This window comes from Ixodes scapularis, unplaced genomic scaffold, assembly GCF_016920785.2.
Source record: "Ixodes scapularis isolate PalLabHiFi unplaced genomic scaffold, ASM1692078v2 PGA_scaffold3__209_contigs__length_174095766, whole genome shotgun sequence".
NCBI classification, from domain to species: domain Eukaryota; kingdom Metazoa; phylum Arthropoda; class Arachnida; order Ixodida; family Ixodidae; genus Ixodes; species Ixodes scapularis.
In genome coordinates this window covers 160,060,884-160,205,062 of record NW_024609868.1, presented here as the reverse complement: position 1 = coordinate 160,205,062, position 144,179 = coordinate 160,060,884, and the positions used below count along the sequence as shown (strand labels likewise).

Below are 144,179 nucleotides of genomic sequence, written 5' to 3'. Positions count from 1 at the left end.
ACTCCCCCGGACGACACTTTCGACGTTCTCACGACAAGGCCAAAAAGACGCGAGATTATCGCTTTGCGGAATTCCTAAGCGTCCTTGATGCAGTCTTTGTATCGAAGCTACGAAGACCACCGTCACCGTGCCCTGAAGGAGCAGCTTTCTCGCTGTAAAGAGACATCCGCTCAGAAGGCAGCAGTGTGCTGTCTCTCGAAGGATTCTGCCTAATCGTCGCTGGATAGTCTAGCTGGTCAAATCCTTCTTGTCAAAATAACTAATTTTTCTTTCTGTCAGCAACAGAAAGGATAAACTCTAAATGTGGAAGCATTGATGTTCCCACGCTTTGAACCCAAACAAGTGGCAAGGTTATCACAGGATTGAAAGGCGTCCTTCACCAGAAATACGTCACCATTTTTAGAATCCCTGCCGCCTTGGTACAAAGGTGCGATCTCTTGCTGGATAACAACTCCCGTTCAGAAGTTCGTCTCCCGCTAAATCGACTAGGCATCCTTTTTTCCCATAGGGCCTCCAAAAATAGACGAAAGACTGCTTAACCACCACGGGTGGCACCTTCTTTCTATCGCAGTTAGCTCCCAACTCCCTGGCATTCAAAGACCGAAATACATATTGCTGGACGCTGCGCCCACCTTATCCTTCTCGCAGTTCCTGGTTGTATGTCAAGGGCAGTGTACCATTTTTCTAAAGAGACACATTCGTAGCAGTAATAGTATTGGCTTTCGTGTGCCTCGCCCTTACTTTGCTGCTGCCGGCGTAAAAAGAAGTTTTTCAGACGTGAAAGAGAGACTTAGGGTAAAGAGCTTATAAATGTTATAAACGCTCGCCACCTTTTTTACTCATATATACCCGTAAAATACTACGAGTATTAATGTTAATATAACCAAAGTATGGCCGGCGCTATACTTCGTTTATAATCACAAATAATCTTCTTGTTATAATAATTGGTTATAATAAGCGATCGGTGGTCACTTTTTGTTGCTTCTGTAGCCTAACCGGACAGTGACTCAAACCGGCCTGGTTATGAGGCGTGTTGTTTGTGAGCAGTCCATGTACTGTACAGTTGCCTCTGTCACGCAAAGCCTGCCTCTCACCAACAAGCCTGTTTGGGAACGCTTGTTATAAAATGCCCTTTTACTGCTTGCTCGCACTCACGTTTTGTGCAAGATGGCAACGGCCACGGAAACTGCGTTATTATGACCATGGCTAAGTGCTATGTTTGAACTGAGAAACGGAGTCAGACAACTTGCTGTTTAAATGTTTGCTCTGTATGCCAAAACACAAGCTGCTCAGAACGTCCAGGACGTCGAGCTCTATTTTGAAAAAGCACATTAAGGTGAGTTATTCTTCAATGTCCCTTAATTTTTTTCCTGTTAAAATGTCGTCGTTATGCTTTCTTATTTCTTATCCAAAAGAACGCACCTTTCTTTCAAAAATATTTTGTTAGTCGCAGTTTTGCAGCTACATCTTACGATGCTCATTTATTTAAACTAGCGAAAAGTCTTCGAAAATGGCTTAGTTTAGTTTAATTGTATATTTAAAAAGAAGGGTAAATAAATCATGGCACTTATATATAAACATGCCGATTTGATCTTTGCTTAAGTTTTATACTTATTTAGAGTTTTTTTCTGTACCTGTTCGTGATGCAGTTCATTTTGTTAATATTTTGTTGTTTCGCACTACTGATAACTATAAATTCACAGCGGTGCTTCGCATCAGTCCTAGCTCTACTTTGTTTTCTTTTCCGCCTGTCCCTCCATTAGCAGAAGCTTTCAGATTTCTCGGTAATTAAAAATGAAGCACCGAGACTACAACCCACTTTTCTTACACGCAATAGCTGAAGCAGACGAAGATCGACCTCATGCATCAACCTCCCTTTTGTCAAGAAGTGTTCGACAATCTTGTGGAAGGGTTTGTAGTTGAGACGCTACAGTCATATACTAACAGCTGTTATATACTAACAGTGAAACCCAAAGTAACGACAAACAAACGTAAAAGTAACGTCCGTTACTCGTGGCAAGCAATGACACCCGTATTTTGTTACATTTCCAAAACGGTGACGGAGCTCAGTTACGCGTAAGCCTTTTTCCAAGCTAACGAGTAAAGCTATTTAGTTACTTATTCCGATAACGGGCACAACAGTGTCAGCCCCTGATTTCGTCCTCTTCGCCTCCTCCCGCGATGCGACCTTTGACTTCTTATCAATACGATAAAAGCTATTTTGGAAAATCGTCCAAATAGCGTTATGGATCGATAAACTCAAAGTCACCCACCGCTTCTGTCTTAGAAAACACAGCACAGTCGGCGCCGACATCACATGTGACATCACACCCACATCACATGTGACGTGGTTACTGAGACGCTACACGAGGGCAGATATAGTGATGCCATTGCCGCTCTTTTCTACAATAGTTCAGGGTTAAGGAAGCATAAAGAACTAAACAATTTGGCCGTTATACCGGCCAAATTGTTTTGTTATGATAGAATTGTATGGATGGTGGCGCTATAGCGCCCATAGGCATACAAGTCCATTACAGCCTGCGTTTGGAGCGTACAGCCTGGAGTTGGGGACCATCAATTTTTGCAATTGCAATATGTCGTTTAAACTCACAAATTAAAAAACATGTAAAATATATTTGTTAATTGGTGTCGAATTGCGCAAACAACCTCGCTACTAGTGGTCGCCAAGTTGGGTAAGCTCAAACAAAAAGCCAAGATGTACAAATGCAACTCTAATTATTTTTCAATTTGGTGCAGTTAAAAAAACAACACTTGTATGGTTTTGTCAATTTTAACACTTGCTTACGTAGTAAATGTCTATGAATACGTTTATACGATAATAAATGCTGCAGCTTTCGATAGCAACATCTCACGATTTATATAAAAATAGTTAAATTTTTATTTCACGTGCAGGATTTACAGATTAAGTGGATGGACTAGTTTCCAGATTCAAAGGAAACGTTTATTATTTGAACCCACCATATATATATATATATATATATGGTACTGAATTTGTATCTAAAAATGTGAGACGCGTCAAATTGTTAAAAGGTTTTAACGATGATTGTTTTTTGTTACTAGAGCAAGATTTTATTGGCGTGGATTCGGTCGTTCTTTTGAACCAAAATAAATTGGATTTCGGCAAAGGCTGAACCGCTGTCAGTTGGCGATCTTATAAAACCGGAAGTAAAAAAAAAGGAGAACAAAATTAATTTTATTGTAACTACTATCACCATAAGCTTTACCGAGTTTTCTTAATTTAAATCCAAAATATCGCTTGATCAAAATTCACAATGACTTATACAAAATTAGAGACAAGCAGGTAAGTACAACTTTTTTTTAAATGAGGAGAAAGAAAGCGGAAATAACGACTGCCAAAAGCCACATCCTCACCGTCTTGGAGGAGCGGAGTTAAGGACAATCAATTTCGCGGAAAACATCTTGTTTTGATATGATATTTGCTCGGAGTGCCAGACGCTGACATTTGAGCTTAAAAATGTCACGTTTGACTGACAGTCAGGATCACTGTGCGTACGGTTGGAGAATCGTACGTCACTTTAAGGTACCGCCATCATTCATAAAACCGCATCCCGAGACTTTTCGCGTCTGGTCGGCGATTTCGCAAGTTGTTTGGCGCCTTCCTTTAACATTTCGTCGCGTCAGACTAAGATCAATTTTCGTCATCGTCGTGTCGCGTTATAATAAAGATTAATTTTAGTGACAAGCAGGCAGCTGTGCGCCGACAGGTTTCTGGTATTATGATTAATATTGGAAAGGAAGAAGGAAAGTGTTGTCCTCTGCATATCACTCTTAACAAATATGATGTAGGTCAGTGACTCCCAGTGCAGAAATAACAAAACGAAAAATATTGCATAGGTCAAGTTTTAAATAATTCTGCCGAGGTGGAGCTTTCACTAAATGTAATGAAGGAAAGCCCTTTCAAGTAATGAAGTCATTTCAGTACCGTATAAATACCCGCAAACCTCGCACAATATTTTACCAGCAGTAGCTTTTCGCTTCACAATGTCTGGAAGCGTGTGTTTCGTACTCACACTAATGCTAACAGCATGCTTTTTAGGTGAGTCTGATTTTGACGTGAGTGTGTACGTACACATATAGTTTGAATTTGGTAGGTTATGTCGACGATTTAATGACAGCGTTCGTGGGACCTAATTTGCTTTCTTGAATGCACTCTATATTTTAGACGACCATCTGCTCCTAATAACATTTGAGGAGTCAAAGAGAATATTTATTTTTATGCTGGTAAATCGTGAAAGTTATTTTGTTTCTGCATTAATGTAAAGAACAAAAGCTGAATTGTTGATTTTAATGTTATGAATACTTACGACGTATTTTCCACTTAGTGCAAGTAAATTCCTTTGATACTTCATTCACTCCTTCGCTTGATTTTTTATTTAGCTCTAGTATTGAATTTGGGATAGTATTAGGTAACAAATTGGGAAAACCAGAAATAAAAGAGGCACTTTTTATTGATATAAGGGGAAACAAAATTGCCCCATAGTGATTTCCGCCCACTACAACAAGCAGGAGTAAGTCGAAACATCAGTTGCTAATATTTGGACGTTGTTTGTGTTGCGTGGAATGTCTTCGAGATTTAAGTGTATGTATGTGTAATATGTGATCACAATCAAAGTTAGTGACGAATTGCGAAAATCTTATTTTCACTTTCGTTCATTCGGCTTTTTTCAGTAAGTAATGATGATTAAATCAGTCTAAAAGTTTTCTCCAAAAACTGTATTTTATTTTTTCCAAGTAATTATGACTAATAATTTCTTATTCATGCCGACGTTGGAGTTCAGAAAGATTAAGGTATTGCAAACATCTGAAGTGAAGTTTGACAGTTAGGCGCGTAGCTAAAACTGAGCTGATTCCTCCTAGCAGAATAAGATGTACACTTTCTTGTAGAGATTGGATTTCGATTAACAAACTCGATCATAAACGCTTCAAGGGGTAGTGTTTTATGGAGCCAACAGTGATATATATATATATATATATATATATATATATATATATATATATACATAAGCTGCACAACAAATTAAAGTACTATTTCATTTTCTTGGAAATGTGTCAGGTTTCTTGTATAAGTTGGGCAACGCACATCCTCGAGTCGGACATTTTTTGAAGTTTGCCACATTATAGAACAATTCGAGAAATCATTCGAGCCTCGAGATTCAACTTTGAACATCTCTAATAATGACGAATTCTCTCCTCACAGAAGTGACCGTGGAGGAGTTTGTTTACCCAAGAATTCTCGAAGCGAGGAGTAAATATGGCGATAAGATGCTCCACATTCGTGACGGACTTATTCTGAGCTTAAAAAGGAGCAAAGTTTTTCCGAAAACTTCATTTTCACCGATGGTGATCATATGAACCACTCCGACAGTTCTGTAAGTACATGTATTTGCAGCTGGACTTGGGTTAGTGCGTTTCGATGCAGTCGGTGAAACTGTCAATGGCACACTTACTCTGGAACAACTCCCCTCTTCCCTCTATGCTATCTATTTTTGTCAATCGTACGTTATGAATGACATTCGCCACATATGTTTGTTTCTTTGTGAGAATTTGTGGCTGCCGCCCACCTATTCTACAGGGAGTTCGAAATGATGTTTTACACATTAAAAAAAGGAACTTCGGTGTTTACGAAAAATATGTTTCCTACCCAGGTTAAGCTCTCGCGGGATACGGTTATGTACAATTTTCCAGCACATAACTCATAGGTAATAAATATTGGTCACTGGGGTTTAAACGCATATGCGATATTCAATAGTTCGCACAAGAGACGTACTACAATTGCTAAGAAGGCGTGCAACCGTCGATTAGGCAAAAAACCCTACTGGAAGAAGATGATCATCAGAGTGGTCTATATAACCTTTGACTGGCTTCTGCGGGTTTAAGTGAATCCCATAAAACAAACACTCCCCCTTCTTCCTGGAAACGTCCAAGTTTCATGGTATAAACTAAAGATCTGAGCGGCGATAATCACAACCGCATATACAGATAGCATTCGCCCTTTCCTACAAATATAATCACCGTGTTGCTGAACAGACGGTGGCAAATGGTAGGTATTGGTTTTGTTCATTGTCTGAGATTATAAACACAAATGAAGTTACGTCTCCTCAAGGATTCTGGCTCTGCACTTTGATTAAGGTTCTTCAAGCTTGTCTTGCGAGTGTTCATAAAGTTGAAACTCAAAATTAACTTTTTAATATATATATATATATATATATATATAAACCAACCAAATATTTACAGGCTAGTATTTCGTAAAAAAACGACGTCTTCATACTGCCTTTTGCACACTTATAAAAAATTGTTAACATTCATCCGAATTCGCCGCTGTCTTGGTGTTTGCAATTCATATGCCTCCTAATTTTATATGATCTTGGGGTACCATATATAATCGATGCGTACATTCATGACTTTCAGGGTATAATTTTATATAGAAACAGCTAATGCTGCTGCTGAGTTCATAGGATGTGTTTTGATGACCTCTGCAGCACTGCAATTAATACTCTCGTGTTGTTGCCAGCAGATTGTCAAGGAAATTGAAGGGAGTTTGTATCAGGACCGGAAACACGGGTCCTCTGTTGTGGTCCAAGAATCTAATGGACATGTCCAAGTGGTATGATTTACACGTGTCATTACGGATGTAATTAGCGAATAAAAATGCATTTTCAAACGCATTTGAAAAAACATTTTAATGAGCATTTTAATATATTATTAACATTTTACAGAAAATAAGCATTTTAATATCTTATTTTGAATTAACTTTTGCAGAGAGGTATCCTCACTAACACCTTATCAATCGAGCCAGTATTATCTAATCCCCGATCAAAAGACGGAATCGTTCCTCATGTGATATCAATGTTGAATGATACGTCCATTCCGATGTATGCAGATTATGGTAAGACCCACTTCACAATCTATTTATGAATGATAGGTACAAAAGTTAGGTACAATATTTTCTACCTGGTGGATAAGACCTTAATCAGTTCTTCGATTGATAATATTAATATTAAGTTAAATATATGATTTTTATTGTGTGTAATCTTCGGTACTGCGCACTTTGTTCCTCTGTGTTGTCGAATCCTATCTTTGGAATGCTTACAATTCTGGTGCATTATTGCTATTTTTGTTTCTTTCACTTTTGCACTACGTTAACCTGATTTTTTTTATTATGATTAAATGTAACATACGTAATGGCATTGATAAGTATTATAAACCAAATAAATGAACGCAAGGTGTAATATATTTTTCTAATGAATTGCTTCCACCAAACGGAAGCGCGCTTCTTGTTTTTTACTCCCCCATCCCTTCCCCTGAACAAATGTTTGGTCAAAAAATGATTCGTGATGTAAATGCAGTTTTTCTTTATTTTACAGTTGATTTTACCAGCTTCACAGAACTAAAAGCAGGGGGCAATATCCACACAGGTCAGTAAACTCGAATAGTTTTTATTTAAACGTTGACGCGATAAAATGCATGAACTTAATTCAAAACCGCGAAGAAAATGTAAAGACTTTAGTAATTATAGCTACCAAGAAAGTGTTACGAACATTTAATGATTAATTGCCTTAAGTGCTACTTTATAGAGTATGATCATATTCTTCATTCAGCGGTCTATCAATATCAAAGGTCAATAACACACCTCAAGTTCTTATGCTCCATTGCATGCAGAACAAGTTGTTGTTATCACAAAGCTATTCACGCCTTCACGAGGAGCGTTTTCAAACCCTTTGCTTTCTGTTCAATTGCAATATTTAACACCATCTTGCGGTTGTGTATTGCAGTGTTGGAGTCATCGTTCTGAACATTTATAAGCCTTCATTTATGCTTTAAAAACAAAATTACGGCGCTTTTCTTTGTTTCTTCCAAGCCGGCGGTTTCTAGGCGCGGTAGAATAAAGTGTGCAAGTGTTTTTTTAAGGTAATTTTTTAATTACTAGTTTTTTAACGGGCCCTTTGTTTTTTTCACCAAATCCGGAAGACCAAAGCTATGAAGAGGTCTGGAAAAATATCGGGCTGTTGTCTGGTTGTTTAAGACCTTGAGAAGCCGAACAAGCCAAAGTCAAGCCAAGCGTTACCTTCTTTGGAAGCATTCTGGGCGCCTTGGCCCTAATTTTCCAAACAATTGCCATAGTTAGGACTCACTCCGTGGTAGTTTCGATGTGATCTGGAACCTTTGGCCCTAAATCGGCAAGCAAGTTCTAGAGTGAGGCTTACTCTCATGCAGTAAGTCTGTCATCTGGCAATATTCGGCACAAATCTTGAAAAAATACCAAAGTGAGGTTTCCGTTCGTAATGATTACGCGGTCATCTCGCCGCTCTCGGCCAAAGTAGCCACCCAAGGGCCAGAGTTAGGCTGAATGCCTTGTAGTATGGATAATATTTGGGACCTTTGAGACCAGAGAGCGAAACAAGCGTCATCTTCAGAGTTTGTCTGGGCATCTTTGGGCCCAAATCGCTGCACAAGCACCATAGTTAAGTTTACGGCGCCAAATATAGTTTTGTTGCAATCTGGCCTATCTCAATCTAAATCCGCCCAAAAAGAGACAGAGTTAGGCATCCTTCCTGCGGGTTTAGTGCAAATCTATCGTGCTGGTCCCAAATCGCCAAGCATGCGTAAGAGTTGGGGTTTATTTTCTCGTAGTACGTTAAACGTCTGGCATCTTTCCACCTTACGAAAATATGAGCTGTCACTTACACAGACGACTGGGTCAATATCACTGCGGTCGATACAAATTGGCTAGAAAAAAACGCGCGCGCAACGCCTCTCTCTATTTGTCGAGCCGCTGTGATCTAGATACGGCTCATACAAACTTCGCATTTGTACACAATGTGGGTTATCTTTGGTCCCGAAGTTGATACAAAGAAACCATCCTCCCACTCTGATCGACCTGGAGCAAGAAATGGAGATGCCAGATCCAGTTACTCTCGAACCGATATTTGTGCAGTGTTCGAGTTATGCAATCAGGGCGGGCCCCGCTGGCGCTGGATCATTTACGTATGGGGATGAAGAATCAGTTGGTTTTTGAAGGCTGCGGGTGGCCTGTCATCAAGGAAAAATATCTACTAATTTTGCCCAAAACATTTTTTTAAATTTAATTTGGGTGTCTGGTGATTTTTCTACACTAAGGCGGGCGAAATGTTTTTCCGCAGCTGCACAAGACAGTGCTAATTTTGAAGCCGCACAATGCGCTGGATATTTGTGCGCGCGCGTAGATACGCGCGCCATTGTCCAGAAGACTTGCAAATTACACAAAGGACGCTGCTGAACTTGGATAGACGTTACAGTAACTGCTCTCATCTAGCGAGCGCTGCGGGATAATGACGTAAAGTGGTCTTCTCAACACATACCATTAACATGAGATGTGTTGCAAAGGCGAACATTGCACTGTGCGTATCTTGCCTTGACTGATCACAGTCAAAGCCTGGTTATAAAAGGAAAGAAATAAAGCGATTGCGGCTGCAGGGTAGACGCCGTATCACATTCTGAGGACCCAAAATCAAATCTGAACAGGAGCAGTTGTTTTTTTCATTTGGCGATACTAAGGGGGGTGACATGGGACAATCATGCGGCGAACGCATTTTAGTCTTCTTCTAGTGTACGTTAGGTAGCAATATTGTGCCTAACCAAAAAAAGCCAAACCTCAACGTGTCTTTGGGGTTTCCCTGGCATTTTGGCGCTGATTTTGCACTCCAGTGGCTGGCAAGAGGAAAGTTAATTTTTGGAATTATCCTGAATCCTTAAATTAAGATTTACTTTGGCAGTTATGGCTCAAGTATGGCTCTTACATTGACACTCTTGTGGCTGTCCAGAAAGAAGACACACGTTGGCATGCATCAGGATCGCCGAACTAGGGCTCTAGTTACGCAAAGTACTTGGTCACAGACAAGTGGAATGCAGCAAAACCATAAAATGCACAAGTTAGGTGCCTATGCTTGCCACACTTCTGCCAACTTAGGCGTTTTTTTTTGGCATCGTACCTCAAACGAAGGCTCATTTTATTATAATGCCTTGCGCACCCCGCAATAATGCTTAAGAAGCGACGGGATACGACGGTACCAACCTTTTTATTATAACGTTTCACCTTCAAATTGCCATATAGTGGGAAGACAATACCTGGGAAACTTGCCACGTACAGTTGTGGTTGAAACCAGAATAGTCTACGACAATGCTCTTCAGCAACTGAAAGGAAGTTATCTCCCACAATATTTTACAATGTTAATGGATAAGGTAAGCATTTATGTTATGGAACTTTGGGCGTAAAGAACGTTAAAGAATTAAGTTATAGGTGTAATCGTTTGAGTCACTTCGTCACTTGCGTCGTCGGCGCACTTACCAATGTCAAGTCGCCAAGATATTGATGACATGACTGAAACGACTACCTCACTCTTTGAAGTGCAATTATGGTGAGGGCTTACGACTCACTCTTGTGCAAACCGCAACTGTCAGAGACATGAACGCCATAGATCATGCTCTATATCGGAATTTTGACTGAACTTTCACAAACATCGCAATGTTCCCCTGGAATGCTTTATATGACACCCATTAAATATAGGTAAGCGTTAATAAAACTTTATGACGCGTATAAAGTTCTTTCCAGGGCTCCAGAATTTTTTTTTGCATTATATCTTATGGATTACACTCATAAAAATGGTAATTTTGCTTTTCTCCAGAAACATTGGCAATCTTCCCCATAACTTAAAAATGTAGTTACCTTCAAATTATATTTAGCGAAATTCAATATAATTTTGATATTTTCCTTATACACTTTTCTCCACTGAATGTTTCAAGAGGTTGGCCATCGTTATTTCAAAATCCTACTGCGGAAAGCGGTAATTAATTAAAAAATAACTAACAAACTAGCACATTTTTAAACTATTTTTCATTTGACCCTAATTCGAATTTTTGTCAATACTAAAATTTCAAACGTCTCCTAAAAATAATAAATAAAAAAATTAATTGACGAATTTAAATAACTTAGCATACTTAACATGATGATTATCGCCTTATTTTTATTCAGCTGAGCGTCATACATGGTGAACCTACCTTTTTTAGGCTGCAGTTGCGTTGTGGTTGGGACGACAACGATTTGTCACTCCGGCATTGTTCCTGAAGCGTTTATTGTGTGGCAGCCAGGCCGAAACGGCCGCTTGCTTCTCAGTGCAGTCGATTAAATTTGGTCCAGGCGAGCGCTTACGCACCCTGACGGGCAAGAGTGAGCCTCCGCATATTGTATATCTCGACAGACGCCATCAAAAGAGCAACAAAACACTAGCCATTTCTTGTGCGCAGATATCACCGTCTATAATGTATATTCGAGTAGAATGATATTAGACAAGCACTCTGCATTTATGGTTCTTATGGTATGTGCAACTAATATCGGGTGAAAATGACGTCACTTTTAAATTTTGATTTGCATATATCAGATGGATTGTCACTCTAAAAATTTCTTCATAGTTTAGAGTTAAACTACATAGTGTTTTATGATGGACTCAGATTTCACCATTAAATTCTTGTGTTACTGGATTAAGAATAATATATCAAAGGAGAGCCGTTTGTCAGGCCAGAATTGATCATACAAGATTATGAAAGTATGGTTTATCTACCTACATTAAGCAGAAGAGTGTTATTCATAATTATATGTGCTGCGTTTATTTAAAAAAGTATATCGCAGTACAATGAAAAAAATGTATCTACTATACATAATTTAAGGCATCCCCCAAAACATCCGCAAGTAGCTAACTTTTGAACAGACATAATGTATATGCATCAGCTCCATAAAAAAGCTCCATAGATTGTATATTAGCATTACACAATACTTAACATTTAATATAACCCGCAGTACTCTTATGAATCATAGGATAAATAAAACGCGTACCAAGGAAACAATTTTACAGGGAAACTTTCAATTGAAGCAAAGGAACAGATGAGCGTGAGGCAGCTGCCGAAACATTTATTTTTACTTAATACTCAATGGCTAACTTTGCCTCTCAAAAATTTTGATGTTTTCATAGCATGACACATCTTAACTTTGACGAAAATATTCCCAGGAGAAGGGGAACAAGAGAGGGAAAGGACAAACACAAATCTCCAAACACAGCTAGGTGACTGGTGCGCGACCGAAAAAAATCCGCCTGGTCCGGGTATCGAACCCGGGACCTCTCCATTACAGGTGGAGCGCTCTACCAATGTAATGGAGAGGTTCCGGGTTCAATACCCGGACCAGGCGGATTTTTTCGGTCGCGCACCAGTCACCTAGCTGTGTTTGGAGATTTGTTTTTGTCCTTTGTCCCTCTTGTTCCCCTTCTCCAGGGATTATTTTCGTCATTCTTGTCGAGCTCGCTTGCACCTTTGCATTTAACTGCATTTTAATCATAACCTTCAATTGCAAGCTTCACCCTTGTTGGTGTTAGACTGGTGGCGGCTGATAAAACCCGTTTGCTCTACTGATGTCTAAACCCTGGTTAGCTCAATTGGTAGAGCGCTCCACCTGTAATGGAGAGCTCCCGGGTTCGATACCCGGACCAGGCGGATTTTTTCGGTCGCGCAACAGTCACCTAGTTGTGTTTGGAGATTTGTGTTTGTCCTTTGTCCCTCTTGTTCCCCTTCTCCAGGGATTATTTTCGTCATTCTTGTCGAGCTCGCTTGCACCTTTGCATTTAATTGCATTTTAATCATAACCTTAAATTGCAAGCTTCACCCTTGTTGGTGTTAGACTGGTGGCGGCTGATAAAACCCGTTTGCTCTACTGATGTCTAACTCCTGGTTAGCTCAATTGGTAGAGCGCTCCAGCTGTAATGGAGAGGTCCCGGGTTCGATACCCGGACCAGGCGGACTTTTTCGGTCGCGCACCAGTCACCTAGCTGTGTTTGGAGATTTGTGTTTGTCCTTTGTCCCTCTTGTTCCCCTTCTCCAGGGATTATTTTCGTCATTCTTGTCGAGCTCGCTTGCACCTTTGCATTTAACTGCATTTTAATCATAACCTTCAATTGCAAGCTTCACCCTTGTTGATGTTAGACTGGTGGCGGCTGATAAAACCCGTTTGCTCTACTGATGTCTAAACCCTGGTTAGCTCAATTGGTAGAGCGCTCCACCTGTAATGGAGAGCTCCCGAATTCGATACCCGGACCAGGCGGATTTTTTCGGTCGCGCACCAGTCACCTAGGTGTGTTTGGAGATTTGTGTTTGTCCTTTCTCCCTCTTGTTCCCCTTCTCCAGAGATCATTTTCGTCATTCTTGTCGAGCTCGCTTGCACCTTTGCATTTAATTGCATTTTAATCATAACCTTAAATTGCAAGCTTCACCCTTGTTGGTGTTAGACTGGTGGCGGCTGATAAAACCCGTTTGCTCTACTGATGTCTAACTCCTGGTTAGCTCAATTGGTAGAGCGCTTCACCTGTAATGGAGAGGTCCCGGGTTCGATACCCGGGCCAGGCGGATTTTTTCGGTCGCGTACCAGTCACCTAGCTCTGTTTGGAGATTTGTGTTTGTCCTTTGTCCCTCTTGTTCCCCTTCTCCAGGGATTATTTTCATCATTCTTGTCCAGCTCGCTTGCACCTTTGCATTTAAATGCATTTTAATCCTAACTTTTTCGGCTTGTTTAACAACTTAAAAAAATATCTTATCGTAAATTTAACGAGATAAACTAACAAAACAATGCAAGGAGATAATTCAGCTTGATAGATGCAGCAAAGATAATATTCCTTTGACAGCGTGGATATAGATAAGTCAAGACCCAATCATTTCTTTAACATTTCGTGTTCTATTAAAAATATGCCAATACTGCTAAAAGCAACATCGTCTTCGTTTTTTTTCTATTTGCTAAGTCATAAGTGAGTTTAGTGCAGAAACTCAGAAACTGCCTGACGTTTTGTAGTGATTATAAAAACAAATGAAGGAAAAAAGGAACAGGCTGCCTAAAGCAATGATGTTAAAACTGTTCCTGCAAAAAATGTGGTTCTCACAGAATAATTTGTAAAATGGATTTTTGCCCAGGACACAATTTATTAAAATATTTATAGAGGTCTCTATAATTAAGTTGATCATTATATTGCTAAAAATAATTTTTTCGGAAGTAAACCTACATGCACATTTAAAAGTGCATAGTAGCTAAAGTATTTCTGGTGCACCATAAAAAAGGCCTAAATCGTTGCACTTCGCAAAAAAAAAACTTAAAGAAAAGAAAAAAAACTAACATTGCAGCATTTTGCGATGTTCCGAGGAAAAAAAAATTTTTATACGATTTTACCAGTCACGTTTAAATATTAATGCGCATACGCCAAAAGGCCTGCTCCCCGTTACAATATAGCTCAACTAATAAGCCGCCACGAATTCTTTGCCTTAATGATGTGAACACAAGAACCAAGCTTATTCTTGCATGTCACGTGTACTGTTTTTTTTCCCCTCTTCTACGAGAGATTCGGTGCGGTAGTGTCGCGCTTTGGATAAGGAAAGCATACTACTTGCACAAAGATCTTCTCTGATAAAAATCATTATTTAAGAGCGCTTCTGAATTACTTAGCTTGCGGAGTGACATAAAAAGCCGTGTGTGCATTATTTTTTGTAAGGTACGTCAAGGTGGCCGTCTTGATGACGCGCATAATTTTTTGGAAAGTATTTTTAAACTGAATATATAAAATGTAATAACTGAAAAAAAAAACTTCAACACACCGAGTTACACCAAACGTTTGTATGCATATTAAATAGGTAACCTGACACAGAGTTACGAATATGTAACAACCTTTTTTTATAACGATGGATGTTTTGAAAAGGAATGATTTCGCCGGCGTTCATTGAAGCAGTTGGATAGAATTTGCGAACCGTTTCAACTAAACTGTCCGGAACAAGTGTAAGCATTCTTTGTGAAGTTGAAATTATAGGCATAACATTTAGTTTTTTTTTCTCCATCTGATGTTCTTTTACGGATCCAGCATGTGAATACATGAAAAGTAAACGGACTAAGAGCTGTGTTCTCTCCTTTTGTCTGAAGCGGAACGTGGCGTTCCAACACTTTCATGGGCTCTTAAGTCTTCCTGGATTCATCGCCTCAGGATAGTCTTGCAATTTTGACCGATTCGCCAAAATGAAGTTTTCCAGCTCAGTATGGTTTTGTTGTGATCAGCTTAATTCTCTCTTTTGCAGGTAAACCAGCTGTACACTGCGTTGCAAAACCCAACGCCTCATTTTGTCATTGTTGGTATTGATAAATACATGGTACGTAATATACTCTTATGATATTTATCCGTCACTTAAACATTAATGTGAAATGCCTTTCTATGTGTTTCAGAGTGAAGCTTACTTAAAATTAACTCCCGAAAGACAGTTGATGGTTTGCGACACTGTAAAGCCACTTAATTATTTTTTCTCCCGAACTTTGAGGCCTGATGCTCAGGATGTTGTGGCGTTTGTCTCAGGGTAAGGAAATAAAGCCTAAAGCGATCAACATTAATCAAATTACCTTCATGACAAGTATTCTGCTTACTTCCCAACTTACATGCTTCAAGTACAACTCTACAATTTTTGTTTCTGGCCTGTTTATTTAAAGTACATATCGCAGGAAAATGGATATTGAAGAGAATGAGAGACTAGCGGTGGGCTTAACAAAAAATACGGTTCCAGTTTTGTGTGACAAACGTTTTTCACTAAAATATTAGCGACATGCATTTACAATGACATTTCTGATTTCGGGTTTAAGCTGAGAAATTTCAGTGGTTTTAAATAAAACTACCTTCCTTTATATACGTTAAGTGTGTTCTATTTGCCAGCCATTCCTAGATTTTTGACGTAAGGCCTAGGTGGATATATTATCATAAGATTTTATTTTTGATTGTCTGCTTAATTTTACGATTCAAGCAACACCATGTTCTGAAACGTTCGTAGAATCGTATTCAAACCGTTTTCAAGTGTTTTGAGAGGCGTATTTTTTTCGGGCAGTAGGGTGGGATTTAACTTTTTTCTCCAATCTGAAAAGGCATTTTTAAAATAAGGGCTGCAGTACCTTCTTTCATTTTTCCCTAATGAAATGGCGTATCAATGAGTACGACCATACCACTCCTCTTGCATCATGAAAAGAAAGAAGAATGCCACAGGAAATTTTTTTTAGTCTACCAAATATAAAATGACACATTTTAATGTTCTAATTTTAGGAGTATTATGTACATCAAGATTTAGCAGGATCGTTTTACAGTAGAATAGAAGAAAAATAAATTCATGAAAATGTATACACAATTTTGGTTTGCAACGCGAAATTGTAATACATGTACGTCCTCTTAATATAGGGGTGGTTATCTTGTCATCCGATTTCAGAACACACAAAAACAAAACTCCAAGCGGCAGCTGAATGTGCACCGCATGTTTTGTTTTTCTCGACTTTATTGAACGTATGATACAATTAAATGCTTTCCAGGCCTTAGCCCCTCCAGCAGCTTTTATTTGAAAAAAGAAAAATAATAGTGGTCTTCATAAAGAAAAAAAAGGGAATGACAGAAATATAACTTTCGATTGAAGAAAAGTTCAGTTTAAAAGTATTTATCAGGCTTAAAAAATACCTTGACATTATAAGAATGAACAGGAATCCACGAGGAAAAGGGGCCTTACAATATCGCGCGTTGTGAAAAGTCACACAAGAGAACCCTTAGAAATAATGTTATCATGTAAAATAATAATGTTAAGTGATGATGATGATATGGGTACTGTTGAAGCGTGTTTCAGTTCGACATTCTCAGACAGTATATCCACTTGTCTTTTTTTGTTTACTGGACGTTTTAGAAGTGAAAACTTTAGAGAAAGCAGAACTCCAGTATCAGTCAGTTATCACCTTGGGGGTGGGGTGGAGCAAATCAACACAATTTTTAAAGAAAGTCATATTATCTGTAGCTCTGTCGGTGCAGCAGCCAGTATTACGCTTGGATAAAAATTCGGCATTCCTTCAGTTTATCTACAATTATTAGGCGAGACTTCCGCCACTTTGTTGGAATACTCTGCTACAGATAAACATAATCACTCTGCCTTTCAATCATCCTCTCACATTATCGCCAATTGTTTTCCTGTGCGCTCATACGCCTGCAAACGGTCTCCATACGTCAATGCGCAAGGTTTAACTTCTTTTTCTTCTACGTCAAGTTTTGAATCTTAACTCGTACTGACACCAATGCTAGGCAAATGTTCAGTGTTTCGGGTTGTGGAACACGTTCCTAACTGATTACAAAATGTTTTACGTCGTGAAAGAAATAGGCTGTCAAAACTCAGTTGGTCACAAGCTAATTAGCACAGATGTTCGCGACATGCTTTGCTTTGTAAAGTGACTGCTCGAAGTGCATTGCTGCCTTCCTGTGACATCACGAAATTGTAACACGGGTGGAACGTTGAATGTTAGTTATGGCATCACATTTGTTTACCGTTTTCCTAAAAGCTTTTCTAGATTAAGCAAGATAACCTAATCTGCTGGGACGTCTAACGCCGGACTATTTGATAATTGGTATCTTTTGAGTACTTCAAATGAGTGTTGCTCTGCCCCTTAATGCTGGCTGTAGCAGACGCTAGCGGATGTACGAGTGGGTTCAGGCAGCACTGCTTGGCAGCAAATTCAGATAATAAACTGCCACGGAAGCTCTGGTGTTGCGTAAATAACTCATTTCTTTCGGTTTTGATACAGATATGGCAGGTTCTTGACAGGTATTGCGTTTTTTTACTGAAAATATATCCAACACCTTGACTAACTTTCTGTTTTATACTAGTGTGCCTCTACGTGTTTGTATCAAATGGCAATTTTTCAAACTTTACCGTTAACCGTATAAAAATATAATTCAATTTTTCACGATTTCAACAAAGGAATTGCGTCAACGAAATTTGCAAATTCATAGATCGTAATCTCCTCTGCTACAAAAAACTGGACGCGCTTTTTATTGTAAATTTGTGAATCGCAAGTATGCTTTCGTTAAAAAAAAACCACAAAGAACGTGCGTTTTATAAATGAAGGCATTGGGTGAAAACGCCCAGATTTAAAATCTCTGCCTCTGGTGCAAACGTCGATGGTTGGATTTTTGGCATCTGATATATTTTGGGCAGAAACTAAGCGTTCAAGAGTGCGTAGGTTATTTTGAGCATGACGTAAGCAAAACTTTCTGTTCTTCAAAAAACCCGATGCAAAATACTGGTGTTGATGGGTACAAATATTGATGAATGCTAGATATTACATTAGCAACCTAATCAAATTAGCAAAGGGCCCTAATATTGAGCAGACACGTGTGGTTATTATTTTAGAGCGAGCTGTGTTTCTGGTTTCTAAAAACACGCATAACTAACCCACTCTCTCACATTTTCAATTTTTTCTTCAGTTTACCACATAGTGTGCAACACCAAAAACAAGGTACGTGGAATCCTGCCATATTTGTATTTAAAGAACGATGGCTGTGTTTTTAGTTTAGCACACCTGCCCGGACAGTGGAAGGTCCGGGCATGTGAATATATATATATATTCATCAATACATTCCAATTTACGTACTCATGACAGTACCATGTTCAACTCTAAATATAATTTAATGAGCATAACTCTTAGCCACCATTTCTTAGGTCCGTATACCACACCAACCTTGAGCTCACTTGAGCTCACCCAGCCTTTGCACGAAGTTGATTTCTCCAATTCTGAAAACATCGAAATATCCATCCTGATAGTAAAGTATTTGACATGAAAAAAAAAATATTTTCAGGATGCACCTATCCCTGTGGTATCTGCTCGCGCAATAATGTAACCGTTCAAGCGGTTCAAGGATTCCACGATGTATCATCTGCATTACTTATTGCCCATGAATTGGGTCACCAGTAAGTATTTCCTTTAAAATACTCATCTCCATCCGTCTTAAATGACATTTCGCCCCTGCAGTCATTTAAAATAGAAGTTCATTTTTGGAATATTAATATCATGTACGCACTGTAGCCTATTAACACAAAGGAAGAATGAGAGCAGCAATAACTTTACATTAAAAACTAGGTATCGAGCCGGTTTTTATTCCGGATTTGTGGGGTCTTCCGGTTCAGTAGATTTGCATTTTGTTCCTTTTTCGTTTTCGTTGAGTCAGGCGAGCGAATCAAGGGCTGGGTTACCGTTTCCACCATACGCGAACTGGTTCATACCCGGCCATATCTATACCTTAGACTGGGGCCGCCCATGCATTTTCGGTGACTATTGGCGATGATTATGGTGCTTTTAGCACACTAAAGTAAAACTTTATTATTCGAAATATTATAACATCACAGAACCAGAAACACACGTATAATTGTTTACATAACACTCTCTAACTGCCTTTAGTTACTGCGCCTATCACACACACAGGTACTGCACTTACAAGTCGTGGTTAGATTTTTAGGACACCAGGCAAAAAAAAAGAATATATATATATATATATATTTTTTTTTGTGAATATCAGTACCTAAAGTAACGTTGCTATAAGATGTTTTGCTCAAGAACAGTCTAGGATAAAATTGCATTGCAAACAAATTCAAAGTATAATAATATTTACGCCCAGAGTTTTATTTATTTAAATATTTCATCACAAGGAAAAAATGAATATACTTATTTCAAGTGAAAAGTAAAATATCACTTTAATCGTAATAATTTTTTACTATCTTCATTCCGTGAGATTAAACACCTTGCTTTCTTGACAAACCAGGGAGAAAAACAAGTATCGCTAAAGGTCTAACCCCACTCGACAGATGCTTTTTCTAGTCATTTATTCGTGCGGTTCAGATCCTTGTGAACGTGTCTCAGTATTTGAAAAGAAGCGGACAAGAAAACACCAGCAAGACTTAAATGCATTGTTCAAAGATTGCAACTAATAAGAACGCACATTTATTGTGAATGTAGAGTTACCGGTTTCAAGTGAAAAAACCGTTACCCGGCTTGATCTGAATGTGGTACTGGGATTTTTCTCTTCGGCAACTGTCGCAAGGAAAATGTAAAAATATCCGACTTTTTTTAGAGGGACAGCCATTCACGCATTTATTCACAAACTTTAGCGGTATCTAATATTTGAAGTAATGAAAATGGTCGAGCTGCAGATAGTTACACGACTTTATTAAAAACGCCACAAAAGGACGCTACAAAATTATGAGGAGCAAAACAGGACAGACGCTGAACATACCTCGTGTGTTCCTAGTTTTGTCCTGTCCTATTGCGATGTTTTAATAATGTTGTTCAACAACTAACTAGCGTAGAAATCCACCGTTTTACAGTATATACGCAGTACGCTCAAGGCAGCGTAAGGCGCCTACGCGTGGACGGAGTTGGATAACAGCGACTCGATATTTTATATAGTTTATGCTATCGGTTAGTACATACTTATTGTGAAAACAAGCAGAAAAGTTTGCATTATCGCAATGCATAACAATTGGAAACTTAATTCTGCGTACATGCTGATGGCGATCGTGACAGCATTCGTTAATCTTCGACTTATTGGCTAAACACTTACCATTACAAAATCGTGCCGCACCACAAAAAAAAAAGTCAGGCGAAAAAAAGTGAACGCGACAAAAGTGCCTTCTATTTGGCGTCATGTGCTTTAAACTAAAGAAAAATATATATTAATCAAATCCCGGTTTGGAAAACGAGACAGGAAAAAAATGTGCGTTTTTTCTTTGTTCGGTGACTCGAATGTCTTATCAGAAACACAAGCCTATGCAACATGCAGGTCAACGAGGCGCTTACAAAAAACCCAGAACGTAAGTACAGTACTCGCAGGCGAGGCTTCAGCGCATTGTACTCATAAAGTAACCGTTTAAAAAAACAGAGTAACCTGGTTGAACGCAAAGAAGCAAAAAGCTGTCAAAGCATCACTTGAAATAAACATTAAAAGAATGCTTGGAGGTTGTATGTTTTTAGTATATATATATATGAATGTAAATATTGTTACGGAGATGCAGGGGCCGGCAGAAGAAGACAAGGATTTTCACATAATGAAGCCGGATCATTTAATGGCGGCAGGGCCTAGCGCGTGGCCCTAGCGCGCGATTGCAGTGCACACCACTGTCGCAGCGTCGTCGTCTTCATCGTCACATTTTCCCCCTCCTTGAAAGAGGACGACCCGGCCGATGAATGAAGAACACGCAAGAGAAACATGCACGCAAACACAACATAAACAGATGAAGACAGATGGACAAAGCACTGCTGCCTGCCGCGAAATATTAGAACCTGTCGGAATTCCATGGCCGACGACGCTCTACAGCATTACCGACCGAAGCACCGGTCACAGCACCGCGACGACACTGTCCGGGCTGGGGAACGTCCGTCATGCCGTCACAAGATTGGGCTGGGGACGGGGCAGGGGATTGTCAATTCTCGTAGCTCTCAGTCGTCACAATCATCGTCTCGCAATCGCGTCCTCAAGTCATCACGTAACAGTCTTAATGATTCATCGCTTACGTCTGTCAGTTCATGTCGTCCTGTCTTCATGGCATCATTGAGGCGGGGGCTGTGTTGCAGGGCTGTGGGTTGGAGGTCAGTCAAATACGGCGGAGCGCTTCCTCAGACGGCGTCAAGGTTGATGGGGGTGAAAGGGATGATCGGTACCCCCCACTTCCACCAAATGTTATGGAGATGCAGGGGCCGGCAGTAGAAGACAAGGATTCTCACATAATGAAGCCGAATCGTATAATGGCAGCAGGGCCTAGCACGCGGCCCTCGCGCGCGATAGTAGTTCACACCGCTGCCGCAGCGTCGTCGTCTTCCATCGTCACATTATATATATTAATACAACTTTTCGTAGATCGTTTCTAAAACATACTGTGCTTCGCCGTACAATGAATTCCGTGGACCGCTATGTCCCATCCCCGTAGTACAGCGCTGCGAACGTCTGGACTTCGCACATGCTCCTCGCAGTGCTACAATCGAAGGTCATGTGTCAGTCACATGACAATTAATTGAACACAACGCCTTATAGCACCCTTCAAATCCATCGAAAACTAAGAAAGAGGAAAACGGGCGATAGGTCTCCGGGAGCGCGATGTTCGAATACGGTATCGATCTCCTTCTAGATCGACAGAATAACGCTTTTTGATATGGTACTCGAATCGGGTGTCGGTTAAAAAGTACGGTACAGAAGCGTATCGTTTTAAGAGATGTGCTCCTTATGCTTTTGCTTCTGTCGTTTGTTTTTCTTACAACATGCAGATTGGGAATGGCACACGAAGGAGAAGGTGCTGGAAATGACGGTCTTTCCTGCGGCCCGAATGGAGGATATCTGATGGCACCTAATATAGCGTATATGCCAGGACGCCCTGTCTTTTCTCACTGCGCCTATGATCAGATGAAGAGTTGCCTAATGTAAGATATTTCGATATATTGCTCGCAACTACAGTTCCCCGAGATAGTGGATGCTCGTTGAGCATCCGGTTATAACATTACTTTTTTTTAATATCAATCTTGCTGTGTTTTATACAGGGGATCAGAATAAAAAAAACAATATAGCGATTAAATGGCAAGAGACGAGCGAAACTCAACTGTTGTGATTTACCTTATCTAATTGGCAGGTTAGGTGCAGTGTGTGTGCAGTATTACATGCGATTGACTGATTTGTGAGAATGTGTACGACATGTACGCAGAAATCAAACAGGAAAAAAGCACCAAATGCAAATTTATCCGCAAGGCGGCATAAGGTTTGTCGATGTGGCTTTCCAGTGGCTCCCTAGCATCGACATTCCAACAAAACCCGCACCCGTGTTTGCAGGCTTTTTCACGAAGTTTTTCTTTTTTTTTTATTCAAGAAGCGATATAGTTTTTAGTTGATGATTGAAAACCTCAAAACCTCAGACTATGGTTTAAAGAACGGAAACCCGTGAAGTAGAAAGAAAAACGGACAGACAACGTCTCAAAAGGTCAGGTTTTCAATCATCATGTATAGCTTACACCAGCTCGCCTGCACTTTAACCATTTTTTTTTATAGTTTTAATGTTGTCTTAAGTCATCTAGTAAGTTGGTGTTTATGGTGGCCACAAGGAAAAAGATAAAATGGGTTACAAGCTGGCGACTTAACTATGGACTCTGAACATTGTGTGAAATTTACGCACTTGGTTTTGTGTAAGCGTAAGATGTATATATTATTTACCCTTTTATAATTTAGCCGTGAAATCCTATAGACCCCTCGTGAAAGACTCCCCTTTGTTGGGAGCTGCGCAATCCCTGTTTAATAGCGGTCTAAAACCTGAACGTCACGGCACAGTTTTTTCTTGGGTTGGAATGGAAGGCAGGAAGACAAAAACAGACTCACAAAAGATGCTGATGAGCGCAGTGGCGTTGCACTTTCGACGCTGTTGGAATAGCTCGTGGGCTGCTGCGTCGATCGCGCTCCGATGTTCGCTATTTTATGAAATACTTGCGCGTCCCAGGATGTCAGTTGTTCAACAATTGAGCAGTGATTCCCATCCTTTATTAAACGACATGTGAATTTAGAAAGGAGTTCATTGCTTTGTAGATTTGTATGTTGTTTGGGTGGTAGGCCTCGGGCTCAGGACGTTTGCATGCTTTGTAGCATTTTATGTTAAAGACTGAGGGAGTGAATGAAAAGAAAATCTAAAAGCTTTCTTTCTAGTGTGAGCGTTTGAGCTTTTGGACATAAAATGCGGCATCGTTTTTGCTACGGGCGAACTTTTAGAATGATTTTCGGTCGTGGGAACAAAAGCTTCATTGTTCGGTGTTTCAAGCTATTTACTCACTTATTAGGATGAAGAAAGCCTAAAGGCAACCGCAAATAAAATTTTGTTTGTAAAAACGTTTAGAAGTAAGCACCTCAAAGAGCATTAAATATCATATAATATTTTCTGCAAAGAGCGAAGCACCTATAAACTTTTACCATGTTGGTGAACTGGGAGCATCAACGTGCCTTCAAGACTACATGTTGTTTAAATCCTTGTCCATCACCAGACAAAGAGTGACGGGGCAGTGCTTAAGTGTAGGACACTTTTATTGAATTAAAGTGCCCTGGCGAATGTCTCGTTACAGTCTGGTACAGCTTGGTGGACAATCGTAATGACATTTTTTTTCGCAACCTGCTGCAGACGCTAAATATAGACCGACACGAGTGACTCAGGAACAATAGCGAACGAAACAAAAATTGCAATACAGAGTTTTAAAAAAAAGATAACTATACTGAAGTCGTTTATTGCAAAAGCAAACTTCTGCGAATATAGCGTAGTTCGGTAGCAAATGAATGACACCGCGTTTCTCCGTACATTATGTTCATGGTTCTTTATTATGTGTCTTTTTTTTTGCTGTTAAGCACGAGAATTATTTTGTGTATTTTTTAAACGTTATGCTCTCTTATTATTATAAAGCAATTAAATGCAAATGTGTAAGTGAGCTAGACACGAATGACGAAAATAATCCCTGGAGAAGCGGAACAAGGGAGACAAAAGACAAACAGAATGTGTCCTTTGTCCCCCTTGTCCCATTCTCCAGGGATTATTTTCGTCGTTATGCTGTTGTTGAGCTTTTGCATTCATATTCATCTCATGCTTTGAATATTCGGTGCGACACATGTTAACAGCAATGGAAATATAGCTTATTTTCTTTTTAAATCTAGAGGGAACAAGATGTACTTCAGCAGCAGATAGTTGTCAAAATAAAGATATCCTGAGAAAAGGGCAGCATTCCAGTTGGTATTAAAAGTTTTGTAGTATAAGATCGGTTATTATCATATAAATGTTAGAAAGATTTAAAGCTTTAGGGGATAGCGAAGGCACGGAGAATTTCCTACTTGTGCAGCTGGGAAAAAGCAGGCGGTGCCAAAACGAGGACGATATTCTTATCATCAGCATTATGGGACTGTTTGGTTCCTGCTTAAAGAGAGGTAACGTTAGTGCACCCCCTCACTTCCCACGTCGTGGTATATGCTGATTTCGAAGCTTTCGATGGCGCTCATGAAGCTTTTTTTTTGTAGCAAGTTGTTAACTTCCACTAACAAGATATTATTTTAGCCTGTGAGATGATTACTTTAATAACAATTATATTTCTTTTTACATTCCTTGGCGTCCGTTTTGCCTTCCTCTATCTTCCCTATATTTTTTTGCTTCTGAACGACCTATGTTTAGGAATTGTTTAGTCTTCCTGGCAACACTGGATATTTTTAGACGAATGGATTTGTTTTACAGGCAAAAAAAGCCGTCATAGTTGGAAAGATGCGGTTTGTGCTGGTGAGCTCCACGTAACCGGGACATAAATTAGAAGATAATCTTGGCGAGAAGTTCGCTAGATAACTAGAATTTGCTAAACAACGTTTTAAGTTTAAAAATAAATACATTATTCTATTGACAAACTTGCTGAGCCTCATTGAACACTACTAAATAAGTCAATACCACAAACAATTAAAGCGCGTGGGAAGCGCGGTGGTGCTCTAAAGTTACCACCTGTGCAGGACACTCAAGGCTAACGACTCAAAAACGCGCCAGCGAGGCTTTTAAAATTTTTATCATCGGTAATTTCGCACTGTTAAATTAGCGCTGGTTGCAGGAGAGGTAATTTTAGCGCACTACCGTATTTTCCACGCGCTCCGAGATTTTTTTTTAAGCATTACATGGCTTTTTAAATATATCCCCCAATCCCAAAATTTTTGTACGGCCGTCCTTCCGTCCGAGTATTTTACTCTAAATTAGCGGACAATATGACGTCATGGGACGTCACGTGATTTATACACCTTGGAGAAATAATGGCACTTGACATACACGTCAACCCATTTCCCCTATGTTTTGCGGGAAAATGTACGGCATGTGACCAAAATATGAATTCAGTTTCCGGCTATATTTAGCAGAAAATTGACGTTATCCATTCCATATCTACTTTCAGTGTCCTGTTAAATTTAGCGAAAAAATTTGCGTCTTCTGACCCAGACACTATTCCTGTTTATCCGCTAAATATAATGGAGGAAATCGCGTGGCCTTTACAACCATTCATCTCACCATAAATTTAGCGGGAAAAATCCTTCACGTGACACACAAATTTCCTTACCAATTCTCTATAATGCTTTTCGTGCATAACACAACTTTGAAAGCGAAGGTCGCAGCGTATTTTTTTTTTCATTTTCCAAAGTTAATGATCTACGATTGTTCTCAGAAATCTTCTACATTGAATGATAGGATTAATTTCACAAATTAAACACCTACTTAAAAAATTTTACTTCATTATCGCACTTTTCGATACGATTATCGCTCCACATTATGTACCCCTGTCTTTAAACTTTTGAGCTTACACGCACAAACGGTATTAATGTAGCTTTAATGTTTCTTTAAGCATATATTTAATGACTAAAACAGCCAGTATATACTTTTATAGAAAATGTTTTATTGTTGTTTCTCACAATGTTGCCTATTTCATCAAGTTACCGAGTTCAAGGTTTATCGACTCTGGTATTGAATTATCGCGACATGAAATTGTGCACTTTTCGTTTATTATCAATTTTCTTGTTACAGGCATAAAGACCAAAGGTGCTTTGCACGGACGGCAGGAAGAAGGCCCTACTAAGATGAACCTTACAGAAAGGCCCTGCCGAACATCACTCGGCTATGTATGATTTGCATTTAAAAAAGTAAAGTAAATCCCTTTTTAGGCACAAGACAAACGAATCAATAAATAAAAAGTATCACAGCATAACTGCGTGTCTTTCTGGAGTCAATCGGGAACGTCCCAGTTATGCATAGCCCGGATTCCGGGACAAGGCGGTCTAGTTTCATGTTTTGACGCCGTCCTTTGACTCTTTAGTCCGGATGTCGTCGTTTCTGACAAAATGTTGCATCATGCGTCAGTTGGAAACGGGGCAGGGGGGATGTCTTAGCCCATAGCGGAGGGCTATCGGCTGCCTGCGAGGCTTGCAGTTTACATGGGCAACGGGCTCTCCCGAGGTTGTTCTAGAGCAAGGAAAAAAGCTGTGAATGATATCATCGTCCACGCCCGCAGGGTCATTAAAGGAATACTTCAACGAAATTCGAAATATTCCCGTCGTGTTCAAAAATAGGTTGAATATGATCCACAATATCCGTGAATGACAATCGCACGTTTGTATTTTGAGCCCGGTGGCTGTATTTTTCGTTATAAACGGCCCACTCTGGCAAGCTCTCGGAGAAGGCCCAGCGGAGACCACGTTACATTGAACGCAATCATGACGTAGCTCGTCTCGGGACGAGCAAAGCTACGGCGAGGTTGACGTCGAAAGGATGGCCTAGTCGTTCCAGACACCGAAGCGGCTGCTTTTGTACGATTGTGAGTGACGGGTTAATCTTTCATAATTTTGTAGGGGGACAATAGCGACTTCTGCGACACACAAAAGGCATTCTCGGGAGGAGGGGAGCTCCTCCTTCTCTCGTCTCTCGTCGTGGCCGGAGAGGAGACACTCACCGTCACTGGCTGTCAAGGTTCCTAACGGGCATTACAAACGAGAGGTTAGCGACATCCACCAGGCGCTCTTTGCTAATCGTTCAATTGGCTTTAAAATTCTTTTTTGAGACTTTTTTAAGAAGATATTGGTATGTGCGATGTGATACTGCTCCTTTGAACATGTATAGACCAAAAAATGAGCGCCGAAATTTCGTCGAAGTATCCCTACAAGCCACTTCGCGGGGTGCCTTTCTTGCGGCCCAGCATAGATTGAAAAATACCGGAACGTTCCCTTAACCCAGGCCTCCCGTTGAGCTTCTGACATAATGTTTGCCAGTGTTCCGACTGCAGCTGTTGCTGGTGTTGTTGAAGAGTCTGAAAGAGGTGTTTGAGGCGGACGCCATCTTTGTGCCGCCTTCCCCCATTGCGATATAGCATCGTGAGTACTTTCGACTCTTTCCAGAGTTGGGCAAGCCGGCTGTCTATCGGTCCGGCGTAATCGTCACAGCTGATTTACTACCTTTATTTCTGCCTTCTTTCTTCGATTGCATCCGCAGCGACCGGAAAATAGGAGATATCGTGACCCAGCATTGCACGCAATTTGTCCCAGTTAGTTACAGTTCTGGTGGTCTTGATTGCAAGCTTTTTTCAATTCAGTGTGGTGATTATAGGGGAGTGATCACTGCCCCATGTAGTCCCGTGTGTCTTCCAGTGACGAATTATTCATGTCGTGGTAATCCTCCAGTAAGGTGAGGTGACAGTTTGTTTGCAATGGAAACCTTGCCGTGTGGTCGTGGAGGGCGTGGTATCGATATCAAATTCGTTGAAGTCAATCACCTCTGCAAGCGCCTTACCCCAGGTATCGTCGGTAGGGTATCCTCAGGCGCGATGTCGGGAATTAAAGTCTCACCTGTAACAATAAGAAGACCAGATGCATATTTCTTAATCTCTTCTAGCCATAAAAAATCGCCTTTTGTGCTGCCTCCCGTGAAAGCTATATGGTTTAACCGATGCCACGACTAGCGGCTGTTGGCCAGGAGCTCGGACTTTCGCCGCCGACTATTTCCTTGACATTATTACACAGTTGCTGGATGTCAGCCTCTACAGCAAAGCGATCACTTCTGATGAGCACGTTTGCACCAGGTGCAGCGCCGCGTTCCACAGGAGTCCCAAGCGTCTCCAAGCAGTACTTGGAGCTGGGGTAGGCATAGCACGCCGGCGTGAAGGTACGAGAAACAAATTCTGACAAAAGCTGCCGAATGTTCCGAAACGACTATAAAAACTCTCACCGGATGAACTCGAAACCGGGTCGAATAGAGAGGGGTACGTTGAGGTCAAACAACCAGGTGAAAAGTGAAAAATAAAATGGACGGAGACACCGCGACATGCGTCAGCGTGTTTCGGCTGCTGGCAGCACCCCCCAAAAATGTATTTATTTTACAATCTTGGGGACTGTACAAAAATGTATAGTTTTCAACCTTGTAAAATATTTATAAGGTTGGGGACTGTACTTTAGTGAAGGATATACAATAAAAGTAACAATATATGTAAAAATTCGCAGAGCGGTTTTGTTTGATACATTTCAATCTGAATTGGCCTACACCAATTATTCATACCACTTGCCACATTGTGGTGAACTATAGACAAAAATACATGCCGCGATTTCCTACCACAAGCCAGTTTGATACCAAGCAGTATATAGTTCTGGTCTGTATGAATGCGCGGCTTTTATGCGCATTTGAGACGAATAACAAAAGTTTTTCAAACTGACTTCTGAATGGACTGAGTGTGGCCCATACTTGAGATTTTAGTCAAACACAGGTAGACAGAATAATATCAACGCTATAAAACAAAAACAAAAACAAACAGTATAACTTTTTGCTCTCTGGATTTTGGCACTTGAAATCTATCTAGATTTGATATGGATACCAGGTTTGCAGAAGTTATTTTTTGTTTGCGCTCTGGATTTTAAGATTCCAAAAACAATTGCAGTTCGTGTTTCATTTCCCTAATCCAGCTACTGAAATGTTACTGGGTTTTTCGGTATGGAAAAATCTTAGTAATTAAAAAATGGGCAATCAGAGCAGTGACCTAAAAGACATCCAGCCCTAATTAAAAAAAAAAATATATATATATATATATGTATAAATATATATACAAATATATAAATATATATATATATATATATATATATATATATATATATATATATATATATATATATATATATATATGTGTGATGATCGCTAGTATCGCCACGGCGAAGAAGATGCGCGCTCTGGGAGCGCGCGCCAGGGGAACGCGGACAGGTATAAAAATGGTAGTCTAAGACCAAACGCTGTCGCTTCTTGACCATCACGATACAATTGGTGGCACCGGTGGGATGGCCACCGAACCTGTACACCTCGTTCTCCCGGACGTTTTCACCGGTGAGGGAAGCTTTGAGTCATGAGCAAAGCTCTTCTCCACTTGCGCGGCAGCCAACGGTTGGGACGACGCCGAAAAGCTGCTGTACCTGCCGACACACCTCCGAGGATGGGCCTTCCGCGTCTTCGAGCATCTTCCCGACCAAGGCAAGGCCGCTTTTCCCGCACTAGTGAAGGCGTTGACACTTCGTTTGGCGTCGGTGGGCCAACGTGCTGTGTCTGCGGTACAGTTTCGGTCCCGCGGCCATCAACCCACGGAAGCCCTAGACGTCTATGCCTACGACCTCGTGGACCTCTTTGGACAGGCTTATCCAGAGGTGTCACTACAGGTGGGCGACCCGATGATACGGGACCAGTTCATTGTGGGTCTCCAATCTAAGCTGCGTGACAAAGTCCTCGCCGCTGACCCTGCAACATTTGGGAAAGCTCTAGAGATAGCCTCAGGACTAACATCCATTGGGCATCTGTCTGCGACTACGGGGACACCAATACTGTGCGCCGCCGAGGGTAACACTTCAGAAGCCACTACGCGACCCACGGGCGATGCCATTGCGGCGTTGACCAGCAGCGTGGTCGACCTTCGCGCCACAGTGAACAGCTTCATCGAGTCGCTGAGTCACTTCCAGGAGCACAGCCAAAGCTTTCCCCGCGGAAACACTCCTAGGAGGCGACCACGATGTTTTCAGTGCGGCAGTACTGGCCACCTCGCAAGATCGTGTGCAAACTCTGACCAGCGTGCGCCACTGCGAAGTGACAACCCTACATTTGTAGAACGTGGAAATCAGGGAATTCTTCCGCACCCCCAAATAACAGTGAAGGGGAAAGTGGGCGGAATTTTCATGAACATGCTTGTCGACTCCGGGTCGTCAGCGACCATTTTACGAGGCGACAAGTGGCTTGAGCTTTCGCGCGACAACCCTGACCTTGAGTTCACTCACCGAGAGGGAGCCATTGGCCTTAACGGCGCCGCCTTCGAAGTATGGGGAACATGCAGCTTAAACATTGAAGTTGCAGATCTCTCGGTGAGCCATCCTGTCATTGTTATTCCCGGCATCCTACATGAGTTCGTCCTGGGACTGTACTTTGTAATAAAACACGAATCTTGGGTTGACTTCAACGAGAGAAAACTTGAACGACAAGTAGAGAGCCCGTGTACCCAGACCCAAAGAGTTCAGCTTTCTGTCAGGTCGGTTCTGCCACCGAGGACCGCAACCATTGTTCTCAGGACCATTTCACCGAATACGGCACAGTTCGGTACTGGGCTTAACGAACCTCGCCCGGATCTCCTCGTGAAAAGGAATACTGAAGTCACCTGGAGCGTGTTGACAGTGTCCGATAAGCCACCAGTATGTGTCATCAACCATTTCGAAGAGCCGGTCACCTTATTCAAGGGTACAAGGCTCGGAACCCTGCACGCTTTTGACCACCCTGAAGGCGAGCACTCCGCTGCTCCACTTGACAAGAGGCACGCGCAGGCGGCACGAGACAGCGTCTGCTCTGCGACAAAAAGAGAGAAATGGACACTCACCTCGCTGCAAGATGAGCTTGCCGCATCACAACACCTCCAGGGTAATCAACAAAAACTGGTCGAAGGTATACGCTTCTTGACTTCGAGGATGTAATTTCTCGAAGGGTGAATGTGACTTGGGGAGAACGTCAGTTCTGACCCATTCGATCGACACTGGTGCGGCCGGCCCAATCAAAGAATCTCCGTACCGCTTACCTCCGAACCGCCGCAAAGTTGTGACCACGACAACGCATGAAATGCTGGATACGGGAGTAATTCGTCCTTCTAACAGCCCATGGGCTGCGCCCGTCGTTCTGGTGAAAAAGAAGGACGGAAACTTGCGCTTCTGCGTAGATTACCGTCGGCTGAACGGGGTCACACACAAGGACGCATATCCACTCGCTAGGATCGACGACACTGTGGAAGCCCTGAACGGTGCTAAATATTTCAGCACCATCGATCTGGCGTCAGGATATTGGCAGGTGGAGATGTCGACGGGGTCTCGAGACAAAACAGCGTTTGCCACACATCAAGGACTTTTCGAATTTAATGTCCTACCATTTCGGTTGTGCAACGCTCCTGCGACGTTTCAACGGTTGATGCAAATAATCGTGGGAAAATTTGACTTCTGTCTTTTCTATCTCGACGATCTTATCATCTTCAGCAAAACGGAAGCCGAGCATGTCATGCATCTTCGACAAGTTCTCAAGGCGTTGAGAGATGCAGGTCTCAAGTTGAAACTTTCAAAGTGCCGCTTCTTCAGCAACAGAGTTTTGTACTTGGGCCACAAAATTTCGGCTACTGGAATCGGAACCGACGAGACGAAAACAGAAAAGGTCTCGAAGTGACCACAGCCTTTAAGCGTCCAAGATCTTCGTTCGTTCTTAGGATTTGCCTCGTACAACCGGAAATTTGTTGCAAACTTTGCCGGCATCGTGGCCCCGCTTCACAAATTGCTGGAGAAGCAAGTTCAATTCGTCTGGACACAACACTGCCAAAACTCCTTCGAAGAGCTCAAACAGCGCCTCACAAACTCTCCAGTTCTGGCGTTTCCGAATTTCGACCTACCCTTTATCCTCGACACGGACGCAAGTGAAAACGGTATCGGCGCGGTACTATCCCAAGTACAGGATGGGAAGGAGAGGGTAATCGCCTACGGCAGTCGTACTCTCACGAAGCCTGAACGCCGCTACGTGTGACCAGGAAAGAAATGCTGACCCTGGTTTATTTCGTCCGTCACTTTAGGCACTACCTGCTTGGACGGCGATTCACATGCAGGACGGATCACAGCGCGCTTCAATGGCTACACAGCTTCAAAGAACCGGAAGGCCAAGTCGCCCGCTCGATTGACCAACTCAGCGAGTATGACTTTATCGTTTCGCATCGAACGGGAAAACCACATGGAAATGCAGATTCGCTGTCCCGACGGCCTTCCCCGGCGAATGAAGCCCAATATGTCGCACTTATGACAGTTGTACAGTCTTCATTCACCACGACAGAGCTTCGAGAAGAACAACGACGTGACCCTCAGCTTTCGCACATCATCGACGCCCTGCTCGCAGGCACGCCGGCAGGAGAGATTCGTCGATGCAGCGCGGGAGTGCTCTTTCGATACCGGGAGAAGCTAAGGCTCCTCGAAGGCTGCCTCATGTGGGCAAAACACCAGAGTCAACCCCTGTTCCCGTGATCCCCGAGAAATGGATACCGCTGGCCCTAGACTCCGTTCATGATGCATCGGGGGGCGGACATCCTGGGCGCGCTAAGACACTAAAGAAGGCCGCAGAAAGCTTTTTCTGGATTCGAATGGCACCCAGTGTAGCCGATGGGTGCTCGAGATGTGTTAAGCGCTCCGCTCGTAAGGCACCAAGCCCCAGACGACGAGCACCACTGATTCAGGAAGCGGCCACCTGAATAAAACACATGAATATACCAGCTGACATGCTGCTCGACGTGCACGTCCATACTAACATGGCGTCGACGTCCAGTTATGAACAACGCGCATCGCGCCTACTGACAACATTACAAAAGGCTCGCGACCACGCAATTGTAAACGACATGAAAGCAAAATCTGGTACCGGCGAAGGTAGCTGATCAGGATATCACGCTGAAGATTGATACTGGAGCCCAAGCAAACTTGTTGCCACTGTCGTGGTGGAAACGAGCAGGCAGGAGTGCGGATTTGCGAAGGAGCACGGCAATTTTGCGCAGTTACAGTGGCGGCATAATTGCACACGCAAGAAAAGCATCCTTGACTGTGGAGTGCAACAATACAAAAGAACTCATCGAGTTCTTCATTGTGAAAAAGTCGCGGGCTCCCATTCTCGGTCTCCAGGCCAGTGAACTCCTTGGACTCGTGAATCGTGTTTCGGCAGTTTCCTGCGATAAATTGAGCGCAGTTACCTCCAAATTCCCCGAGGTGTTCCAGGGGTTAGGTTGTGTGAAACGGACATATGGTGTTAAAGGAAGGAGCCAGGCCAACGGTGCAAGCAGCTCGGCGAGTCCCTCAAGCTTTGCGGCAGCCACTGGAGAGGGAGCTGCAGCGCTGAACCGCCGCCAACGTTATCCGGAAAGTGGATGAGCCAACTGACTGGGTGAGTCCTTTGGTTATTGCGCTAAAAAAAGACGGAAAGCTCAGGGTGTGTCTAGATCCCCGGAGCATAAACGAGTGGGTGAAGCGAGAGCATTACCAACTTCCCAAAAGGGAAGATATTGAGGCAGAGCTCTCTGATGCACGATGGTTTTCAACCCTTGATAAAAATTCCGGGTTTAACCAATTACCGTTAGATGATGAGACCACGAGAATCTGCACATTTGCTACTCCATTTGGAAGATACCAGTACCTCCGGCTACCTTTTGGAATAGCTTCTGCACCGGAAGTATTTCAGAAGACCATGTCTCAAATGCTTGAGGCTTCACCCGGAGTTCGAGTATACATCCATGACATTCTGATGTGGGGTAGAACACAGGCCGAGCTCAATGACAGATTACGCGCTGTACTGCAGAGAGCCAGTCGAGAGGGTCTCACGTTCAACATGAGCAAGTGCAAACTGGCCCGCAAGGAAATTGAGTTCTTGGGGGACGTTATTAATGAAAATGGTATCTCCCCAAGCCCAGCTCTCGTTCAGAGCATTCACAATTTTCCACAACCAGTAAGCAAGAATGAACTGCAAAGATTATTGGGGTTTACAAACTACTTTGGTAAATTTTTGCCTAACTTGTCCTTGAGGACAACGTTAATGCGCGGAGTTATTAAAGGAGCAATGCAACAATTTTTGTACTTTGCGCAAATACCGCTTAAAACGGATCCCTGACGTTAATGACCTATAAAACACGCGTTCGTTTTTCACCCCACGCAATAGAAGACTCAGAAAAAAATTAAAGAAAAATGAGCAGCGTTCACCCCCTCAACTCGCAGCCAGAACAAGCGGCCACGTGATCTGGAGCCGATTATATGCCGCCAGTGTTGATCATAGCCACGCGCTGGGGTTGGCAAAGCGCAGGACACGCGCTGAGTTCCAGACATTGTTATGGCTCGGCTGTTGTCGCCGTTGCAGCGATTGGACACGGGTCACAACCCGAATGCTTCTCGAGCTAGCAATTGTCACGAGCACAAGTCGAGTGCCCACGCAATGGTCGGGTCCAATCTATGAACCGCATTCAAATATCGTCACTTGGGTGTACTGCAATCCCCGAGTTACGTCATCAAATTTTGCAAAGGAGAGATTGAATGAAAATGATCGCTTTTGTCCTTGAAATTACACCGCAGCAAAGGAGTTTCTTGGCCAATGGCGTTGCGTGTGAGTATCCTTGAGTCCCTGGTGTGCCAGTAAGCTCGTGTACAGAAAAAAACATTCCAAATGAATATCGTTGCACAGCTCCTTTAAGGACAGCTCAGTGTTCGAGTGGTCTGACGCACACCAAAGGGAATGGGAACGTTTAAAAATCGCATGTCTACAACCCCAGTGCTCTCACTCTTTGATCCGGCAAAACCTACGAAAGTATCTTTGGATGCTTCAAAATATGGAATAGGCGCGGCGCTCTTACAACGACATGTTGAGGGATGGAAACCAGTGGCCTACGCTTCAAGAGTCTTGTCTAGTGCGGAAACACGCTATTCGCAAATTGAAAAAGAGGCTCTTTGAGTCACTTATGGTCGTGAAAAATTCCACCACTTTGTGTACGGGCGGCAGGTTATAGCGGAAACTGACCATAAACCTCTGATTGCGATTGCACAAAAAAGTGTAGGAGATATGCCACCGCGCTTGCAGCGTTTCTTCTTGAGGCTCATGAAGTATGAGTTCCAGCTGACGTACGTCCCTGGCAGAGATTTGGTGGTTCCAGACGTCCTTTCGAGAGCACTTCCTTCTGGGCAGCCAAGCGGCACAGAACTAACCGATGTTGAGGTGCATGCATTGGAGCTTGAGCCCAGCCTAGTAAGCGAAGCAACTAAGATTCAGCTCGTGCGTGAAACTGCTCGGGACACTGTCCTCACGGACGTAATTAACTGTCTCCGAGCAAACCTCCCTATTCATGAACAGAACAAACCCTTCGCCGGGGAATTAACATAAGTATCTGGAGTTTCGTAAAGGTGGTCATCCCAGAGACCATGCGCCAGCGAATACTCGAGAGGATACACGATGGCCATCTTGGTATCAATAAGTCTAAAGCACGAGCAAGGCAGCTAGTTTTGGCCCGGCATTAATGAAGATATCACGAGAATGATTCACCGTTGCTCAATCTGTCAACAGTTTGCGTACAAGCAACCGAACGAGCCACTAATGATGCGTGATGTTCCAGGCTTACCATGGACGCGCGTTGATGTAGACCTTTTTGAGCAGGCGGGGAACACGTACCTAGTTGCCTATGATGCATTTTCCAACTTCCCAGAGGTAGAGAGGCTCAGAGAGGCAACATCAGAAACTGTTATTTGGTCATTAAGCATCATGTTTGCTAGACACGGAATACCTCTAGAGGTGTGCAGTGACAACGGTCCACAGTTCTCGTCACGTCAGTTCCAGAGTTTCGCTTTGAAGTATGAATTTAAACACAACGTCCAGTCCGCATTTTCACGTTCCAATGGACTTGAAGAAAAGAATGTGCAGGTGGTTAAACGAATACTGCGGAAAACTGCTGAAGCTAATGAAGACTTCTGGCTGGGATTGCTTGGTTACAGGTCAACACCCCTGGGGGATTGCCGGTACCCCAGCGAGCTTCTAATAGGACGCCGCATTAGGTCCCGTCTTCCTGACTTCGCGCCAGCAGTTCCAAAACCAGCCAGAAAACACACACAGGATAACACCAAAGGATGTCTTTTGAGGCCACTACAAGAAGGTGACGAGGTACGTCTAAGGTCACAAAGGGCCAAGTGTTAAGGAACGTGGCGCCTCGTTCTTCACTGGTTGTCACGCAGGATGGCCGGGAATATCGAAGCAACAGAGAACACCTGCGACCGACGAATGAAGACCTGATGAGTTCCAATTATTTTGAGGAGCACCTGGAGGATTCCCCAGCCTGTTCCCTGACCAGCAATCAAGCTGCAACGGCTGCATTGACCCCAACAGTGCAGCATGAAACCACAGTCACTACTTCAACGAGAACTCCGACCAGCTCCCCAGCTGCAGTCAACTCCGCAGCGAAAACAGAGGATGATCGGGCTAGTAAACTTGGAGCACGTGTTGCTCGGACATCAACCCGAACTGTGCGGCGACCCCAAAAGCTAAGCTACGATCAGAACTTCCAGCAGCTAACTTAACGGGCTTTTGAGTTATTCCTTTTTATACTTCGTGTTTTGCGTAGTTTGTTTATTTTCGCGTGTATTTCTTGTTGGTTTTCCATAGTCCATAGAAAGGGAGATGTAACAGTCATGATACTAGCGCCACCGCCACACTGAGTGGTAGACGACAATAAAGACGAAGTGACTCGGTTCCTACCCCCTGAAGCGGATGCCTCGCTGACTGATACACCTTACTCAAGTAGGGGTCGTGGGAAAGAATTTGACAAGGTGTAAGTCTCCTTTATTGTTTTTCAAAGTTCCGTACGAACTGTGATTTTATGATCTAGATCAACGTGAACCCTGATGTTATGTTTAGCGTTCTAACATTATAGTAGCTGTCACATCTATTTAAACATATATCGTTGAACCCTAGTCATTATCGTCCAGTGTTGCGTTTTTACAATGATTTTAAGAAATTTTGGAAAAATAATCTCGTTTTATAGTCTGTTCTCGCCTTTAGTACCGTTCTACTTACTGTTCGAAAACTATTAAAAAAACATTTGATTCGTATTCCTGTTTTATTTGGTGCCAAAATTATTCGATTCGTATTTTATTTGGTTCCAAATAACGATATGCCCGCCCCACTACTAGATGCACAAAATGGACCATTTTTCGGGAATCCGCACTGTCACAACAGCGATCTTTCATAAGGATGGAAAGTGGCCCTCAAGCCAAACTCTATTAAGAAGGTACAAAATTGGCTGACTATTGGACGGATGAAAATGTTCTAGCATTTTATAATGAATACTCTCTGGTCGGGGAGGGTCAGTTTGTTTTGAAACAATAAAGGGACATTTCAAGTTCGTGGAATATAAATAAAGCATAATTAAAATAAGAGCACCGACCTGACACAACAGAAAAAAAATATTTTTATTAGACGTGTTGCCTCCCATGTGGGAGGCATCTTCAGTACTTACAAAGCAAATGCAAGCTTCAACCTCAAGTCAACTCTATTTATCAAGAATGTCCGTATAAGCTTCGCGGAGAGGGCCGTGGTTTTTGTTACGCACGGATGTGTCCCTGCGAACAAACCACGATTCTAGAAGCTCTCGGGTCCTCATCTGTCCTCCCTCGCCAAGGTCGTCGCGGCCGGAAAGTCAAAAGAATGTCCCATTGTTTACGCATGGTCCACTAGTTTTGACTTCAGTCGCGTCGTGTGGGATGCGTACGTGACGTCACGCTTGTGTTCTTTTAGTCTGGTTTCTTTCCTCCGTCCTGTTTCACCAATGTAGGATGCTGGGCAGTCACTTCAAGGGAATCTTGTAGATAACGCCTCTCTGGGCGTTCGCCGGGGTTGGGTCCTTTGGTTTGTAACGGAACTTCCAATAGTCCTGTGTGGTTTGAAAACAGTTCGAATCCCAAGCGGCCTCAAAGCGCGACTGAGAGGTTCGGAGACTTGTTTGGCCTAGGGGATGCACACTACATTCTTGTCTCTTTCCCTTTCGCACGGTTGCACATTTTGTTTTATTTGGTTTTTGACCTCGTCAACAAAACGCTTTTGGTAGTTACGTTTCATTAAAGCTTCCTGTAAATGAGTCATCTCATTTGCGCCATGGAGCTCGGTAGATGGCACGGTATTTGATCTGTGTACAAACGATCGCACTACTGATTTTCCGTGTTGAACTGGGTGATGGGACAAAAAAAAAGTGAAAGCCGTTTACAACTCCCTGTAACACCGAATTAGAGCGCAGCTCTTGGGGAGGAGGAGGGAAGGGTACTGGGGGGTGAAGTGACCTGGGGGGGTCACGTGACCTTGGGGGTCACGTGACCTTGGGAGGTCACGTGATGATGCCGATGATGTCATCAGTGACGTCACTGATGTGAATATGCAAAGCCGTCAATATATCGCCAGACATAATGATGTTACAGTACGGCGTGATTTGACATCCCTGGGTGACGTGACGTAACGTTAAAAAGTCAGTCACGGATTCACCTGATGCCACGCAGTAGTGTGACGTGACGTCGGACCGCGTCACGAGACATTGTGCTCGCAGAGTGTCGCGTGGTGTCACCCTGTCACGTTATGTCAGTTTGGCGTGGCGTGACGTCACAAATGCCAGGCCATGTCCCTCGACGTTGTAACGTGACGTCATGGTGTCGCGTGACCTCTAGATGTCACTTTGCGTCAAGTGTCACAGGACGCCATTGTGTCAAGTAAGGTCACAAGCAACATATAAATTATAGGCATTTCAAGCGCCTTTGAGACGAAATCAAAAGGCCAGGTGAGGCTGTGACGTCGTCGGGGCAACGTGCCATAGAAATGGAATCTCAGGTGCTTCATAAATAAAATGCACTTAATATGTGTTAAGAGAAAACAAACAACATCATCCATCCTGTGACTTAGAGTATTCCGTTTTTGTATTTACTTGTTGACATTAAATGCACTTCATTTTAGTTGTGCAACTGGAAAAAATGATATATATGATTAACGCATTCGTCCATCATTCTTTTTTAGCCATAACTCTTTTGACTTTCACTCTCAAATTAAATTGATATACTATTTAGACGGCGATAATGTTTGGTCCCGATGCGTAACATATTATTAATCGAAAGTTTCTAACTCTACCGCCTTTAAGATTAGGGTGATTCTGCATAAAATATATATATTTTTTCAGGTGATTCCTCTAAAATCAGCTGCCCCCAATTACGAAGAGGAACAAAATAAAAATAATATTTAAGTACCTGACAGGTGTCCCGAATTTTCAGGTTTTTCGAATGATGAGAATATAGGATGATACACGAATCTGCTGTGACTGGGTAAGATGATCAGGGAATGATACTTATCAAGGGTTGTGATACCTTAATTTTTTTTCAGAAGAGAATGAGCTGAAGAGACGATCGGGTAGCGCAGCTTTAGAATAAATTACCTGGCTTCGCATTCCATATTTTTTGATAATTTTACGTTTTTTGACCACTTCTTAAGCATGATATAAATGCTACAAAAGAATGTTACTCTTCTGTAAGCGACACATGGCGAATTCCAGCTTAGAATATACCAATCGTTATTATTCAGACAATCTGAAATTATTTCAATCATTAAGCTATTAATAAGAGTGTCATTAAATGTAATTTCAACCCTACTGTGCTCATGTGAAAAATACTAATGTGTAGTGTGAGTTCTCAACGTTGTCTTTTCCTCGCCCAAGTTTGATTTGTTATGCTTTATGATACTTTATGCTGGGCACGCTTGTTATCTGACTTTTGTCGCAGTTTCGAGTTTGGAGCATGGAGGCTTTTTGCATGCATTCCTTCTTACGCACTACTTACACGAGTAAGAAATTTAACACTCCCCTCCTCTCCCTCCCCGCCTTCTCGAGAGTGTGCGTCACGTGATGCTGATTTCACGGCTTTCTGATGCGGCGCAGTGACGTCGAACTTCGCTGGCTCATGGTCGGAGGTGCGGAGACAATGCCAAGGCGGCAAAAACACTCTTTGCGGATCTGTGATGAAAGAGGCCTCGCCGGTTGACTTCACGCAGCTCCGTCCGGAAGAGTGTCCTTCATGTGAACACCGCATTATGAAAGCAAAAGTTTAATGTGTGTTAAAGTTATGTGCAGTATAGTCAAAGTTATTACAAAGTTCCTCGTTGCAGCTCTTAGAAGAACCCCCCCCCCCCCCCCCCCAAGTAAAGTCCATTGTTGTCGTTCTTGAAAACTCCTCGTGACGTCATCAAACGCCTGAGTGCTCCAGCCGCTGCTGCTGCGGCTGCATAGAAAATGAAACAAGAACTTCCGCCCGTCGAGCCGTTTTTATACCCGTGACCTAAAAATTATAGCAATGCTTTTCCCTGCAATCTACCACTGTACAAACTGAATCAATGACGGGACAAATTTCAGTGAATAACAAGCAGTACACACCATTTCAATATCAACATTTTCTCAACCCAGCTTTCAATATCCTCAGCCGAGCATGCGCATGTTCGTCGCTGCAGAAAGCGAGCAAGTCACGCGCCATACTCGCAATCAGTGCAAATGCAACTGGCCAGGATTCTTTTTTATAAAGCTATATACGGTTAATTTACTTACAATAATGCATCGGTGGCTCGTGAACATCTAGCGTGTCACGAAGCAAGAGGACAGCAAGAGGCAAGGACCGCGTGAAAGAGGCCTAACGTCTGAGCGTGCCAAAGATATATTCTGACATTCTAGCCGTTTCTGGATGTTAAAGTAAAAGGTTGGGGTAAACGACATGAGCAACTCCGGCCCATGTCTTGCGCGTGCTCTAATTGTCATTGTCTCTTTATTTAATGTTTCTTAATCTTTCACTTCTTGTCGTGTTCGTCTTCTAAAGTGTAAAATGTGCCAGTGCTCGAAACGCATCCCTCGAGTGGCTTTAGAAAGCTACTGGGAAAGGCAATTGAAATAAACGACACCAGGAAGCGAAAAATGGCGGAGCATCCGTTTTTGGCAGATGTACTGGGAGTTTAGAAAATAAGGGTTGGCGGCACTTGCGAGAAACGCGAGGCGGAAATTTCATTAACCTTGCTTCAGAGCTGTCATTGACTCTATTAGTTGCTTGGCGCAGTCGACACTCCGTTCAGCCGATGTCGTCTATAAGAGATAAAGCTAAGTGTATGTCTCGGAAAATATCTGACATCAGTTGTTGGAAGTTTGCTGGAGCGGATGCTATGTCGGAAGTTGCTCGGCGACTTTGGCCAGAGGTACTAGATAAGAACCGAGTTATGAGGAAGTGGAGGCTACCTTTGACACTTGCATGGTTATTTGGGACCAAAGATACCAGACAACAGCCGAAATAAACATCATTAGGGATAAATCTGGCACTTGTTTGGGGATGTTTTCTCTATGAGGCCAAATGATAGCCGAACTAGGAAGTGGAACCTAAGTCCTGCACTTCGGCTAACTAGGGACAAAATAACCATAACCTTGCCAAAGAAGGTCTTATGTGACTGTACCTTGGCTCATTAGGGCTTGTCAAGGCCCAATAATACCAGGCAAACACCAAACTTTGTCAGAGAACTTCGTCTACCTGGGCATTCATCAAAACTGATTGAGCCCGGTATGCTGTAAATTAAGACCTTTTGGGCACATGCATCTAAACAGCTCTTCGCAGTTGAAATGAACCAATTTATTTAAATTTACTAAATCAGAAACGGAATGCCGATAAGACGGTAGAAAAATATTGTGTGTCATAACTCTCGTACATTGTATACAATAATTGATTTTCTAGAGAACTATTGAGGCCACTTTTTAGCACGAATGCATACTATTCGGTTCCCGCTCTTTATATCATATGTGGCATTTGTTATAACACCAAAAATTAAATTACGTGTTTCGAAGAAAGGCACAAGACTCAATAATAACCCAGTATGGAAGAAAATTGTTCCTCTAGTGGGGACTATTGTTAAAATATATATAAACGAAAAATTATAATATTTTTTATTAGGTTATACAGTTCGTCGTCAAATTAGGTCCATACTTAACATCTAGCAATAGATGCATCTAGTTTGACAATAGAGAAATTACAGAGAAAGCAAAAATGATTTTTCAAAACGCCTATTGCTTTTTCTCAAATCCAGCTCATGACAGGCAACCCAGAAGTGGATCCTCAGATGCTTCACCTGCCGAGGCAATACAACGGCTGCTGAGAAGAAAGAGGGTGCGGCAGAAAGAAAATCTAAAATTCAAGGCCATGATCATCCAGATCACAAAGCAGGCGGAGGAAAATGGCAAAAACTGAGAAGCAAAAGTGGAACCAAGTGTGCAGTCAGCTACAGGAAACCTTGAGCAACAAGATAACCTGGGAATTCCTCAGAGCCTTGCTGAACAGGACGGAGCCCAAGGCAACCCTGCGAAAGCAGATCTAGAGATTCATCCACAACTTCCCGGGCAATAGTGAAGGACTACTGGAGTCGGTGAAAACAAAGAACGTTGGGGAGCACACTCTACAAGGCACGACGATCTATCCAATTTACGAGGGAGAAGGCAACCCAGAGCTGAAAAACTTTTCACTAGAGCTGAGATGGAGGCTGCTTTGGGAAGGCTAATGGCAAACACGGCACCAGGGAGGGATGAATCAAAAGCAAGACTTTTAGAAACCTTGATGCAAGATGGTCGACGTGCTGCTAAAACATTTAAACTAAAGCTAAGATACTGGGAGGAATATGTCCGTCCGGCAACATGCAGTTGTGAGGATGATGGCTAAGGGAGGGAGACGATAGACATTCAGAAAATGAGACCGATATCTCTGACATCCGGGTAGGGAAATTGGTCGCGCACCTAAGGCTTAACAGACTGGCGCCCCATCTGCTGGAGAGATAACAATTGACATGTACAATGTACCGCTACAGACCACATCTGTCAACGCAAGATGTCCACCTGCATTACGAGGAGGAAGCCATCGACAACCTGAGCTTTAGAAGCAACAGTGCTCTCCTACCTCTGCATCTCAAGTGCGACGTCTACAATGTTTTCGATGTGGTGATGCTGAGGAGCAAACATGGACTGGTTTCTCAAGGAACGCCTACAATTATCGAGGAGACTTCCTAGCAGACCCGACGGCGATGTTTTGAGTGGGGACTGGAAGGACAAAGAAGATGAATGTCCAACAAAGAGGGACTACTCAGGTGTAAGTGATTTCACGTTTCCTCTTCAACATGGCGTTGACGCCCTACTGAAGAGGCCGAAGAGTGACGAAGGAATAGATCACGCCATCTATGCCGATGATTTGAATGCGTCGACGATAGCCGACTGAGCAGGAAACAGGCGGGACAGCTCGCAGGAGGCGTTGTACAAGACTGATGCATTCCTGATGGACTACAGTCCGGAGTTTGCTTGGGAGAAGTCGAAGCTGTTAATCCTAAAGAAACGAGCTAGTGAAAAGCGCCCACCGAAGAAGCCGTATCGGGAGAGTATTCTCATCGGACTCACCATCGCGAAGGTCAATACAATCCGGACACTAGAGTTGAATGTGCAAGGAGGTGGAGTAAGAGCAACCACAGTGCTGCGGCTGCAGGGGAGGGTCTCCTAAGCCACACATACTGAGAAGGGGCGAAATTGCGAGCATGAACTCAAGGAGCAGGATTCACTGAAACTCGTGCAAGCCTTGGCGGTCAGCAGGATCACATATGTTACTCCGTTCCTGGAGCTTCCAAAACGAACGAATAAAAAGAGATCAACGGGATTGACAGGAATACACAAGCTGGCATAGTGGCTAACTGCAACAACCTCGACGGAGAAGGTTATGGAACTTGTGCTCCGGGACTTGTGGGAAGATATGGTAGAGGGCCACAAAACAAGACAACTGGAAACACATAACCTCATGGCCGTGGGAAAAGCCACGTTGAAAATGCTCGGCTAAGTACCGATGGGGAGAGAAGAGACAAACAAATGATCCCGTTGGATGTGAGACAAAGGAAAAGAGTGCAGCCCATCCTGAGAAATATGGAAACGGAACACTATAGGGAGTGGGAGAGAGCCAAGGTAGAAACTCTCAGGAAACGATACAAGGGAAAGGTACAGAAATGCTGCCATTATGCAGAGAAAGGAGGAGATTCTTTCTGCTTGGTAAACGGCAGCGTAAAAGAGCTGGCAGCTGCGACAGTTAGGACCCACGTTACAAGCGGCGGAAGAAACGAACATCGCGTTGTCGGTTACGGCGAGCAGGGACGACATCACAACAATCACAGACTGAAAGGCAGCATGCATAAATTTTCAAGATGAAAGAGTTGCAGCAGCGGCTCTTCAGGTCCTCACAAGGAACAGAGAGCTTCCGAAAAACCTGATAGTCTGGGCCCCGTGGCACAAGCACTTGGCAGAAAACAAGGCGGCCCACGCTTTGGCTCGAGATTGTACTCGTCGGGCATCATTTCCGATCAATCGAGACCTGTTGCTCCCTGAGGAAAACAACCCGAAAAAAAGTGCGGAAAGCACTGCAAACTAGGAAAAAGGGCATACATAGAACCTCAGATGAAGCTATCCAGGGAGGATGTAGTCTCTTAGATGCATCTTTGAATCAACACATCTGCACATCGTACACATTACCCCTTGAGACATCCAGCCTCCTACGAATATAACTGCGAGTCATGCAATGTGCCCAAGAAACTTTACCCCATAGCACGGAGGTGCCAGGGCAGCGCGGCGATGCAACCTTCAGTAGGATACACCAAAGAGCATTGGGAGAGCGAGAGAGCAGAGAGCGCGGGGATGAGAGGGGAGCGCGACGATACAAGCTACAGTAGGATTCACCAGAAAGCACTGGGAGAGGAATCGTAACAAAATGACTAGTGAAATTTCGGAGGAGTTTCACTAATTTCGGAGGGCGCTAATTCACGTGTCGGCGGCGACATGTGAATTAGCTCCCCATTGATAGCATTGTATGATTCGGAGGTGGCGTATTTACAGTCCTTTGTTAGCTGTTTGCTTGAAAGAGTATACGTAGATTATTGAACAATCTGTTTATATGACGTGGATGTTTGTGGACAAGGCATATATCTTCCTTCTTTGGTGTAAGTCAGATTAAACCTCAGGTGCAAGAGCACTCGACTTTGTATGTTCTTTTACTGGTCCTAATAAATTACAAATAATTTGCTCATTTTAATGTTTATAAAAAATATAAGGCATTTTGCTGATTCTGGAAATGATTTCCTCTGATACTGCATTCAAATCAACGCTTTATTCTTTATTTAGCTTTTGTACTTATCTAGCTACTAGAGCAAGATTTAAGTTGCGCAGATTTGGTCTTTCTTTTGAGCCAAAATTAGATATTTTTTATGAAAGCTGAACGGATGTCAGGCGGCCAATGTAATAAAAATGCAATTAAAACGTTTAAAGCAAGATTAACTTTGTTGTGACTAATAACAATAACGTTGCATAAATTACGTTTCTTTTATTGAGATCTTGCTTGAGCAAATTGAACAAAATATTTATATAAAATTGCAGCCTTGCAGAATAAGTCTTAATTTTAATAAATCAATGATAAACGAAGCTGAAATAAAAACCGCCAAGAGCCACTTCCTCGCAGTCTTGGAGGAGCGGTAATAAGGCAATTCAATTTATCGCAAACCATCTTGTGTTGAAGTGATATTAGGTCAGACTGCCTGAGACTGACAGCTGAACCTAAAAATGTGACCTTTTGTTGACAGTTTAGGTTTACTGTGCTTGCATTTGAGAAGTCTCATGTCACTTTAACATACCGCACTCATCCATAAAACCGCATACCGCAACCTTTCGCGTGTGCTTGGCGGATTTGCACGTTGTTTGTCGCCTTCCTTTAACATTTCGTTACGTCAGTGTAAGGTTAATTTTCTTCACATTCGTGTCACAGATTGGAGTGAGCATTCATTTAATGACGAGCAGGCAGGTGCGTTGCGCCGACATGTTTCTGGCAATATGAATAATGATAATAATAATAATAACAATAATCTTTATTTTGAGGTGCCCAAAAACAACCACATTGGTCTTCTGATTGGTGCACCAACACAAAAGAGCAAAATGAGCAAGCAAGTACATGGGCTCTAAACATTTACTAAAAAAATAAAACATCCAAGACAAACATAATGCTAAGGGGCTAGGATGATATCATTTAAATCGCGACGGTACATAGAAATTGGTGCAGATATATCAAGGTGGGGTGGAGCGAAGGTATTATATAATGACTGAATCCGTAAGAGAGGTGAGGTGTTACACGGCGAGTGAACATCAATAATATTGAAAAAGAAGAAGGAACGTGCTGTCATCACCATCGGGATGTGACAAGTACGACGTAAAAAACCGAATCCCATTGCAAAAGAAAGTATAGGTCAAGTTCCTAATTATTATGCGGTGGCGCAGCCTTTTCTTAATTTAATGTAGGAAAGCCTCTACGGAATATGACGACATTTTAGCACTGTATAAAAACCCGCAAAGCTCGCCGAAGTTTTTACCAGCGGTAGCTGTTCGCTTCACCATGTCTGAAAGTGTGTGTTTTTACTCACAGTAATGCTAACTGCATGCTTTGGAGGTGAGTGCCAATTTCACCTGAGGGCGTACATACATATTTAGAGGGAATTTGGTAGGATACGTCGACGATCTATTGAGAGCTTACGTACAACCTAATTCTGATCCTTGCAAGCACTCTGGTTTTAAGACAACTACCTGCTAGCTTACTAACATTGATGAAATCCATCAGAGCACTTATTTAGATAGTGGTAAACTGCGAAAGTAATCGTATATCTGCGTTAAAGTAAATAAAAATATTGATTATTTTAATGCTTATTGATAAATATCATGGATTTCGCTCATTCTGGGAGTAATTTTCTCCGATACATCATGAGCTTATACGCTTGATTTTTCATTTAGCTCTTGTGCGGAATTTGTGGAAGTATTAGGTAACAAATCGAGTAAACCATAATTAGAAAAAGCAAACTTTACTGATAAAAGGGGAAACGAAATTGTTCCGCAGTGCTTTCCGCCCGCCTCTACCAAGCATGACTTAGTCGAAAACGTTTTAATACTTGAATGTTTTTTTTTAATGCTGCATGAAATGTATTCGCGATTCATGTATATATAGGTACATATTGTGATCACCATCAAGGTGAGGGTAAAACTGTCGAAAAGTCAAGTTTACTTTCGTTCATGCCACCTTTTTTGAGTAAGTAAGGATGAATAAATGACTCTAAAATTTGCATCCAGCAGTTTTATTATGTTTTTTAAAGTAATTTTTGCTAGTGACTTCGTAAACCTGTCGAGTTTGTAGTTTAAATAGATTAAAAGTTTACAAACTTCTAAAGCGAAGATTGTCCCTAAGGCGCATTGCTAAAGCTTTGCTGTTGTCACTTTGCAGCTGCAGAATTTCTTGCGAATGTTTTTTTTTTTCGATTAATACACTAAATCATAAACGTTAAAAGGTTTCCTGTTTTATTCAACTAACAGTGATATATATTAGCTGAACACTGAATCAAAACGTTATATCAAACAACTTTGAGAAATATATGAAGGCTCGTTCACACTCTTGCGACCTCTTAAAACTGGGCTCCTTAAAACCTCTTACAACGAGTGGATACAGTGGCGCCATCTATTGGGTAGCAGTGTAAACTTGGCCGTCCGGCATACTTTCTATTTCTCTCGAGCATTATCTTCTCTTTCTTGTCTCGAAAAACTTTTGTCAACGTTATAAACGAGCCTTTTTATAAGTATTACGCACATTTGACCTCGAAACTTTTACAAAACCTTCGCTCTTGTGAAATGCAGTTCTAGGGTCACCGCATAGATGGTGCCAGCGTGCCAGTGTGTTCTCTCGTCCTAAGAAAGTTTAAGAAGTTTTATCAGATCTCGTCTCTCTCGGTCGTACTCGGTTGCAAGAGTGTGAACAGTAATTGAGGGTTTTATTTCTCTTTTTTTGTAGAATTTGAGCAACGCACATTCAGAAGTCAAACATTTTTGGAAGTTAGCCGCATGATAAAAGATTTGAGAATTCATTCGAGCCTCCAGGTTCAACGTTGAACACCTCTATCTATGACGAATTTCCTCTTCACAGAACCGCCTGTGGAGGAGTTTGTGTACTGTGTACTTGAGAATTCTCGAAGCGAGAGGTGAAAATGGCGAGAAGATGCTGTAAATTCGAGACGGGCTTACTCTGAGCTTAGAAAAGAGGCAAGTGTTTTCCGAAAACTTCATTTTTACTAAAAACGATGATGTAAACGACTCCAACAGTTCTGTAAGTACAGATACTGGAAGCACGCTTTTACGTTAAAATAGACTCGGGTTAGTGCGTTTGTATGCAGTCGTTGAAGCTGCCATTAGCACACTTACCCGGGTTCAACTCCCTTCCACCCTCTACGCTTCTCTGTATTTGCGAATTGTACGTTATGTATTACCTATTGTACTTTGTGTTCCAAATGAAGTTTTACACATAATAAAGATAGTTTGTTTTACTCAAAGTATATTGCCCACCCTGGTTAAGCTCTCGGGGGTATACGGTTATTTACTATTTCCCAGCACTTATATCATATGCAATCAATTATACGTCGCTGGGCTTTAAACCAGTTTGTGATATTCGATATTTCAAGAAAAAATAGTACTGAAAATGCTCAAACTTCATGCAACCGTCGAGTAGGCAAAAAACCCTACGGGGAGAAGGTGATTATCGAAATGGTACACACAATCTTCGGCTGGCTTCTGCGCGCAAAACATCCGTTCACTTCTGCCTGCAAAAACATCCGAATCATATAGTATAAACTTAAGCTCTGAGCAGTGATCATCACAACTGCATGCACCATGCGCCATGTCCCAGAAATGCAATCACCGTGTTGCTGAACGGATGATTACGCTTGATAAGTAGTGGTTTTGTTCATTGCCTGAGATTTTAAGGCAAGTTAGAGTGAAGTCTCCTAAAAGATGAAAGCTCTGCGCTCTCATTAAAGTCAATCAAGCTTTCTTTCTGAGTGTCTATATTATGTTTTAAAATTAAAATGAACTTTTTAAAGATATATTTACTGTACATTAATGACGGAAACGTTAACACGGATCCAAATTTGGTACTGCCATGATATTGAATCAAAATTAACTGTTAGGGCGAGTTTGCTATACAATTTAAGAAGATCAAAAGCGCAAACAGCAGGGGAAAGAAGTGGGGACAGGACTTAGCGCATTGTCCTATCACTTAATATAATCCTTGCTGTTTGAGCTTTTGATTTTTAACAATGTACTGACATGATGTTTGCAATTTATATGCCGTCTACATTTATGTGATTTCGGGATACTGCGCATAATCAAAGTGTAGGTTTATATCTTTTTGGGAGATAATTTTATGTCGAAATAGCTCGCGATGCCGTTAAGGGTTGAAGAAAACGTGTTTATAAAGACGTCTGCAGCTCTGCAATTAATGCTCCCGCGTTTTTGCCAGCTGAGTGTCAAGGAAATTGAAGAGAGTTTGTACCAGGACAGGAAACACGGCTCCTCTGTTGTGGTCCAAGAATCAAAAGGATATGTCCAAGTGGTATGATATACACGTGTTATTACTGATGAAATTCGAGAATAAAATATTATTCCACTCTAAGCCATAACCATTTTAATATCTTATTTTGAATTAATATTTGCAGACTGGTATCCTCAATGATAATTTATCAATCGAGCCGGTATTATCTAATCAACGATCGAAAGACGGAATCGTTGCTCACTTGATATCAAGTTTTAATGGTACGTCCATCCCAATGTATGCTGATCATGGTAAGGCCAACTTAAGAATCTGTTTATAAATGATTATTACAAAATTAGGCAGAATATTTTACAACAGGTGAATAAAACCCTGATCGGTTTTTTTGATTGATTAGTGTATTATAAAGTTAAATATATAATTTCTATAGTGTGTACTTTTCGGCGCGGCGCAGTTAGTTTTTCTTTGTTGTCCAATCCTATTTTCTGAATACTTACAACTCACGTGCATTTTTGCTCTAATTTTATTTCGTTAAATTTTTGTATTACGTGAACCTGACTTTGGTATGTTAACGACAGATAAAATACGTAATGCTATTGATACCCTATTGGAAAAACGTACAAGAAACAAACCTGCTGCTTGTACAGTTCGGGTATGACACCACCATAATTTCTTGTTATTACGTATGCAGCTAGTTTGGTTTGGAGTTCTGCATAACTGGATATACCGGCACCGATATGGCTCCGGGTCTGTCTATACTGGCAGCCAGTTTGCTTGCCGATATGATTCGGTGTGCTGGTATGATTTTGCGTCCGATGACGTAGGCGACCGCCATCTTTCCATCGAAAAACGCTTATACCAAACGACCACCGTTATAACCAAATCATACATGCAGAAAGACGACCGCCATCTTCCAACTTAACGTCCATCGTTTACCACCGGTATCGTTACATACACCATACATGTCGAAAAAGAACATAAGCCGCGTTCACATGAATGCGACTTAGTCGTATTGAATCCAGTTGCCGCATTCCATATGTGGTCATGTAAACGGCATAATGCGCAAAGCGCATCGCATTAAAGTCGCTAGACAGAGGTGGATCGAGATCTCGAGTGCGGATTGATTCAGCCCATGTAAACGGAGATCGCATCGCATTTTGGAACGGGGAGGATTATCGGAAGGCGCTCGCTGCGGGAGCGAGTGAACAGCTGAGATCATGGCGGCGGCCAATCTCGTCGGCGGCGCGGAGAGCGGTCCCGCAATTTTTTTCCCGAGAACAAACGCAAGCTTTTATTGCGATCATAACTAAGCGGAATATAGCTGAGCTGCTCGGTGTGGGCGGCCCCGTCCAAACCTTTGCGAAGTACGACTTGCGCGTCCGAAGGGGTTACAAAGACATCGGTGCAAGCACGAACGACACCGAGAGCCCCGAGCACTGTTGATTACTGTATGGTAGCGCAGAACCAGCTGCTCCTACCCCGGTGCCGTTCCTGGCTGCGCAAGAGCCTCTCGGACTCGGGGTCCGGTCGCGATCGGCGAGTTCTGGCGCGGCGAAACGCGGAGGCTTCCTCAAAGCGTGCGCACACACGTCACCTCTCGTTCAGAGTGAACCTGCGGCCCGGGCTGGAGTCCTAAACGCCGTGGTTTCGATGCTTCTTCCGTCTCGCAACTTCTTCCACAACACCGAAGACAGCGGGCACCATCTTTACGGTCACTGAATGCGTCGAAAGGTCTCCACGTGCGATCCACCGGAAAACATGGTGCGGCTGGTGCCGGAACGGAACTGCGTAACTTCGAGCTTTGAGTCAGCGTGCACGGCAACAAACCGATCGTGACACCAAGCCGCGGATACCGCATCGCCGGTCGACAGAGGCAAACGGCCCGTTGCTCGTATCGTGGGCCGTGACTCGTGCTCGGCCAACTCGGCGTCTTTTCGTGGACCCTCGCGTCGTCGCAACCAGCCGCAAACCCGGCGTCGGAGAAAAGCGAAACCGAAACGTAAAGCTTCCGCCCAGTGGCTTCCGCTGTCGCGCCTTTTCTAACTTCCCGGCTTCCACGCTTCCGGTCGTCGAGGAGATGGCGACGTAGTGGTTTTGGCGGTTTTGGCGTCGCTGGCTCGTTCTGCGTTTTGGGGGACAGATGTTTTACGGTCCGTTTCTACTGCGTCTCTGGCTCTCAACTCGCCGGCGCCTCTCCTAGTTCAACCAGGCGTGGTCAACCTGGGTCAGGCCGGCTCGACTCGTCCGATCGCAGGCGACTTCCCAGTTCGGCCGTGAGGCCTAGGATCCGAAGACCTCTGTCTCCGTGAAGCGGTAAGCGAATCTCGTCCCGTTTTTGTTCTACTTTTAAATTACGTTAGGTGCGCTACAGTGTAAGCATGCGTGCCAAGTGTTCTTAACAATTTTGAACTAGAATAATTGTGCTTTATTGCGGTTTGTCATTTACGGAAAATATAAATGGAGCAATGAACGATAAGCCGTGCTTGAAAACGATGCATGTACGATGTTAACTTCTACCTCGGCGGCTTTAAAAAAAAAGTTAAGACTGGTTACGGTTGGATGCGAGGCTGGTCCCAATGCAATGGTAAGCACTTAGAGCGCCTTTCTGAACGGCATGTAAGCAATATAGCGATCAACGAGACGAGCGACGGCGAGAAGCTACGAGTGCGGGCGCCGAGCGACGAAGATTTCTCACTCTCGCTGCTTGCGCCGCTCGGTTCTTGGGCTTATAGAAAACGTCGCTCATCGCCTTGGTCGCTCGCACCAATCGCTTTCATGTGTGTCTCGTCGCGCGGCTGACTACTGTGTTCATTCAAGTATAAGTCGACCTTTTTTTTTGAATTTTCGATTAAAGACTTTTGACCTACATTCGCGACCAAATTTTGCGACCCTACCGGAGGCATGGAGCTATCGAGTTACCGAGCCGGAGTTGCTGTAGAGCCGCGCCGCGTCTTGTTTCAAAACGCGTTTGGTGCACGAAAACAACGGCGGTGGCCAGTGCCGCTATCGCGCGCCTCTCGGGCGTCTGGTTTCGCCATCGCGCCTCTAACCACTAGCGTTCCCCTTGCTGGGCAACGGGGAAGGAAAGAAACCCGTTGCGCCATGCACTTTGCCCTCCATTCTCGCAAACGCGCACAAAAAAAAAAAAAAAAAAGTTACTTTTGTTTGTTGCTTGAGGCGACTCGGCCAACGCTCGGCTCGCGTGTTGCTCATGGCGACACGGCGGCTTTGCTTGCGTCTTTGTAGTTCATCTCTCGTCACTTCGCACCTTCTTTCGTTTTGCTTGTCGTCATTTTACAACGGTGTCAGTGAAGTATTGTTGCGAATTTGCGAGGATGTCTACCAAGCTGACGAAGCTTCGGACGACGATGACATGTCCTAAAGTTCTGACGGTGATTAAGTTTTTGGCATCGCCCCGTGATTTAGCTGAGATTGATGTAAATAAAGGTTTGTTTCTTTTTCCCAAAATTTCCCCTGTTCTTAAAAATAAAAAAAAAGGTCGACATATATTTGAATTATTTATTTTTTTTATTTTCGGTGGGTCCAACAAATAGGCTTCGACATATATTTGAGTAAATATGTTAACTTTAATTTTTATTTTGGGTTACGTCGGACGTAACTCGAATGCTTGACAGTTACGTTGGGCGTAACTTTAATTTTTATTTCGGGTTCCGTCGGACGTAACGTTAGACACTGCGTTACACTTAAGCAAATTCATCCTATAAACCAACCATTTGTGTTTGATTAAAGCGCATCACTGGCCTAAAAGAAATACTGCCATCCTATAGCCCTATTGGAAAAACGTACAAGAAACAAACCTGCTGCTTGTACAGTCCTGGTATGACACCATCTTAATTTATTGTTATTATACATGCAGCTAGTTTGGTTTTGCGTTCTCCATAACTGGAGATACCGGCACCGCTATGGCTCCGGGTCTGTCTATACTGGCAGCCGGTTTGCTCGCCGATATGACTCGGTATGGCTGGTATGATTTTGCGTCCGATGACGTAGGCGACCGCCATCTTTCCAACGAAACGCCTATACCACAAGACCACCGGTATAACTAAACCATACATGCAGAAAGACGACCGCCATCTTCCAACAAAAACGTCCATCGTTTACCACCGGTATCGTTACATACATCATACATGTCTAAAAATAACATAAGCCGCGTTTACATGAATGCGACTTAGTCGCATTGAATCCAGTTGCCGCATTCAATATGCGGTCATATAAACGGCATAATGCGCAAAGCGCATCGCATTAAAGTCGCTAGACAGAGGTGGATCGAGATGGCGAGTGCGCATTCATTCAGCCCATGTAAACGAAGATCGCATCGCATTTTGGAACGGGGAGGATTATCGGAAGGCGCTCGCTGCGGGAGCGAGTGAACAGCTGAGAACATGGTGGCGGCCAACCTCGTCGGCGGCGCGGAGAGCGGTCCCGCAATTTTTTTCCCGAGAACAAACGCAAGCTTTTATTGCGATCATAAGTAAGCGGAATTTAGCGGAGCTGCTCGGTGAGGGCGGCCCCGTCCAAACCTTTGCGAAGTACGACTTGCGCGTCCGAAGGGGTCACAAAGGCTTCGGTGCAAGCACGCATGACACCGAGAGCTCCGATCACTGTAGAGCACTGCATGGTTGCGCAGAACGAGCAGCTCCTACCTCGCTGCCGTTCCTGGCTGCGCAAGAGCCTCTCGGACTCGTGGTCTGGTCGCGATCGGCGAGGTCTGGCGCGGCGAAACGTGGAGGCTTCCTCAAAGCGTGCACACACACGTCGCCTCTCGTTCAGAGTGGACCGGCGGCCCGGACTGGAGTCCTAAACGCCTTGGTTTTGATGCTTCTTCCGTCTCCCAACTTCTTCCACAGCACCGAAGACAGCGGGCGCGATCTTTACGTTCACTGAATGCGTCGAAAGGCCTCCACGTGCGATGCACCGGAAAACGTGGTGCGGCTGGTGCCGGAACGGAACTGACGGAACTGCATAACTTCGAGCTTTGAGTCAACGTGCACGGCAACAAACCGATCGTGACACTAAGCCGCGGATACCGCATCGCCGGTCGACAGGGGCAAATGGCCCGTTGCTCGTATCGTGGGCCGTGACTCGTACTCGGCCAACTCGGCGTCTTTTCGTGGCCCCTCGCGTCGTCGCAACCAGCCGCAAACATACCAGCCCGCGACCGTGGCCGATGTCGGAGAAAAGCGAAACCGAAACGTAAAGCTTCCGCCCAGTGGCTTCCGCTGCCGCGCCTTTTCTAACTTCCCGGCCAGTCCCGGTTTACACGCTTCCGGTCGTCGTGGAGATGGCGACGCAGCCAGACGTAGCGGTTTTGGCGCTGGCTCCTTCTGCGTTTTACGGGACAGATGTTTTACGGTCCGTTTCTACTGCGTCTCTGGCTCTCAACTCGACGACGCCTCTCATGGTTTAACCAGGCGTGGTCAGCCGGGGTCAGCACAGCTACCGGCTCAACTCGTCCGATCGCCGGACCGCAGGCGACTTCCGATTTCGGCCGTTAGGCCTAGGATCCGAAGGACTCTGTTTCCGTGCAGCGGTAAGCGAATCTCGTCCCGTTTTCGTTCTACTTTTAAATTACGTTAGGTGCGCTACAGTGTAAGCATGCGTGCCAAGTGTTCGTGACAATTTTGAACTAGAATAATTGTGCTTCATTGCGGTTTGTCATTTACGAAAAAGTAAATCGAGCAATGAACGAGGAGCCATGCTTGAAAACGATGTATGTACGATGTTAACTTCTACCTGGGCGGCTTAAAAAAAAGTCAAGACTGGTTACGGTTGGATGCGAGGCTGGTCCCAATGCAATGGTAACCACTTAGAGCACCTTTCTGAACAGCATGTAAGCAATATAGCGATCAACGAGACGAGCGACGACGAGAAGCTACGAGTGCCGGCGCCGAGCGACGAAGATTTCTCACTCTCGCTGCTTGCGCCGCTCGGTTCCTGGGCTTCTAGAAAACGTCGCTCATCACCTTGATCGCTCGCACCAATCGCTTTCATAATGTGTGTCTCGTCGCGCAGCTGACTACCGTGTTTATTCAAATATATGTCGACCTTTTTTTTTCTTTTCTTTTTTTTTTTTTTTTCGGAAATCGTGACTAAAGAATTTCGACCTACATTCGCGACCAAATTTTGCGACCGTACCGGAGGCATGAAGCTATCGAGTCACCGAGCCGGCGTTGCCGTAGAGCTGCGCCGCTTCTTGTTTCCAAAAGCTTTTGTTAAACAACCGAAAACAACAGCGGTGGCCGATGCCGCTATCGCGCGCACCTCTTGGGGCATTGGATTTCGCCATCGCACCTCTAGCGTTCCCCTTGCTGGGCAATGGGGAAGGAGAGGAACGCGATGCGCCATGCACTTTGTCCTCCATCCTCGCAAACGCGCACAAAAAAAGAAAAAAAAAAAAGATGTTACTTTTGTTAGTTGCTTGAGGCGTCTCGGCTCGCGTGTTGCTCATGGCGACACGGCGGCTTTGTTTGCGTCTTTGTAGTTTGTCTTTCGTGGCTTCGCACCTTCTTTCGTTTCTTGTCGTCATTTTACAACGGTGTCAGTGAAGTATTGTGGCGGATTTGCGAGGATGTCTACCAAGCTGTGAAGTGATGTTAATAAAGGTTTCTTTCTTTTGCCCAAAATTTCCCCTGTTCTTAAAAATAAAAAAAAAAGTCGACCTATATTTGAATTTCTTTTTTTTTTTTTTATTCTCGGTGGGTCCAACAAATAGAGTTCGACCTATTTTCGAGTAAATACGGTAACTTTAATTTTTATTTTGGGTTACGTCGGACGTAACTCGAATGCTTGACAGTTACGTTGGGCGTAACTTTAATTTTTATTTCGGGTTCCGTCGGACGTAACGTTAGACACTGCGTTACACTTAAGAAAAATAGGGGCTGATGGTTCATCATATAAACCAACCATTTGTGTTTAAATAAAGCGAGTCACTGGCCTAAAAAAAATACTGCTGTCCTATAGGAATGTAGCGCTTCAGATAAATTTGTTAGTTTTTGCTTTTAGTCTCTGCCCCACCAGATACAACATCTGGCCTAAAGCAGTGTTCCGGATCTCCTTCCAAGACCTCAGGCGGGTCGTCATTCAATCCAGGAGGCGGCGGCGTCTCATGGGCGTGTTGCTGGTGCTTCTTACTGGATGGTGCTACCGAGGGAAAAGTGGTCGTGCTTGGGAAAGGCAAGTATGGCCGCCGTAAGTATAGATATTGTTTTTACCTTTGCTCGGACCCACCTTTAAGAAATGCACAGTTCGCATGTGTGCATCTCTCAATGCTTCTACAGTCGGCTGTTAATATTTGGAGTGCTCCAACTCTGTCAGCGCTAGTTTCTCTAGATTATGCAAATGGGATGCAACACTAAACCACATATGCTGTCGCAACAAACAGTGCTCTGCTGAAGCACGCACTGTGGAATCTACTCTGGCTTTATAATACAGCACAAAATAGTTGACGCCAAGTATAGCTACTTTTGTGACTCCGTTTTACCAAAAGCTCTGCCGAAATAAACTTGCCACCTTATAGGTAGTGCAAAAGAACCTCGCGTGCCTAACCTGGAGAAGGGCATTTTTTTCATAGGTCGATTTTTTCTTAAACCAATACCTTCAGCCTCCTTGAAATGTTAACATCATGTGACACTCAGAAGAACAGTAAACCCCTTAATGTTGGCGAACCTTTACTTTTCGCGGCCTTTAATTTTGCGGAATTCAGTGACTGCGATTATGTCCTCTGTGACCGATTCGAGAAGAAATAGGGGCTACCAAGATAAGGGGGTTTTACTGTCCATCGGAGGAGAGAGGAAGTCACCTTTGTTTGTATGCAAGAGTAAAACCAACAACAACAATCATGGTGCCGACACTTTGTGAGCCTATCTGTGTCTATTGAATGATATCAATTTTGTTTTTGTTCGTTAAAAATTGTTGCCTGTCCACTGTGGGATGTCGTCTTCAACACGAGCAGTGGTTTTCCTCTGAAGCAGGCAGCATGGACGCGTGCCGCAGCACAACATAGTTTATTTGCAGGTGGTACCGCAGTTTGAAGGATGGTTCGCACAATATGGGGGAATCGCAATTCAATGTTCTACCTCGGGCGTAGACAAGATTTGCTCATTCTAAATCATTTTGTCTACAAATCGGGAACTTGCAACGAATGTACCCGCATGGTTGGAAGGGCCAGACAAGCTTTGCGAGCGCTTCGTTTTCTAGCCTCTCAGTCCTGAACCTACTCACGCACCACATGTGTAGATGTTCCGGTACGTGGGAGCACTTATTTGGAAAATGGTGAATGGCAACTGTTGTTATCTTTAAGGTGGACTGCATATTTGCCGTACTTTTCCTCACTTAAAAATATGTCTTACTAAAAATATGTAGTATAGCCGATGACAAAAAGAGAATGGCTGGGCGTCCTCCAGCACATGCTTGCGCTTTTCACCCCGCTTTAGACAGATGTGCTCGCTCCAGGCTCATCAGGCGCTGAAACGTCATCGAAGGTAGCAGACGGGCTGGAGGTCGAACAACGGAGACTTCTCCCTGCCTTTCTGATGGTGTCAGTGAGCATGTACTTCTATACTCTAACTTAGCTTAACCTGCACAGAGCTGAGTAGAATAGGCTTGGCAAGTGCCCTTATTGCATATGCATTTGTACAGCTGAGGCACTTTCTAAATCAAGAACATTGTGTACCTTACCTTCAAAAACACATCATTTTGGGGGTGCAAAATTAATTCTAAGGCATATTTTTGTTTGTATTGTCCTATTACGCATCGACTCCTTCAACTTAATGCGGAGTCGACCCAGCCTCTTGAAAAATTTAATGCTTGCCAGGTAATTGTTTTGCATTTAGTTGATATATCAGTATTCAGTTAGGTATCCCAAGTCATTAGTCGTTGAGGTGGAGTCTCTCTGTAAGTCACTCATGTTTAACAGTCATAGAAATGCTTGTCAAATAATGGCACTGTCGAGGACATGTATTCAGCTCGAACAATCGCTGGGCACAAGCTGGTTGTGTGGTTACAGGCAGCAAACATCCCGGTTGGAACGTCCTATTTCGCAATGTAGCTGCAGACTAAATGAGGGCCCCACTCATAAACGTCTATACTTTTAGTCTCTTTAAGCTGGACCACTTTTGAAACTACAAGCCTTTGCAGCAAAAACAGCATGACGCATGATTATAAGCTCGACGTACCATGGCGTCCAACTAGAAGCTCACATGGCTTGCTTTGTGCACTGAATTTGCAAGGATGGCTTGAAGCTTCTGTCGTGGTTAACTTTAAGCTGATATAGTTTAAAATAATGCTCTCAGTTTTTAGTGTTGCCCGGCATGGTTAACAAGTTGGTGATATAGCGCTGCATTGAAAAGTCTGTGCATTCATGACTGTATCACCTTATGAATGCAAGCTACCTATTAAACTCTTCGTTTTTCAGAGAAATGAAATGCACTTTGCTTCCAATTGCACCCGCTTCTGTAACTTCATGGTATGAAGCACCTTATGGCTGCAAGCTCTGACCGATCTTGTTCTGTGGTCTGCGCAGGCCCATATGAGGGAGTCACTCCGAGAGCCTCACCAGAGTTTCCTGCCCGTGGTCGTTCTAAATGTTTTTGTTGTAGGTATGCATCCTTTCTGTCTTTCCCTTAATTGTACTCAAACGTCTTCTTTTCATTGTCGCCGATTTGCCTCAAAATTGGTTAAGCACACAAATGCACGCTGTACAACTGTATTGTGCATATTTTTTCCAAGGTAACTTTTCTTTGCCAAAGTTAGATTTTTTTATGAAGGTTAGTCTTTTTTGTTTTTATTTTCAAATTTATGTGAGTTTCCATGGGCAACACTAAAACGTTATGCCAGAAGCAAGGACAAGTTCACTGCTCTAATTTGTTCTCAACTGATTGCAAGAAATTTCGTTAATGTCGTGAAACCTCCTTCCAGCGCTTGCTTTGCAGCATAAAAAAAAATTATACATAGGACATACTCTGTTTCTTAAACTGCTTGCTCATTCTGCAGGTCTGCCTGCCATAGATGTCCTGCTACTGGAGAGCAGGCGAATTCAATTGCTGGTTTTGCCATTGCTTTTTTTTTTTTTTTTAGACGTTGTCTTAGTAGTTCTTGTAAATTTGGAGATTTTCCTAAAAAGCAAGCCGGGAAGAATATTTAGTTTAGTTAGGAAGCTGAAAATAATGATTTAGTACCCCTTTGTCACTAAAATAGATACTGTGTGCCGCTGTTAGTGTCAAGCCGAGATCCACGCTTTTTTGGCATTTTGCTCAGAGTGGTACCCATTCTTATTCGTTAGCCTCTTGGTGTGCCAACTAAACTCTTTGTATACAGACACCTGCCCTCTGCTGGTACACTCTACCCTCATGTTCAGCGAGTGTATGAACCAGAGTTGTATCCACAGTCGACACTCGCTGAGCACGAGGGTAGGAAAATCTTTCCATTGCAGCAGAGCCATATATGGGGAGAGTCTGGCAGTCTATGATTTCGCTGCCGTAACGTCTCCCTTCCGAGTGAGCTGATCAGCCCGCGGCACAGAGCAAGAGGCGTGAGCGCATGCGCGTGAACTCTAGGCTGCTCCCAGCTGAGCGGGGAGGGCCGCCATTTTCATTCATTCGCCCGGCATGGGATCGATATTCAAATTTCGGTTCTTTCCTTTTATTTGGCAGGCTCTGGCAATAAAATGATATAGTGTTATTCCTCGGTGGCTTAAAAACCTAAAGAAAGAAGTTCCTCCATGTTTGAACGCACTTTTATTTAGGCAAAAAAAATAAATAAGCCCGTAGCAGACGACACGTAGCCTCAACAGTGCTCCGTGCAGACAGCTTTGCGTCAAAATGGTGGTCGTCTCCTCTTTGTTTCTCTGCTGCCTTCTCTCTCCCTCCTTCGGCGTTCTCCTCCCTTTCCTCCTCTCCGGCGCCTTCGTTGCCACACCCGCTGGCTAAACTCTCCCACTATACGGCTTTGCATTGCAGTAGTAGTTTTATTTGTAGTCTTTACAGTTGAATGTGAATATTTGACAGAAGTCTCAGGTTGGGGCGAAAGGGGGTTAAATGAATGCATTTGATCATTCACCTAAATTCGGTACCCATCATTTTAACGCCTACGTAGCTTTGTCCTGGGGGGTGACTATGACTAAAATAAGAGGATCTATGTGCTGATCACGAAAGAATATGCTAGCCATTCTAATGTAGCTCTGCCAAGTACTTGATTGTGATTTGTTTTTATTTTCAGCTACTTGGGTGCCTCAAGATCTGGAGATCCTAGTGGCCACAAGCTTGGACTCAATCTTTTTCTGTGGTCTGGGCAGGACCATGGGGGAGGTAATCCCAGCAACAAGAGCATCGCAGTATCTCCCTGGCTGTGACTTTCGGTCTGCGTCACGACAGGGGAGTCCTCGTGCCACCAGGTGTTAGGTATGCCACTTGAAATAAGCATTTTTCTTACCTATTAATAGAACAGCAAAAGCACTACTAAGCCTAAAATGAAAAAAAACATATTCAAATCTTGGGTTGGATGAAATTCCAATTACAAAAAGGAGTCTGCAGACATGATTAACATGTGAACTTAAAGCCCGCGGATGTAGGTTCGACGGTGTCACAGAAATAACTTCCCGCAGATCTCCTTGCTCGTGCTATATTCAAACAAATTCTTAAAATAATCATTGTGTTTCGTTGGTGTCATCAATCTTATGTCCCTACCACACTCACCAGTCGGGACATGTGAAATATAAAAAAACAGGAACTTGCACATTGTCAGCTCTGCAAAGATTTATATAGTAAACAGAGCATAGCACGTTCAGCTTAAGAAAAAAATTCAGTGCAGGCCTATATTCATGGTTCACATATGTGTAATTGCTCTTTATAATGAAGTGAAAACTGCTTAAGTTGTGGCCCACTACAGGCTTTCTATTAGTGTTAAAAAGTGCGGTAGAAAATATGATTGCGCTTGGAAGACGGGGACATAGGAAGGACAGACACAACAGAGCGCTAACTTTCAACTGATTTAATTCAAGAACCTCAGCGTAGAAACGGACTGTGTCGCCGCACCACATCTCAACCAATCCGTGGCAGGGCCACGGATTGGTTGAGATGTGGTGCGGTGACGCAGTGTGTTTCTACGCCGAGGTTCTTGAATTAAATCAGTTGAAAGTTAGCACTCTGTGGTGGCTGTCCTTCCTATGTCCCCGTCTTCAAAGCACAATCATGTTTTCTAACGTACCGTACCAACTTGCCCAACAATCAGCACTTGCTAAAAAGTGCTATTGTGTTTTAAGCAGCTCGCACCAAATATTTTCTTGAAATACATAGGTTCATGGAAATTATTATGTAGATGTTGGCAGACAGTCATGGTGAGGCCAATCCTTAATGCCAAGTGGTCCACTTATTCAGAGTTAATTGAGTTTGTAAATATTGTAGGTCGCAAATTAAATTTTTATGGTACGCAATGGGCACAATCATCCGTAATGACTAGCTCTACCTAGGGGAACTTCATACGTTTACTACGGCAAGATGGTTTCGAAAAACAAAGTATTTAGTTTATTCAACTCCTGCACTAACCTTGTCTTTAGAAACTTTTTATATTCTTTGCGATGCTGAGATAAGATTCTGGAAATAGTTTTTCTAGAACTACTCTAGATATTTCCAGTTCATCATTTTTCTCGCAAAGCATTCGAGAGAGCCAAACCCTGTAATGTACGGAGGGAACTCACAGAATGATGCGACTGACAGTTTGGAACATTCGGCACTGTAACAGTAATAATGACATGTCATTTATGTAATGTTCATTATCGCAGATCAAACTGCTTTTTCCCTCTACACTCATTTTCAGTAGACTCATTCAGCGAACTCCCACCTGAGACTGCAGCGCTGGGTTCTGCAAAGTAATTTGAATGAATATAGATGCAACAGGTTTCTTTGAGCATGCGTCTAACACATATTCTTCATATTGAATCTGCTAACTGTATTCATGTCCATGTCCATAATTCCACATTCCAGCTTATTTTTATTTTGACATTTGAGTTTTCTTCAGTACTTTTCTCAACATCTGTGCTTGCTGAGCCGTACTCAAGTCCATACATCTTGTCTTTCGCTATTACATTAATATATAAAACTGTTGATGCCGACTGAGAATTCAAGGTACCGAATCTGTCGTGCGAGCTAAATAAGAACCAATAAAAAGCTCTACAAAGGAAATTTTGTTAAAGGATGCTTTATGGGCATTAGAATAGCACATGCCATGCTAAAAAAACAATACAAATTCTTGTTAGGTATGCGAGGATGACAGTGCTGTGCTGTTTCTGATGTGTCACAAAAAAAAAAATCAGTGCCATACAGTGTTCCTTACGGAAGTACAAACTGTTGAATTCGAAGCCCAGAAGTTTTATTCAAGAATGTTCCTCAATACAAATGTATTTAGAGATCTGAGCCACTGACTCATACATGACTATGTGGCAAACATTAATTTTCATGTGGATTATAGTTTACAAGGTCTAGTCTGCATTGATTTATTGCATTCATGCTGAAACTGGGAGGTGTTCTCTGGGTATGAATAAAGAGATAAACATTTCTTGAAATCAAAACATTTGAGAACGGACAAAAGGAAGGATCTGAGAAGGGTATCTTAGATTCTCTTCTTTTTCTTACAGTATCTCTAATGTTCACTTTATTTCACCTGATGCATTTAGTTTTTAGCGCAGCTCTTAGCACCCGTTTCCGCGTTTTGCGGCGTCGCTGTCGGCGTAACCACCCAACTAAACTTGGCAGGAAATTGAATTAATGTTGTGGTCATGTGACGTTAATATTTCCGCTAAGTCTAGCTGAGAAACTGAATTTTTTTATGGCTGACGTGACACGGTCATGCGACGTCATTTTCCCTGCTACTTTTAGCGGAAAAACTGCATTTGTGTTGAGGTCATGTGACATCAATTTCTGCGCTAAATTTAGTGGGAAACTTAACCAGCTAAATTTAGTGGGGAAATTTTCCCGCTAAATTCAGGGAAGTTTCCTGCTAAATGGGAGGGAGCAGAAGAGGAGGAGGGGAGGGGGAGGAGGGGCATACCTTCCCATCCTCCTCTTCAAGATCTGTGCTCTAATTTCACGTTACAGAGAATTGTAAACGTCTCATATTTCATCTCATGTTTATTCAACTTTTATATTGCAGGTGCGCTCGCAGCACAAATCTGGGTTGTGCTGATCCTCTACGCACAAGTTAGGAACTCCTGAGTGGCAAGAGTGGGAGTTTGGTCTGACAGCTCAAGGGACACCATTGTTCAGTATTGAATTTTTAATAATCTTCTTTTAAGCAAAGTTAAGCTTTGCTGCATGCAGTTCTTGTAAAAATAAATACCTGCAACCAAATTTACCAGGTCACGACATTTCGCCTCTGCTCTTAGTGGTCCTGTTGAGCCTCGGATAAGAGCTTACTGGTGTGCAAACACCATGCTTGTTTGAAACCACTCACTGATGTAGAGACTCGCTGACATCCAGCATTCCAATGAAACGCTGGATGTCCACAAGTCTTTCTTGAACAATGCAAGCGGGGAAGGAACCATACAATCGTATCGTATTGGGGGACATTCTACAGTTTTTTTTCTATGTTTTACAGATTTTTTTTAAAAAAGCCGTAAAAGCTACATTTACGCGGTCTGTGCACGTGAGTTATATGGCCAGGGCGGCATAGTATAAAAGGCTAATTTGTAATGATCCGTCGGCTTATTACAGAGATGTGCCAGACTTCTTTCAGAAAACTAGATGGAGGTTCATTCTAGCGTAGTTTTATCCCGCGAATCTGAATATCCCGTTCGTTTTCCTCAAAGATATAACTAAACGTGAGAAAACACAAAAAACATCCCACCAACAGTGACATCCTAAGAAGACCTTTCGGCCGCCAAGCGTGTGTCGCTTAAGGGCCGCGCGTCCAATCGCAAGTTTTCTAGGTATATTCTCCGGCACTGGCACCAGTCGTGACACATTTTTCTGCCCTTTTAAAAAATAGCATGTGCGTGCATAGCTTTGATAGGCGCTGAAGATGCGTGAACAAAGATTTTGAAAGCTGCTGTTGTGACGTCGCTCTCTAGGGAGGCGCTTTCACAGCGCTTTAAAAATGACTATGCAGCCTTGATTAATTAAATTAGCAAATAATTTTGATATTTGAGATTCTGGAGGTCGAATGAAGGAGATTTAAAAGTGTTTTCTCAAATACAAAACTGCTTCAGCCTCTCTCTAAGTATAGTATGTTCGTGAAATTTTTAATCAGTGAAAATAGACCCATGGTTCCAATTAGAAACCTGCTAAGCATCATCAAAACACACTAAATCAATTTTCTTTGTAAAGATATAAGACGAGTAGCATTTTATGGCGTTATAAAAAAATGGTCAATTTGGACGCATTTCCAGACTTCGGTTTCTTACCAGAGCGCATCTTTGCACCTGCGGTCCAGCTGCCCGGTGACCGCAGTGCGAAGCCGCACCCTCGCCTTCCTCGTAGGATGAAGGGAAGCAAGGCGCATGTGTGTTGCGTGTCTATGCCCCTGGGGAACAGGACCGTGGGTGCAGAGATGAGCTCTGATAAGAAACTGAAACCTAGAAACTCGTCCAAATAAAGCTTTTTACAGAATGCATAAAACGCTACCCCTGAATTATATCCTTTTAAAAAGACATTATTTGGTGGTTTTCAATGACTCAGCAAGTTTCTAATTGAAACCATATTTTCATTTTCACTAATTAAAAAGTTGATTAACAAATTGTATTTAATTATCTGACTGATCGTTACGACTAGGTCCCTATACTACGTACGCCTGGCCGTATAACTCGCCTGCACAAACCGCATTAATATAGCTTTCACGACCTTTCTAAATATATATGTAAAGCTTAAAACTAAATCGCCCTGTACAACAGTGAAAAGGCGAAACCAACACGCTGGAGCCATATGGCTCCACCTTGCTGGTATCGCCTTTTTGCTGGTATAGGATGTCCCATATTACGTTATGCATGTATGGTTCCGTCCGCCTACATGGTTCCGCCTATATCCACTACGCTGGTATAGGATGTCCCATAATACGACACGCTTGTATGGTTCCGCCCACCTGTATCGTTCCGCCTTATTCCACTATACTGGAGCCGCCTTTTTCGCTTGTATAGGATGTCCCATATTACGGTTACGCTTGTATGAGCCTTTTCCGTCATCTTTCCATCATCGAGATTTTCCAATAGGGAGGAATGTAGCGCTTCAGATAAATTTGTTAATTTTTACTTTTAGTCCCTGCCCCACCAGATACAACATCTGACCTAAAGCAGTGTTCCGGATCTCCTTCCAAGACCTCAGGCGGGTCGCCATTCAATCCAGAAGTCGGCGGCGTCTCATGGGCGTGTTGCTGGTGCTTCTTACTGGATGGTGCTACCGAGGGAAAAGTGGTCGTGCTTGGGAAAGGCAAGTATGGCCGCCGTAAGTATAGATATTGTTTTTACCTTTGCTCGAATCCGCCTTTAAGTAATGCACAGTTTGCATGTGTGCATCTCTCAATGCTTCTACAGTCGGCTGTTAATATTTGGAGTGCTCCAACTCTGTCAGCACTAGTTTCTCTAGATAATGCAAATGGTATACAACAATAAACCACATATGCTCTCGCAACAAACAGTGCTGTGCCGAAACACTGTGGAATGTACTCTAGCTTAATAATGCAGCACAAAATAGTTGACGCCAAGTATAGCTGCTTTTGTGACTCCGTTTTACCAAAAGGTCTGCCGAAACAAACTTGCCGCCTTATAGGTAGTGCTAAAGAACCTCGCCTGCCTAACCTGAAGAAGGGCATTTTTTTCATAGGTCAATTTTTTCTTAAAGCAATACCTTCAGCCTCCTTGAAATGTTAACATCACGTGAAACTCAGAAGAACAGTAAACCCCTTAATGTTGGCGAACCTTTAATTTTCGCGGCCTTTAATTTTGCGGAATCCAGTGGCTGCGATTATGTCCTCTGTGACCGATTCGAGAAGAAATAGGGGCCACCAAGATAAGGGGGTTTTACTGTACGTCGGAGGAGAGAGGAAGTCACTTTTGTTTGTATACAAGAGTAAAACCAACAACAACAATCATGGTGTCGACACTTTGTGAGCCTATCTGTGTCTATTGAATGATATCAATTTTGTTTTAGTTCGTTAAACATTGTTGCCTGTACATTGTGGAATGTCGTCTTCAACACGAGCAGTGGTTTTCCTCTGAAGCAGGCAGCATGGACGCGTGCCGCAGCACAACATAGTTCATTTGCAGGTGGTACCGCAGTTTGAAGGATGGTTCGCACAATATGGGGGAATCGCAATTCAATGTTCTACCTCGGGCGTAGACAAGATTTGCTCATTCTAAATCATTTTGTCTACAAATCGGGAACTTGCAACGAATGTACCCGCATGGTTGGAAGGGCCAGACAAGCCTTGTGAGTGCTTCGTTTTCTAGCCTCTCAGTCCTGAACCTACTCACGTACCACATGTGTAGATGTTCCGATAGGTGGGAGCACTTATTTGGAAAATGGTGAATGGCAACTGTTGTTATCTTTAAGGTGCACTGCATATTTTCAGTACTTTTCCTCACTTAAAAATGTCTTACTAAAAATATGTAGTATAGCCGATGACAAAAGGAGAATGGCTGGGCGTCCTCCAGCACGTGCTTGTGCTTTTCACCCCGCTTTGGACAGATGTGCTCGCTCCAGGCTCATCAGGCGCTGAATTGTCATCGAAGGTAGCAGACGGGCTGGAGGTGGAACAACGGAGACTTCTCCCTAGTGATGGGACGAATCTTTATCCGAATCGAGATTCGGAGCCGAATCTGAAGATTCGGAAAGGTTCGGAAGAATAGCCGAATCTCAAGCGATTCGGAAAAGTTTGGAAAGATTCGGAGCGTTGCCATGGTTGCCAGATCATGTTGATGAGTGTTTCAACGTGTCGGGATATTAAATTCACGAAATTCTACAAACTGCACAAAATAATATGGTAGTATAATATTATAGTAACCAATAAATTGTTCCGCTTTATTTATATTATTTTGGATGTTTGTCAAGAACGATAGGCAGACATCGCAGTACACTTGTTTTCGGTTCCGGATTACGACCAAAATAGGCATGCTTGGTGCACGTGAAAATACAAGTTCATGTTTTCATCGCCGTAGGAGATCGATGCCGTACGTGCTGTTCGGCACAGGCACATTTTGTGCTTATAATTACGGTAATAGAGGCACACACCACACAAGTGAGTACGTCCGATTCAGTTATATTCTACGCCTGTCCACTGAGGTATTGCTATCGAAACACGGGAAACCAGTGCGGGAAACAATCTGAAACCTTTTGCGCAGTACTATTACACAGTCTCCTGCAGTACATTTGTACCTTTCCGGTTAATGATATTCGATTAAGTGATTGTTTTCAAACAATAAAGTTGCGTTGGACACCCCTGTATTGGGTTTCTTTTTCATCAAATAAAGTTCACGTACACAAAACTCGCTGCCGAAACGGAAAACGACTGTGCGAATTAGCGACGTTTTTCTTCGCCACCGGTGCCGGTATGCGGTCGAAGTTGCGACGAGCAACATTCATCCCGCTCTCGCGCCTTACAGGTACAGACATACGCAGCTCTAGAGAAGGAGACGAAGCATTTCCTTGCCTGAATATATTTATTGTGCGTTGCGCCACATTATGTATAATACATAGCATTTCGCTACATTTTACCGATCACCGCAAAACCGCACAGCAACCCAGACCGTGCATTGGTTAGGCCTACGTCAACCACATTGATCAGCTCAGCTCAACGTTGGCTCAGCTGGACCTGGGCGCGTGCCAGGGTTTAGAATGACAGTACAGTAGATACCATACCTTGATATAAGCAAGACGAAATCTGGTTATATCCAGTAACAGTACCTAAAAAAAAAGGAACTAACCACATTTGCTAGGTTTACGAAAAAGGTTCACGCTGCGTTTGCAACCAGCGACGAATTTCCGAATCTGCCGAATATTCGTCGCGGGAAGTTCAGAAATTTCCAAATCTGAGCGAATCCTAATCACCGGTGATTCGTCCCATCACTACTTCTCCCTGCCTTTCTGATGGTGTTAGTGAGCGTGTACTTCTATACTCTAACTTAGCTTAACCTGCACAGAGCTGAGTAGAATAGGTTTGGCTAGTGCCCTTATTGCATATGCATTTGTACAGCTGAGCCACTTTCTAAATCAAGAACATTGTGTACCTTACCTTCAAAAACATCATTTTGGGGGTGCAAAAGGAATTCTAAGGCATATTTTTGTTTGTATTGTACTATTACGCATCGACTCCTTCAACTTAATGCGGAGTCGACCCAGCGTCTTGAAAAATGTAATGCTTGCCAAGTAATTGTTTTGCATTTAGTTGATATATCAGTATTCAGTTAGGTATCCCAAGTCATTAGTCATTGAGGTGGAGTCTCCCTGTAAGTCAGTCACGTTTAACATTCATAGAAATGCTTGTAAAATAATGAAACTGTCGAGGACATGTATTCAGCTCGGAACAATCGCTGGGCACAAGCTGGTCGTGTGGTAACAGGCAGCAAACATCCCGGTTGGAACGTCCTATTTCGCAATGTAGCTGCAGACTAGGTGAGTGCCCCACTCATAAACGTCTATACATTTAGTCTCTTTAAGCTGGACAACTTTTGACACTACAAGCCATTGCAGCTAAAACAGCATGACACATGATTATAAGCTGGACGTACCATGGCGTCCAACTAGAAGGTCACATGGCTTGCTTTGTGCACTGAATTTGCAAGGATGGCTTGAAGCTTCTGTCGTGGTTAACTTTAAGCTGAGATAGTTTAAAATAATGCTCTCAGTTTTTAGTGTTGCCCGGCATGTTTAACAAGTTGGTGATATAGCGCTGCATTGAAAAATCTGTGCATTCATGACTGTATCACCTTATGAATGCATACTAGCTATTAAACTCTTCGTTTTTCAGAGAAATGAATTGCACTTTGCTTCCAATTGCACCCGCTTCTGTAACTTCATGGTATGAAGCACCTTATGGCTGCAAGCTCTGACCGATCTTGTTCTGTGGTCTGCGCAGGCCCATATCAGGGAGTCGCTCCGAGAGCCTCACCAGAGTTTCCTGCCCGTGGTCGTTCTAAATTTTTGTTGTTGTAGGTATGCATCCTTTTTGTCTGTCCCTTAATTGTACTCAAACGTCTTCTTTTCATTGTCCCCGATTTGCCTCAAAATTGGTTAAGCACATAAATGGACGCTGTACAACTGTATTGTACATATTTTGTTCAAGGTAACTTTTCTTTGCCAAAGTTACAGTTTTTTATGAAGGTTAGTCTTTTTTGTTTTTAGTTACAAATTTATGTGAGTTTCCATGGGCAACACTAAAACGTTATGCCAGAAGCAAGGACAAGTTCACTGCTGTAATTTGTTCTCAACTGATTGCAAGAAATTTCGTTAATGTCGTGAAACCTCCTTCCAGCGCTTGCTTTGCAGCATAAAAAAAATTATACATAAGACATACTCTGTTTTTAAACTGCTTGCTCATTCTGCAGGTCTGCCTGCCATAGATGTCGTGCTACTGGAGAGCAGGCGAATTCGATTGCTGGTTTTGCCATTGCTTTTTTTTTTTTTTTTAGCCGTTGTCTTAGTAGTTCTTCTAAATTTAGAGATTTTCCTAAAAAGCAAGCCGGGAAGAATATTTAGTTTAGTTAGGTAGCTGAAAATAATGATTTAGTACCCCTTTGTCAGTAAAATAGATACTGTGTGCCGCTGTTAGTGTCAAGCCGAGATCCATGCTTTTTTGGCATTTTGCTCAGAGTAGTACCCATTCTTATTCGTTAGCCTCTTGGTGTGCCAGCTAAACTCTTTGTATCCAGACACCTGCCCTCTGCTGGTACACTCTACCCTCATGTTCAGCGAGTGTATGAACTGGAGTTGTATCCACAGTCGACACTCGCTGAGCACGAGGGTAGGAAAATCTTTCCATTGCAGCAGAGCCATATATGGGGAGAGTCTGGCAGTCTATGATTTCACTGCAGTAACGTCTCCCTTCCGAGTGAGCTGATCAGCCCGCGGCACAGAGCAAGAGGCGTGAGCGCATGCGCGTGAACTCTAGGCTGCTCCCAGCTGAGCGGGGAGGGCCGCCATTTTCATTCATTTGCCCGGCATGGGATCGATATTCAAATTTCGGTTCTTTCCTTTTATTTGGCAGGCTCTGGCAATAAAATGATATAGTGTTATTCCTCGGTGGCTTAAAAACTTAAAGAAAGAAGTTCCTCCATGTTTGAACGCACTTTTATTCAGGCGAAAAAAATAAATAAGCCCGTAGCAGACGACGCATAGCCTCAACAGTGCTCCGTGCCGACAGCTTTGCGTCAAAATGGCGGTCATCTCCTCTTTTCCTCTTTGCTGCCTTCTCTATCCCTCCTTTGGCGTTCTCCTCCCTTTCCTCCTCTCCGGCGCCTTCGTTGCCACACCCACCGGCTAAACTCTCCCACTATACGGCTCTGCATTGCAGTAGTAGTTTTATTTGTAGTCTTTACAGTTGAATGTGAATATTTGACAGAAGTCTCTCAGGTTGGGGCGAAAGAGGGTTAAATGAATGCATTTGATCATTCGCCTTAATTCGGTACCCATCATTTTAACGCCTACGTGGCCTTGTCCTGGGGGGTGACTATGACTAAAATAAGAGGATCTATGTGCTGATCACGAAAGAATATGCTAGCCATTCTAATGTAGCTCTGCCAAGTACTTGATTGTGATTTGTTTTTATTTTCAGCTACTTGGGTTCCTCAAGATCTGGAGATCCTAGTGGCCACAAGCTTGGACTCAATTTTTTTTCTGTGGTCTGGCCAGGACCATGGGGGAGGTAATCCCAGCAACAAGAGCATCGCAGTATCTCCCTGCCTGTGACTTTCGATCAGCGTCACGACAGGGGAGTCCTCGTGCCATCAGGTGTTAGGTATGCCACTTGAAATAAGCATTTTTCTTACCTATTAAGCACTATTAAGTACTTAGCAGAAGTACTACTAAGCCTAAAATGCAAAAAAAAACATATTCAAATCTTGGGTTGAATGGAGTTCCAATTACAAAAAGGAGTCTGCAGACATGATTAACATGTGAACTTAAAGCCCGCGGATGTAGGCTCGACGGTGTCACAGAAATAACTTCCCGCAGATCGCCTTGCTCGTGCTATAGCCAAACAAAGTCTTAAAATAATCATTGTGTTTCGTTGGTGTCATCAATCTTATGTCCCTACCACACCCAGCAGTCGGGACATGTGAAATATAAAAAAACAGGAACTTGCACATTGTCAGCTCTGCAAAGATTTATATAGTAAACAGAGCATAGCACGTTCAGCTTAAGAAAAAAATTCAGTGCAGGCCTATATTCATGGTTTACATATGTGTGATTGCTCTTCATAATGAAGTGAAAACTGCTTAAGTTGTGGCCCACTACAGGCTTTCTATTAGTGTTAAAAAGTGCGGTAGAAAACATGATTGCGCTTGGAAGACGGGGACATAGGAAGGACAGACACAACAGAGCGCTAACTTTCAATTGATTTAATTCAAGAAACTCAGCGTAGAAACGGACTGTGTCACCGCACCACATCTCAACCAATCCGTGGCCCTGCCACGGACCGCAAGTATGCCAACTCCTTATCCGCCAAGTCAATTGACGCCACACTGACACAACTTGTGCCGGAACTATTTATAGTGTCAGCCTCCATAATCTCGCTAACAGTCCTATCTTTGTGCCTCTCAAGAACAGTAGACGAAGCCAATAACGGTTTGCACCCGCAGTCATGACAGTGACACGACAGATCATGACTGCGAGTGCAAACCATTATTTGCTCCGTCTACTGTTCTTGCTAGGCACGAAGATATGACTGTTAGAGAGATTATGGAGGCTGATGCTATAAATAGTTCCGGCACGTGTTGTGTCAGTGTGGCGTCAATTGACTTGGCGGATAAGGAGTTGGCGTACTTGCGGTCCGTGGCAGGGCCAAGGATTGGTTGAGACGTGGTGCGGTGACGCAGTGTGTTTCGACGCAGAGGTTCTTGAATTAAATCAGTTGAAAGTTAGCACTCTGTGGTGTATGTCCTTCCTATGTCCCCGTCTTCAAAGCGCAATCATGTTTTCTAACGTACCGTACCAATTTGCCCAACAATCAGCACCTGTTAAAAAGTGCTTTTGTGTTTTAAGCAGCTCGCACCAAATATTTTCTGGAAATACATAGGTTCATGGAAATTATTATGTAGATGTTGGCAGAGACTCATGGTGAGGCCAATCTTTCATGCCAAGTGGTCCGCTTATTCAGGGTTGGTTGAGTCTGTAAATATTGTAGGTCGCAAATTAAATTTTTATGGTACGCAACTGGCACAATCATCCGTAATGACTAGCTCTACCTAGGGGAACTTCATACGTTTACTGCGGCAAGATGGTTTCGAAAAACAAAGTATTTAGTTTATTCAACTCCTGCACTAACCTTGTCTTTAGAAACTTTTTATATTCTTTGCGATGCTGAGATAAGATTCTGGAAATAGTTTTTCTAGAACTACTCTAGATATTTCCAGTTCATCATTTTTCTCGCAAAGCATTCGAGAGAGCCAAACCCTGTAATGTACGGAGGGAACTCACAGAATGATGCGACTGACAGTTTGGAACATTCGGCACTGTAACAGTAATAATGACATGTCACTTATGTAATGCTCATTATCGCAGATCAAACTGCTTTTTTCCCTCTACACTCATTTTCAGTAGACTCATTCAGCGAACTCCCACCTGAGACTGCAGCGCTGGGTTCTGCAAAGTAATTTGAATGAATATAGATGCAACAGGTTTCTTTGAGCGTGCGTCTAACACATATTCTTCATATTGAATCTGCTAATTGTATTCATGACCATGTACATAATCGTATCCACATTCCAGCTTATTTTTATTTTGACATTTGAGTTTTCTTCAGTACTTTTCTCAACATCTGTGCTTGTTGAGCCGTACTCAAGTCCATACATCTTGTCTTTCGCTATTACGTTAATATATAAAACTGTTGATGCCGAGTGAGAATTCAAGGTACCGAATCTGTCGTGCGAGCTAAATAAGAACCAATAAAAAGCTCTACAAAGAAAATTTTGTTAAAGGAGGTTGTATGGGCATTAGAATAGCACATGCCATGCACATGCCATGCTAGAATAGCACATGCCATGCCATGCAATGCTGTGCTGTTTCTGATGTGTCACAAAAAAAATCAGTGCCATACAGTGTTCCTTATGGAAGTACAAACTGTTGAATTCGAAGCCCATAAGTTTTATTCAGGAATGTTCCTCAATACAAATGTAATTACAGATCTGAGCCACTGACTCATACATGACTATGTGGCAAACATTCATTTTCATGCGCATTATAGTTTACAAGGTGTAGTCGGCATTGATTTATTGCATTCATGCTGAAACTGGGAGGGGTTCTCTGGGTATGAATAAAGAGTTAAACATTTCTTAAAATCAAAACATTTGAGAACGGACAAAAGGAAGGATCTGAGAATGGTATCTTAGATTCTCTTCTTTTTCTTACAGTATCTCTAATGTTCACTTTATTTCACCTGATGCATTTAGTTTTTAGCGCAGCTCTTAGCACCCGTTTCCGCGTTTCGCGGCGTCGCTGTCGGCGTAACCGCCCAACTAAACTTGGCAGGAAATTGAATTAATGTTGTGGTCATGTGACGTTAATATTTCCGCTAAGTCTAGCTGAGAAACTGAATTTTTTTATGGATGACGTGACACGGTCATGCGACGCCATTTTCCCCGCTACTTTTAGCGGAAAAACTGCATTTGTGTTGAGGTCATGTGACATCAATTTCCGCGCTAAATTTATTGGGAAACTTACCCCGCAAAATTTAGTGGGGAAATTTTCCCGCTAAATTCAGGAAAATTTCCCCCTAAATGGGAGGGAGCAGAAGAGGAGGAGGGGAGGGGAAGGAGGGGCATACCCTCCCATCTTCCTTTTCAAGATCTGTACTGTATTTTCACATTACAGAGAATTGTAAACGTCTCATATTTCATCTCATGTTTTTTCAACTTTTATATTGCAGGTGCGCTTGCAGCACAAATCTGGGTTGTGCTGATCCTCTACGCACAAGTTAGGAACTCCTGAGTGGCAAGAGTGGGAGTTTGGTCTGACAGCTCGAGGGACACCATTGTTCTGTATTGAATTTTTAATTATCTTCTTTTGAGCAAAGTTGAGCTTTGCTGCATGCAGTTCTTCTAAAAATAAATACCTGCAACCAAATTCACCATGTCACGACATTTTGCCTCTGCTCTTAGTGCTCCTGGTGAGCCTCGGATAAGAGCTTACTGGTGTGCAAACATCATGCTTGTTTGAAACCACTCACTGATGTAGAGACTCGCTGACATCCAGCATTCGAATGAAACGCTGGATATCCACAAGTCTTTCTTGAACAATGCAAGCGGGAAAGGAACCATACAATCGTATCGTATTGGAGGACATTCTACAGAGTGTTTTTTTGTATATTTTACAGATTTTTCTTTAAAAAGCCGTAAAAGCTACATTTACGCAGTCTGTGCACGTGAGTTATATGGCCAGGGCGGCATAGTATAAAAGGCTAATTTGTAATGATCAGTCGGCTTATTACAGAGATGTGCCAGACTTCTTTCAGAAAACTAGATGGAGGGTCATTCTAGCGTAGTTTAATCCCGCGAATCTGAATATCCCATTCGTTTTCCACAAAGACATAGCTAAACGTGAGAAAACACAAAAAAACATCCTACCAATAGTGACATCGTAAGAAGACCCTTCGGCCGCCAAGCGTGTGTCGCTTAAGGGCCGCGCGTCCAATCTCAAGTTTTCTAGGTATAGTCTCCCGCACTGGCACCAGTCGTGACACATTTTTCTGCCCTTTTAAAAAATAGCATGTGCATGCATAGCTTTGATAGGCGATGAAGATGCGTGAACAAAAATTTTGAAAGCGCTCTTGTGACGTCGCGCTTTAGGGAAGTGCTTTCACAGCGCTTTAAAAATGACTCTATGCAGCCTCGATTAATTAAATTAGCAAATAATTTTGATATTTGAGATTCTGGAGGTCAAATGAAGAAGATTGAAAAGTGTTTTCTCAAATACAAAACCGCTTCAGCCTCTCTCTAGGCATAGTATGTTCCTGAAATTTTTAATCAGTGAAAATAGACCCATGGTTCCACATAGAAACTTGCTAAGCATCATCAAAACACACTAAATCAATTTTCTTTGTGAAGATATAAGACAAGAGCAGCATCTTATGGTGTTCTAGAAAAATCGTCAATTTGGACGCGTTTCCAGACTTTGGTTTCTTACCAGAGCGCATCTTTGCACCTGCGGTCCTGCTGCCCGGTGGCCGCATTGCGAAGCCGCCCCCTCGCCTCCCTCGTAGGATGGAGGGAAGCAAGGCGCACGTGCATTGCGTGTCTAAGGGGGAACAGGACCTTGGGCGCAGAGATGAGCTCTGATAAGAAACTGAAACCTAGAAACTCGTCCAATAAAGCATTTTTACAGAACGCGTAAAATGCTACCCCTGCATTATATTCTTCTAAAAAAGTTGATTTTATGGTTTTCAGTGACTCAGCAAGTTTCTAATAGAAATCATATTTTCATTTTCACTAATTAAAAAGTTAATTAACAAATTGTATTTAATTATCTGACTGATCGTTACGACTAGGTCCCTATACTATGTACGCCTGGCCATATAACTCGCCTGCACAAATCGCATTAATTTAGCTTTCACGACCTTTCTAAACATATATGTAACGCTTAAAACTAAATCGCCCTTTACAACAGTGAAAAGGCGAAACCACCATGTTGGAGCCATATGGCTCGACCATGTCGGTATCGCCTTTTCGCTGGTATAGAATGTCCCATATTACGTTATGGATGTATGGTTCCGTCCGCCTACATGGTTCCGCCATAATCCACCTTCGCCGGTATAGGATGTCCCATAATACGACACGCTTGTATGGTTCTGCTTACCTGTATGGTTCCGCCTTAATCCACTATACTGGAGCTGCCTTTTCGCTTGTATAGGATGTCCCATATTACGGTTACGCTTGTATGAGCCTTTTCCATCATCTTTCCATCGTCGAAATTTTCCAACAGGGTAAGTTTTTATACATCAAATAAATGAATACAAGATGTCATATATTTTTGTAGTGAACTATTCCTACGAAACGAAAGCAAGCTACTTTGGTTTTACTCGTTCCCGAACAAAATGTTTGGCTAAAATTGATCAGTGAGATATATGCAGTTTTTTTTTTATTTTGCAGTTCATTATGCACACTTAACAGAACGAGAAGCTAGGGGCGACATCCACAAAGGTGAGTGAAATTGACTAGTTTTAATTGATCATTCACGCGACAAAACGCATGAACTTTATTCATTACATTAAACACAATTAGGAATTTTTTAGTATTTATAGAAACCAGCACATTATTACGTACATTGAGTAAAATAATTCCTTTCAATGCGATAGTATAGGTTATGGCAATATCCTTCAGTCTGGAGATTATCAGAAGTAAGGGTCAATAACACCTCGATTTCTTATGCTCATCCTATGTAGAACAATCAATTTATAAAACGAAGCTTATAGTTTGCAAGCAAATATTTCAGTCTATTTTCTTTATCTTCAATTGCATTAATTAAAATCATCTTGCGCTTGTGCGGCACCATGTGGGAATCATCGCTCTGAATATTTATAAGCGATTATATATAATTTTTGGCGTTCCGAAATGTATTCAATTCTTGTTTGAAGTTTAAAAAAAAAGCACAATTACGGAGAATGTTTTCTTGTTTCTTTGTGCCGGGGGGTTCCAGCCACGAACGAGTAAAGTAGACAATTTTAAGTAATTTTTAATCGTTCGTTTTTCGCACGGCCCTTTGTTTTATTAATCAAATTCCGAACACCAAAATGTGCAGAGGCCTGGACGAAGATTGGGCTTTTGTGTTGTTGTTTAAAGGGCAACTCCGCTCAATTCCGAAAAATTAAGGCTTCCATGTGATTCAAATTCACAAAGCACTACTAAACAACTCTACGTCTTCGGATTCGCGAAATGTGAAATATTATTTGTGTAATCCTAATATAAACATCCGCTGATACCGAAACCGAAACTTCGGTTGCGTCAGGCAACATTGGTCTAGGGTCGTCAGAGTGATGCACGTCATGTCGAACCACGTGGTCTTGTGACGTTCGGGAGGGAGCGAGAAACAAAACAAGCGACGCGGGCAGGTCTTTTTTTTTTTTTTTTGACGCGGGCAGGTTGCTTCGCAGGGCGTGGGCGGTGATGGCCCGGGGATAGCGAGAAGGGGAGGAGACGAAAGAGGAGAAGGGGAGCGGAGAAACAGACCGATAAGCGCGCAGGGCAGCGCAAACTAGCGGATCCGTGTTACGGTGATCACGTGAACGCCCGGTCAGCCAACACCGGGAGGAGAAACTCATGACGTCATCGTTCAATTTCGCTCTGAGAAGTAAAAACAAGCAAAACGTGAGAATGACGTAAGCATGCCTCTGACGTAGTGGTTCAACGTTGGCCGCTCCAACTCCGTGGCATTGACTGCCCTGATGATTGCGCCTCGCGCCGGACGCTCGAGTTGGCAGATTTTGGCGACTTGGCTCGCTTGAAGGTTTGCTGGCCAGTTTATTAAATATATAAACGGATTTATATCGTAATATTAGACATGGGGTCTTCCTATATGATACTGAAGAGGGCTACATAGTTTTCTAAATATCAAAAATGAAGCGGAGTTGCCCTTTAAGGCATTGAGAAGCAGAACAAGCCCAAGTCGGGCTTAACGTTACCCTCTTCGTGAACAGTCTGGGCATGCTGGCCCTAATACACCAAACAAATTCTATAGTTATGATTCACTCCATGGTAGTTTGGGTGTCATCTAGAATCTTTGGCCCAAAATTGCTAAACAAGTGCCAGACTTAGGCTTACTGTCAAATTGTTCTTCTGCCATGAGGCAACTTTTTGCCTAAATATTCAAAAAAAGTTCCAAAGTGAGCTTTGACCTCCTTATGGTTCCGCAGTCATCTGGCCACTCTTGGACAAAATGGCCAAGCAAGTGCCAGAGTTAGGCTTTCTACCTGGTAGTTCAGGTATTATCTTGGACCTTAGGGCCCAGATGGCTCAACATGTGCCAAAGATAGGGTTCATTTCTTCATAGTTCCTTTAGGCATCTTTGGACTCAAATCGCCGCACAAGCGCCGCAGCAATAGGTTCACTCCTCCAAAATTAGGCTTGACTTCCAGTTAGTTTGGTTGCAATCTGGCATGCCTCAGACTAAATTCACCTGAAAAGTGACGCGTCGAAGTTAGGTTTTATTTTCTGGTAGTCCGTCTACCATCTGATATATTTTGAACTTACGGAAATATGTGCTGTCACTTAGAAAGACGACTGGGTGAATACCATCATGGTCGATATGAATTCACTAAAAAAAACACCCGCGCATGGCCTCTCCCTCTTTTTTTGACATCCAAAACCTTGGCTACATTCCGTTATCCCATTTAGCCGCTGTGAACCAGATGTGACTCCTAAAAACTTTGCATTTGTACATATTGTGGGTTTATCTCTGGTCCCGAAGCTGAAACAAACAAATCGTCTCTCCTCTCTGCTCAGTATAAAGCGAAAAAGAGGGATACCATATCTACTTACACTCTAACCGATATTTCTGCAGTGCCAGAGTTAGGCTATCAGGACAAATCTCGCTGGCGTTTTTTTTTTATATACGTATGGGGATAAAAAACCGATCGGGTATTGGCACGGTGCGGGTAGCCTGTCACGTATTCAAAAAAAAATATAATTGAATTTCGCCCACAACGTTTTTATTCAAGTTTGGGTGTCTTGTGAATTCTTTACCATAATGTGGGCTAAATATTTTGCCGCAGCTGCACAAGACAATGCGGATTTTTAAGCCGCAGAATGCGCTCGACATTTTTGCCCGCGCGTAGGTAAACGGGTCATCGTCAAGAGTTGCTTATTGGCCAAAGGACGCCCCTTAGACTGCTTTAACGTTACCGTAACTGCTACCATCCCGCCAGCGCTGCATGACACTGACGTGAAAAGGTCTCCTCAACACAAACAATTCTCATGAGACGTGTTGGAAAAGCGGGCATAGTTCTGTGTTTGTCTTGCATTGTTACTGATTACTGTTAAATCATGGTCATAAAAAAGTCGTTCTTCTACAGCTCACGCCTGCTTCACACTCCGCCAACCCAAAATCAAATCTTAACGGCAGCAACTTTTTTGTTGGCATTTGGCGATGTTAAGGAGGATGACGAAATATGATAATGCTGCGTCAAACGTTTTTGTCGGTTTTGTCCTAGTGTATGTTCGGCAGCACTCTTGTGGCTAACAAAATACAAGCCAAACTTCAGCGTATTATAGGTATTTCCTTGGCGTTTTCTGCACTAATTTGGCACGCCAGTGGCTGGCAAGAGGAAGGTCAATCGTTGGCATTCTCCTGAATCCCTAAATAAGATTTATTTTCGGAGTTGTGCCTCAAGTATGGCACTTACATTGGCACTCTTGATAGAAGACAACTATAACATGATTCAGGATTGCCGAACTAGGGCCATTGTTAGGCAAACTAGTTTGCCACAGACAAGCGCTATGGAGCAAAATGTCACAAGGCATAAGTTAGGCCCTTCCGCGCTCCACACTTTTGCCAAATTAGGCGCTTGTTTGGCGTCGTACCTGGGTAGAATGCTGATTCTTATTATAATGCATTTTGCAACACGCAATAATGCTTAACATGCTCAGAAAGGTGTAAGGTGTAAAAAATAAAAATAAAGTGATTAAAATAAAGCTTTTCATTACTACGTTCCACATTCAAATTTTATTTCAGTGGCAAGACAACGCCTGCGGAACTTGCCACGAACAGTTACGGTTGAAACGAGAATAGTCTACGACGATGCTCTTCAAAAACTGAAAGGAAGGAATCTTAATCAATATTTGGGAATAGTAATGAATAAGGTAAGCCTTTATGTACTTGAACTTTGGACGTTATGGATGTTATAGAAACAAAGCTGCGGACGTAATGGTGTGAGTCAAGTCGCCACTTGCGTCGTCGGCGCACTAACCGATATCAAGTTTTCAAGATATTGATGACATGACTGAAACGAGTTTTTCAAGTGTAGTTCTGGTGAGCGCTTATGGCGCCTCGTTCATGCAATCTACAAGTTTCTTGGACATCCATGCCATGGCGCATGTATTATACTAAATTTTCAACTGACCATTCAGGAACATCTTAATGTTCCATTGGATTGTTTATATCACAGTCGTAAAATATAAGTAAGCTGTAATTAAGCCTTACGACGCATATAGTTTTCTTCCTGGGCTCCTCATTCTTTTGCATTGAATCTGATAAATCACATTAAAAATTGATAATTTTTCTTTTCTTGACGAAATATCAAAGTGTTCGCCATAACCCGGGACTGTGATAACCCATAAATTATAAAACAAAATTAATTATAGTTTTGATATTTTCGTTATACCATTTTTCAACTAAATGTCCCAAGAAGTTGTCCATCGCAATTTCAAAAATCGTGTTTAGGAACGCGGTGACTGATTAAGAAATAGCAAAGAGCCGCATTAAGGAACAATTTTTCATTTATCTTGTTTGAACACGAATTGTAATTTCTGTCGATACTGAAAATTTCAACACAACTCCTAAAGCCGATAACTAATATGTCAATTCAAGAATGTTAATTACTTAGCTAACTTACCAAGATGATTATCGCCTTTTCTTTTGTCAGCCGAGCTTGATACATGGTGAATACAACACTCGTATACTTTACCCTCTAAAAAAGTAAAATTGCGTAATAAATAAAATAGCCTGATAAGGTCAAATATTTTATTACCACAAATATTTTCCAAGTGCTGGGAAGAAATGCGGGTGCAATCGCTGCAGCCACGGGCCTATGCCGGCTGTCGCTGGAGCGTTTCGAATAGGCGTAAACAATTTTATCGGCGTGTATTTATCCTTCTACGTTTGTCTCAAATGATAATTTAACCTTCACTGGCACAGCTCCGGTCAGTTATGCATAAGAAGGCAACATTCAGTTAAGAAGCATTGTTGTAAAACACAGAAATGAAGAAAAAACTCCAAGTGTAAAACGCTCCAAAATACGAAACTGTATTTGAAGCTTCCACAGTTGTTGGCATCATTTCGCTGATTGCAATTAATTTCTGTACGTTCTTTTTTGTTTTTGTGTAAAAAAGTAAACGTTTTTTAACAAATTATAAACGAGTCCTGAATAATATCGAGTTATTCGAGCAAACCAAACAAATCAACCTTGTGAGAGGTTCATATTTGCAAGATACGACCGTTCTAGCCTCACGTATTTTATGACGGTATTAAAGATAATTCAGTCCTCGTTTCGAAGTTACGACAATGCCGTTGCAGTGGTTTGCCTTAGTATTTTCACACACCTTCATTATTTAGGCTAGTGTTACGTGTGGTTGGGACGACAACGACTAGGCAGTCCGGGGTTGTTCTGGAAGTGTGTATTGTCCGACAGGCAGACAGAAAGAGGCTCTTTCTGCTCAATGCACATGGTTAAATCTCCTCCAGACAAGTGCTTACCCCCCCCTGACGGGGCAAAATTCAGCGCCCCCCCCCCCCCCCCCCGCATCGCACATTGCGACAGCGCTCCATCAAAAGAGCAACAAAACACGATATCTTTTCTGTGCGCACTTATCACCGTCTGTAATGTATATTCAAGTAGAACGAGGCTAAACAAGCACCTTGCATTTAATATTGGTTCAGAGTGAGGTAACAAGAACCCTGCATTTACTATTGGTTGAGAGTGAGGTAACAAGTAGCAGGTAACAAGGTAACAAGTAAAGTAACAAGTAGAATGAGACTATACAAGCACCCTCCAATTAATATTAGTTGAGAGTAAGGGAACGTTTAAATTTAGATTTGTTTATATCAACAACATTCTCACTCTTAACATTTCTTCATGGTTTACAGTTAAGTTTCATACTAAATTATGGCCAGATCAGATTTTACTATAGCATCATAGTCTCGTTACATTGGGAACAATCGCTCCTAGGAGAGCGCTTGCTCAGGTCAGAATTGATAATAAAAGACTATGAAATTATAGTTGATCTACCTTTATTGTGAAGGACAGTCTTATTCATAATTGTATATGTTGCATTTCTTAAAGGAAAAAGAAACTTACTTAGTGCAGTGGAAAAACCTTATTATACACAATCGAATACATCCCCCAAAACACCCACAACTCACCAAGGTTAGAGCAAACATAATGCATATGCATCACCCCATAAAATATGCATTGACATCAGAGACTACTCAACATCCAATATAACAAGCAGTAATCTTAGGAAGGATTAGATAAAAAGCGCACTAAGTAAATACATTTTCCAGGGTAACTTACGACTTGAAGCAAAGACACAGACGAAGCGTGAGATGGATGCGGGACATTTGTTTTATTAAATTCTCATATGCTAACCTTGCCTCTCAACGATTTTGGCATTTTCGCAGCACGGCACCTCTTAACTACATCAAATGGTTCAGAAGCGTATCATATGTTCTCGGTAAATTTAACAAGATAATGTACGAAAACAAGGCAAGGGGGTAATTCACCCTTATAGATTAAAGATATTGAAATAATTTTTCATACTATGGACATAAATGGGTCGAGATCCAATCATTCGTTCACCGATCTGTGTTTATTGATATTTGCCAATATAGCTTAAGGCCACAGCGTCTTGCGTTTTTTACTATTTGTGACTTATAAGTGAGTTTAGTGCACAAACTGCCTAATATGTTTTGCAGTGATTACGAAAAACAAAATGAAGGAAACAATGAAGAGGCTGACTAACGGAAGGATCTTAAAAAAATTTTCTGCGAAAAAAGTACATGGCATAGAATAGTTGGCCTGATGAATTTCTGCCCTAGACAGAATTTATTAAAACATTTAATATACATTACTTTTTTATATATAATATAAAACGAGGACGATGTTTATCAAGTTAGCAGCACTGAATCTTTGAACTCCAGTTTTTGCTTGATTTCGCCTGTTTTGGGGGCTTATGGCCCCCCAAAAGACGACGACGAAGCATGGGAGCCCTCCCGGAGCCGGAACGAAGAATCTTCTGCTGGTTGGGACCAGAGCAGAAAGGCAGAGAACCGGAATGAAGGCCTTGTTACACACAACAGCACCGACGGCAAAGCTAAGCCTAATGGCAGCTGCTGACGCGACTAACGCAGCGACAGGAGTGAATCAGCTCTTCACGTTGGGAAAAGGCTTTTTGCTGACCAAGACTGCACCGACCCTCGGCCAGAAATCCCGGGAGGGCGACCAGAACACCACAAGGGCTCCAAGCGACCCGACAACCAATGACGCCGAGCAACAGCAGCTTTGCCTGGTGGAGGCGATCCTGACGTTCGACGAGGCGGTGAAAGCCGACGATCACCACATTGAAATTCATGCGTCGGGACAGCCGACACTCCGAAATTCGGATTATCTGAGCTCTGCCGATGTGAATTTTCACCAAGCTTCGCGGAGCTCGCGGGACCCATCAGGTGATGAGGAGATACACCAAGCTGCTTGGTCAACCGTCGTCTCTAGAGGCGCCCGGAAGAAAGCGATAGCGCCGACACTTATGAAGAAACAGATGGGAGGTTATGATATGAAACACGACAAAGTCATCTCACGACCACGTGAGTGAGTGCGTGTGACAGAGTTGTCGCCAAAAGATCTGAAGAGTGCCCTAGCAAAGGCTATTCACAACCATTCCAAATACGATAGGTGCTATCGAATTAGGATCCAGGAGGTCACTAATATCATTGCGATGGAAACTTGGTTTCCACACCTTGCGGAGCACTTTCTAAAGCTGAAGACAATACGAACACCAGACAAGGAGACCCCAGTTTCCACATACATCGCCGTGACTGGGAACCAGGTCAGAGGGGTAATCTACGGGATCGACACGACCGACGATCCAGAAAACCTGCTACCGAACCTGGCGAACACTACACACTGAATCCTGGATGCGAAACCGATGGGCAAGAACGGTAAGACTACCGTAATCACTTCCGAGGGTAAGAGAACCCCAAGCTATGTCACACACTACGATTCCATGAGGGATGTATGTGAATACAGACCCCGCGAAGTTGTGTGCACGCATTGTCACGCTGTCGGACACAAAGCGGACATCTGCCCTAACGAAGAAGAGCAGAGATGACCGGACTGCGGAAGGGAACACACGCACGGAGAAGATGGCTGCGTGGGCACCTCCCACGCAGCCATCTTCCCACGCTGCTCCAAAACAGTGTTTTGGAGCAGCAAAAGTAGCTTTTAAAGCAGATATTTTAATAAAAATAAAAATATTTGTTTTAAATGCTGGACACGCGAAGGGAATCTTGCTCGCCGAAATAAACCAATTATGGGCAAGTTTGGCCACCTGGGAGTCTTTCAAGGTGTAACTGAAACGCCAATGACATGACACATTTCTTTTTGCTTTTCAAAACATTCTGCAAGGCTGGAGCAATCTTTGCTTTAGCTTAGGATAGTATTGAATGTCCAATTTCAATGTCTCCAAAGAGACATTGCGACATCCCACAAGTGTACAGTGCTGTAGGCGTTGCCAAGCAATTCCAAAAAACCGCTTGGCACCGTTTTACTGATTGCCGACGGGCCAGATTTTCGTCAAAAGTAATTAAATGTAAAACACTGAATTGCAAGCGTTTTGGCTGGTGCCTCTGTCGTGCAATTATGTTCGCATCGTTGGTTCGCATGCACATGAGGCAACTCCGGTAGGCTTGTAGGTGCACGTGCTTTGTCGCGCGAGCGAAACGGCTGTTCGATCGAAACCGAAACCATGCCTCTCCGCTCCGTCCCAACTGGTTGCCAAAAGTCTATGCAAAATGTAACTGCCCAGCATGAGACAAAAAAGAGTCCAGCGCCCAGTGGCATATCCAAGGGGGGGGGGGGGGGGTGGGGGGGACCGTGGGGGCGCTTGCCCCCCCCCCAAACGCCTCGCCAGGCAACCCCCCCCCCCCCCCCCCGGGGTTCTTCGTCAGCTCGAAGAAAAAACGTAAGCAATCGACGCGAGGGACAATAGATTAAAATCAGCGGTGGGTGGACGCGCCTGCTGGGCGCTTCCAAAGTAGGGTTTATCTCCGTCAAGGTCATGGTAGGTTTTCCCGACAGGTGACGGCGCCAGGACTTTCGAAGTGGAGAGGCAGTGGGGAGGCGCACCAAATATCAGGGTCCACGACTGCTGGCACTCTTCGAAACAAGGCCAGCACGTCGAGCACGGGGGGGAAATAGATTCAACATATCTAGTCCCCTTTCTCTCTCTCTCTCTGTCTCTGTCTCCCTCTCTCTCTTTGGAGGTTGTCTGCGAAAAGTTTGTGCCCTGAAAGCTCCCAAACGCAGACGCCAAGCAGCCTTCCTCAAGGGTACGATCCTATACACAGCGGATTAACCTTCCTCTCGCCGCCTTTTCATCTCTTTTCGTTTGATGGTTTCTTCGTGGTTTTGGGCTTGTCTTTTGGCATGTCTTTTTTGGCTTGCTTTGAGATGCTGCCACCCACGGGCTCACTAAAGGTATCTTATTGGCACGGTGTGCTCATTGCCAAGGGAAGTGTGGAGGGAACGTACCGGGAGGAGACGTTCCAGGGGGAGGCGGGGGGGGGGGGGGGAGATGCAGCCTGTACAACCAGGTGACCAATTGTTTTTCTTCTCAACTGAGAGAGGAAGCAAATGCTCTGGGTACAGTGTAGTCTGTGTCTGAGCTTCTCCTGAAGACGCTTCGGACTTCCCCACGACCTTGGCTTAAACATAAGCCCGCTTTCATCCTCGCCTCCATCCCTCACTGAGGATCAGCGCCGCAGTGCGGAATACAGAAAGAAGCCGACGAGCGCCAGAAGGGGGAGATGCTTCCTCTAATGGGCTTCATACTGCCTGCGATACGACTTCTCGTGGCGGGAAGCTAATAAAAGAAAGATAAACGGTACGAGCACTCTAAACGCTGGAGGCTGCTCACACGCGGTCCTCAAGCCGACGCTTTAGGCATTTATTTGTATACAATGCCGTTTCAACTTAGGGTGGCGTTTCAACTTAGGAAAGGCGCCCGCTACTCCTTGTCTCCCCTTGGCGCCATCGTAACTATTCGAGTTAAACGCGGCTTCTGTGGATTGACGGCAGAGCTTTCGCGCGGCTTTGCAGGTGCGAATATGTGTGTGTCGAACGGAACAGAGGGGCGGGGCTTGCTGGTTTGCGACTGCGGCTTCGAATTCTCTACCTAGGGACTTGGGGAAAACGAGCCCTTTCAAAGATTCGACTATACATAAATTAAATAGACAGTGCCTGTGCCCGTTCGAGTAAACACCTACTCCCAAACATCCATGCTGCAGTCGTGATCGGCCTTTAGCCCAGTTGTGATTCGCCGACCGGACAACCGCTCTGCCCCATCATATCTCTGCACCTGTCCTCTCGACCCTGACGAATGAGCAAACTACCCAGAAACAAGTAAGTGTTCCTTTCATACAGAAAATATCCAGACGAAGTGCAATTGAATATAATTTGGAAGGATCCATTGCTGGTTTAAGGTCTTGTCTAAGTTTAAAAATTATAGTTGCCGAACTGCAACATGCTTTCAAAAATATTCAACAATTATTCGCTTTCGTTCTCTCGAGTTGCATCTAGAACACGTGAAAACACGAGTTTGGGTTGGCAATGCCACATGTGCTGCGCTCTGGACCTTCTAAATATACGGCGAACAACCAAAGAACTTGCCTGGCAGCTTTCGTTTCGCTCGCTGCGTCAACAGTGTTTTGACGCCGCGAGCAGCGTCGAAGCCGCCGGGCCATTTTTGTCACTTGTTTACAACGTACTAGCTCCACTGAAGCAACCGGCGACAATGAAAAGTATGTTTTAAAACCACGTTCTGCATTTTGGCACTGAATATAAAGTTCTAACTACTATGCCAAGCTTAATCTCAAAGAACAGCCGAGTTTTTGATTAAAACGTTTTTCGCATTGTCGTTAGCTGCATGAGCTTCCTCCGTATAGTTGGCAAAGGTTGGCTCTTCGTCCATGGTCTGCGAGTGTAACGAGAATATATAAATATTCAAGCAAAAGGAGCCCAAAAGTTGTAGCCCCGCCGGGGATATCTGAGCCATCAAGTTACACTGTCTGCAATTGTCAAAGCAACTATGGCACCAAACATTCATCCGCAGTAGTTAAACTTCTTTTTCTATTTCTACCGCGCTGCCACACGAATGGAGTAATCCCGTTTCCTATGATCTACAAAAATCCTTGCGTTATGGTGTTCAGAAAGGATAGTGCCACCACAATTTTCTAGATACTTACCTCTAGCGTGGCCACCCGAAAGGTTTTAATTCAGAGTACACCCCCGACAGGTAAACCGATACAAAAGCTCTCAAGATAGTAAAAAACGATAACTCCACAAAAAATATAAAAAATCCCCCCCCCCCCGCCGTTTTACACCGAGGAACCGCCCCCCCCCCCCCCCCCCCCCCCTAAAATGGAGGTCTGGATCCGCCCCTGCCAGCGCCGCGTGCTTGCGAGGCCGGCAGGCGAGGGTACGAGTTAAACACTGAAAAAAAGAACCTGAGCGCATTGATGCAAGACATCGCGAGCCAGGCTCGCTTTGTGCAACGACTGAACTCGAGACAAACAAGCGTGCTCTGTGGGTTCAGCGTGCAGACATCCCCTTCTTTGCTTTAGCTCACTTAAACTTTTCTTCACAACACATTTTTCATGTACCGGGGTCCCTCTTGAAAGAAAGCCCACCAAGAGAAACCTAGGTAATCAATACTTCGACTCAGCAGTCTTTGTGCTAGAGAGGGATTTTTGTAGCAGCGTATGTTTTAAACAAGAACATAAATGTTGATGAACATGCAGCGGTCCTTATGTTTCAGTTTAGGAAGCTCCATATCTGCAATGTCGTGTGGCCGTTGATTTCAGGAGCGAGAGCTTCAGCTCAAAAAGCAACTCCCGCCGCGCCAAAACATAGTTTCGTATCACAGCGTCACGTCATGGCTGGTACCCAGCACGCTAGCGTCGCAGCACACACACACACCAACACCTATCGTTAAAAAAAAAAAGACGCGAGTCGAGACTAACGCTTACGAGACGACGAGAGCGTGAAAGAAGAGACGGCATGGCGGAAAAAAACATCCAAAAAACCATGGACGATTGATGCAGGGTATTTTGTGTCGGGCGGCCGTTTGCGCCGCCTAGCTAATGCATGCTCAGTTACGGTACTTAGTTTAGTTTCGGTTTTGAAAGACGACCAAAATTGGCCCTTTGGCACAGGCTTGGCGCAGATTACCCATATTTTGACAAAATGTAGCAGGGTTAGCCCCTTGGCGCAGTTTGGCGCAATTGGCGCAGCCATCACATCACTGATATAGGCGGGCAATAGCTCGCCTCGAAAATACTTGCTTGGACAAACTCGTGTTCCTGATTGGCAGCCATTTGCTGCGAAGAATACCTGCACAAATCCTAAAGAACCCACTCTTAGTCTAATACAGATGCTTTGGCCGGACAGAGACACAAAAGCCTGACACAAGACCACTATAAAGACAGGAAATAGATTGTCTGTGAGGAATAAAACACACAACTCAGATAAGCATCAATCGCTCACCTTGAAAACACTTGCGATGAGCGGCAAAGAGCAAACTTCTGGCCTTGATTGGCTGGTGCTTGCCACCAGCCAATCAAGCTGAGAAAGAACCCGGTCTTAATTAAACTTGGGTGTTTTTGCAGAAGGGAGACGAAAAATACTAAAGCAAGACCACTACCCATAGGAAATGGCATCCAAGGGGAATGAAACACTAAACGCACTGTGTTAGTGTTGACTGTCTTTTCCTTCGAGTCACCCGTGTTCTCAGGCGAGCCCCTGGGCTCGGTCCTTGGGCCTCTTTTGTTTTTAATTTTTATTAACGATTTAAAGATACACCACCCCAATGTACAAAGCCAATTTTTTGCTGACAATTGTGTTTTATTTGCTAAGGTAAACAACCCGTCTGATCAAGAAGAATTAAATTAATGTTTATCTTTGGTTCATGCATTGTGCATAAAATGGAATATGGTTTTGAACTGTAAAAAGTGTGTTCAAATGGCCATGACGCGGAAGAACAACCCTTTGTTTTTTTACATATTCTATCAAATGAGTACCACTCGATACTGTTAACCAATATCAATACCTCGGAGCTTTAATTACCTCTGATTTGTCATGGAGTGCACATATTGAGTTTATAGCTCGTAAAGCAATGCGGAAGCTCTGGTTTTTAAGACGAAATATTAACCTGTGTTCACCTGAAACTAAACTGACTGCTTATAAAACCATCATAAGACCAATGCTAGAATATGCATGTATTGTATGGGACCCTCATACAAAGCTGTCAATCGATATGTTAGAGACTGTGCAAAAAAACAAACATTGCAGTTTGTGTACAACCATTATTGTTTTATGTCATCCGGTTCAGATTTGTACCCAAGATCGTGATAGAGTGATTTAGCAACCTCGAAAAAAACAGGACGGCTGAAGTTTCTTTATAATATTATACAGGGTGATTTGCGACTGCGTCTCTGTGATTACACTTCATTTAACGAAACAAGGCCCATGAGAGTCAAACACCAATTAACACTTGTCGAACCATTGTGTGGAACCACTTTGTTCAACGCATTTTTTTTCCCTAGAATCAGGTGTGAGTGGAATAAGCTTCATGAAAGTGTTGTAAATTTGAAATCATTAGATACTTTTAGTGAAGCACTAATCTCGCACTTTGTTGAGTAGTGGCTCTGTCTGTTGGTTTGTTTGTACTACTTCCGCTTGTTTTTGAATATTGTTTTTGTACACCTCCTGCCTGGCCGTTCCACAGATTGCTGGCAGTATCACCAAATAAATAAAATATAGGCAGGCAATAGCTCACCTTGAAAACACTTGCTCTTGGTGGCCGAGAACAAACTCGTGTTCCTGATTGGCAGCCATCTGCTGCGAAGAATATCTGCACATATGCTAAAGAAACCTGTCTTAGTCTAACACAGATGCTTTGGTCGGACAGAGACACAAAAGTCTGATACAAACCACAAAGAGCAGGAAATAGTGTCTGCGAGAGATAGAAACAGACCCAAGTGGAGAGGTTCGTTCTGTTTCACCTTAGTTAAATAGTGTAGCTCATTTTGCTAAAACAATGCATATTTGCTAAAATATCAATAATATATATTTTGCCCCATTTAGCAGAGTTTAATGCACACCAGAATAAGCCTGCACACCAGAATAAGCCAGACTTAGTTTTTTTTTTTTTTCTTTTGATGAACGACAACAGAATCCTAAACGGGTGATGAAACGAAATATAAGCCTACCAAGCCAGGCTAGTTTGCCACAAGGCAAGCACAGTGCCTCGGCCGACTAATGAGGTTCTATTCTCGCTCACTTGCCATATTTGGTGGGAATAGTAAAGCAAATGAAAAAAAGGCTATCTCTCTTGGAGCCGACAGCTGCAAACGAAATTCCATATACCTCGATAAACGACCTAAAAATAAAATTGGGTGGTCGCCAAGCGGTTAATGGTGTCAAATTTCAATTTCACAGACTGTGTAGTTCTGGTTGAAGTCTTCCTGGTGTATATTTTTATCCTTATCAATTATATTTAAATTGTTTTTGTTTTTTTTATTTTTGAGGCACTCGCACATAATTTATACGCTAATTCACCTTTAGAAGCGTTTTAAGAATACTCCACGGCTTCCTAGTGCTTGTAATAAATTCTCAATAAGAGCGGCTTTCAATTTTTTTTCTTGCTCTCGCTCTTGCTTGCTTCCTCACCCTTAAAATGCTGACTTCTCGACACAAAAGTAATAAAAAATGTGCTTCAAATGTGATGAAGATGAGCATTCCCAAGTTGTACCCCTGCTTCATGCCCTGACCATGCCAACATACCATAGCTGAGTGCAGCGACGAATGGTCCCAGGTGCTGTCACCCGACCGTATATAGCCTTACGGTGTGGCGCGACTCATGCAGCCCCTATGCTTGATGATGGAGCCAGTGTGCGAGGCGCGACCTGTTAGAGCTGTGCAAGTCACAGCTTTACAGCCTGCAAAGGGTGGGAAGATGCCCCTCCCTTTGCAGAGCTTGCAATAGCTTAGCAAGAAGCTATTGCAAGCACTAGGGAGCCACAGTGTGTGAATAAAAGCACTTCTGAATGTGAATTAGTGTTTAAATTATGCGTCTATACGTTAAAACTTAAAAAAAAGTATTATTTGTAAATAAAATATATATATATATATATATATATATATATATATATATATATATATATATATATATACTGTATACTAAAAAAAAAAGGCAAAAAGAAATTAAACGTCTCCAGGTGGGTTTGAACCCAGAGCTCCACTGCCCTTGATTTCAGTTCCCTAAGGCCCGCTTCAGATGGGGCAACTTTTCTAGCAATTTTGAGGTTGCTGCCGGGTAGTTCCCTAGGTTTTCCCAGATCAGCACGAATTTCTGAGATCAGGTTCGGCTTAAAACAGACAAGCAACTCGAACAAACTGGAGAAGTTGAAGCGGCAGCAGCCAATCAGGGACGCAATATTTTCACGTGACACCCCTGTGGTGGTGAGGATGACAGCTGAAGACTTGGTCCTGGTTCGAAATGGATCGTTTTTGGAAATAAACTTTTTCAGAAACATGAGTGAGTATTCTCAACGCCACTCAAAGATATAAAAACACGTTTTTAGCACGTAGTTGTGTGTCTATATAGTGCAAAAAAAAATCAAATTTCATGATGATGATGGCAAGTCGTAGCAATTCGGTTGCAGCGTCTGAACGCAGGCGGTCCGTGTTTCTGGTGTTGCGACGTTAAGTTGCTGGGGGAAATTGTCCCGTCTGAAGTGGGCCTTAGGCTTGCTTCCACCGATCACGCTCAGCGAGCAAGTCTGCTTTAACCGTTCACACCTCAAGGCAAGCTGGACAGCTACAAGCCACCTAAATCTCTACCGCCGCATCCCCGGCCAGGTCGTGACGCGACATAATTTATTAAAAGTCTTGCTGTCACTGCCACGACCGACCAGAGGGAAGTCGAGAAAGGATCATAGCTTTCTTCGTAGCTTTCTTGGAACGACCCCCCTCAAGGGAGAGTCGTCCCTCCGCCCTTCGTCGATTGTTGGACTGACGCGAAGCAACTAGCCGTCTTGGTCCAGCAGTTACAAATCATAGTGCTCATTAACTCGCCTGCCAGCGTTCCCGGTGCCAACCGCGATTTCCGCCAGTTTACCCGACACCCGCTGACACTCTGGTCTGCTAGTGTTCCCGGTGTCATCTGCCATTTCCGCAATCTTTCCAACACCCACTGTCAAAAACCCATCTGCACTCCAGGCCTCGAAAAGCGCTTACTTGCCTACCGCATCACCCCAAGCCTAAATCCTAAATCTGCAATGAGTCCTGGCTGTTTCTCCTCCTGCCACTCGTTATCCTGCCTTCCAGCGAACATGTCGTGACTCTCCTCTGCCTCTGAAGACGACTTTCTTACATCTTAACCGCGCTCCCCGTCTCCTGCCAACCACTATTCTGGGGTACCCGAGAAAGCGTGTCTGCAACCTCGTTCTTTGAGCCCTTTAGGTACTTGATTCGAGAAGACACCTGCTGAGCTCTGCCGTGAGACAAGTCGCCAAAATTCCAACATATTTGTCTCAACCGGCATTGTTAGCGTTAGTGAACAACCCGCTCAACGAATCCGTGAGACTCCCTTTGGACGACTAGAAGCAGAGGCATGCCGAACGAGCCCCACGTTGGATGTGCCAGTTTAATGTTGGTTTCTTTATGGAGTTTGCTTAGCCACTAATAATCCCCGCCCAATCGGTATGCGCTCCGCCCGTCACCCAGGGAGTGACATACAGCAACGAGAAGACAGCGAATAAGTTGACTACCTCACGGTTGCCCGTCGTTCGGAGCCGGCAGTCCAGGCACGCCGACCCTTGTTGTCGCCCGTCGATCAGGGCTCACAGTCGGAGTCAGTGTCCAGGCCTGCGGATCGTCCTTTCCATGCCAGCGCTGCGTAGGCTGGCTGTCCCGGGCTATCACTGCCCGAGTCTCGCTGCGGAACTACCCCGGGATCGTCGTGGCCTAGGCTAGATGGCCAGGACTCGCCGTTTCTGCCGGTCCGGACTTCGAACCTCGCTGGTGGACCGCACCGGGGTTCGGCATGGGCCAGGCCAGGCAGCCCGGCTCCGATGTTCCTGCCCAGCTCCAGCCTCGTTCAGCACGCACTGTCTCGCGCCAGCTCGTGACTTCTTTCTCCGCCGACCGCCTGTCACGTGCCCTCTGCGTCGTCTTTCACCCTTGGCTCCCACAAAGTTAAGGAAGGGGAATGTACCATTATGTTCAGTGAAGTTCGGTGAGAAGACCCGGGACTCGAGCAGGAATGCCGCTATCCTTGGTGTGACCCTGAGACTCTCTTGCTGCCTTTGCTGGGGTTTATCTAACTAAAGTACCTGTCTGAAAAGTAGAAGAAACATATGTGCATAACGCTCATTATTCACAAGAAAATTTGTCAACATCCAAAATGACCCATGGAGAAAATTATGCGAGGAATTTGTCGGCCACGTTGGCCGAGTTACTTCTCGTGGCCAATGTTTCATTGCAACTTTAATTGTAGTAAACAGTCATAGGGGTATATTACAAAGTTCCAATTTGGTTTTGTACAAACCTACAACACACAAAACAGCACTCTAATACAGTATGTAGAGGTACCTCTAAACAAATTCCAGGGTTTCATGGAGCCTCCTTGAGATAACTGATGTTGAACATAAAATATGTGCACCAAGGAGTGAGCAAACAGTGACTTCCAATTAGTCTTAAGCACCAGCGACATGTCGACAAGACGTGCAATGTGTAGAATGTCGTCTAGAGGTGTGCAGCCAAGATGAAAGGGCGAGATATAACGATATCAGAATAAGATCACACCAAAAAGGTTCCGTTACAATCTAGGCACAGTAATGAGTCAACCGTCGTACAGCCGCGATTCACTTTGCGCTAAGGTGAAACATGGGCAACAAAATTAAAAAAAACGCGTTTTTTTTTTTTGTTTGTTTTTTTTGTACATCATTTGCTCTGCGCCGTTGATAGAAGGACAGTTGGGCGGCGTCACAAAGTCACTCGCTAGCGCTTTTTCAAATTCGTTCATCGGCAGTCATAGTCTACCCGGGAGGAGAAAAGTACGAGCTCAGAGCCGAGCCGCCGAGCGTCGATCGCAACTTCCTTAAAGAGAAGCTCCGGTAACACTTCGGCGACTCGTCAGCTTCAAACAACGCCTCTTCGAACGAGCCTGACGCGCCCGGGAATCCAATGCGCCGAACGGGCGCGGCAGAAAGCACGCCGGAAGGAAGGGGGCTGGAGGCTGAGTATCCGAAAGAGACGCGGCGCTGGTTTCTACGTCTATTTCGCACATGAGATAACAAACTGGCAAAGCTAGCCGAGTGTGAACAGTGACTGACGTTACATTGGAGCACACGCGGTCGAAATGAAGCCTGCAACAGAGCACAGCTAGAGGCTTTCAAGAGGGAACACAGGCGTTCAAAAAGGCCGCGATTTAAAAACTTCACGTCTCCTTTTAGTCCTTCGGTGTTTACTTTGATCCGCGTACACAAAAGCACTCAATGCTGCAAGTAATAGAGTTGTGTATACGTACCTTTCGAAGCAATTGAAAGTGTGTAGGTTTCGCTCGATACCCACGAGCACAGAGTGCGACGAACGCCAATCACGCCGGCTGCCCAGGCTGGCCGGGTGGCCGGGTCGCGCCGTGGTCCCGTGGTCGCGCAACCGACGCCCGCGCCCTGCGCACTGCGCATGCTCGGCTTGGCGGCTCGGCAGCACGCCGGCATCGCGCCGGGTCAGCCGGGCTCGCTCCCTTCTAAGTTCGAACAGTTCGAACAGTTCGAAGTCCAAACTGCTTCCAGAGCAGCAGCTTGCGCGCGCGCGAGCGGGTTGGCGATGGAAACTATCTTCTCGAAAAACGAGGCTGTAACGTATCGTTTGATGGCGCAAATGCACGTATTTTTCACGTCGTTTTTGGACAGTGTGTGAATCTCGCGAAACAGGCGACGAAAAGTGGTGGGTGAAATGTGCTCGCATGTCGTCGTGGATCTTGTGTACCACGTAGGATCACCCAGAAAGGTGGGTCAATATCGATAAATGTGCGCGTAAGAAGCAACTACATGCACGTGACCTGTCAAACCTATTCACCCTCATTATTTTATCGTGCGAACCGACATTGTCACGTATCGCGTTCGATTTCGGTCGCAACACCAGTAACTTCGAATAGTATATCTTGTGATGATGTATTTCTCACCGTCGGTAACTTCGTATTGATATCGTATTCGATGTGGTGGTTGTGTCCCAACACCGATAGTTTCTTGTTGTATTGCGATGTTGTGTTGCAACATCGAATTGTATCCCGGTACGTTGGGTTTATCGTTTGGCGATCAACTTTTGTTGCATTACAACTGCAATAAACATTTGTTGGAAAACGATCACTCCAATGAGCACGTCGTTATTGGGCTTTCTCATTAAAAGGTAGGTCGCGGCGGGTGTTCCGGCTAGTTATTCTGAATTTTTTGGTGGTTGTCTAGTCTCAAGCGCGCTAGGCTGTGTGTACTGTGTGCCGCACTAACAGCTGTACATACTTGCACTGTCGATCAATGTTAATGTGTTCGCAACGCAGAACGTTTACGTTATGTGTGTATCCACACCCCATATATTTCTCGCGTATTGCCGTGTGGATATGCCAGCGTAATTCATCTTGGTAACTTGGTACCCGCGTTCTGAGATATATGCACGCGATATCATATTGTATTCTCCTTTGGTCCCATGATCGACGACCAATATTTGTATATCGTGTGGCCGTACAGTATGTCCATGTCGGTCACCAATATGCACGCGATGTCGTATTCTATTCCAATAACCGTGTAGTACATCGGGGTAGTGTGCTCCGATATCGTGTTGTATACCACTAACCGCAAGTTATATCGGGATATTGTGCCCCAATATCCTGTTGTATACCAATAACCGCATACTATATAGGGATATTGTGGTCCGATATATATTCCCATCGTGCGTATTGGGTTAATCGGATAACAATAAGCTTTTATTGGTCTCCATCATCTTCATTGGAATACAATATTTCCAATAAGCCGAGTTCATATTGGCCTTTTTCAATAGGGTAGGGGATCCTGCCAGAGCTTCCTTTACTATGGGAGCGCTAATCTCGGCTTTAAGGTGGTGCAAAACCGACAGCACACCACGCCCAGACGGCATTACCTATGTTCTCCTTAGGAATTTGCCAGACGAACATTCAGAGGAGCTCCTAACAAAAATCAATCAAATCTGAACCAGAGGTCACGTTCTAGAGGAGTGGAAGACGTCCTGGCTCATCCCGATCTTTAAACCAGGCAAGCCCACAACAACGATTGCTAACGTGAGACCCATTTTGCTCACCTTGAATGTATGCAAGCTCAGAGAAAGAATGGCATTATACAGAATTCAGCACATTCTAGAGAACAATGACACATTCCACTACACGCAGACAGGCTTCCGAAGACACCTAGGGACTGAGGATAGTCTTTTGATGATCTATACAAATGTGCTGAAAACACCCTCCGAGGTTGATCTACGCATCCTTGTAGCAGTGGCCGTCAAAAAAGCGTTTGACTCCGGACCACACAAGTCAATCATCGACAGCGCAGTCGCCCATGGTGTCCACAGAGCACCACTCAACTTCATCAACTCCTTCTTGGAGGGAGTGAAATCTACAGTCAAAGTTGAAACACGTCAAGTCCAGAAACACCTAATGGGGTCGGAGTCCCTCAAGGTGCAGTCCTTTCACCTACGCTGTTCAACCTAGTCATGGCCGACCTTTTGCCTCGCCTGGCCCGAATCCAAGACCTCTGCTTTACTATCTATGCAGATGATATCACAACCTCGAACCAAGGCGGAGCGGTTGGAAGACAAGAAGAGGTGTTGCAGCAGGCACTAGACACCATCATAGAGTTTCTGGATTTTGTAGGCATGTCTGCAGCACCAAATAAGACCTCATACATAGTGGTGGGCAACCGACGCAGTGAATATCAGACAGAAACACAGAACATACCCTTGACCATGAAGAGAGTTGAGATACAGAGCGTTGAAAGTTTGAGGATTCGCGGACTATTCCTTGATCAAGATGGAAAGCCCCATACCTGGATAGAGAGGGTAACGAAAACCTGGAAGAGCACGCTGCACTTGATCAGAAGAGTGGCCACGAAGAAATGGGTAGTCACAGAAAGGGAAACACATACCCTAGCCCTGGCGCTTGTGACTTCGAAAGTGCTCTATGCACACAATTATGATAGACTTACACAAACACAACGGCTGAAACTTGAAAGGCTCAACAGGGAAGCTATGAGACGAATTACCGGACTTCCACGGTTTGCGAAAATAGAAGACCTGCAAATACACTCTAAGCTGAATATTCTCAAGGAGTGGGCAGACACAATCAAGGGCGCGCAACTGGACCGACTCAAAATCACAGAAGCGGGAAGAGCCATACTGCGACATATTGGTTACGAAACGAATCACCTTCCGACGCTCCCAAACCGAGGTCTCAAAGATACAACCATGCACCTTACTTGATTTGCCCCGCTGGCTCGCAACATGGGGAAGGACCACGATAAGCCACGGTTCCAAAGAGTTATGGACCACATCGACTTTGTTCGAGAGTACAGCAGAGCTTTCACCAACCTGTAAGTATACTCAGATGCTGCGCTGCGAGGAGACGGACAAGGAGCCATTGGATGGTTCATGTTAAACTCGCAGTCGGCATGTAGCCGAGCACTCAAGGGTGAATGTAGCATCAAGAAAACCGAGCTAGAGGCTATACTGGCAGGAGCCAAACAAGCGGGCACACACTGCAACAATAAAGAAGCCCCCTACAAAGACGTGTGGGTATTTACTGCCAGTAGGGAAGCACACGCAGAACGCGATAACGTTGACACCTATAGCAACACCGTCCGACAGCTGCGAGAATTAGGCCAACAAATAGCAGATGAAGAACGCGTCCTTCGATTGGGATGGGTGCCGGGACACTCCGGCATATATGGCAACGAAGAGGCCGACAATGCTGCCAGAACGGCGCTTGAAGCTGCGCCAGCAATACCAGACCTGGATCAACCGGAAGAAAGCCGAGGAGAAAATGATGTCCTCCCCTTCGACCCCGACAAGCTCCTGTCCCTGGGAAGGACGAGGAGGCGCAACACACTGACAGACCTGGTCCCTCAAGATCCGGACCGCGAACTACTCCGAATACAGCCGGAGCGACCGCGTTTCCTGCGCCGGATCCGCACCCACGCGGCAGTAACGCCTGCTCTGCAGGCTAAGCTGGACGGAGCCAGGCGAGTCCGACAATTCGATGACCCCGGGACGGTTATCACCTGTGACTGCACTCGACGCGAGAGCAAGAGTCCAGCAACTATACTACATCTTCTCTGGGAGTGCAGAGCCACTGTACGCTCAAGGCGAGCCACCATCTACGAACTCTTCGCTTGCCGTAGGCCCAAAACGTTCGGACCGTTGACGCGACCAGGGTTCGATATACAGAGCAGAAAGATCGTGCTGGACTCTCTGCTAAGGTTTATTCGAGAAGCCGGTATGCGGCATTATTTTTAAACATTTCATCCTCATCGTATTCCCCATCTCTCACCCCTCAACTTCCCCACAAATGACGAAACGTCAAGGTTGTGTAAAAAGCATTAATATACGTCCTAAACAAAAGAATTGTATATAATATTAAAATGAAATATTTATACTGATAAGAATGATTTTTTTTCGAAGTATATTGAAAGGGATATATAGAGGTAAATCCCAATTAGAATTTTTCTTGTTCATCATCGAAAACTTCTAGATCGTTGCGCTTCTCGAAAAATACTGCAAGTGCAGCATTTCACGGCCTACCTAGAAACAATTTGATTAACGTATTTTAGACGTTACGGTTTAATATTGATGCGGATCTTTAAGCCAAAGGACCTGCTCCCCGTCATGAAAGAACTCCAATAACCAGCAACCACGAATTTTTCGCGTGCATGATGTGAGCTCAAGAACCAAGCCTTTTCTTTCATGGCATGCGTACTGTATATTTACTTCTCTTCTACGAGGAAGCCGAGGTGGTACCTCCGCGCTTTGGCTGCGGGAAGCAGGTTTGCTGGCGCAAAGATACGTTCTTATAAAAAAAAAATCCTTTAAAAATGCCTCTTAACTACATAGCTCTCGGAGAGATGTAAGAAGCCGAGTGTGCATTATATTATTGTAAGTTATGCCAATGCGACAGTTTTCGATGACGCCAGGAATTACGTTTTTACAGTGACTTTATACTGAGCATTCGAAATGTAATTGCTGAAAAAAATCCAACACACCAAATTACACCAAACGTTAGTATGTATATTGCGTAGGCAACCTGACACAGAGTTATTAATATGTAATGAACCTTTTTTTTCTGCGATGGATGTTTTTAAAAGCGGCGTTCATTGTTCCAGTTGCAGAGGATTTGCTAAACGGTTTCAATTAAACTTTCCGGAACACGTGGAAATATATCCTGTGAAGTAGTAATTACGGGCTTAACATCTTGTTTTTGTTTTGTCTGATGATATTTTAATGATTTAGCATGTGAATCTATGAAAAGTAAACAAATAAAAACTGTTTTCGCGTTATGTAAGAAGCGGAGTAGGGCCATTCTTTCTTCATCCATGACTTAAACCAACACGCTCTTCTACTAAGCGGAATAGGGCATCCCAATACATTTGCGGACTTTTAGGTCTTCATGAATTAATCGCCTCAACACAGCCTCGCGACTTTGACCGATTGGCCAAAGTGGAGTTTTTCAGCTTATGGTATATTTTTTTTGGAATCACCATAATTCTCCCTTTTACAGGCTAATGTGCTGTACACTGCGCTGCAAAACCCAAGGCCTCATTTTATTGTTGTAGGCATTGAAAAATTAAAGGTACGTAATTTATTGTTATCATATTTACCGACCACTTGACATACTTATTTTAAATGCCTTTTATTGTGTTTCAGAGTGAAGTGCACTTAAAAATAACTCCTAGCAGACAGTTGGAGGTTTGCGACACTGTATACTCCCTTAATGATTTGTCGATGAATCATGGCGGCGTGATGCTCAGGATGTCGTGGTATTCGTCTCTGGGTAAGAAAATAAAACACAAATGGATTACGTCAGCAGTATTAATATTACTCTCCTGGCAAGTATTAAGCTAACTTTCAACTTCCATGTCTCAAGAACAAGTATAAACGTCTTATTTTTGCCAGTGTCTTTAAACTACAGATGTAGGAAATTGGAGATTTGAGAAAATCTGAGGCTCGCGGTACCTTAACAAATAATGTGGGTTTATTTTGTGCGACAAAGTTTCTTCACAAATATAATAGCGACAGTCATACACAATGCCATTTCTGATGTCGGGTTTTGGCTGAGCAAATTGACTCTGCATTTAAATAAAACTAGCTTTCTCTGTATATGTTCCGTTTCTTATCTTCACCAGCCATTTCTAGATATTGACGTAACCCCTAGCGGATATCTTATCATAAGGATTGTCTTGTTTCTCTGCTTTATCACGCAATACAGGTAACAACATGTTCTTAAACTTTTGCAGCATCATATCCAAGCAGTTTTCTAGAATTGTGAGAGGTGGTACTTTTTTGGGGGGCCGAAGTGTGGGACTTGATTTTCCCCACAACATTGAAATGCTATTTTTAAATCTACGGAAGCAATACTGTCTCGCATTATTTACGACCATGAAATGGCGTATGAATAAGTATAACAATAATCCTGTTCTTACGCCGTGGAAAGAAAGAAGAACGTGGAAGGATAATTTCTTCAGTCTGCGAGATATATAAAAATACATTCTAATGCGCATATCGTACGAGACGTATGTTCCTCTAGATTTAGAATGATCGCTTGTACGGTAATATTGAAGAAAAATAAGTTCGTGCATATGTTTATACCGGTTTCGGTTCCCCGAGAAATCGCAATAGGCGCACGTTCTCTCAATATAGGGGTGGTTATCTTGTCATCCGATTTCAGAACGCACAAAATACAAAACTCCAAGCGGGTGCTCAATACATGGTGCACGTTTTGTTTTTTTCCGACTTCACTCATTGAGTGCAACATAATATTCTATAATTTTCAGGGCTTAGCCCTTTCTGCATACTTTATTTACCACAGAAAATTGTGGTCTGGATTACGAAAATATGCGAAGAATAGAAATATAATTTTCGACGGAAGAAATGACGTGTTCAAACGTTTTTATGAGGCTTAAAAACACACCGACATAATAAAAATGTATATAAATTTACAAGGAACCAGGTGCTTTACAACGTCGTGCATTGCAAAACGTATACCAAAAAACCCTCGGAAATAATTTAATATGTCCAGTGTAGGCGTGCTTCACTTCGACATTGTGAGACAATACATTCACCTGTCCTTTTTTGTTTAGTAAAACTTTTAGTAGTGGAACAATTTAGAGAAAGGAGGGCACCAGCACCAGTCAGTTACTACCTTGGCGGTGGTGGGATAAACCAAATTAACACAATTATTAGAGGCAGTCAAATTCTGTGACAGCAAGCAGGATAACCAAGCAGGCTTGGTTAAAAACTTCGGCCCTTCTTCAGTTTATCCACCATTGTTATACGAGAACTCCACCAATTTGTTAAAGCACTCTGCGAGCTAAACCTAATCACTCTGTTGTTCAATCATCCTCTCACTTTATCGCTAATTGTTTTCCTGAACCTTCGTGTGCCTCATAATGCTATCAATTTACCAATTTACACGGTTAAATTTTTTTCTTCTAAGAAACGTTTTCACTCGAAACTCGAACTGACACCAACGCTAAGCGAATGCTCAGTGTTCGGGTAGTGGAACTTCTTCATTACTGATTACAAAATCTTTTTATGCCTGAAATAAATGCTGCCACAACTAAGTTGGCCACTCGCTTAGCAGCACAGATGTACGCGACATGCTCTGCTGTATAGTGACTAATCGACGTGCAATGGGCCAAAAATAAACGTTTGAGAATGCGCAGGTTATTTTTGGCCGTGACCTAAACGTAACTTTATGTTCTTCAAAAGGCCCGGTTAAAACTGCAGGTGTTCACGAGTGCGAATATCGATGCATGATTGATATTACCTTTTTCCTTTAGAAAATTAGCAATCAACTCTAATATTTACCGGACACGTATGATTATTATTTCAGAGCGTGCTGCATTTCTGGTTTCTAAAAATGCGTATGACTAACCCACTCTCTTTCATTTTTTCTCACCAGTCTGCCATTTAGTACGCCGAACAAGCCATCAATAGGTACGTTGGATCCTGCCAATTTGTATTTAAAAGAAAAACAATGGCTGTGTTTTTTGTTTAGCACAGCCGCCCGGACGGTGAGATGTCCAGACTTGAAGTCCTGAATTCGCCATTAAATTTGACTTGCGGCGGTTTTGTAAAACTCTGATACATTCGATCAAGTAAGGTTCATTCGTTTGCATAATTTGTATGTTGTATATATATATATATTTTTTTTTTCTAGTTCATGTGCCAAAGACAGTACCGTGTTTAACTTCATATATAAGTTAATAAGCATGAGTATTAGCCACTCCTTTCTTAGATTTGGATGCCATATCATCCCCGCGACGCATCCTTGAGCTCACCCGGCCTTTACACGAAGTTGACTTCCGCGATTCTGAAAACATCGAACATCTATACTGAAAGCACAGTATTTGATATAAAAAAAATTATTTTCAGGATGCACTATCATCTGTGGTATGTGCACGAACGAAAGAGTAACCGTTCAATCGGTTAAGTAATTAAGCGATGAAAAATCTGCACTACTTATAGCCCATGAATTGGGTCACCAGTAAGTACTTCCTTCTGAATGTCTCACCTTAACCCTACCAAATAACATTTTGCCTTTGAAGTCGCTTAAATTACCCGTTACGTTGTTGGCATAATAATGTCATATACGCTGTATATGACATGTATATATTAACACAAGACAAGAAAGAGAACAGCAAAACTTTTACGTTATTAACTCGGTATCAAACCGGGTTCTATTCCTGTTTTGTTTAGTGCCCGGTTCAATAGATTGTATTTTGTTCCCGTTTCGTTTCCCCGGAGTCAGGCATGCGAATCATCGGTTGGGTTACAGTTTCCATTATCTGCCAACTGGTTCAAACACGGTCATATTTATGCCTTAGACTCGTGCCGCCCATGCAATTTTCGACGGTAATTGGCGAGGATTGTAGTGCTTTCAGCACACCAATATAGAAGAACTTTATTATCGGAAATATTGCGAACTTGCATAAGAAGAAACACCTGTATGACCGGCTACTCAACATTGGCGAACTGCGTTATGTTACCGCCCGTATCACACACACACAGTTAATGTGCTTGCAAGTGCTGTTTGCATATTAGGAACAGAGCGTGTATATTATATATATATATATATATATATATATATATATATATATATATGGACTTTTTCATTTGGATTCAGACAACGAGTGGCAGTCGTATTTTTTTATTTTGCTCTAAATTTTTATATTTCGTGGCGCATGTTCCAAGAATAACAATCCTTTTTATTTTAATGTCTTGATATGTTTAGTTTCGGAGAAAAAAAATCTCAAAGGAGCGGGAAAAAACGACGAGGTTTTGACGATTGTTGTGTGTGGCGTATTTGAATCACTCTCAATCTCAAAGTACTCTAAAGAGAGCGTCGATATTATTTTAGTGTGATATATATGCAAGTAGGTAAGACTACATTATAACTACTATTTATTATTCGTTGCTCACATTTTCGTAAAAATCCCCAAACATGCCTCCGTTAGGCCAACTGTGACCTAAATTGAGGATTTTGCTTTGAGTCGACTCTGTTTAGTTTCGCTTTTAATATAATACCACGTGTAGAACCTTTCATTGCCTTCCAAATTAAGCAAAATTTCTGTTTTTATTGCGTACGAGTACTGAGAAAAAAATTATGAAACAGAGAGTGTTTTTACTTTTCGTTCAATTTCAGCACGCTGTATAAAAAAAATAACACCTGTAATGGAGAGGTCCCGGGTTCGATACGCGGACCAGGCGGATTTTTTCAGACGCTCACCAGTCACCTAGCTGTGTTTGGAGATTTATGTTTGTCCTTTGTCCCTCTTGTTCCCCTTCTCCAGGGATTATTTTCGTAATTCTTGTCCAGCTCGCTTGCACCTTTGCATTTAATTGCATTATAATTATAGCATTTTTAATTTTGTTTTCTTTTTTTCGCGTCGCGTTCTCTTCACACCCTTCTTTTAACCAGAATAAATTCCGTTGGAAGTATTCGCCTTGGCTTTGAGTTTTAAGCCTGTAAATATGCTAAAAAAGAGCACATGCCGATGGTGGGATTTGACAATTTTCGTGTGCGGCGTTTTTGAACCGCTCTCACTCTCAAAGTATCCAAAAGAGAGCTTCGACATTTTTTTTATTGTGATATATACGCATGTCGGTAAAACGGTTGTTGTTTGCGGGTTTTATGGCGCAACAGCAACGGAGGCCATACTGCGCCAGACTAAATTAACTGATGAAACTCCTATAGTTACCTCATTGCAAGAAGATGATCCTGAAAAAACTGGGATTAGATCTGGTGTATAAGGCCAGGACTAGTAATAAATGATAAAACTCGATCAAGACGAACGAGAGGGTGCTCTCCCAGCAAAAGAGCGGGATGAAATGAAATGCAAAACCTAAAAAAACTCAGGAAAATGAGCGCGTCGTTCAGTGTCGAATTCCGGGCAGATCCACAAAATATGAAGAATAGTAAGATTGTCTCCACAGTGCTCACAAACTGGTGGATCCTCCCCACAAAGGAGATATCTGTGTGTAAGGAAGGAGTGCCCGATTCGAAGCCGGTACAATACAACTTCGTGAAAGCGGTTCTCAAGTAAGGAGCTCTCCCAAGACCCGAGGACTGGTTTGCTTACATGGAGCTTGTCATTAGACTCCATAGCCCACTCTGCCTGCCATAGACAAAAAAGTTACGACTTAATTAATGACTTGATATCCTGATAGGGCAAGCTAGCTTGATATTGAGAGCAGTTACCTGAAGATGCAGCGAGCCTGTCTGCCTCCTCATTACCCTTTATTCCCATATGACTCGGAACCCAGCAGAATTCTATATAGTGACCCTTACGTAAAGCTCCGTTATGTTTACTTCGCACCTGTTCCACAAGCATATTCTTAGTGGCTTTTAGAGAGCATATTGCAGTAAGGGCACTTTGAGAGTCCACAAATAATACGGCCCGTCTAGTTTTAGTCTTCAGAATATAATCCAATGCAAAAGACAGCATAGACTTCAGCAGTAAATATACTCGCAAATTTCTCTAGACGTTTAACTTTTACAAAACGACCTGAACGCACGGCACACCCGACAAACGATGAAGTCTTGGCACCGTCCTTGTAAAAGTGAGCATAATCTTTATATTTATCTTCCAGGTCAAGGAATTCCCGCTGAATCACAAGAGGTGATATGCTATTCTCATTGAACTTAGTTAAAGTCCAGTCACAAAAAACACGCACCACATTCCAGGGCGTAACGCAGGCTGTGTTCTGAATTAGGTTAAGTTCGTCCAGATGAAGTTGAAGTGAGGAACAAAATTGCTCTATACGAAAACTTAAGAGTCTCACAATGTTTGGCTTATTTTCAAAGAGACGGTAGAATTGAGATCTTTGTACGGAATGATACGTTGGGTGATCAGGGTTTGTTAGGATCTTAGATGCGTAGGTTGGGCTGAGGTATCGACGTCTTTTAGACAGCGACATCTCATTTGATTCCGCATACAAACTAAGTACAGGCGATGTCCGAAAAGCACCTGTTGCCAAACGCAAGCCAAGATGATGTACAGGATCCAACATCTTGAGAGCAGATGGGCGAGCTGATCTGTACACCACGGCGCCATAATCAAGACGAGATCGCGCAAGCGCGGTGTACAAATGCAGCAGACATTTCCGATCCGACCCCCATGATTTATGAGCCAAAACTTTCAGAAGGTTTGTGGAACGAAAGCAAATTTCCTTGAGATATCTCAGGTGGGGAATGAAGGCAAGTTTTTTGTCAAATATGACACCAAGAAACCTGTGCTCCTTCCTAACAGGAATCAAAGTACCGTTTAGTTCCAAAGCTGGGTCTAAGGAAAGCCCGCGACGTAGGGAAAAAGGCACACAGACTGTCTTTGCAAAAGAGAACTTGAAGTCATTTTCGTCCGCCCACTTACAAAGTTTGTTTATAGCCAGTTGTAACTTCCGCTCACAACTAGAAAGATTGCAAGAAGATGAGGAGATCTGTATATCGTCGGCATGAAGAGAGTAGGAACTAGACCGAGGTAGCATTTGAGCGAGAGAATTCGTTTTCAGTACAAACAAAGTGACGCTCAAAACGCCTCCCTGTGGGACTCCGTTTTCTTGAAGAAAAGGTTTAGACAGTGTGCTGCCAAGACGGACTTGAAAGGTTCTCTTTGTTAAAAAGTTCTTAATGCATTGCAACATCCTACCAAGGATATTGCAAGCATACAAGTCTTTCAGGATACCATATCTCCAAGTGGTATCATACGCCTTTCTAAGTCAAAAAACACTGCAACACAATGCTGCTTGTTCACAAATGCTTCGCGTATAACGGTTTCCAGGCGAACCAAATTATCGAGAGTAGATCGACCTCGGTGAAACCCGCACTGATATTTGTCAAGAACGTTTTGCCTTTCTAATATGTATACTAACCGCCTGTTTATAAGCCTTTCAAATGGTTTCCCGACACAGCTCGTCAGAGCAATGGGACGGTAACTTGATGGTAGTGAAGGGTCTTTCTGTGGCTTTAGGAGCGGGATGACATGTGCATGCTTCCAGGCACGGGGAAAGCAGGCTTTTTCCCACAATAAATTGAAGAACAAGAGAAGTCTTTTCAGGGATTTAGGAGAAAGGCGACGAAGCATTTCATAATGAACTGCGTCGGGCCCTGGAGCATAAACCCTCGTTATGTCAAGTGCCATTTCAAGTTCACACTGCGTAAAAGGCTGGTTATAAGGCTCAGAGCCTCCTCCAGACATGGAGATGTTTTGTCGCTCTGCACGAGATTTAAATCTACTGAACGAATCACTGTAGTTTGCCGAGCTGGATGTGTTATAAAAATGTTCACCAAGGATGTTGCCGATGTCAACTGAAGATGAAGAAGGTGCATCAAAAGTAGGAATTGTATAGCACCTATAGTCTCCATTTATTTTCCTGTATCTATCCCAAACCTCCTTGGCTGGCACAAAACTATTTATAGAAGAAACATACTTCATCCAGGATTTTCATTTTGACTGTTTCCTGGTCCAACGGGCTTTAGCTTTCCGCTGCCTGAACTCTGCGAGATTACGTGATGTGGGATATCTGCGAAATTTGCCCCAAGCCCTGTTTTGATCTGCTAAGGTTGTGGCACACTCCTTGTGCCACCATGGTTTGCACTTTTTTGGCACATTACCAGAGTTTCGTGGAATAGACACCTCAGCAGCATTTAATATGTGCTCAATAATATACAGTGTAGCATCTTCGGGTGACATAGAAGAAAGCAGAGCAGGGTCCAAAGTGGAATGTAACCCAAAAAGTGACCAGTCAGCTTTATCTAACTTCCACCTAGGGATTGGTTTCAAAAGTGAGGGCAGCTGAACAACGCTCTCTAAAACAATCGGAAAGTGATCACTGCCAAAATGGTTGTTAAGAACATTCCAAGTAAAGCAAGGAAACAATGAGGGCGATGAAATCGACAGATCTATGGATGTAAATGTGGTGTGAGCTGGACTGAAAAATGTTGGCTCTCTCCCATTAAGAAGGCATAGCCCAGATGCCAATAAAAAACGTTCAACTACACCCCCACAAGAGTCTTGACGGATACTACCCCAAAGGGGGTGATGGGCATTAAAATCGCCTAGAATGATAAAGGGTTGTGGCAGCTGATCTACAAGACCCTGCAATTCACTAAGATGTAATGGAGTATTAGGTGGTAAATAAAGTTGTAGCAGCCGAGCTAGTGGTGCTTCCGCGACGATGAAAAAGAAGCATCTCGGCGCGAACACACAGAACGAGACACCACGAGCTGGGAGTTTCGGCGACCGAGCGGCCCGACGGCTACATCGAGCAATGCCCAGGACAGTTTCATTTCTTTTGTAAATATTGTACATAAAAAGTATGTTGGGAGGTATATTCCTGGTTCCAACATAATTGGTGACCCGGACGTGATTCTGCCATGTCTACGGAGTCTGGTGAGCCTGCACACCCGGCAAGTGCCTCCCAAGCAAGCGCCGCCCTGGGAATCGCCGCTACCTCGGTCCTCACTTTACCGAAGTTTTGGACTGAGGATCCAGCGCTCTGGTTCGTACAAGTGGAAAACAAATTCCGCTTGCATCGCCTAACCTCCCAGACCCGGCAATACGAGCTCCTCGTTCACGCCCTCCCGCCGCAAGCCGCTACCGAGGTGCGGGACGTTTTACTTTCCCCAAGCGGTGACACTCCTTACGAAGTTCTCAAAGAAGCCTTGGTCAGTCGCCTCGTCGCCTCTGAACAACGACGCCTTCAGCAGCTCCTCAGCACAGAGGAGCTAGGCGACCGTCGACCCACCCAGTTCTTGCGACACCTGCAACATCTTCTGGGCGACAAGGCGGCCTCCATCGACACCGCCATCCTCCGTGAGCTATTTCTACAACGGCTGCCGGCTTCTGTTCGTGTTGGCCTAGTGGTAGCCCACAGGCTTCCGCTTGTAGAACTGGCCGAGCTGGCGGATCGAATTATGGAGGTTTCCGGTCCCACCGTCGGAGAAACACAGCAGTCTCCAGACCTTGTTTCGGACATCGCTAAGCTCCGTCAAGAAGTGCAGAACCTGACGACCATCGTGTCCGAGCTTCGGCGGGAATCCCGTGACCATGCTCAATCGTCACAGCAACACTCCGGTCGCGAAAGTCGCCGTCGACCATCGCCGTCGCCTCGCCCTCCAGACAAGTCGCTATGTCGGTACCACCGACAGTTCGGACCGAATGCCCGCCGCTGTTGTTCACCCTGTTCTTGGAACCAGAAAAACGGGACGGCCGATCGCTAGTGGCGGCGAGCGACCCATATCGGCCCACCAGTCGCCTCTTCCACATCCACGACAAGATCGTCGGCACCCGTTTCTTAGTGGACACAGGCGCTGAGGTCAGCATCATTCCAGCCACATTTTTTGATCGCCGGAATCGCGTCCAAACTACATCATTGCAAGCTGTCAACGCTTCTCCCATCAAAACGTATGGACAAATAATCACTAACGTTGGACCTTGGCCTCCGACGACGGTTCCAGTGGTTGTTCTGGGTTGCAGACGTCAGCTACGCAATAATTGGAGCAGATTTCCTAACTTCAACATCTGGGTGGACATGACACAAAGAAGGATAATTGATGCGACCACTCACCTACAAGTCTCTGGTATTGCGTCTCGAGCGCCAGCTCTTAGCCCCACTTTCGGCAAGCCACCTTCCAATTCATTTGCCAGGCTGCTCGAGAACTACCCAGACCTCATCAACCCGCACAACATCGGCGAGGTACCTAAACATGACGTCACTCATCATATCGTCACGACGGGCCCGCCTGTCCATTGCCGACCACGTCGACTCGGACCTGAAAAATCTGCGGGTCGCACGGCAGGAATTTGAGCATATGCTCCAACTCGGAGTCGTACGCCCATCTTCTAGTCCCTGGTCGTCCCCTCTGCACATGGTGCCCAAAAAGAGCGGCGATTGGCGACCGTGCGGGGATTATAGGGCTTTGAACTCAGCTACCATTCCTGACCGGTACCCGATCCCAAACGTTCAAGACTGCACTGCCTTTTTGAAGGATACCACCATTTACTCGAAGATAGACCTCATAAAGGCTTACCATCAAATTCCGGTTGAAGTTGCTGACATACACAAGACGGCCATAACAACTCCTTTCGGCGTCTTTGAGTTCGTCACAATGCCGTTTGGGCTGCGTAACACAGCCCAAACCTTCCAGCGATTTATTGACCAGGTCATCCGCGGTTTGCCTTTTTGTTTTGCCTACCTCGACGACCTCCTCGTAGCGAGCAAAACCCCGGAGGAACACAAGCGCCATCTCACCACACTGTTCGACAGGCTACACGAGTATGGCATTATAATAAACGTGGACAAATGCCAGTTTGGTGTACCAGAGCTGACCTTTCTTGGCCATCACGTAGACTGTCAAGGTATCCGACCACTACCAGACAAGGTCAAAGTCGTCACCGATTGTCCACAACCTACAACAAAACGCGCCCTCCGGCGATTTCTGGGGCTTGTAAACTTTTACAGGCGTTTTCTCCCCCGCTGTGCCAAGCCTCTACAGCCATTGGAGACACTGCTTTGCACCTCCAAGGGCGAGAAATCAACGTTGCCATGGCCCCCGGAGGCGTCGATAGCATTTGAGAGCGTGAAGAAAGAACTAGCCAATGCCACACTCCTCGTACACCCGTCTTCAGATGCACCAAAGTACCTGATGATCGATGCCTCGGACGTCGCGGTCGGAGGTGTTGCAGCAGAAGATCGCAAATATATGGTCCCCCATATCATTTTTGTCACGTAAACTGCAAGACGCAGAGAGGAAGTATAGTACCTTCGGAAGAGAGTTACTTGCGGCTTACTTAGCCATCAAACATTTCCGACACTTCCTGGAAGGGCGTGCCTTCTTCATAGCCACGGATCACAAACCGCTGGTTTATGCCATTCAGTCATCGAACCAAAATCATTCACCACGAGAGCTGCGACATCTTTCCTTCATCGCGGAATTCACTTCCGATATACGACACGTGAAAGGAAAAGAAAACACCGTCGCAGACACATTATCACGCCCGGAGCTGAATGCCCTCAACGCAGAGAAAGATCAGTTCACTATACTCTGAACTAGCTGCGGCTCAAGCACAGGACGAAGAACTTCGATCCATCACGAAGACTGGCACGTCCCTCGTCCTCGAAGAGGTAACCCTCCCTGATCATGGTATCACTATGATATGTGATACTTCGACAGGGAAACCCCGCCCGTATGTGCCACGCCAACTGCGTCATGCGGTGTGCTCGTCACTTCACTCCCTCTGCCACCCAGGCATACGGGCAACACAAAAGCTGGTAGCGAACCGTTTCGTATGGCCCAAAATCAACGCCGACATACGGGAATTCGTACGCTTTTGTCTTGCCTGCCAGAGGTCGAAGGTGCAGCGTCACACCCATGCACCACTTGGCAAGTTTCCTCTTCCATCCACACGCTTTGAGAACGTCCATCTAGACATTGTTGGTCCACTTCCAACTTCACGGAATTTTTCATACCTATTGACATGCGTCGACAGATTTTCTCGCTAGCCAGAGGTGGTACCACTAGAAAATATCACCGCTGAAACAGTAACACGCGCTTTCATATCCAGCTGGATCAGCCGCTTCGGTGTGCCTGCCACAATCACCACCAATCGCGGGCGCCAGTTTGAGTCCGCGATATTTAAAGAATTAACATCTCTTCTGGGCTCAGTACGGACGCGCACGACAGCATATCATCCTGCTGCGAATGGCCTCGTCGAGCGACTCCACCGTCAGCTGAAGTCTGCGCTCCGAACACAAACCTTTCCCGATGCATGGGTTGACAACCTACCAGTTGTGTTACTAGGCATGCGATCAACTTTGAAGCCCGACTTGGGTTGTACAGTGGCAAAACTCGTGTACGGTTCTCCCCTTCGTCTCCCTGCTGACATGGTTGAACCATCAACGGCACAAAGAATAATGGACCCCACCTCCTACGTACAACGACTTCGGGAAGCCATGCACTCTTTGCGCCCAGTACAGACACGGCAACCTAGCGCACGACAAGTCTTCGTTCATCCTGCCCTCGCCCAATCATCACACGTGTTCATACGTCGGGATGCGGTAAAGAAACCTCTCAGACCTCTATACGATGGCCCATACCAGGTTGTAGGCAGAACACCGAAGTTTTATACGGTACTTATACAGGGACGTCGAGATACAGTTTCCCTGGACCGACTAAAACCTGCTTTCACAACAGCCCTCGACAACACCACTACCCCTGTGTTGCAGAACAATGTTCCAACGCACTCCCCACTTGGTGCGCAAGTGGCCCAGGCCACTTGTCCAGGGGGGGGGGGGGGGGGGGCATCTGTAGCAGCCGAGCTAGTGGTGCTTCCGCGACGATGAAAAAGAAGCATCTCGGCGCGAACACACAGAACGAGACACCACGAGCTGGGAGATTCGGCGACCGAGCGGCCCGGCAGCTACATCGAGCGATGCCCAGGACAGTTTCATTTTTTTTGTAAATATTGTACATAAAAAGTATGTTGGGAGGTATATTCCTGGTTCCAACAAAATGATACTACAGTTATGAGGCGGTCTAAAAGAAGGCGCACTGCCACAGCTTCAAGTGGTGTGCAGAGCGGGACCTCACAGCAGGCGACCCCACCTTGTACAACCACTGCCACGCCACCAGAGGGAGTATCACTAGGACGGTCTTTCCTAAAGACCCGGTGACGTCTTAAAATATAAGGAGAGCGATCATGGAGATGAGTTTCCTGAAAAGGAAGAGCTATCGGCCGAAGCTCATCCATGAAATGATTTATATCATCAATATTTCATAAAAGGCCACGACAGTTCCATTGCATAACATTTACTTTTGCCATTTATAAAATTTGTTTATATCGGAAAATGTAAATCAATAAAACTCGGTAGTAAAAAGATTAAAACTAGGGAGAGAGACAACTTGGATTACTTCGGCGCAGTTACCGATTTTTTGTTCTTCCCAGCACGGGTCTGCGTCTGCCACTCCATACTATCCGGGTAAGAAGCAGGAGCAGCTAAATCGTCTAACTCCATGAACAAGTCTGCCTCTTGAGTCGTGTCGCTTGTGTTAGCCAGCGTTTTCTTCCGACTTGGATCACGGGGAGCCAGGCCCCGACCGCGACCAGCGGAAGAGGCAGCGGAGGTGCTGGGCAGAGCGTCTTTCAACTCTGCCTGCTCCGGCCCCTTGAATACTGGGAGAGCAGCACGAGAGTTGTGCCGCTCTTTGGAGGAGGCCCTCTCCAGTGAGTTGGGGCAGGAGTGTCGCTCCTTCTCACTGGGGGAGGGCGACGAAGTAAGGACTGGCAATGGCGTTGCCTGCCTGTCCTTAGACTTGGGGGCAGCTGGTGTACTCCCTCCACAAGGTGGGGGGAGCTGCTGCCCCTGCGGGGGGGTTGGGGCCCGAAGGGCCACTGCCAGGGCTTCAGGCGAGACCTGGGTGGCTTTCGATTCCGTTTGCGGTGGAGGGCCCCTGCGCACCGCATCGGAGTACGTACCTTTTGAAAGAAAGGAGAATCTTTGCTTAGCCTCTGGATATGAAATGTTTTCTTTGGCTCTCAGTGTAAGGATTTCTTTCTCTTATCGCCACAAGGGGCAAGAGCGAGAGTAGGCAGGGTGAGGACCCTTGCAGTTAGCGCAGGAAATGGCATCTTCACAAATGTCGGCTAGATGGTCGTGGCTGCCACACTTTGCGCAAGTCTCTCTCCCTCGATAGCTGCGCGATCCGTGGCCAAAGCGCTGGCAACGGAAGCACCGCTGGGGGTTGAAGACATAGGGGCGGATGCGGCAATTAAGGTATCCTGCCTTTATGGTTTCTGGCAGTGTGTGTCGTTCAAATGTAAGAATGACGTGTTTGGAAGGGATTTCCTCACCATTTTTTTGGAATATAATGCGCTTAACAGCAACAACACCAACACCTTGGAGTCCCTCGAGGAGTTCTTCCTCACTAGTGTGCAAGAAGTCGTCCTCAGAGAGGACCCCACGGATGGTGTTGAGCGTGCGGTGAGGGCTAACTGACACTTTGACATCAAGAAAACTAGTCAACTTCAGCATCGCTTCACTTTGTTTTTGGTGGTTACCTCCACTAAGAGGTCTCCGGAGTGCTGCTTTTTAGCCTTGTAGAAGAACCCGACAAGGTTTTCCAGTACCTTGGCAACAACAAAAGGCGACAGCTTTGCAACAGGTTTATGTTCATCGAGCGAATGAACAATGAAAAACTTTGTAAATATTTCGATTTCAGGATCTTTGTCAGTGGTCTTGGGTTCAAGACAACGCCTTTTAAAGCCTTGCCCTGAAAGGGTTTAGAGGGGTGGGGCGCCATAGGAGGGCAAAAGGTGTTCAGAATCCGCGGTGCACCACCCACCATCGAGCCCAACAAGGGGTTAGGTAACGCACCATAACAAGAAGGGCTTGGCTGGAGACGTTACGCTAACAGTACTGCCGGGAAACTATACCCAAGTGTGGGTCAAGACAGAGGTCCATTGCCACCCAAGGTTAGCCCTTGCCGCCAAAGAGGGGTGAAAAAGGAGTAAGATAAGTGAGAGAGAAGTAAAGGAAACAGGAAAGGTAAAAGTGAGAGATCGGAGGGAATACTAGAAGAAATGGCGACTAGACTGAATCATCCTGGCCGGGCCTTACCAGGACTCCCGTCTATGAGAAGTGGGGGCCGAAGTGGTGTATTGCCTCACCCGGGGGGCCCCGAAGGGTCCAAACCTGCCCCGGGCTCAGCTCAACCACCAGGATTCCCTTTTCCCCAGACACGGGAAAGCCACGCACGGCCAGACGTGGGCGGGCGAACCCGCATGGAGACGCCACTCTCCAAACACCTGCTTTCACAGGTGCCCCCTGCGGGATCGGTAAAACGGCATTCGAACTAACATTTATTATTCGTCGATCTAATCTTTGTAAAAATCCCCAAACACGCCTCAGCGAACAACTGTGGCCTAAACTGCGGATATTTTTTGTTAGTCGACTGTGTTTATGTTTGTGTTTAAAATAATACCACGTGTAAAACCTTTCATTGCCTTCCATATATGTAAAGTTTGTGTTTAATTACGTACGATTACTGAGAAATAAATTATGAGAAAGAGAAGGTTTTCACTTTTCGTTCAAATTAAACTCGCCGTAAAAAAAAAAAAAAAAAAAAAAAAAAAAAACTTTTTTAGAATTTGTTTGCGTCGCGTTTTTTTCCCTTTTAGCCAGCATAAATTCTGTTAGAGGTATATGCACTAGTTTTGAGTTTTAAGCCTCTAAATATGCTAAAAAAAGAGCAAATGCTGATGGTGGGTTTATGGGTTATAGCTGTATATTTTACTCTTTATTGTAATAATCTAAGGGACGTTGAATAAATGCTCATATAGAAGACATGAATGTCGTTAGGCGTATATTAACACGTTTGCAATTGCAAACATCTAAACACTATAAAATTGCAACTCCCGAAAGCTGGTTTTCAGGCAATTTACGCCGGTGCCATGATTGGTGGGGCCTCAAGCCTAAACCCTATGCGCTACATAATCTATACTACGTTAGACATATCAAAATATAATATTGTAAAATATTAGAGTAAAATACAATTCATATTGGAAACTTAGATTTTTAAATGCGAAATTTTATATTTCTAATGCGAAATTCATGTTGATAACATAGCCGAATCATTTTTTAGCATATTCAGAGGCTTAAAACTCAAAACAAGCATATACTTCTAACGGAAGGTATTCTGGGCAAAAAAAAGCTGAAAAAAGGATCTCTTTTTTTTTTTTTTTTTTTTTTATACCGCGGGATGAAATTGAACGAAAAGTGAAAACCTTCTTTGTTTCATAATTTAATTCTCAGTAGTCGTACGTGCTTATGACACAAACTTTACATAATGTGGAAGCCAATGAAAGGATCTACATATGGTGTTATTTTAGAAACAAGACTAAACATAGTCGACTAAGAAAAAAATCCGCAGTTTAGGTCACAGTTATTCGCGGAGGCATGTTTGGGGATTTTTACAAAGATTGGATCGACAAATTATAAATAGCAGTTGGAATGTCGTGTTACCGACTTGCATATATACTACAATAAAAAATATAAACGCTCTTTTTTAAATACTTTAAGTTTGAGGGTGGTTCAAAAACGCCACACGAAAATTGTCAAAACCCACAATAGGCATGTGCTCTTTTTTTAGCATATTTAGAGGCTTAAAACTCAAAACAGAGGAAAATATCTCTTGCGAAATGCATTCTGGCTAAAATATGGGTGTGAAGAAAACGTGACGCGAGAAAAAGAAAAAAATTAAAAATGTTTTTTTTATACAGAATGCTGAAATTTCACGAAAAGGGAAAACCCTCTCTGTTTCATAATTTATTTCTCACTACTCGTACATGATAAAAACACAAACATTGCTTAATTGTGAAGGCAATGAAAAGTTATATATGTGGTATTATTTTAAAAGCGATACTAAACACAGTCGACACAAAACAAAATCCGCAATTTGGGTCACAGTTGTTCGCGGAGGCATGTTTGGGGATTTTTACAAAAAGTGGACCGACGAATCAGAAACAGTAGTTATAATGTCGCTTTATCCACTTGCATATATCACACTAAAAAATATAGATGCTCTCTTTTGACTACATTGAGATTTAGAGTAATTCAAACACGCCACTCACGACAATCGTCAAAACCTCGTCGTTCTTTCCCGCTTCTTTGAATTTTTTTTCCCCGAAACTAAACATGCCAGGACATTAAAATAAAAAGGATTGTTATTCTTCGAGCATACGCGACTAAATATTAAAATTTGAAGAAAAAAAAAAAAAAAAAAAACGACTACCACTCGTTGCCTGAATCCAAATAAAACCGCCCATATATATATATATATTGTAAGAAAGGCAAAGTAGAGATAAAAAAACACCGACTTTACTGGCCGAGCCCTGGAGCAATTCTGCCCCGCGAGCTGTAGCATGAGACACACACCGCCCGGGCAGGCGGTGCGCTGTTGTGGATGGTAATGATAGTGTGGATGTTGATGGTGATGAAGTTGCGCTGTTACAATTAGGGATGTCGCGAACCACCCTAGGTTCGATTTCGAAAGGTTTCGATATTTGCAAAGCGAACTAAGGTTCGATTTCGAAAAATTTCGATATTTTCGTACCGACCGAGGTTCGATTTCGAAAAATTCGCAACTTTTGTCCACAGCGGAGCTTCGATTCGAAAATTTCGAAGCTTTCACGGCTTCTAAAATTTCGAATTCGGATATTTCGAATATCTTTTTACTTCAGGTTCGATAAATTCGAAGATTTCGAAATTCTCTGTGTAAAAAATGCGAAAACTTCGAACGCTTCGAATTTTTATAGACATGAAGTTCGAACAATTCGAAGATTTTGAATTTCTTTTGGCTAAGTTCGAAAAGTTCGAAAGTTTCGATTCTCTTTTAACGCTACATTAAAAAAAAACAAAAAAAAAAACTTCGAAGATTTTGAATTTTTTTCTAATCCAAGTTTTCAAAGTTTGAAGTCCGATTTTCATGTTTTTCTACAGTTTCAGTTTCAAATAACGTTTTCACGACTCGCTTGTTTTCACAAAATCAAGTTTAGAAAAGTTAGGGTGTGATATCTAGATTCTGCGAAGTTGGTAAGGCAATTAAATGAGACGACGAGTGTCCCGGACGTGCTAGAATATTTGCCAGTGCAGAATTGTGACCGCCAGCCCCCCGGGGTGGAAGGGGGGGGGGGGGGGTCTTTACCACGCAGTAGTGATTGCACGAACACACTGTTTTACGCGACTCATCCAGTTCGAAACGGCCAGGGGCGAGCAGGAGGTTGAGGCTCAGAAAAACCTTGAAGCGACCTGGCAAACTAGCTCGCCACCCCTTGCACGCTGGTAGTAATCCGATCCGGTGAAGTTTATAATTGTCCTGGAGGTTTATTTTCTGGGACGGAGGAATCGCCTCGCAAAAAGCACAAAAGCCGACACAACTCGAGGTCGTGGAGCGTTCTACCATACAAGTGGCGTCGGAAGAGGAAAAACGGGGGGAAAGAGGATAGCGGCGGGGGAAGGGGGGGGGGGGGGGGGCTTTAGCCTCTTTCTTCCCTTTGCAGGTATTTCGGACAGTTAAAGAAAACAATACGGGGAACGAGGGCGTGGTCGAGCTTATTTTAATCTGAAATTATTTATGGATATGTATAGCTACTGTCGCTCTTCACTGCTTAAAAGGTTGCGTAGATGGTCACTGTTAGAAACTCGTTGTCAGAAGGCACTGCTCGTCACATGCTTAGTGGTTCGGAAGTTCAAAGCTGTCTTTTCGACCTGAACACCTGTGCCGATAGTAACAAAAGAAAGAAAAAAAAAGAATAAATGCGGGAATAAAAAGCAGGAGAAAAAAAAAACTATCGAGAATTCGTCGGAAGTGTTCTATTCGTGCATATTCAGAGGTTCAGAACTTCGAAACAAGTTTCTTTTACCAAAATGTGTACAGGCTAAAAGAAACACGTCCCAGGAACGTGAAGCGAAAAAAAAAAAGTTTTAATGCCGTGCTGAACTTGAACACTACTAGAAATCTTCTGCAATGAGTTAATTTATTCCTTAACGTGAAAAAACAATTAATATATTATTTTGTATTCTGCAGATGGCAATGATATGTACTGTCTGTGGTGCTAATTTAAATGCGATACCTCAAACAACTTAGACGAAAATAAATATCAAGTTTAGGTCATAATTGCATGCAGATACATGTTTGGACATTTCTTCGAAACTCACGTTGAATAACAATAATCACATCTTAAGACGGCACTTGCCTAAGCTATACATAGATCATTCTTAAAAAAGTATAACAAATGTACCATAAATAGCTCCGGCTGCATCGTGCTTCAAATCTGGCACAAACGATAATCGTCAAAAACCCGTCGTCCGTCCTCGCCCCTTCGGGGATTTATTTCTTTAAACCTAAGCATGCCAGAACATTGAAATAAATACATTGTCTTTCGTAAGGAACGCAGCACCGCGTGTAAACGTTCGAGAAAAAAAAATTACGAATGTACCCCACTCCTTGAAATCAAATGAAACCGGCCGCCGGTCTTTCGAAGGTCGACGAACGTCGAACTTTTACCCTAAAAGTTCGAAGTTCGTCGAACTTCTGACTTTTCAGAATTCGAAAGTTCGAAACTTTTCGATTTTTTCTTGATAAATAAGTTCGAAAGTTCGAAATTTACCGAATTTTTTGGTCAGTCAAGTTCGAAAGTTCGACAAGCATCGAACCTTGCAGCGCAATAAGTTCGAAAGTTCGAAAAAGATCGAATTTTTAGCGTAATAAGTTTGACGGTTCGAAAAGCGTCGAACTTCTTAGCTTAACAAGTTCGAAAATTCGACCTCCGTCGAATTTTACGATATATACAATTCGAAAAATCGAAATCTTTCGAACCTTTCGAACCGCTTGATTCGATCATCGAAACTTCGATTCGATAAAAGTTCGCGGCATCCCTAGTTCCAATATCCTCCCCGTAGAGGAAGATGGAGGTCCTCTGGCCGGCCGTTAGGTTGGTGATGAAGTTGCGCCATGGTCGGAGCGCTGGACGAAGGGCTTCATCCGGGATACATGAACGTTTTGTAGCGCCCGGCAGCGCCGATCGGTTGACGGTGTTAGCGGGGTCACGGAGTAATTGACTGGAGATGTTTGATGAAGGACAGTATATGGTCCAAGATATTTGTGGAGAAGTTTCTCAGAGAGCCCTGGCATGCGTACGGGTGTCCAAACCAAGACAAAGTCACCTGGATGGTATATTACGGAAGTGCGATCTTGGTCGTAACGCTGCTTTTGTTGTTGTCGGTTGTCATTGGTGCGAAGGCGAGCAAGTGGACGGCATTCTTCGTCTCGGCAAACTGTTTCTGCTACGAAGGAGTTTTGAAAGTTGCTGTCAGTGTACGGAAAAAGGCTGTCTATGGTGCAGGACACTTCCCGACCGTAAACGAGAAAGAACGGAGAGAATCCCGTTGTCGATTGGATAGAAGTGTTGCAGGCGAAGCTGAGGAAGGGAAGAATGAAGTGCCAATTCTTTAGGTCGTTGGAGATATAGATGCTAATCATTTGCGATAGGGTTCGATTGAACCGTTCGGTAAGACCGTTTGTTTGCGGGTGGTACGTGGATGTGATTTGGTGAATAACCCTAGAAGCAGCAAGAACATCTTTTACGAGAGCGGACAAAAACGCGGTTCCACGGTCGCTGAGGAGATATCGTGGCGCACCATGGCGTAAAACTATGTTGGTAAGAAAAAACTCTGCAGTTTCTTGTGCAGTACCTGAGATGAGAGGAGCCATCTCGACATACCTCGTAAGGTGGTCTATGGCTACCACGATCCACCGGTGGCCAGCCGAACTCTTCGGTAGTGCTCCGTAAAGGTCGATACCGACTCGGTCGAAAGGCCTCTCAGGACATAGTACTCTCAGGACAACAGTCTATCTGACGCGTCTCGCGACGGTTTGCGGTGTTGGCAAGGAACGCACGATTGCACGTACTTCTCGGTCGTCCGATACATGCCTGGCCAGAGGTAACGGGAACGGAGACGGGCGTAGCTCTTGTAAATGCCCAGGTGACCCGCTGTGGGATGGTCATTTAAAGTTGCGAGGACGGTATCTCGTAACTGTTTCGGGATTACAAGTAGGTGCCGCGCGCCATCACGGAGGTAACTGCGTTTGTAGAGGAGACCATTGAGGAGGACGACGTTGTGTATTTTTTGGAGGAACTTGGTGTCTTGAACTGGGCTAGTGACGGTACGAATTATCTTAGCACTCCAAGGATCTTCTGTTTGGGCAGAGATGAGATTTGTTGGTGTTAGGGGACTGACGCTAGGCAAATCGTCGTCGATGTCGTCGGTGCGGGAACGCAGTGGAAGAGGGCAACGAGACAGTCCGTCGGCATCCAAGTGTTTCTTTCCACTTTTGTCAACGATAGTGAACTGATATTCTTGTAAGCGGAGGGTCCACCTGGCTAGACGTCCAGATAAGTTTTTCATTGAGGATTGCCAACATAGGGCATGATGGTCCGTGACAATCGTGAACGGACGTCCGTACAAATAGGGTCTGAATCGTCCGATGGCCCATATTATTGTCAAGCACTTTTGTTCAGTCACAGTGTAATGTTTTTCAGGTCTGGTTAGGGGTACGACTCGCGTAAGCGATGACGTGGGAGTCACGGCTGGAGGGATGTTTTTGGAGGAGTACAGCACCCAACCCGTTACCACTGGCCTCCGTGTGAAGTTCAGTTGCTGCGTTATTGTCGAAGTGGCTCAGTACCGGATCAGAAGTCAACGCGTTTCGAAGGGCGTTGAAGGATTATTCGCCATCGGTAGTCCATGTATATGGGACACGGGGAGAAAGAAGATTATGTAATGGAGAAGCAATATGTGCAAAGCCACGAATAAAACGACGGAAATAAGAACATAGACCCAAAAAGCTTTCAAGCTGCTTTGTGTTCGCAGGGTGGGGAAACGAAGAGACAGCTCTAAATTTTTCAGGGTCGGGTCTTATGCCTTCGTGGGAAATAAGATGTCCTAGAACTTTGATTTGAGTGGCTGCAAAATTTCATTTCTTTGCATTGAGTTGTAAGCCCGCATTGGTGATACAAGATAAAACTTCTGAGAACCGGACGAGGTGTTCTTCAAATGTGGACGAAAAAATAACATCATCAAGATAACAAAGACAAGTACGCCATTTTAAGCCACGTAGGATAGAGTCGATTGTTCTTTCAAAGGTCGCCGGCGCGTCACAGAGGCCAAATGGCATGACGTTAAACTCAAATAGCCCGTCGGGTGTCACGAAGGCTATTTTTGGTTTGTCTGATTCAGACATAGGAATCTGCCAGTATCCAGATCTTAGGTCCAACGAGAAATAATATTTTGCTCCCTGCAGAGTGTCTAGGGCGTCATCAATACGAGGCATTGGATAGCTGTCCTTTCGAGTGACGTTGGTGAGTTTTCGGTAATCTAAACAGAAACGGGCCGACCCATCTTTTTTTCTAACCAAAACAACAGGGGAAGACCAGGAACTGTTGGAAGGACGTACGACATTTCGTTTCAACATTTCTGCTACCTCAGTTTCTATCTTGCGCCTTTCGACCGGAGCTATACGGTAAGGTCGATGCCGTATGGGGGAAGCGTCGCCGGTATATCGTGTGGTAATTAGAGACTAAACTATGGGGGAATAGTTATATAATTTGTTTAAAATTCCAGTATTTTCAAGAAAATTAAAAAGACATTTGAATGAAATCAGTGGTCGCGCACAAAGTAACAAGCCAGGGTGAAATAGAATGCGATATTTGAAAAGATCAGGAAAAAATAATTTATTTGTGCTGCTACCGAAACGAGGACAAAGAAATAAAATATGAAGAACAGACAGAGGTTCACCGCAGCGCTCACAGGATGGAGGCTCTCCACCAGTAAGTAGGTGGCTATGAGTGAGGTAGGTGTGGCCGATTCTCAGGCGGCGTAAGAGGACCTCGTTGAATCTATGTTTGTCAAAAGATGTTTCCCAAATACCAAGGTCTGGCTTGATGGTGCGAAGCTTATTGTTAACCTCTGAATCCCACTCAGACTGCCGCGATCGCAAGACCGCACGTCTTGTAGGGATTTTTAGGTCTTGGTGGGGAATGCGTGCATGTCACACCGGAAGGTTTTGCGAAGAGACGGCCACTTTATCTGCAGCCTCGTTGCCAGCAATGCCCACGTGGCTAGGAATCCAGCAAAACCTAATATCGTGCCCATCCTGTAGGCCCTGCTGCACCTTAACACTCACAGTTAGGGTAAACCGATTCTTTGTTGATAAAACAGAATACACAGCCCTAACAACACCCTGGGAATCTACAAAGATTATGTTTTTTTTTTGTTTTACTCTGAACTTTATAGTCAAGTGCCATCATGACCCCGTATAGTTCGGCATTAAAAATACTAGCAAGAGTGTTTAGACGGGTGACTTTGGAAAAACGAGAAGAGCATACAGCCGCACCAACAAAGATTGACGACTTTGAGCCATCAGTGTAAAAATGATTATAATCTTTGTATGTTTCCTCCAGTGCAAACATTCCTGCTGCAAAAACAAAATGTGAGGCTCTTTGCTTCCTGAATGTTGTGACGCACCAGTCACAAAAAAAAATGGGTTTGACACTCCATGGGGCAGTATGGTATGAACTACCGAAGAGGTTAAAATCACGAGTCAGATTGGGGGAGGCACGAAAACTCTCGACACGGAGACTCAAAGGCCGCACAACAGTTGGCTCATTGTTAAAGATGCGAGAAAACCTAGAGTTTTGAATACAACTATAAGGGGGGGTGCTGGGGTCCGACTAAATTTTGCAAGCATAGGTGAGGCTAAGCAGCTGTCGCCTTTTTTCAAGTGACATGTCATGACAGTTAACATACAAGCTAACCACAGGGGAGGTGGGAAAAGCACCAGATGTCAAACGCGACCCAAGGTGATGTACTGGATCGAGCATTTTTAAAGCAGACGGTCCCGCAGAGGCGTAGACAATTGAGCCATAATCAAGGTGGGATCGAATACGAGAAGAATATAGACGAAGGAGACATTTTTTATCCGAGCCCCACGACTTGTGCGAAATAACTTTGAGTAGGTTCGATGCCTGCAGAGTTTTTTGCTTGAGCTGTTTGAGATGCGAAACCAAGGTAAGTTTACGGTCGAATGTAACTCCTAGAAACTTGTGCTCCGTTTTGACAGCAATGTTGTTTCCAGTTAAAAGAAGTGTAGGATCTAAACAGAGGCCACGCCTTGTGGTAGGGTTGCCTTGCTGCATGCCCATCTGGGAGGAACAACACGGAGCCGGGGTTTCCAAAACGAGAAACTACATTTATTAAAGTAACAGGAATGGATTGTTAGTATCAAGGTCAAAGTAAAACATTGCCGGAGCGTTCCAACTGCACGCCTCCGTGGCCACGGTCCGTCCTCCCTCTCTGTGGGCGTGTGCCTTCTTTTATAGGCTTTTGTGCTTTTCTATACGTGCGCTACTGCGCGCCTCGGCCGTTGTCCAGTTTGGGCATTCGGCAGCGGCCTCTGGCCGTGGTGGGAGACTTGCTCCCACACTTCCCCCCCCCCCCCCCTTAAGCGTCTGGCATGTCGATGCCAGTGTTGTCGTGGTCGTTTCCGGAATCGCCGGCGGCTGCAGCTTTCGGTGCCTTCTTGCGCACTGGCCGCAGTTCCACGGGGTGGGCCTCGCTGGTTGCTGCCGTGACTGGTACCGCCACGTGTCCTGGGACCCTGGCGACCAGATGACCGGGATTGGTAGTGACGTCGCCCATGATCCACCTTCGTGAATCAGAGCGAGCAATTGCCATGGGTTACTCTCATGTTAACCCCTGGCTCTATGAGGCATAAAAAAAAGAATAAAGGATCTGGGGTGGGCACAATCGCGCAATATTTCCCCCTCTCCCCCTTCAGAAAGGCGATCAGACCCGTGGGATGATATACGATCGAGGTACAACGCTCGAAACCCAAAAAAAGAAGGAAAAAAAAAGAATAATCTTGTCCACCGCTTTACAACTTCTCTCAGCCGTCACCGACGTCGCAGGTTGTACCGCCTGTGTTTCGGGAACGGGCCGTCGTCGGCATCGGTCTGATCCTGCGAAAAACCATCTTCCGGGATGTGGAATTGTTGAAGGTCGGTGACATGAGTTGGTCCAGTGGACTCACCACTGAAATGGTGAATTAGCGTGTATGTAAGCGGGGAAAGCTTTTTGCCTACACGAAATGGACCATCCCACCTGTTGGCCAGTGAGGCTGCCTTTCGCCGCGTCACTCAGGGGGTGAGTGCGCCTGAGCACCAAGTCTCCCACCTCAAACTGCAGGTCTCGGCGTCCCTGGTTGTACTGGTCGGATTGTTGCAGTCTGGCAACGTCAAGGTTCTCCCGGGCTTCCTTGAGGTTGATGGTGAAACGCTTTCGCAGGTCGTCTGCGAACTTTGTGTAGTTGCGGTCCTGTGCCCGGCTAGCTCAGTCGGTAGAGCATGAGACTCTTAATCTCAGGGTCGTGGGTTCGGGCCCCACGTTGGGCGCCATGTGGTAGGGTTGCCTTGCTGCATGCCCATCTGGGAGGAACAACACGGAGCCGGGGTTTCCAAAACGAGAAACTACATTTATTAAAGTAACAGGAATGGATTGTTAGTATCAAGGTCAAAGTAAAACATTGCCGGAGCGTTCCAACTGCACGCCTCCGTGGCCACGGTCCGTCCTCCCTCTCTGTGGGCGTGTGCCTTCTTTTATAGGCTTTTGTGCTTTTCTATACGTGCGCTATTGCGCGCCTCGGCCGTTGTCCAGTTTGGGCATTCGGCAGCGGCCTCTGGCCGTGGTGGGAGACTTGCTCCCACAGCCTTAAAGAAAAAGGAACACAAACAGTTTTCTCCGGACAGAACCTAGAACTATTCTCATCAGCCCATGTAGACATTTTATTTATGGCCAGTTGTAGCTGCCGCTCACAGCTGGACATATTACATGACGCTACAGATATCTGAATGTCATCGACATATAGCGAGTAACATACTGAAGGAGGAATGAGTTTACAAAGAGAGTTATTCTTTATTGCAAAGAGTGTGACGCTTAGGACTCCACCCTGAGGAACACCGTTCTCTTAAACGAACCAGTCTGATAAAGTTGTTCCCAACCGAACTCGAAAAGTGCGTTTGCACAAAACGCTCTTTATACACTGAAGCATTCTACCGGGTATTTCGTACATAGAAAGGTCGTGCAATATGCCATACTTTCTAGTGGTGTCATAGGCCTTGTCCAAATCAAAGAAAACAGATACACAATTCTGCTTGTTGATGAATGCCTCGCGCACAAAGGTCTCCAGCCGCACCAACTGGTCTCTTGTAGAGCGTTCAGGCCGACAGCCACACTGATTGATATCCAAGATATTATGCAGCTCGAGAAAATAAATAAGACGCCTGGTAATTAATCTTTCAAATGTTTTCCCCAGACAACTTGAGAATGCTATTGGTCTGTAACTTGCCGGAGGGGAAGGGTCCTTGCCAGGTTTCAACAGCGGTATAACTTCAGCCCGCTTCCATACAACAGGGAAGTAGGCATCACACCACAGGCCACTGAAGTATGTGAGAAGAGCACTGAGTGACTCTCTAGATAAGTGTCGGATCATGTCGTTGTGAATTCCATCGGGACTGGGGGCAGAATTCTTGCTGGAGTTGAGAGCCACTTCGAGCTCAACCATTGTAAATGGCTGATTGCAAGCTGCAGACGCTCCCCCTGTGAAGCAGAGCCTCGTCTTTTCCATGCTTGCCTTACGCTTCAGGAATGCTGGAGGGTGATGTGCGGAGCTTGAAACAGCAGCGAAGTGAGTGCCCAACACATTAGCCTGGTCTAACAATTAGGCTTCAAAAGAAGGAAAAGCGGGATCATAAAACAACGGTATTTTCCCTCGACCTTGTGAAGTCGGTCCCACACTTCCTTTGCTGGAACATAGCCGCTGATGGAGGACAAGTAACCTCTCCAAGATTTTCCTTTAGCCTGCTTCCGCGTCCAGCGGGCACAAGCTCTGCGGCTCTTGAATTCCATCAAGTTCACCGATGTCGGGTATCTACGAAAGACACCCCAAGCCTTTGAGGTGGAACAATCCTAATTCCACCATGGCTTACATTTCTTGGGGATGTTCGAAGAAGTTTGAGGGATGGAGGAAAGGGCAGCACCAATTATAAGCTCTGTGATGTAGGCTGTGGCATTGTCATGAGTTAATGAAGAGAACATAGAGGGAACAAGCTTGGATTTTCGGCTAAAAGAGCCCAGTCTGCTATTTCTAGCTTACAACGCGGAGTCCGCTTCATGAGACTGGGAATAGATTTCAGGCTCTCCAAAACAACCGGAAAGTGGTCGCTTCCAAAAGGATTATTTAAAATGCTTCATGTGATACAAGACACCAAGGATGGAGATGAAACGGAAAGATCAATGGATGTAAATGAGTTGTGAGCTGCGCTAAAAAAGGTAGGCTTTCTGCTGTTCAAAAGACAGATTTGATGACAATAAAAACCGTTCAATGACCCCACCACGCGAGTCCTGGCGTGTGCCACCCCACGAGGGGTGGTGGGCATTAAAATCTCCTAAAAGTAAAAAGGGGTGAGGGAGCTGAGTAACTAAATCATGGAGATTATGAATATGCAGTGGAACATTTGGTGGAATATAGATGGAAACAATGGTGATGAAGCGGTCCAAGAGGTGACGTACAGCTACAGCCTCAAGGGGTGTAGAAAGAGGAATCTGAGAACAAGCACCTCCATTTTGGACGATTACTGCTACTCCACCAGATCAGTTTGATGTGGAACGATCTTTTCTAAAAACTTGGTGACGACGTAAAATCGACACATGATGATCATTAAGGTGCGTCTCTTGTAAAAAGAGAGCTATAGGACGGAAGTTGTCCATAAAACAGTTAACATCGTCAATATTCCGTAAAAGGCCGCGGCAATTCCACTGCATAAAAGTAAATTTAGCCATTATTCTAAAACTAAGTTAAAAATTAGTAAATAGTAAAAGTAGTAAGGTACAAGTAAAAGTAAAAACGTCAACTCTGCCGCGCAGGGCAATAAAGAATGTACAACATCACGTTGGTGGGATTACCGGTTTTGTTCTTTTGTTTTTACTCTTAGTAGTCTGCCACTCCATCTCGTCTTGGTCAGACGCGGGAGTGGAGCCTTCACACTCATCCATGGCTCAGTTTCCTGAGGCGAGGCTTTTCCTGCAGGTTTCTTTAGGTTTGGTGAACGGGCCGCCATGCGCCGTCCGCGGCCAGACCCAGCCAAAGGGGCAGAGGAGGTGCTGGGCGAAGCGTCGCCCAAGTCCACCCGTTCCTTTCCCTTAGGCGCTGCAGGTGCGGCACGAGAGCCATGCCGCTCCATCGATGATGCTCTCTCCAGGGAGTGTGGGCGAGAGCGTCGACCCTTCTCCCTGGAAGGAGATCGCGGAGGAGGGACAGTTGCGGCAGCCACCGGCCCCTCCCGGGTTTCGGAAACAGCCTGAGAAGACCCAGGCTGTTGCCTTGTTGGAGCTCGAGGGTTCGCACTCTGGCTTGGAGGGTCCGTAGACCGCCCAGCCGAGATTAGATGCCCCGGAAGCTGAATCTTCAGCTGGGGCGTGGGCGACTGCCGTGGCTTCCCATAGTTTTAGAAAGGACGTTTGGGTCGCCACTGCTACCATCAGTGGTGCAGGTCCCCGCTGCACCACCTGGGAATAGCTGCCCTTGCGCAAGAATGCGAAGCGACGGCGTGCCTCTGGATACGAGACATTTTCTTTCACTTTAAGATTAAGTACTTCCTTTTCTTTTTTCCACGTTCTGCAGGATCGAGAGTATGCAGGGTGGCGATCACCGTAAATTACACAGTGTGGGTCGTTGGTACAGGACTCCCGGGGTCGTCAGATTTGGCACATTTCGCACACGTGGATTTTCCATGGGAATGCTGGGAGCCAAGGCCAAACCTTTGGCATTTGAAACACCTTCGAGGATTAGGCACATAGGGCCTAACCCTGCAGTGAAGATAGCCAGCCCTAACAGCATCGGGGAGTGTGGTGGAATCAAAAGTTCGAACTATGTGTTTCGTTTTCCGCTCCTGACCATCCCGACGCAGGGAGTTGCGCCTTGCAGCTACAACTCCTTGGTCAGAGAGCCCTTCAAGTATTTCAGTGTCGAAACTTTCGATCAGGTCATCCTCAGAAATAACGCCCTGAATCGTATTGAGTGTACGATGGGGTGAAAGGGTCACTTTGTGAACAGACACGGAGTTCAACGCCAGGAGTGCTGTACTGTTCTGTCTGGATTCAATTTCCACAATGAGGTCACCTGAGGGCATCTTTTTGGGTTGAAAGTTCTTACCGACCGCACTTTCTAGCACTTTCGCAACAAGAAAGGGGGATATCTTGGAGAGTGGGTGTCATCTTCGGAGTGCATAACCAAATATTTGGGAACGCAGGAGGAGATGGGGTCGTGTCTTTTCTAGGGACTTCGGTGCGGACATTTTTCAGGGCCCGATCAGAGGGAGGTTTAACTTGAGAGCCGATAAAGATGGGAGAAAGATTCAGTGCCCGAGTGCACCGCCCACCACGGAGCCCAACGAGGGGGTAGGTAATGTGCCATAGCAACATGGGCTTGGCTAACACAATTACTCTACCAGTCCTGCCCGGGCACTATACCCTAGTGTGGTTGCAGGGACAAGACCTGTTTCCACTCAAGGTTGGCCCTTGCTGCCTAAGAAGGTGAAAAAGGAAAGAAGAGAGTGTAGAAGAAAAGAGAAAGACGTGGGAGGAAAAGTAAAAGAAGGAAGAATACGGTAGAAGAGGCGGCTGGCTGAATCATCCTGGTCGGGCCAAGCCAGGACACCCGTCTACGAGAAGCAGGGGCCGAAGTGGTGTATTGCCTCGCCGGGGTTGCCCCGAAGGGTCCAAACATACCCCGGGTGCCTTTTTTTTTTAGTTCGAATTTGTTTTGTTTTAGCAAGGTGTTGCCATGAACGACGCCAGGGTCCCCTTTTCCCCGGACACGGGTTAAGCCACGCACAGCCAGACGTGGGTGGGCGAACCCAGATGGCTCGGGGTTCGTAGTGACGCCACTCATCAAGCACCTTCTCTAAAGTAGGTGCCCCTGCGTGCGTGTATGGTGGCCCACGTGGCTGGGGTCCGTGGTGACGCTACTCACCAAGTACCTAGCACAGAAGGTGCAGGCGCCCCCTGCGGGGCTTGGAGTACGTGGAGAGGCCACTCTCCAAACACCTGCTTTCACAGGTGCCCCCTGCGGGGTCGCGCGTTGTGTAAATGCAAGTTAACGAATGCGTTGACTCGACTTCACCTAACTACGTCGTCAAAAATGACGTCTTGACATTTGACAAGTCCCATTCAAGTAATTTGCCTTCGTGCAAACGATTAGCAATTATCCAAACCGAACACCTCCATATACTAACACTTTTTTATCTTAAATGAAACTTAACAATTCGTAGAAGCCGCGCTTTCAATACCGGAGTCTCGCAGTCAAAATAAATGGTTACTTCAATTGCTAAAACTGAGTTACTGAGAACAAGTCGAGCCTCGCCTCTGCGTCTCCCGGTGACCAACCTTTCTGGGCAGTCTAATGTCGAACTCAAAATCCGCAACGAAATACTTGATGCACGGCGCATTCCACTCAACAATCACATTCACGGGCAGTATCCAGACGCCTTCATGCCATCGTCGTCGCTGCTTCAGATAACATTCCAGATGAAAAACCACGAAAGACCGCGCCCGGAGCGTCGTTCATGGCAACACCTTGCTAAAACAAAACAAATTCGAACTAAAAAAAAAAGGCACCCGAGAATATTGAAAATACTCAAAAGAAAGAGAGACAGAGACAGAAACAAAAAAAAAAACGTGTTCGCTTGTACGTCATTCGACCGGCGTGTTGAAAATGGCGATCTTCAACCGTCCTTGTGGAAATGCTGTGTCCGTGTGTTGTTTGTAGTGGGAGGGGGAGGGGGAAAAGATTTTCGTACTGTTGCGTTGGGGACGGTGACGACCTCAGGTGCGGAACCAAGAGTCGGGGCTGTGGCTCGCTGCTAGCATGGCCCCGAGGAAACAGGCCTGGAGTGGGAGCACTAAAGGAGAACTTTTATATACAGTGAATATACAAGTAGCATGGTCGACTGGTTAATCGGCAATCGGCAGTCCGCAGTCGGCGACTTCGGGCCCTCTGAGCCCAAGTTATATAGCCCTCCGAGGGCGAGAAGGCCCTCTGAAAGAGAGGAGCCTTCTCCGGTGTTCGCGTGTTCACAAGGTGTCCGAAGTGCGGGTGCGGCTGATGCGATTTCCCGGTGTTCTTTCAGCGAGGGGCAGATGATGTAATCCCTCTACGTTCTTGCCGCGCTACAGCGGCTGGTGTAATGAGTCGACGTTCTTGCTGCAACCCAACACCGACAGACCCACACACACACAGGCACGCACACGTACGCCGGTGTTTCGCCTTGCGAGGGCCCGCGATTCCAGATGGTCTCGTGGCTTCAGGAAGACGTTCTTTTTTTAGTTTAAAGCCCCCAGTGAAGGCCGTCGCAACAGTCCCTCCGCCGCCCGGAAGTCGGTCCCGAAGAGAAGAGGTCAGCAGCCACTCCTTTGAGGGACCGCAGTAGTGCCGATGAGGAGGTGGATCACCGTCTCCGGCTTTTCTTGAGTGCCGCGCCTTCTCTCTGCTCATCTCCAAGCGCTTGGGGCAGCTTTTGAAAAATCTTGAGAGGATGAGAAAATTGAACCGAGACCGCACTGCAAATGCGCATCTAAAAGGTATGAAAATCGCTCTTAGCAAGATCACAAATAAAACTAAACCCCTACCAGGGCTCGGCACCCGCAAGAAAGCAACAAAAGGCACAAAACCAAAATCAATAGTATCCCAGCTTGGGTACAATTGTTTAGCAAAATAGAGTAACATTTTGGCATCCATGAGCTCGCTCAGTAAAGACTTGTCTCTACTCACTTATGAGCGTCGGCTCAAGCCATCCGCGTTGGTGTGCAGTTTACCCTTTTTGTACCTGACCTCAAAAGAAAACTGTTGCGAAGCTAGGCTCCAGCGAAGAAGTCGGACATTTTTGGGCGACATATTCTGCAACCATTGGAGGGGACAATGGTCCGTCTCGATGATGAACCTCGAGCCTGCCCCATAGCACGCAAGCTTTTGCACGGCCCACACCAAGCAAGCGCACTCTTTTTCCAAAGCGCTGTAGGCTTCTTCGCGATTTGTCAGCTTTCAACTGACGTACAAGATGGTATGCTCCTCGCCTAAGTCGTTGGTCTGGCTTAGCACGACCCCAAGACCGCGGTTGCTGGCGTCGCACTGAATGATAAACGTGAGCTCATAATCTGGCGCCCTCAGGACTGGTTTGCTCATTAGAGCCTTCTGCAGAGCGCGAAAAGCCTGCTCTTTTCGATCATTCCAACGAACCTCTTGAGGCTCTGTCTTTCGGACGGCGTCAGTGAGTGGGCTAGCAACATCCGAATAATTTGGGATGTAGTGTTGGTAGTATCCTGCAATGCCTAGGAAATACCTAATGTCGGTTTTTGTGAGCGGGTTGAGGAAACTCCTCGTTGGCTGCAAGCTTTACCTCGGACGGTCGGCGGCAACCGCGACCCACCACGTGTCCCAAATACGTTACTTCTCCCCTTCCCAATTGACACTTTTCCGCCTTTACGGTAAGGCCTGCGTCTCGGAGTCTTTCGAAAGCAACCCGAAGATGTGCAAGATGTTCGTCCCAGGACTCGGAAAACACGGCGATGTCGTCCAAGTACGGAACGGCAAACTCCTCTAGACCTCGGAGCACCTGATCCATTAAGCTTGAAAAACAAAACGGTGCATTTTTGAGGCCGAAACTGAGGACACGAGGCCGGAACGTTCCAAAGGGGGATATGAAAGCGGCATACCGGCTCGCTCTCTTCGAAAGGGGGACCTGCCAGTAGCCTCGAACAAGGTCCAACGTGGAGATATACTTGGCAGCGATCACCATCTCCACCCGTTCTTCAATATTGGGGATGGGATACGTCTGATCTTTGGTGATAAGGTAGGGGCGCCGGTAGTCAACGCACGGGCGAAGTTCTTTTCCCGGTACCTCCAGAAGTATCAAAGGAGAAGTGTAGTCGCTCTCTCCTGCTTCAATCACCCCCAGATCAAGCATGCGCTTCACCTCCCGCTCCATGATTTGCCTCTGTCTAGGTGAGACTCGATAAGGATTTGACCGCACGGGCTGGTCGGTGGTAAGCTCGATGTCGTGAACTGCAAGATCGGTTATTCCTGGCTTACTCTGGAACTGATCTATAAACTCCCCAAGGAGTGCCTTCAGATAACCTAGTTGCCTTGGTTCCAAATCAGGCGATACAACAGCCTTCTCGAGTACCTGTTCGACCGAGCACGCGATCGGGGTTTCACTAATTTCGGGAAACTCAAGACTGACCTCCTCGGGGTAGTTTACCGTCAAACTCATCACAGTCTCACGTTGCCGGTACGGCTTCATTAGATTGCTGTGATACACCCTCTGGATTTTTCGTTTCCCGGGCGTGCTCACGACGTAGTTCACGTCCGAAAGTTTATGCAACACTTCCACGGGTCCCTCCCATTGCACCTCGAGCTTATTCTTTGTCGATAGCCTCAAGAGCATCACCCTGTCACCGACGAAAAAGGTTCGCGGCTTAGCGGTTTGGTCGTAATACCGCTTTGACTTTACCTGAGCGTCCTTCATATTACTTTCGGCAATACTTCGACTGCGGTTCAGGCGATCAAGAAGCTCGAGCACCTACTCGATTACAGTGGGGTCTTCCCCGTAACCCTCCCATGACTCTCTTAGCATTTGGAGCGGAGATCTTAAAGATGGCCGTATGCTGGCATAGCGGGGCTAAAACCAGTTGCCTCGTGTGGCACTGATCTCAAAGCAAACATCGTGGCTGGGAGGCAGGGATGGGCAGTATTTCAAATACAAGTATTTGAAATACGTATTTCAAATACTTTGTGTATTTTGCATTTGTATTTAATTACAAATTGGGTAATGTATTTGACGTGTGTATTTAAATACTAAAACGTGGGTATTTCAATTACAATTGTAATTAAATACAATTTTGTGGGCGAAAATACATCCCTCAAATTTATTGTCACGACTCATTTGCTCATCCTAAGACGTGTCCAGAGCAGGAAAAAAACTACGTTCTGCACCGAATGCAGTGTCTCTCAATCAAGCACAAGCGTTTAGTGACTTTGTGATTGCGGTGCTAGTCCGGGGCAAGAATAGTGACGAAATCGACGTTCACAGGCAGACTGGCTAAATTAGTGCCTGTGACAACTTGTGATGCTTTCCAGCCTGATTTCCATCTATATTTTTGCCTGTAACATTCTAAATGCGCTGGTCGTCCAGATTTTCGTAACTGGTGCGAGTCGCAACAATAAAAAGTCTCTGGCTAGTGCTGCGCGTCTTGGTCGTCTCGGTTCTTTGTTGGTCTATACCAAAATGTAATCAACAAACAAAGCTGCATGAAGCTCTGTACTTTTTTCACCTATTACGTCCAAGCTGATTACATTTTTTTTTTATTATATTTCTATTACGTTACTAGAGCCTCACACACTAACTCCCGAGTGTGCGATGCAAAATTAAAATGAGATAACCAGAATCCCGTTGCAGGTGCCCTGAAGTCGCTGACGCAAATTTTGAGGAATGTATTTGGAAAAGTATTTGGAGGAGACCAAATACATTTGGTTGTATTTGTATCTTGTATTTAAACGCTTTTTTGGAAATGTAATTAGATTTGTAATTAAATACATTTTTGACGAAGTATTTTGTATTTGTATTTCGATACATATTTGCATGTATTTTGCCCATCCCTGCTGGGAGGCATGCCTCCCAGTCAGTCTTGTGCTCATAACACAATGCTCGCAGCACCCGTTTTATCACCGAATGCCATTTTTCTACCCTGTTGGATTGCGGGTGGTAGACGGAGCTATGAATCAACCTAATACCACATCTCTCCAAAAACGTAGTGGTCAGAGCGCTGGTGAACACACTCCCCTGGTCGCTTTAGATTTCGGCGGGAAATCCAACGCGTGCGAACACCGAAAGCAACGCGTTCACCACTTCCACAGAGCTGGGCTCTTTTAGCGGGATTGCTTCGGGAAACTTTGTCGCGGGCCAAAGAATCGTCAGGATGTGGCGGTATCCCGACTTTGTAACGGGGAGGGGGCCAACCGTGTCAATCACCAAACGGCGAAAGGATTCTGTAATTATTCGCACGAGCTTTAGCGGTGCCTTGGTCTTGTAATGTGGTTTTCCGATTCGTTGACACGTGTCGCAGGACTGGACGACCTCCTCAATCTCTTTGAAGCACCCAGGCCAGTAAAACTCCTGGAGGAGGCGATCTTTCGTTTTTCTCACTCCTAAGTGTCCTGACCAAGAGTTGCTATGCGCTTGGTGGATGAGATCGCGCCGGTACTTTGCAGGCACCAGAAGCTGATGAAATTAAATACCCTTTCGGTCTTTACCATACTGAAAAATACCATTTGAAATTCAAACGGGTGGCAAACTAGTCGACCCATTGAAATCAAACGGGTGCAAACTTGTCGACCCGTTTTGGTCAAACGTGATTATGGGACACGGGTAGCCATTTGAAACGGTACCCGCTCGAAGCGGTACCCATTTGATACAGGTGCCCGTTTGATACGGGTGCCCGTTTGATACGGGTGCCCGTTCGACCTTGCACGTGACCACACGTTTGAACGTGACATTCGAATCGGGAAATTATGCGCTAGCCCTAAATGGGGATCGTCTGGTACGTTAGTTATATTAAACTTATTTAAGACGTTCCGAAACTCATAAACCTATTTATAACACGGGAGAAACACGTAGAACAAATGTGCTCACGTAGGTGCTTGCAAATGGACAGGAAAACAGACACAAAAGATTGTTTTCAATTCTCCTCAAAGTTTATTACGTCTTCTGTAGACAAGTACAAACAATCAAGCGATCTGTGAAATGTGAGAGGCACTCTGGGCTTTCATACAACTGAGAAGATTGCAAAGCAAACAAGAACCGAGGTAATTCTAGACTATGAAGGTAGACTTTCAGGAAATTATTCGCCCGGCTGCCGCGAGAATAGTCGCTGCATAATTATATAGATAATCTGGAAGAGTACGAGTAGAAGAACGGTCAATCGTTGCCAAGAAGTAGGTTGCAGTGCACTTACCATAAAAATACCGGACTTGAAAGATGTAATCCGTGATATTTGTCGACACGGTCAAAGCAGGACAATCACAGAAACACAAACGAGAGGGAACGGCTCCTTGGAAGTTTCAACACGATGTGGCGCACAAGCTGTCATTTGCCGAACCCAAACGAACCGCAAGAATTCCTGACTTCTTTGAAGAATCGCTTGTTGCCGATATAGGCGTAGGACTTTTCGAACACTGATAGCTTTGGTGCACATCCAATACGTGGTCGAGAGACATCCTAATAAGACCGCAGGGTAGGCGACAGATCGAAGCAGGTGGACGAGCGAAGTTCGAGCTGGAACTAACAAGAAGCAGAAAAAGAAAAAAACGGCTGCCAGGCGCACCCGTCCGGATCTCGATGCTTATCAGCCACGGCTGAAAGACTGGGCGTGCCCACGCCGCCGATCTGCACGTTCAATATCAAACGGGCTCCGGAGAGCCGTTTGATTAAACCGGTACAGTTTGCAACATGGTCACCGGTTTGAGCAAACGTGCGACAACTTTGCCCAAAGGAGTGACCTGTTTGTCCAAATAGGTAACCGTTATGGCTCATACGGGGGACCCCTTTGAGCCATACGGGCGACCCCTTTGACAAACTCGTGACCGGTATGATTAAACTGCTACGGGTATGGACCCGTTTATTTTCATAAAGGCGCCAAATGTTTTTTTTTTCAGTAGGGTATACTTCCGATACCACACCCCTTTCCTTTTTTGGAAAGCTACATTCCGTCGGGAGACTCCTTCTTCCGTTCTCGACCTCAGACCCTTAATAGTGGGGTCTGCTTCCTGTTGTGCGATCAGAGAATCGCGATCGACACCCAGCAGTTTCTGCAATTCACCCGACTCGGGGGTAACACAGAGGCCTTCGGAACCCTCCATGTCAAGACATTCTTGAGCCTTCCCTTCCGAGGTTTTCTCTACCGGTGTTTCTTGTTCTTTCGCCTCTCTGGATCGGCAGCGCCAACGTCACCCCTGACAGCCGAACGCGAGGCGTTCGAAAGTGGGGCTCTCCCGGTGGGAACGTCTGCCTCATTTCCGTACTGTAGTTTTGCTGCGAAGTCTCGGGCAGTAAAACTAGAGTACGTCCTGGCCTTAACTAGGGCACCGTCCTGGCCCTAATTAAGGCCAGGACGGTGCCTTCACAAAACGTTTGGCCTCTCTCCCGCAGCAGCTCTTCCGACCTGTTGGAAAACAGGTACGGATACCCCAACGGGATATTGGCCGACACGGCCACCTCCGTCTCAAGGGCGCCGAAAGGACCCTCGATGCGCACCCTGGCGACCAGCAGGCACACGCTATGCTCTTCGACCACCTGTTTAATCCACGCGCACTCTCCCGTGTACTTCGTAGAGTCTACGTAAGAGGGGTGAATCACATCCATAGTGGCGGCCGAATCGCGAAGCACTCGGCACTGGTTGCCGTTCACCGTTAGGTCGCGCAAATATGGCTCTAGTAACCGGAGGTTCTCTTCGCCATCATTTACGTAGGCGAAGACCACCTTGGGCTCTCTGCATCCGGCCGCGACATGACCGGGCTTTTGGCAGTTATAGCATGTTAGGGGCCGGCGAGCCTCAAATAACTTCTTTTTCTCGTGATCCACCCTGCCATCGGCGCCGTCGCCGGCCTCTCCTTTCGTTCGCGCTGGTTCCTTCCGGTTTTCGCCCTCGACCCTCTTTGGCCGCCCGTCTCTCGAAAATTGACCCCTTGGCCACCTCCCGTCATCTCTTTTGTCAGGCGGGAACGCTTTCTCTTTACGTGGGTGACCTTTCTCGTCTAATGCCCGGCGAGTCGAAAACTCTTCCGCCTGCTCCGCGGCCCTCTGAACAGCCCTTGCGTCCGGCTTATCCTGAACCCAAAAGAGGGTCTCCTCAGGGATGCGACACAAAAACTGCTCTAGGCAAATGCACTCCACTACTTTATCGTGGTCCCCGTGCGCGTCTACGCCTTAGAGCCATTCCACTAGATTTGCTCTCAAATTGTAAGCAAACTCCGGAAATGACTCGTTCGGCTTCTTCTCGGCGCTACGAAAACGCTGCCGAAAGGCTTCAGTGGAAAGACGATACTTTCTAAGGAGGCTTGTTTTGACCTTTTCTTAGTCCTCCGCTTCGTCTTTCGTGAGCCTTGCGACCACGTCTGCCGCCGGTCAAGGAAGAAGCGTTAAGAGGCGCTGCGGCCAGGTTTGCCCAGCGAACCCGACCTTTTCGCAAGTGCGCTCGTAGTTCACCAGGAACAAACCAACGTCCTCTCCGATTTTAAAAGGCTGCATTAAGTTCTTCATCTTAAATGATTTGCCTTCTCCTGTGCTGGATGCCGGGCTGCCCTCCCGATTACCCCTTGACTTTACTAGCTCGAGTTCAAGCCTCTTCATCTCGAGCTCTTGCTCTTGGCGTTTCAATTCCGCCTCTTGGAGCTTCAATTCCGCCTCTTGCGACTTGAGTCTGTCGCTCCGCTCCTGCTCTTGTCGTTTCAATTCCGCCTCTTGCGACTTGAGTCTGTCGCTCCGCTCCTGTTTCTCTAGTACCCTTTTCTCTTTGTCGATTCTCTGCACTTCCTCCCAACACTCGGATAACTTGGCCTCATCTGTACCAAAGTCGAGAATTGCCTTGAGATGAGCGGCTTTCTTTTTAATCCCCTGATATTCACGCCTAACTCCTCACAGATACGTATCAGTTCTGGCTTACGCAGCGAATTGAGGTCCATGATCGTTCCGAGCACTGGCTAAATCCCAAAACTACTATTATGACGTGCAACAAATGCTGCGTCACAGATAGCCACAAAACAAAACACCCGCTTTACACTATTTAACCCAGAAGGTAAAGCCTGGTGAGTACTCAAAGGGAAAAGCCAAACACTCACCCACAAGTGTGATCAATGGTCTGCGTGGAGTCAATCCCGTCGCTGTCAACCAGTTTTTGCGTTGGGGAGGGTGACGACCTCAGGTGCGGAACCAAGAGTCGGGGCTGTGGCTCGCTGCTAGCATGGCCCCGAGGAAACAGGCCTGGAGTGGGAGAACTAAAGGAGAACTTTTACATACAGTGAATATACAAGTAGCATGGTCGGCTGGTTAATCGGCAATCGGCAGTCTGCAGTCGGCGACTTCGGGCTCTCTGAGCCGAAGTTATATAGCCCTCCGAGGGCGAGAAGGCCCTCTGAGAGAGAGGAGCCTTCTCCGGTGTTCGAGTGTTCACGAGGTGTCCGAAGTGCGGGTGCGGCTGATGCAATTTCCCGGTGTTCTTTCAGCGAGGGGCAGATGATGTAATCCCTCGACGATCTTGCCGCGCTCCAGTGGCTGATGTAAGGGGTCGACGTTCTTGCTGAAACCCAACGACAGACCCACACACACACACAGGCACGCACACGTACGCCGGTGTTTCTCCTTGCGAGGGCCCGCGATTCCAGATGGTCTCGTGGCTTCAGGAAGACGTTCTGTTTTTAGTTTAAAGCCCCCAGTGAGGCCGTCGCAACAGTACGCGCCCTTCCCCCTCCCACCAACCCCCTACTCCCCATTCTTTCTTGTAATCCTCGCTCACGCGGGGGGTTGGGCAAATGGGGCAGAGAGGGTCCGTCGGGAAAATGAGAAGGGGTCTTTGTTTAAAAAGAAACTTTTTTTTTAGTAAGTTGAAAGTTGAAATACAGCCCTCGTCGGAAGATTGTTGCCGTTTTTTCTCCTTGTGTCGTCTCCGATCATTCCGGGATCCGGTTTGGGTTTGCGGTGGTGCAGCAGTGCACTCGATCTGTCCTGAAGTCACAAGTCAAGAGACCACGATTAAGGTATGTCGAAGTTCGAAGCACTTCTGTTTATGGTGTATTCATTAACTGCGGTTTCAGAAAGTGTTTTATTTTGAGCGCGTTCTCTAGCTTGCAAAGCGCGCGCCATGCTCTTTTTTTTTGGCGCCGTGGTTCTTGATTTTGTTATGCAGCACAGAGACCTCATATTCAATCGTATCGAGCGAAACGCCAGTTCCACCGATGGTTTATTGTGTTTTTTTTTCTTTTGTGGTTTGCAGTCCCTGGCATGATCACTTGACCATAAACGCCTGTCCACACATGCAGCGGACCTCTACAAGCATAGCGCTGACCTTGCGCCAAGCGCGTGCAGACGGGAGCGGTCACCAGCTTTCTATCGCGCAGTCAAAACTGTTTCTCATGGCAGACAAAAAGTAGCTCACGACACGTGGGCAGCGCAGCCTCAGCGCTTCGCTGCGTGCAAGAACCGGCCTTAATGGAGACGTTTATTCGATCGTATTGTACCACGGCCACTCGATCCACCCTGTTGGTGCGGCCTGCCGATGTTTTTCCCAAAACAAAAGAGCGCGCGTGAGAGGAGAACTTCTCCAATTTTCCGTGGGGGCGCTGCACATCGGTGAGCGGTCTTGTGACCTTATGTTGTACCGCAGCAAAGGCTGTACGCGCGAGCTCCTTGCTCCGGGGCAGATCTCGGCGGCACAAGCTCTTGTGCAGTAAAAGCAGCTGTCAACGCTATGAGCTCGCGCTTCCAGCCTTCCCTGCGGTACAACATAAGGTGAAACAGAGTATAGAAAAGGCGCCCAACGCGCTCTCGCTCCGCTACCTAGATGAAATATCTGCCTGTCATTGGTTTCGCCGATACCGAGGGGCTGCCGCGGTTGCAGAAGGCAGCAAAACTCGCTTTCCCCCCACCTATGCACCGCTGTGCTCGGCGAAAATATCGTAGTGTCACTCTGCGCTCGCGTGTTTGGTTTGTGTTGACATTTTGGAAGCTGCCGGAAATGTAAGCGTTCTAGTTCTGAGTGCCAAATGGCGATTAAATTTGCCAACTCCACTCGTGAAACAGGAAATCCTGCAGTTGATGAAGTACAATGAAGTCTCTTCCGAACTTGAGTTAGCACCGCTCACTTACATGGCTGGCTACTTGGCCTTCGTTTGCGAACAAAAGGTGACCATTTTTGTGTGTAGAAATTGTGGCAATTTCAAAGTAATTAGCTGAAACTATTCACTCTAGCAAAGCAATAAGATTTTCTCAGTGAAAGCAAGGAAGGCTAATGTGTAGAACCCGCTAAAATTTGCAGGTGACGTGTCCTGAATGCAAGCGCAACTTAAGGGAAATGCATCACGTGACGGAGCATATTCAGTCCATGTTTAGCCTTGACCAAGGAGGACTCAGCTATCCACGACCTGAAGCTGTCTGGCTGTGCAAGCTCGTCTCCACCTTTGTCGAGAGGGCTCTACAGTCGGCAGAGATTCGTGGTTGTGGAAGGATTTGCAAGGTCCTCTCGAGCGCTGTGCTTCCACACCTTATGGATTGCCCGCTGATGTTGTGTGTTAACCGCCGAGACTCCTACCACAGCGAAGACCTCTGCAAGCTCTTTCTCAGAAAACTCCTGAGACCTTTTTTTGGCAAACTGGGCTGGTGACCTAAACAGCCCACTGGAGAATATATTGAGGCTTTCGCGGAAGCTTCTTTCCCGAGAGGTACTCCGCTTGTGAACTATATGACTCCCTTGGTCGGTTTTTTGTGAACAATGAAGTTTATATGGCTGAAGTTATGCACGCGGAATCCGATTTTATATTGTCCTTCACAGATAAGTAAATGGCACAGCTCGCGCGTGCTCGAGCGTCGGTTAAAACCGGAAATCATACGGCCTAGCAATATCTAACTATAGCTCCTATATTACTGTGGTAATAGAAACGGGGCAGCAGTTACGGGAACAAGAAAACGACAATTCGTTCATACTGCCAGCAGAATTCAGCTTTAACACGCAGCCTGCAGCTGAGTGAGTTTTTCGCAAAAAGAATCATGTGTTTTTATTCTACACAGATTTGTCACATCATTCATGCAATCTGGCACTCGTTTCTATTGAGACTTGCGGCTTCACGAAAAACAAAATCTAAATAGCCACACCGGGCCGGGCCGGGCTTACTGCTCCTCTCTCACTATATTTCGTCTTACCTTAGCATGGACTAACCGCGAACGCTGTGGTAGCGCGAGCGGCTAGCGTTTACTGGCTTGACTGGAGCACTCGCTGCATGAGCGCTCATGCAGCCGCCGAGGCTTCCTTCGAAGTTCAGTATTCTAGAGGGTGTAGTGGCAAGAGCGGCGCCCGCTTACAATGAAGCGCGTGAAGACGGTCGATGTAGATACCGCGAGTGGCGCTGGAGTTCTGTGCCTTAGGAGAATTAATGGCACGTGTGCGATGAACGAAGAAGACGACGAGGGTGACGCGGTACGCTTCTCCGAAATTTAGCACCGTAGAACTTCTTTCGCAGCTATTAAGCCTGCAGCCCAAGTGATAGCGTTGCTGGACGATGTGCCAGCTGGGGGGGGGGGGGGGGAGGAGGGGGAGTCGATATTAATTAAATAACCTCCCTCAAAACACGGGAATATTTCAAGTAGAGGATAGCACCCACTCTCGAAGCATTAGTCCAAAGGCAGAACTACAATTTACTATACTTCGTTTCAACTTATGTTGTACCGCAGCGAAGGCTAGAAGCGCGAGCTCGTAGCGTTGGCAGCTGCTCTTAATTCACGAGAGCGTGTGCCGCCGAGATGTGCCCCAGAGCAAAGAGCTCGCGCTTGTAGCCCTTCCTGCGGTACATCATAAGGTGAAACAGAGTATGCAGAACAACATTAGCAGTTGTTTCGCACCGCGAAAAGCTCCAGTCAAACCACAGTAGTAAGCGCCGAACAGCGCTGATGATGGGGCTGGCGGGGCGCGCTCCTAGGGCACAGAACAGCAGCGCCGTGGTGTCGTCTACGCGCAAAGCATTCACAAAGCGGCCGCTGCTCTTGCCACTACAACCCCCTCTAGAACACTGTACTTCGAAGCAACTATCTCGCGCTTTTAGCACACGCGGCTAACAAGTACATACGAACGTGAAACGAAGTATAGAGTTACTCAATATGCTCCCCCGAAAGGAACTCTATCTCTCACCGATAACGAGCGCCACGGCTGGCGCTGCGGGGTAAAGTGAACTATCATAAGCAGCACGTTGTGTATGGGCCATCGATGGCAAGTGTACTATGGCCAACCAGATTTTCGATGGCCCATGCTGGGCCAAAGTGCTCGGCAATAGCAGTGTTTTCATCCTCGTCTGGTGACTTGCCATCCACTTTATGCCAGTTTCTGGCCGTTCACTTTAGGCCAGTGACTGGCCCTTCACTTTAGGCCAGTGACTGGACATTTACCTGTGTCCAGTGGCTGGCCATTCACTTTAGGCCAGTGACTTGCCATTCACCTTTGGCCAGTCACTTTCGGCCAGCCACTGGCCATTTACGTTTGGCCAGCCACAGGCCATTGACTTCCGGCCAGTCACTGGCCGAAAGTGGCTGTAGTTATACACTTAATACATAATTTATCAGAGACTGCCAGAAAATTTGGGTGTTCCTTAGAAGACTGTCAAGAGTTTCGGGAAGTCAAGTTCGAAAACTCAACCCTAGAAACTCTTACATAGTAATGACACGCGAAGCTGCTGCAAGGGTGCTCAATCTTTATTGAACTTTTTGAGTACTACGTCTTACGACGCCGGTTGCGACCACCATTCCAGTC

At 44.6% G+C, this 144,179-nt stretch overlaps 1 non-coding gene and 2 pseudogenes across 1 annotated transcript; all 3 read left to right on the top strand.

Moving 5' to 3' along the window:
- Positions 1 to 4,023: 4,023 nt before the first annotated feature.
- LOC115309479 lies at positions 4,024 to 18,853 on the top strand (annotated as a pseudogene).
- Positions 18,854 to 43,856: 25,003 nt separating this feature from the next.
- On the top strand, positions 43,857 to 103,939 carry LOC115309480 (annotated as a pseudogene).
- A 21,944-nt stretch (positions 103,940 to 125,883) lies between these two features.
- Positions 125,884 to 125,956, top strand: Trnak-cuu. Its single transcript has one exon. It is a non-coding gene; the product is annotated as a tRNA-Lys (tRNA).
- The last annotated feature ends 18,223 nt before the right edge of the window (positions 125,957 to 144,179 follow it).